Below are 144,179 nucleotides of genomic sequence, written 5' to 3' on the forward strand. Positions count from 1 at the left end.
CGTCGGGGGTGAGATCTCCAGCTCACTCTATTCCAGGGGGTGGAGAGTGTCCTAGAAGCCTGTCATAACTCAGCCGCCAACTGTGAGAAGGTCACGGGACGTGCCCTAGTTTCCACGCCCACCACAGAAACTCAAAGCTAGCTATCTCACAGAAGCCAGAAGCATTATAAACAGTGAACTCAGATACCATTAATTAAACGCTTAGCACATGTCAGATAGCTGTCACAAAACATCACTGTCTTATGACAATTGTGTAAAGAAGACATCCCAATCTCCAACCCGTAAGTAAACAAACAAACACCAAATTTTAAGTAACCGCCCCCTCCCAGAGTCAACAGGTGACTAAATAGGAGAGCCAGCAATCAAACGCAAGTCTTCTCTGCTCCAAACCATTTTTCTGTCCCCCACTTACACTATGGGTACACACACACACACACACACACACACACACACACACACAAAGTTAGTCCTGGATAATAGAGCTGGTGGTGGCAAGGAAAGAGAAATAAAACCAGACCATAAAAGATAGCCACCTGAGTGACAGAAGAACTCTGGGAGCATAAGAGTAAGGATAGCTGTGGTGACACTAAGCCTGCCACTGGGGTCATGCAGACTAGGGTGCAGCCCAGAACAAATGCCAACTCCCTACCCCCCACCTTCCACTTAGATACACACACACAGAGAGCGAGAGAGAGAGAGAGAGAGAGAGAGAGAGAGAGAGACAGACAGACACACACACACACAAATAAGTGACCTGCATAAAGAAGACAGATCTATTGGTGAGCAGAGGTGCCAATTAGTCCCTAACATCGACTCACAGAGTTCAGTGTTACTGAGGGCTGGGCACCAACTCAACTGTTCCAGGCACAGGAAGTATCCATGCATACTTTATAAAGTGTACCCTCTGCCCCGCGGTAAGCAGGCCCGTCCTGCAAATATCCACACGGGATGGGGCTATACAGTGTCCTTCCTGGGAAAGAGGCAGGACCTGACCACATTTAAATAGCAGTTTTAATTGAAATAGAATAGAGAGAGAGAAAAATAGAGAAGGGACAGAGAGGTCAAGATCCAAGAAAGTTAGGGCATGTGTAAAGTTTCTCGCTAGAATCTTACCTCCTCTTAGGGCTGAAGAAGGAGCTGATTTGATAGGAGGTTTGCCTAAAGTACTCTCGAAGCCGTAGGTTCAAATCCCAGCACCACATGAATTCAGGAAGGTGGCACATGCCTCTAATCCAAACTCTTGGGAGATAGAGGTAAGAGAATCAGGAGTTCAAAATCATTATCAGCCACAAAGTGAATTTGAGGCCAGCCTGGAACACACAAGACCGAGGCGCCATAAGAGAGACTGGTGGGGGAGGGGCAGCAAGGGGGGGGGACAGAGAAGAGAGAGGAAATAAAACTCACCTTCTCTTGTGTTTTGCCTCATCTCCTCACAGTACATTTCCTTTCTCCCCTGCTATCTGGTAGACCCCCCGTCCTGCAGCAGTGACCTCCAGAGACACCACGACCCACAGCGCACCTGTCAGAGAGACGTCTCGGTGCCCCCCCTTCCTCATCAGAAGCTCCTCTCCTTCAGCTTAAGTATTAAAAAAGTAATCTGACTAAACTGGCCTATGCCATTATAAATGAAAGGTTTCCTACTTCTGGGAACTCACTGGATGAAGACCCAGTAAGAACTACGGGTTATAGGAAACATACCTCTGCACCAGCATCTCCCTGTCACATATTTGAGCAGCACCTGGAGAAGTCTTAATAAGTGAGTAGGTAGGTAGGTAGATACATACATACATACATACATACATACATACATACATACATACATACAGAGTTACATACAGAGTTACATACAGAGTTACATACACAGTTACATACATAGTTACAGACAGAGAGAAATAAAGAGATAGATAGATGAGCTCCTATTATCTCCTGCTAGAGAAAAACAAACAAACAAACAAACAAAACAAAACAACCAGAAACCTAGGATTTTCTCCACAGACAAAAGGAGCAATTATGTAGCCCCTCTCTGCACTTGCCTAGAGTGAGGAGAGGGACTGTGGACCTGCCGTTCTCCACCCTCCTGTACCAGGGCACAGCCAGGAAGTATGAGAAATCGGAACACAGTGACAGTGGACAACAGGGGGTCAGTTCTGCTCATGTGAAGCTCCTCCCACTCAGCTCTGGGCGTGGCCTCTGGCATCCTCTGCTGAGGACTGGACTCGAGCTGCTGGGATTGCTTGGTCCAGGCCAGAATCTGATGTAGAAAGAGAACAACACTCCCCGATCCCTCCTTTCGAAGGGGAGGATGAGCAGTAACCACCTTTCCCCATGAGACCCACTTCTCAGCCTTTTAATTTTTTGCAGAAAAACACAGCTCCCCAACACACACACACACACACATACACACTACAAAACAGCTTCAAGAGCTTCCAACGGGTCTCCAGAGACATTTCCTGCTCTCCTTCAATGTGTTGTTCCCTTTCTTGGCTTTGTCATACAAAATCATCACCACAACGACGACGACAACGACGACGAGGACAACGACAACACTCACGGGTACCACCGAACCGTTTACAGAGCATGCCTCCTCATTACGCAGCAGAGCAGAGCGTGCACAGAGGCCCTCCGATATACAGCTGACTCTATAATAAACGCCATTTGACCGGAACCCTGAACGAACTCTGCTCGCAGTTATCCGCTCCATCCCTTGTTGTTGGAGCCGCACAATCGCATAATCACGTGCAACCCTTTAAGAATCAGGAGACCCGTTAGCAGGCTGAGTTCTAGCCCAGACTTCTTACTGAAATTAGCTGCTTGGTTCTGTTTAATCCCCTCAGCCTCTTTTCTTCTCAGTTTCCTCGAACATAAGATGAAGTTATTGAACCAGAAAGCTCTCTAGTTCGTCCTCCGACTCTAGAGCTCAGAATGTGAGGATGAGGCTAATCCAGCATTATTAATAAAACCTTTGAAAACTTACACAACCTCAAAAAATGGTTCTACAAGCCGGTTATGCTAGCCTCTCTTGCACCAGACTCCATACTTATCCTAAGCGTTTTGCAATCACGATATGGTTTCAACTTCCGAACAAGAGAAGCATCGCTAAAGCAGATACTGCCATCCTAGTATTGCACAAAGAGAAATGGAGCTGAGGGTTCCTGCTCAGTGGAGCAGGAATTCAAATACCTGGGCCCTATTCCATCTCATGGTTTGTGTTCTCCAACTTTAAATATATATTTGTTTTTATTATTCTTAATTATGTGTGTGTCTGTGTGTGAGAGGGTATGTGTGTCTGTGGTGTGTGTCTGTGTGTGAGAGAGTATGTGTGTGGGTAGTATGTGTGTATGAGGGTGTATGTGTGCATCAGGGTGTCTCTGTGTGTTCTATATAAGGGTATGTCTGTGTGTTTCTGTATGAGGGTGTATGTGTGCATGAGGGTAAGTCTGTGTGTATGGGTGTGTATATATGAAGGTGTATGTACATGTGTGTGCATATGATTGTGTGTGTATATATATGTGTATGAAGGTGTGTGTATAAGGGTATGTGTGTATGAGGATGTAGGTATAAGGGGGTATTGTGTGAAAATGTATATGCATATGAGGGTACATGTATGTGTGCATGTATAAGGGTGTGTGTGTGTGTGTAAGGGTATGTGTGTGTCTATGTGTGTGTGTGTGTACACATGTCTGTATGAGGGTATGTTTGTGTCTATGTGTATGTGTGTGTGAGGTTATGTGTGTGCCTATGTGTGTGTGTGTGTGTGTCTGTGTGTATGAGGGTATGTGTGTGTCTGTGTGTGTGCATGTGTATATGGAGGGTATGTGTATGTCTGTGTGCATGTATGTGTATACATGTGTGTTATGAGGGTATGTGTGCATGTGTGTGTACATGTGTGTATGAGGGTATGTGGATGTGTGTGTGCATGTGTGTGTGCAGTGTGTGTATAAAGGTATGTGTGTGTGTCTGCGTATGTGTGTGTGTGAGGGTATGTGTGTGTGTATGAGGGTATATATGTGTCTGTGAGTGCATGTATGTATGTGCATGTGTGTATGAGGGTGTGTGTCTCAGTGTGTGTTCATGTATGTGAGTGCATGTGTGTATGAGGGTGTGTGTCTCAGTGTGTGTTCATGTATGTGAGTGCATGTGTGTGTGCATGTGTGTGCATGTATGTGTGTGCATGTGTGTGTGTGAGGGTATGTGTGTGTCTGTGTATGTGCGTGTTTCCTCTTTCAAGTTCCTCTTCAATTTCTCTTTCCTAATCTCTTCGTCCTTCCGCTAAGCTTCCTAATCAATTGATTATTCTTAATAATCTCTTTCTCATGAAATAAAAACGTAAGTGGTTACCGATGTTTCTGTTACTAAAATGAATTGGCTATTTTAATCCCTGATAAATTGAAGTTTTCTGATTTGTTCTGAAAGTCAAGGATCTTATAGAAATATCCCGGAATGATTTATCATGTGCATGCAGAGGCGTCAGTATAGTGTGGTGTGTGGGCTTTGGATCTGAGCAGATGGTGTCACACTGTAGCGGCTGCTGGGAGCTCCGAGCCCAGGGCTCAGTTAGCAAACTTCGCCATTAATGGGTCGGTGTGCAGCATCGCACCTGGCTCTTTCTGTGAGTGTGGGAGATGGCACTCGGGTCCTTATCCTGTGTGCCCAGAATAAGGCACTTCACCAGCTGAGCCATCTTCCCACCCCAGAGAAGGTTAATCTTCATCACACCCTGAGGAGACTTAGAATCGCCATGGAAACACATCCCTGGGTATAACTAGGAGGGTTTGCAGAGAGGTTCGATTGAGGAGGTCTGCATGTGCGGTGCTATCCCAGTGACCAGGGTCCTGGACTGGAGGAGGAGGAGAGAGCGAGCAGGCAGCCAGTTCCTCGTGCAGCTTCCTGTCAGGGGTTTGCTCAGAGAAAAGCAACTAATCCATGGCTTTACTCACCAGTCAAACAGAGGCTGGCTCAAAGGGTAAAATAAAATACAATATGCCTAAGAGGAGGGCCTAGACATTTAATCCCAGCACTCGGGAGGCAGAGCTGGGCAGATCTATGTGCATTCAAGAGGCCAGCCTGGTCTACAGAGTGAAGTCCAGGATAACCAGATCTACATAGTGAGATCCTGTCTCAAAAAGGGCAGGGAGGAGGCTGGAAAGATGGCTCAGTGGTTAAGAGCAGTGGCTGTTCTTCTCAAGAACCAGCATCTAGCCGGGCAGGGGTGGCACACGCCTTTAATCCCAGCACTTGAGAGGCAGAGGCAGGCAGATTTCTGAGTTTGAGGCCAATCTGGTCTACAGAGTGAGTTCCAGGACAGCCAGGGCTATACAGAGAAACCCTGTCTCAAAAAAAAAAAAAAAAAAAAACAAAAAAACAAAAAACCAAAAACCAAAACCAAACCAAAACAAAACAAAACAAAAAGAACCAGCATCTATAGCTGCCTGTAACTCTGAACTCCAGGAGATCCGACACCCTCACACAGATATACATGCAGGAAAAACAGCAATTCACATAAAAATAAAGACCGATAAACCATTTTAAAAGGGGAGAGGCTAAGGTATATATGAAGAGAGCCCTCGCTGATTCAGAATCAGGAAATACAATAAATACTTTATGCCATTATCTGACTAGTCCTCAGAAGGGAGCTAAGCCCTGGCGTGATTCCCATTTCACAGATGACAGAACTAGATAGAGTAAGATTTAGTAACTGGCTAGAGTCATCAGGTTGAGAGTGGCTATGTAATACAGCTCCGGGGTGTAGCCTCAAAGGACCACTCCCGGCACAGAAGCCAAACTCCATAAAGACATATTTCCCTCACCTCTATAAATGCTTTAAGAGATTTGTAATACAATGGAGTAATGGCCGACGCTGGTACTTGCCGGGCGATTTTAATTTTCAACTTTTAAAGTCATAAATTTTGTACAGAATGCTGTATCGGAACACTGTGAGGTGAACAGTGACCCACTTCACACTGAGGAGCTTTAAATAGGGTCTGTTTTAAATAGCGTGCCCTGGACTATTTGCCGCAAAAACTGTTAACTGTTTGTCAAGTGAGCTCTGGGGGGCAGGGAGGGCCGGGCGCATCTCACCTAGTGGTGAGTCCCTTTGACATTTGGTAACTAAGCTAGTGCCGATACGTCTATCTCCAGTATCAAATACTTGTCTGTGGACCGTGAAAGTACTCTGAATCCAGGTTAGTCATGTTTTCAGAGGGAAGCGTTTAGGCCTTTAAGACCCTGGCTGAGTTTCCTTCTTTGTCATTTGATTTTTATCACAAGATGTTAATCTCACAAATGAAAGGAAGGGAAAGGGTAGGGAGAGAGGAAAGAACAAAGGAAGGAGAGGAGAGGTGTGTGTGTGTGTGTGTGTGTGTGTGAGAGAGAGAGAGAGAGAGAGAGAGAGAGAGGGAATCATCAGAAGGAAAAGAGGGGAGAAAAAGGTTTCCCACTAAAGCAAAGGGTTAGAGCCACTAACATCACTTTTCTAAAAAAACTTCTGCTGTTAAAAACATTAATTGCCTGGGGCGATGGCTCGTGTCCATAGTTCCAGCCCCCAGATGGCTGAAACAAGAAAGATTTCAAGTTCAAGACCAGCCTGAGCTACAGGGCAAGACTGCCTCCGAGGCAGGCCGGGGCGGGGGATGGATAAAAAAGGAACGAAACGTCTTGCAGAGGCAAGAACCGTTCACACGTTTGCTCTAGGTTATCAAATCTCAGGGGTACACTCTGCAGTTCTCAGGATGAAAGGATAACCTGGTCTTGTTCTCCAAATGACAACGGGAAATGAGCGGCTTTACTGGAAATAAAATGCGTCGCTGAAGGAGGAAATAGGGAGTCTGCAAGTTTGTGGATGTGGAAAACCAGACAAGCGGTATGACGTAATGGCATGCGCAGAGAGGCAGGGCTGTCCCCTGGAGGAATCACCAGTTCTTGGGCTTAGTTTCAGGCTACTATTATTTAAATGACTACGTGGTAAAGCTTTGGTGAGCTGTCCCCACGATGGAAGCTGCACTCCCACAAATGAGATCACCCAGCTCCAGAGCAAACTTGCCCTTCCAGGGAAGCCTGGGGAAGGGACGGTTATCAGATCTACCGGCTAGAGAACACTGAGCGAAAGTAATGCGCTGGACCGACTGTCATGACGTCACTGCTGATCATAAGACCCTGACTGCTTCCGCTACCCTTCACTCGCCTCCCCCCACCCGTCTGTGTCATGCCATCTCTTAGATCTGAGTCACTTCTTTTTCCCTCGAACTAGGTTGTCTTAAGACGAAGACTTGAGCTGGAGAATACTCTCTTAGATGCAGGAAGCCCTGGCTTTGATCCCCAGTACTGCATCAAAACCAGGCATTGTGATGTGATGCAGGCTCATAATCCCAACACTCAGAGGCGGAGACACGAGGATCAACAGTTCAAAGTTGTCTCTGACTAAATGGCTTGTTGGAGGCTAGTCTACCTAAGACTTTGTCTTCAAAAAAAAATTTTATTCCCAGCCGGGCGGTGGTGGTGCACGCCTGTAATCCCAGCACTCTGGGAGGCAGAAGCAGAAGCAGGTGGATTTCTGAGTTCGAAGCCAGCCTGGTATACAGAGTGAGTTCCAGGACAGCCAGGGCTATATAGAGAAACCATGTCTCGAAAAAAAATCGAAAAAACAAAAAACAAACAAACAAACAAAATCCCCATGAAGTTAAAAAATATTAATAATGCAGTAGAAGTGATACATTCACAATAGGTTATGTTGTTAAAATCTTATTTTGTTTTGGATTTGTTTATTTATTCATTTATTTTGTCGGTTTAAATTTTTGGAGCACAATCTTGCTATACAATCCAGACAGGCCTTGAACTTGGTGCATAACCCAAAATAACTTCACATTTACCACCCTGCCTTCATCCTGCCAAACAGCCATGTGCTCAACGTTTCAATTTTTAAAGCGATTCAAACGAACAAGCAGGGAGCTGCTGATGTTTCTACTTGACTTCATTTGCTACCAGAGTGCTTTTGGATGACTTAAGAATTAACACGCATCTCAGACTCAGTTTGCTCAGTGTTTAAGGGATAAAACAGGCGTAGGCAGAGATTCCCTTGCTAATTGGCGTCTTCTCTTCGAGATTCTTCATGGTCCAGAATGGTGATTCTCAACCTGGGTGTCGAGAGTCCTTTCAAGGGGACACACATCAGCTATCATGCACATCAGATATTTAATTATAGTTCATAACAGCAGCAAAATAACAGTTATGAAGTAGCAACAAAAATAATTTTATGGTTGGGGGAATCACCACAAAATGAGGGTTACAGCATTAGGAAGGTTGTGAACCACTGGTCTGGAAAATGTATTGTGTATATTTGTGAGTATTAGGAAAGAATGAATAATAATTAGTTGTATATAATATATATGTTGTCATAATTATCTAATTATAAATATGTATAAATAAACTATCTAATTATAAATAAATTATTTAAGAAATAGATAAATTTATACAGCAATAAGCTCTTGCCTAGCAGGTGTGAGCACCTGGGTTCTGTTCCTAGTACCTCAGGGGAACAAGTAAAGCCGGGAATAGAATAGATGTTCTGGTAAGGGACGCGGCCTGTATCTTTAATTTGGGCTTGGGGGTTATGCTGTTGTATTGATCAGGCTGACACTATCAATTTATGATCCTCCTGCCTCAGCCAACTGAGTGCCGAGATCGTAGGCACTCAGCACCATGCTCTACTTCTCAATTTTGCTTTCTTGACTGAAGTTGGGTCAAAAAGTGGGGTAAAGAGTTGGCTCAGTGGGTCAGAGAAGCTGTTGCTCTTGCAAAGGATCTGGGTTCGATTCCCAGCACCCACATGAAGGCTCACCACTGCCTCAGGTACCAGACATTCATGTGGTACACAGACATACATGCAAGCAGCACACTCAGACACACGAAATACAATAAATTTAAATACATTAATAAAAGTGCTATCAGACATATTGGCTCATGCCTGTACTTTCAGCACTTGCAAGGCTGAGGCAGGAGGATCACTGTGAGTAACTTCCAGACCAGCCTGACCTATGTAGAGTGAGATCCTGCCCCCCCCAAAAAAATAATTATTAATTAATTAAAATGCTAATTACAGTGAGATTCAACCTCAGGAAGAGAAAGCAACTAAACCTTATCGCAATTGCATTTTCATTTGAATAGGTTTGTTGTTGGTTCAACAATGAAGCTTCAGAAAAGAGAGCTGTAGCTAATTGGAGTATTTTTAGCTCATCAACCCCAATGCTTCCCACAGTTCAAAATCAAAAGAGGTGGAAAGGTTTTCCAAAGGTTAAAGTCATGCCTGGCATCTTGCAGCTCGGTTCTGAGGAACAGCTTGATTTGACAACATCACACACACACACACACACACACACACACACACACACACACACTGTCTTAGTCAGGGTTTCTATTCCTGCACAAACATCATGACCAAGAAGCAGGTTGGGGAGGAAAGGGCTTATTGAGCTTACACTTCCATGTTGCAGTTCATCACTAAAGGAAGTCAGGACTGGAACTCAAGCAGGTCAGGAAGCAGGAGCTGATGCAGAAGCCATGGAGGGATGTTTCTTACTGGCTTGCTTCCCCTGGCTTGCTCAGCCTGCTCTCTTATAGAACCCAAGAGCACCAGCCCAGGGATGGCACCACCCACAAGGGGCCCTCCCCCCTTGATCACTAACTGAGAAAATGCCCCACAGCTGGATCTCATGGAGGCACTTCCCCATCTGAAGCTCCTTTCTTTGTGATAACTCCAGCCTGTGTCAAGTTGACACACAAAACTAGCCAGTACACACACACACACACACACACAAACTCATACACAGAGAGGAATCTTGTTCTCACATCGCATCAACCCTGGCTCCAGAACCTTTGGCTAAGACCCCAAAGGAGCCTCCATTCGTTCATCTGTGTGATGGAACTCTTTATCATTTTAAAACATAGACCACAGTCTTATATGTATATCTATTTCGAACTATTTACCAGCTCACTGTTTCAGTTACTTTGTAGTACTTCAGAAGATCAAACTGGAGACCCTGAGCACGCCAGGAAGTGCTCAACCACTGGGCTGTACTCTCTGGCTTCTTCCGCGTGAATACTAAAACTGGGCCAGTTTCTCATTTCCCCATTAACAATGATGTACCAGCCTTCACCAAACTCCTTTCCAATCGGAGTAAGAGAGGCCTGGGTACAAGGTTGAGAATTAATCTTCCAATATGCATCCCTTGAAAACCATCATCTTCTCTGTCCTGCACAGCTCATCTTCCGCTTGATTCTAGTCTCTGTGGTTAAATTAGAAGCTCTGTGAGAACAGTGTGTTCATTCTGTCTTGGATCTAGGGTCAATTTTCAATGTCTTATACATAGTCCATAGTCAATGAACTGTTTTCCCCAGTCCTGGGGTTCAAACCCAGTGCCCCTCTGCTCTGTCACTAAGTTACATTTCCAGTAGCCTTAGAGTCTTCTTCTTTTTCTTCTTCTTCTTCTTCTTCTTCTTCTTCTTCTTCTTCTTCTTCTTCTTCTTCTTCTTCTTCTTCTTCTTCCTTCCTTCCTTCCTTCCTTCCTCCTCCTCTTCTTCCTCCTCTTCTTCCTCCTCTTCTCTTCCTCTTCTTCTCTTCTTCTTCCTCTTCTTCCTCCTCCTCTCCTCTTTCCTCTCTTCTCTTATCTCTCTCATTTTTTTTTCTTTTTTGTTTTTCAAAACACAGTTTCCCTGTGTAGCCCTGGCTGTCCTGGAACTTGCTCTGTAGACCTGGCTGGCCTTAAACTCAGAGATCTGCCTGCCTCTGGTCCCCAAATGTCAAGATTAAAAGATTCTCTTCTTTAAGTGTATGCATACAAACATGCATTTGTGTGTGTGTGTTCATGTGTTACTGTATGTTAGTGTGTGCCTGCATGTGCTTGTATGCGTTTCTGTGTGGATATTGTGTGTGTGTGTGAGAGTGTGTGTGCTCTCTCACCTGTGCAGGTGCATATAGGGGAGGAAGATGGAGGCCAGGCGCTTTCCCTCTACCCCTCTCTACCTTGCTCTTTGAAACAGAGTCTCTCCCTGAACCCAGAGCTTGCTGTCTAGGCTTGGCTGACTGGCCAGCGAGTCCCTGGAGCCCACCCATCCCCATCTCTATGCCCACCCCCACCCCCCCAGTGCCAGTGTTAGAGATCCTCGCTCCCTATCCTGCTTCAGGCGGTTACTGAGAATCTAGACTTGGGTCTTCACACTTGTGCACCCACTAAGCCATTTCCCTAGTCGATCCTCCTCATTCTTTAAAAATAATCATCCTCACAGCCAAGGCCATGGAGTCAGCCTCAGTGTTCCTCATCAGAAGAGTGGGACTATTCAATCCATCTCTGTTTGCTCCCCAGAATTAGCCTTTAGTGTCTTCCACACGGCACACAGCCAACGGGTTGCTCCTGGTTTCCTTTTCTTGTCTGATGGTGGCAGCTGCTCTCATCTCACAGTGCTGGGGACTGAACACACAGCACCCCGTCACTGTGCGAGTACTCAGTTATCACTAGGCCACACTCCCCAATCCTAGTTTTCCTTTATGTTCCTTTTTCTTTAAGGATTATTCTCTCTTGGCTGGGGAGATGTCTCAGCTGTTCTTGCCAAGAGTCCCAGTTTATTTCCCAGCACCTAAGTCAGGTGTTTCACAAAGGCCTGTCACTCCAGCTCCAGGGAACCCGAGACCACCTGCATGTGCGTGTGCATACACACACACACACACACACAATCTTCACTTTTTCCATTGATTGATTTATTCACTTTACATCCTTTTCAAAGGCCTCTCTCACCTTCCAGTCTGCCCTCACATAGCCCCACCCTCAGCCCCCTCCTCCTGTCCTCTAAGAAGGAGGAGCCCCCACCCACCCAGGTACCAACCTACCCTGGCATATGGCGCATCCTCTCCCACTGAGGCCAGACGATGCAACCCCATCAGGGGAACAGGATCCACAGGCAGGCAACAGTCAGAAACAGCCCCCACTCCAGTTGTCAGGACATCCACATGAAGACTGAGCTGTACCTATACTACAGATGTGCGAGAGACCTAAGTCCAGGCCCGGCTCTCAGGTGAGTGGTTCAGTCTCTGGGAGCCCCAAGCATCCGGATTAGTTGACTCTTATTATTCTTGTGGGGTCTCTATCCCCTCCTGGTCCCCGAATCCTTCCTCCCAACTCTTCCACAAGGTTATTGGACACTACTTAGACTTTCCACAAGAAGATATATTGCCAGTTGTGTCAAGGAGGGCAGAGGTAGAGTTTTCTACCACGTATGTAGTGAAGGACTTCCAGAAAAGTCCAGGGATGCCGGAAGTGGTAGGTGACTGACTCACCGCTTATTCATGGCCGCTGTTGAGTCACTCTCCACCGAACCCTTCAGGATAGGAATAAGAAAAAGCCCAAGAAGAGAAGCATCAGGACCCCAAGGGAATTACCAAACAATCCACTGCTGGTTTTAATCCCATCACTCATTTCCTCTGGGCCTGGCCACGCCTTGCAGCTTCCGGGCCAGGTAACTAACCTTCTAAATCCATCCAACTCTCTTCTGATTCTTGAGGTTGAAGCACCGATTTTATTTAAAATAAATAATAAGCCAAGTAATGGTGTACTCCTTTAATCTCAGCACCCAGGAAGCAGAGTCAGGTGGATGTCTGAGTTCGAGGCCAGCCTGGTCTACAGGGCAAATTCCAGGCTGGGAGCTACACAGAGAAACCCAGTCTCCAAAAACCAAAATAAATAATAAAATAAAATAAATAAAAATTAAAAAGGAGCTCTTGCTATTGACTAAATCAGACTCTTCCTTCCTGGGTGCCATGTTTGCCTTTTAGAATAGACTAAAGTTCATGGCCCACCTTAGTTTCCTAATCCAAAGCTACTAAAGAGGTTCTGCCTTGTGTTTGTTACAACTGACTGGCCATGGGCTTTGGACCGCAGAACTACTATAGTTCTGGATAGATAGTGCTCAAGGCATGGGCGTGGCCACCCAGTAATTACTGTGTCCCTCGACTCACAGGAAATTCTTTGAGCAGTCAGATTCTCTGGACAGGTTGGAGAAAAGGACCAATGCACATTAGCGCTTACTGCTAGATACAGCTGGTTGCATCATAGTATGTGGTATCCTGGCAACTGTGTTCCAAGATTCTTTAGACTCCACTGAATGTAGGGTGAGTCTAGACTAGACAAGTTCTACAGCAAAGGCGGTATCCTAGGGCAGTTTAACTCTGGGATAGCTAAGATATTATCCCATTTTGTTCAGAATTAACAGTTTGGAGCTCTATCTTTTGGTCCTAATTAAAAATCAACTAACTGCTCACTGTCTTCATTCCTCCATACAGTCTTCAAATCATCCCATTCTTTTTCATCTCCTTTTCTGGTAACAATGCTACTTAATGCTGCTGGCTACTTACTAAACCCTCACCAAGCTGATAAATGGCAAAGAGTTGAAAAGCGATCTTGATTTACCATATAATCACAGAAATATGAAATATTTAAGAAATAGTTCTCTTTTCTTGGTGGAAATCATGGTACAAAAGTGTTCCACATTACAAAGTTGATGTATGTGTAGGTAAACACAGAACATTCTTCCTGGGACTACACTTGTAACTTACTGTTGACTTCTGTTTAATCTGCAGACATAATGGAGGCCCCGCTGACAATGGCATAGCCACCGCTGCCACTACCAATGTTTCTGTGGCCTCTGCTGAGACTCTGACACTTGCCATGAAAGGAGGTGTCCAGTTCCACTGCATCTACAGCTCGAGAAGCATCGTGGAAGAGGAAAGAGGAAAGATTGTAAAAGTCAGCGGACCAGGAAGTTGGCCGTGAGATTGTCTCCTAGAAATGACAAAGCAGCTTGACCCACGATGCATGAACAGTAAGTAAGTCCACCTAAACAAAATCTGAAGAAGTACAGAAGCAATGGACAAGCTAACAGGGAGGGGGGAGGGGAGGTATAGGCTCTCACTGGATGCCACCCATAGACCAAGAACCACAGCAACTAAGGAATCCTGAGAGTGGGAGAAATAGTCTCCCCAGAGATGAGTCCCCTTATTGGTTATCCAATATCAAGTGAATCAGTACTGAAATCAAATAATCAGCTATGTATAAGTAACACTAAACAAACTAGGCAGGTTGTAGTTTTGTGTGTGTGTGTGTGTGGCACTAAAAGAAAGAAAAGGAGTATACCAAATGGGTTGGAGAAAGGGAAGGGAAAGGAGAAAATGATGTACTTACACTTAAATTTTATTTTTATATCAATAATAGCAATTTTTTAAAAAGATTGTCATTGGGGCTTGAGAGATGGTTTGATGCTTGAGAACTCTTGATCTTTCAGAAGACCTAAGTTCCGTTCCTGGAACCCTTGTCATCAGCAGGTCACAGTCAACTAACTGTAGCTCTATCTCTGCAGAATGCCGTGCCTTTCTCTGGCCTTAGACACCCTAGCATACACAGAGGGAAAGACATACACACATATATAGCACACACCTCTAATCCCAGCACTTGGGAGGCAGAGGCCAGTGGATGTCTGTGAGTTCAAGGCCAGCCTGGTCTACACAGAGAAAGCCCAGATCTCCACTTTGAGATCTACCATTTAGTCATATCACCAGTACCGCCACAAAGAGTCAAGACCAAAAGGAGAAAAACCCAGAAAGCAGAAAAATGTATCTCTGCTCCTGGGCCTGTGTCGTCACAGCAAAAATACTTTTAGTCAGAGTAGGGAGCTGATTACCCTATCCTGTGTCTTTTTTGTTTTGGTAACTTTACTATTGTGTGTAGGTGTGTGTGTGTGTGTGTGTGTGTGTCTGTATATGGGTATGCACGTGTGAGTGCATGTGCCCACAGCGACTAGAGGTTTCAGATCCCCTGTAACCGGATTTATAGATTGTCGTAAGCCGCCTCACATGGGTACTAGAAAGGAAGCTCCAGTCGTATATAAGAGCAAGTACTCTGAGCTGCTGTGCCATCCCTCCAGCCCCCATCCGTACTTCTTCTTTTTTTTTTTTTTAGGTTTTTTGGATTTGGTTTTTTCAAGACAGGGTTTCTCTGTATAGCCCTGGCTGTCCTGGAACTCACTCTGTAGACCAGGCCGGCCTCGAACTCAGAAATCCGCCTGCCTCTGCCTCCCAGAGTGCTGGGACTACAGGCGTGCGCCACCACTGCCCGGCTCCATCCATACTTCTTAAATACCTAGATGAGTGTGTGGTACAAAGAAAGTTCTCAAGCCCACACCATCACTTGTGTGGAAAGGCCTCCTCCAGGATGAATATGCAAATGAGCAGCCTTACTCTGTCCAGCCACCTTCTACTGGCCCGTGGGTATAAAACAAACAAAAGCCCCCAAATGGCTACAGTTTCAGAATGTTTGATAGTTTTAACACAGGAAGTCTAAACCAAACGAAGACTTTTTGAAGTGGTACTCGACCTGAAAGTTGTTTTCTTCCTGTCAGTGCAAGGACCTATGACTTCCCTAAGAACAGAGCAAAGAAATTCCTCGGTGCTAGCAGGCTGCCACGGAAATCAACGTCCTTGGAAAGCAGCTTTTCCTCTTGCCATAAAGCTGGCATCTGTGCATTATTAAACCAGAATCGGAGCCGGCAAGCTAATAGAGTCAGCTCATGAAGTCTTTGCCTCCCGTCTGGGTGTTATTGTGACTACAGGTCAACCCTAAGTGACTCTCTTGCTCCTGATTCAGCTTCAGGGTAGAGAATGTGCTGTATAGCAAATGCAAGGCTCTAGAGTTGATACCTAGTATTGGAGTGGGTGGGGTTACTGTCTGGGGTAAGTGAGCAAGAAAATGGGGATGAAATCTGAGGATAGGTATAAAATAATGAAAACTGTGTGTGGGAGGGAGCACCGCAGTTTCGGTGCTTGGAAGGCTAAGACCAGAGAGTTCAGGGCTAGCCTGGAGAATACAGTGAGATCCTGGAGAGCAGGGAGAGAGAGAGAGAGAGAGAGAGAGAGACAGAGACAGAGACAGAGACATAGACAGAGACAGACAGACAGACAGACAAGGAGGGAGGGAGGAAGGGAGGGAGAGGGATGAAGGGAGAGAGAGGAGGAGGAGGAGAAGGAGGAGAAGAAGATGAAGAAGAAGGAGGAGGAGGAGGAGAAGAAGAAGAAGAGAGGGAGGGAGAGGAAGAGGGAGAGAGAGAATCTATGAAACCCCACCCAAAATTTGTTTTACATTTGTGTTTATTTTACTTTGTACTTAGTGTTGAGCTAAGATTTTTTTCCCTTCTCAATTATTTCTGGTATTTCTGTAACTAAATCAAACTAATTGACATAGGATAAAAGTTGTATTAACATATAACATACATACTGTAAGCTTCAAGTATTATGTGCATAGTTCAGTGGTTTAGGTGGAGTGGTTGCTTTGCAAACATCGCTGCAATTCAGGATTTTTGTCTGGAGGTTTTTTTCTTTATTTTCTGTTTATTTGGTTGGTTGATTGGTTAGTTTTGTTATTGTTGTTTATTTTTTTAAAGACAGGATCTCATGGGCTAATTTTGAAATTCGATTGTGTATCTGTGTGTGTGTGTGTGTATAAGAGAGGGAAAGAGAGAGATTCTTTTTTTATATTGCTGAATAATATGTCATCAAGTAAAACCATACTGTGTTCAGCTAATCAGCAAGGATTATGATGATGTCCCCTTGTTAGCAATTGTATAGAGAGACTATTATAAGCACTTCATAGAAGCATATATTTTCATGTTTCTTGTGGTAGGAGTATTTAGCAACAAATTTCTGGGTCATATGCTACATTTATGTTTAACTTTTTTAAGGGACAGACACAAAAGGCAGTGCTGCACTAAGGACAACACTCCCAGCCATCGGTGTTTTGATTTGGTTAGGTTTGTTTGTTGGCTTGTGTTCTTTAGAAGTGATCTTGCTGTGTGATTTAGGCTGCCTTGGAATTCTGTGTTTTCCAGGCTAGCCCCAAATTCAACATTCTCCTTCCTTAGCTTCCTAAGTACTAGGGTTACAAGCATGACCAACCAGACCAGCAGTACTCAACCAGTGGTTGGAGACCCCTTTGGGGATCAAATGACCCTTCCATTGGGGTCTCGTATCAGATATCCTGCATGTCAGATATTCACGTGACAATTCTTAACAGTAGCAAAATTGCAGCTATGAAGTAACAACAAAAATCATTGTATGGTTGGGGGTCACCACAGCATGAGGAACTGTGTTAAAGGGTCAGGGCATCAGGAAGGTTGGGAACCCCTGCACTCTATCCAGTTTATAATGAACTTTTTGGGGTTTTTTTGTTTGTTTGTTTTTTTGGTTTTTTGGTTTTTCGAGTCAGATTTTCTCTGTGTAGCCCTGGCTGTCCTGGAACTCACTCTGTAGACAAGGCTGGCCTTGAACTCAGAAATCCGCCTGCCTCTGCCTCCCAAGTGCTGGGATTGCAGGCGTGCGCCACCACTGGCCGCTATAATGAACTTTTAAAGATCTTGACCCCCAGGAAGGCAACTACTCCTGTTGCTTTGCTTAAATGGACATGTTGTCGGTTGTCGAACTACTTTCCAAACATTTATATTTATCCACATAGATGATTGGTGTTTGAAATCTTTGTGAGTGGAACTCCTTTTTTGCAACGGGCAGCAGTTAGTGTAGAGCCTTGTAACTACTTTAAGTTCAGAGCGTGGGTGACTTTCCCCTTCTCCACCCTCTCCCCCAACCCTTCCCCCACTCCCACCCCACCCCACCCACCACCACCACTACTACCCACACGCCCCACCCTCCCACGCACCCCACCCACCCACCCGCGCGCGCGCGCACACACACACACACACACACACACACACACACACACACCTCCAAGGCTCAGGGTAGGGAAGAGGTAGAAAAAAGAACGCAAGAGCCAGCGGATGGGAGGACTGCTGTAACATGCCACCTCCTGGACTTGCCGGTCACTCTCAGCACTCAAGAGCAGCTGTGGCTGCTACCTGCAGACAACCTGCAGAAGAGCGAGCCAGTCAGCATTCCGGATGTGCACGGGATCTGCGCTCCTGAGGCCCCACCTCTAGCTGAGGAGGAGCTGTTGGCAACTGATGGCTGCCAAAGGAAGGGGTGTGGCAATGTAGGCTGCCAGTGCTCCAGCGGATAGCCACACACCTATGCCTGTGAAGGCAGCATTAATTAGGCTAGGTGGGTGTGAAAGGAGGAGGACCTGAGGGAGCAGGAGGAGGACCTGAGGGAGGAGGAGGAGGACCTGAGGGAGGAGGAGGAGGACCTGAGGGAGGAGGAGGACCTGAGGGAGCAGGAGGACCTGAAAGTAGGGAGCAGGAAATATTAGGGGACCCTGAGGAGGATGGGAAGGATTTAATCAAGGTACAGTACATATATGAAGTTGTCAATGAATAAATACAAAATATTCTAAATAAATAAATAAATGTCTCAACAAACTGTTAGCTGGCCAGTGAAAGTGGCCGGAGGTCTTGCTGCTGCTCCCTGCAGAGGCGTGTGTACTCACTGCACTGACAGTATGCGGGCTCGCAGCCGTTCCGCTGAGGCTTGGTGAATGAATGATTTTTTTCATATGAATTTTAATTTTCATGTCCTATATCAAGGTCATATCTTTTTATGTGTCTATTAGTCATTAATATAGCTTCTTTGGAAGATGTCTTTCAGATCTTGGGCTCATTTTTTTTCTTTTTTTGTCACATTTATGGTACTGGGGTTCAACCTAGGACTATGTACGTGGTAAACAAGTGCTCTACCACTGAACTACACCCCCAGTTGATGTGTGGGTACCCTTTTTTCTTCCTTTTTTTCTTTCTTTCTTTCATTCTTTCTTTCTTTGTCTTAGTATTATTGAGTTGTGGTGGGCTTTCTTTTTTTTCTGGATTTAAAACTTTAACCATATATGTGAATAGCAAATATTTTCTTTTTTGACATTTTTATTACACTTATTTATTTATAGTATGTGATACACACACACACACACACACACACACACACACGACACAGGTTAGAGGGCAATTTGCAAGAACTGGTTCACTCCTTCTATCATGCGTGTCCTGGGGCTTGAACTCTGGTCCTTAGCCTTGGTGGCAAGTGCCTTGATCCATTGAGCCATCTCGCAAGCCCAGCGAGCACTTTCTTCTAATCTGTAGCATGTGTTTTCTTTCCTTTAACAGTACCTTTTAGCGCTGGAGAGGTGGCTCAGTGGTTAAGAGCAGACACTGGTCTTCCAGAGGTCCTGAGTTCAATTCCCAGCAACCACATGGTGGCTCACAACCATCTGTAATAGGACTCGATCCCCTATTCTGGTGTGTCTGAAGACAACTACAATGTACTCATATACATACATATATATATATATATATATATATATATATATATATAATTCTTTTTTTTAAGTACCTTTTTGAAGAGGAAATGCTTTAAAATTTGATGTGGTCCTATTTATCAATGATTTCTTTCATGAGTTGTTCCTTTGGGCTATGTTTATTTTGTTTGTACATCTTAATAGACCTTCACCTACCTTTTAAAGCATATTACATTCATATTCATGCTGATTAACTAAACAGATATCTCACTGCAAAGTGTTTGTGTAATGGCTCCTTTCTTTTATAAAACTCCACGTTATAATGCTGTTGTTTTTTTTTTTTTTTTAAGTGAATCCATCTGATGAGATCTGCAAATAGCCTGACACGCTGAAAGCCAAATAACAGTTATTGATCAAGGGTCTCATCAGCCAGGCATCGCTTTAAGCTCTTTCCTGGGTATTAATTCATTTGATATGAAGGGTCCCGTGTGGCAGGTGCTGTGATTATCGGTAAGTGAGCAAACACAGTTAAGTCACCCAGAAAGAGGCAGAGATGGGATTCGAGCTCAGGCACTCTAGCTCAGGATGCAGTCCTAGGACCGTGATGTGCCACCTCTGAGCAATGTCCCCTAAGAAGGACGGCTGGATAAGATCAGGCCCCACGGGGTGCACGGTAACTATCTAGTACAGAGTCACTCCAGCCGGCCGCCGTCTGAATACAGGAAGTTCCGGTTTCTGTTGCATCAACTTCCTCTTGGACCCCTCCCTCTCCTCCTCGCAGGCAGCCACGGCTGAGGAAGCTCACAGCACACTGTAAGCTAGACACGTCATATTTTCACTGTCATTTGAGTTTCTGAAACAGCCACAGGCTGGGACCTCCAAGGGCCACAGTCCCAGGACTTTCTTTCCTGGGACCTAGCTGTTCAATAATTCTATGATTCCCTGGGATGTATGTCTCTGTATCCTAGCTCATTCCTGTTCTGCTTAAGACACCTCTGACCAGTCTGTTACTTGCAAGGAACCATCGTTACTACAGGAAGTGTGGCTGAGGCTCACTCTGTCCAAGCACAGCCTTGCCCAGGCACAACTTCAGGACCCTTTAGACCTCGCTAAACCTTCCCCACGAATACTGGTGGCACTTGCTTAAGGCCGTCCCTGGGACAATTTACCTTATCAGACACACTAACTTGTGCTAATGAGAGAGCTGGAGGGAACTCAGTCCCTCCTCTCCCGCTCAGGTAGCAGGGGTGTACTGTAACCAGGGTTTTCTGATGACAAGGGCACTTTTGTCTTCCTAACCCAGACCGGTTTCAACAGTGCCATTTCAGGCTAGCCAAAGAGAGAGGAAGGAATTTTTCTGGGCCATGGGGGCCCTGTTGTGCTTCTGTGATTCACTTCCCCTTATTCCAGAGAAAAGAGCCACTGCTAGATCCCAACAGTGACAACAGGAATCCCAAAGGGTGACTGCAGCTGAGAAAGTGACACCAGGCACCAGTGCCAGGGGCTGAAGTGACAAGGAGTTCTGGTTTGGGATATGGTGCGGGCAGACTGAGTCAAATCCCCTTCTCCCCAGGTTCTGGCTCGCAGGCGATCTGTGAGTCTGTCCAGTCTGAGAAGGGACCCACAGATGACAGCATTCCTGAGATGGGAAGTGCGTTTGTAAGATGACGAACACACCAATTCCCCCGTGTTAGTTGCTTTAGCTTTTTCCAAAGGCGGCGGCTCTACAATTCTGTCTAGCGTTTCTCTGTCACACACAAATGATTGTCAAGTGGTTCCTACTCCTGAGTACTTAACAGGGATGCTTCTCAATTACTGTTTTGAAAGTACTTGAGTCAGCAGATACGTACTTACCACCTGCTTTCTACTAAAAAATCATGAGCTAGACTAGAGGAAATTCCCCGGTAGCTGCGACTTAGATTACACAGGGAATAGTTCAAGCAACAGAAAACCAGCCTGAACCTTCAGTATTCAGAAATCAACACTGTCTTGCTGTTTGTCTTTGAAGCAGGATATTTGTATAGTTACTCTAATGCCTTTACTGTTTCCTTCAAACCTCATTGGTTCATCAGAATGTTAAGTTCATCAGTAACCTTGGTCAGACAGCTTCTTAGCTGTGGTGGATTCAGAAGTCCCTCTCAGCAACAATGGCACAATGTAAATGTAAATGTAGAGTCTGAATGTTACTGGGTCTCAGTGGTTAGCAACAAATGTTGTTCTTGGGGAGGGCCAGAGTTTGGTTCCCAGCTCAGAACCAAGGTAGTTCCAGCTCTTCAGACCCAATGCCTGCCTGCCTACCTGTACTCATATTCACAAACACACTCATGCATACACTTCGTTGATGATTATGATAATAATAATAATAATAATAATAATAAACCTTTTAAAAATAAAGAAATCTAAACATGGACTAATTTAAAAAAATTCACAGAAGTAAATTATAATAAAATCATATAGCATCCATTGACTCTGACCGTGGGCAAAGCAGAGTGCAAATAATCATCAATGGGATGTTTTATTTAGTATTTACACGCTCATCTGATGCGTTCTATTCTTCATACCATATTGCCCTGCCCTCTCTTTTTCTCCTTTTCTTAGACAGGATATCATTATGTAGCCCTAGCTACCCTAGAACTCAGATCACAGAGACCAGCCTGCTTCTGCCTCTTTAGTACAGGGTATTTTTCTTATTAATGAAACCTAAGTTGTTTTTGTTTTGTTTTGTTTTAAGATCAAGAAACTTTTAAACATCCTTTGATAAAATGAAAACCCGTGCTTAGAATGCAGCCATGAGCTGAGTCTTCAATACCATAAAGCTGCTTATTACAAATGTTAAAAAAAATAGTAACTGTAACATTATATAATTCTATAACATTTCACCTTTGTTTAAGGAAAAAGAGTCACAGAATTCAGATAATAACTTGGATTTGACATGATTCAAGTATTTTGTTTCAGTAAAGGTTTGGGCTAATGTGAAGATAAAAGTCCTCTAGACATGCTGTTCTCCGGTCCTTTCTGACCACCATCCATCAATTCACACAGTGTGATGGCTGGCTGCAGTAGCATCTCCACAGTGGTTGTCCCTATCCTTTAGGTTATTTTAAGATAGCCTTCTGTACCCCAATCAGGGCCCCATATGCTCTTGACAAAAGAACATTTATTGATATCTAAATGTGATCCTTCGAATCCATAGCTAACTGATAGAATAGCACAACTGAGTTCCTGCTACTCCTCTCCATTTCTATTACTGGGGAAGGGCATCGTGACCGAGGTAATGTATTAAAGAATGGGTTTAATTGGGGTGACAGCTTCAGAGGATTAGAGTCTACAATGACAGAGCAAAGGCACAGTAGCAGCAGGAACCGCTGAGAGCTCACATCTCAAGCTCCAAGCAGGAGGAGAGAGGGCTCAAAGCCTGATCCCACTGAGATGACTCTTCCAAGACCAAACCTCCCAGTCCCCCTCAACAGTCTCAGCAAGTGGGGACCCAATATTCAAACATGTAAACCTATGGGGGTCATTCACATCCCAACATCATAGTCTCATTCATAGTAAACGACTGGCTTACAGAGCTGAAGGATGCATGGCTGACATCAGTTGCAACAGTGATGGGCTACATAGTTGCCACCTTCATGAGGAGGGTCTTGTCCTGCTAAGCAACATCCGTAAGTGTGGTGTATTAGCCATAGCGAACTTGAGTCAGACTTATGTTCCTGTTATGTGGTCCATCTCCACTGGTACCATTGTGCCTCTGATGCTTGATCAAAGAGCAGGCAGGAAGAGAGAAAAATTTCAGATTCAAATCCCTGGGGTAGCCACAACTGGATCTGTGCACTGTGCAGGCTTAGCACCAGAGGTGGCTGAGTTACAAGAGTCCAACTCTCCCTGTTCATGAGATGGGTGGTTCTTTCTTGTTTTGTTTCTTCTTTATATAAAGCTGTCTATTTAGTTTTATTTATATGAGTACACTGAAGCTGTCTTCAGACACACACCAGAAGAGTGAGTCACCATGTGGTTGCTGGGAATTGAACTCAGGACCTCTGAAAGAGCGGTCAGTGCTCTTAACCTCTGAGCCATCTCTCCAGCCCTTATTTTGTTTAAGAAACACCTTGCCTGTGTGTCCCAAGCTGAATGCTGGGAGCGTAGATAGCTATGTGGCACCACGCTCAATTTTGCCGCCCCTCCCCTTATTTCAAGCAAAGAAGCTCAAAATTAAGAAAATAGTGTGAGTTCTCACAGGGACTTATGGAGTCTCCTTTTGAGCCTAGCTTTCTAGAATCTAAATACTTGATATATATAGATTTACAAATCTATGTATAAAGAGTATGATATATACTACATGTGATATAGTATATATAAATGTATATACAACACACACACAACTGATTGCATACCCCTTGTGGAGGTCAGAGGACAACTTTTTGAAGTTGGTTCTCTGCTTCCATCAAGTAGAAACTGAGGATACAACTCAGCTATTCAGGCAAGTGCCATTCCCACTGAGATTCCATGCCAGTAGGAATGCCAAAGCCCTAAGACTTTTTTTTTTTTACAATTTGGGTAAAACATACATAACCAAGTAATTAATTTGGCCACTTTTAAGGGTACAATTGGGCGTGACATTAAGCACATTCGCACTGCTCAACAAAGATGGCCACCCTCTGTCTCTGTGCTTGTTGAGCGATTCATTTAAGAAGCAATTGTGACTGCAAATCTCCAGCGTGGGGAAAAGGGATACTCATTTGTCATCTGAAGCTAACTACCTGGAGATAGTTAGCAGGCGGCTGGGGTGGCTCCCAGCTTGGCTAATATAGCTACACACAGTCAGGCATGCAATAAACAGATAAATTTTGCTGCCCAAAGATATTTGGAACATAGCTTCCTTCCCTTGGCTACCAAGATCTTCTGACACTTTATTTCCCCTTTTTAAGCATTAAGGATGTAACAACCACTAAAGAATTTGGATAAAGTCAGTTACAAGAGCAAAAGGGTGCTAGAAAAAAAAAGTTGTGGTTCTGAGGTCTGCTGCAAAGCAGGAAGGAAATGTATAGACACATTAGTGATGTGCATGCCAGTCTGAAAAAAAATAAAAAAAAGATAAGGATGTCGTTTTTCAAAGGCAGCAGCATCCACGGCAGCATCAGCCAGGGAAGCATCTAGGGCAGGTGGTGGGTAATAAGTATCTTTAGATGACTTGGGGTTTTGCTACTGTTAACATCCTTGAAACTTGCCAGGCATGGTGGCACATTCCTTTGATCCTAGCATTTAGAAGGCAGAGGCAGGCTGATCTCTGTAAATTCAAGGCCAGACTGGTCTACAAAGTGAGTCTGGGACAGTCAGAGCCTACTCCTGCAACCTTTGTGGGCAGGAACCTTTTTGAATCTGATAAGGAGGTGTCTCCCAGAATCATTTTTTAGTAGTTTTTTTTTCCTACTTAAACCATCCTTTGTTAGTCATTATAGTATTCATTTCTCCAACACCACTGCCAGATGGAAAGAGCAGGAGTCTCCCTCCAGCTTCTGCCTCATCAACCCGAAACCGGGTTTGTGAAGGGACCGCTTGTGGTGGTTTCACGTGGTGGTGTTTAATAACTAGCAACGTCCTGTCTGGAGTTGGCAGGGATAGTTTCCTATTGATGTGTGTATTTTCCCCCACATAAGATAACACCCACAAGGGATGTGTGTATTTGTGGAGGTGGTGGACCTAACTTTCTTACTTGACTTCATTGAAACACACTGCGTGAAAGCTACATGCTTTTTATCACCGAATACTCACGAAAGTATTGGCCTGAAGCTCTGCCATTTGTATAAAATCTGGAAAGATGACTCTCTCTCTCTCTCTCTCTCTCTCTCTCTCTTTCTCTCTCTCTCTCTCTCTCTCACACACACACACACACACCTGTTCAATAGAGGGAGTGGTGAGATTACAAAAATATCTAATAGGCACACCAATTATGTGAAATATTTCAACTTGTTTAGATCATGAGCTAGCAAATCAAAGTCCTCTTTGGTGCAATCAGGAAATTTTAAATATGGACTAGACAATAGATGGTGTTCAAAAATCATTTTTAATTTTGTTAAATGTGATGGTGGCATTACATTGGATGTGTTTGTTTGCTGTGAGATGCTGTTGCTGTCCCTGTATATTACAAAAGCTGTCCTAAAATTCACAATCCTCCTGCCTCAGTCTCCCAAGGAGCTCAGATCACAGGCATGTGGCACTATGTCCAGCTTGTGCTTACATTTCTTAATTATTCTTATCTGTGAGAGATGACACTGAATTACTTTCAAGTGAAATAAAATAACGTCTTAACTGTTCTTTACTCTGAGATTAACAAAATGAAATTAAATATCAAGATGGACTGAAGACAACAAACAGGTTCTTTGGTCTTTTCTATTTATATATATTTGCAGATTTCTATAAAAAAATTGTTTTTAGTATTTTGACTAGAGGTCTCTGCAGAGATGACTGAGTGGATCTAGCACTTGCCTGAGACCTGAGTTCAGATCTCCAGCACCAAAGTAAAAAGTCTTCTGTAACTCCAGAGCTTTGGATAAGGTGGAGACAGGGGTATTACCGTCCTCTGCTCTAGCCAATCACTGAGCTACAGGTTCAGTGAGGAAATCGTGTCTCAAAAAGAAAGATGGAGAGTAACAGAGGACACCGGATGCTGACCTCTGACCTCCACATACATGCGCACATACATGTACATGCATATAAACATATATACATGTATGTACTACATACACACAGATATAATAAAATACACATAAATATATACATATGTGTACCACATACACACAAATATAATAAAATACACAACCATATATACATACATGCACTATATAACAAATACACATAAACATATATACATACGTGTATCACATACACACAAATATAATAAAATATACATAAACATATATTCATACGTGTACCACATACACACAAATATAATAAAATATACATAAGTGTATATACATTCATGCACTACATACTCACAGCTATGACTAGAGCATGGACGGAGAGTTGGCAAACATGAAAATACATAGACTAAGCCATCCACTGAAAGGGAAACAAGGGCCGGGATTCCAGCAAGCTAGGAGGCGGAGTCAGTAGGAGTCTGACAGACTCGGTACATGGATGGAGTAGAAGGAAGCATCTCATTTCCGCGTAGGGAGCTGAATCCCTGGCCTTGGAGAAGGATTCCTAGAGGGAGGCAGGTTTGGAGAGGTTAGCCAGGGTAAGTTTTCCAGGAGGCAACTGGCGCTGCATCTGGAACTGGGTCACCATGTTTGGATGGCACAGAAAATCAGGGTAGAGTTACAAAATTGCCCAGAAGTAAAGAAATAGTCAAGAAATGGGCCCAGGATAAGCTTTGGGGAAGATATAACCCAAAATGAGACTGAGGTCGAGCAGGACTGCATAGGGATGCACTGTAAAAAACCAAGAGATCAATAATACAAATGCTGAATGGTCACGACAGAGAGAATGCTCGAAACCATGCTTCCAGTATATGTGGATTAAAATAGGCCTCCTTTCTGAGCTTCCTTGAAGTCACACTGATGTAGGTATGGTAGCATACATGCCTTTAACCCAGCACTAAGGAGGTAGAGAAAAACAGATCTCTATGAGTTCAAGGCCAGCCTGGTGAGGAGCTCGAGGTCATCCAAAGCTACACAGTGAGACCCTGTCTCAACAAACAAACAAAGTCATGTCAGTGAACACAGGCCCTAAGTATTAAGGTACTGTTTCCAATGACTGCGTAATTTCAGGTTACAGATGACTGACAAAAAGAAACCACAGAAGCCACTGATGGCGGTGTACGACTGTCATCTGCCATGGATGGTGGCATTCAACTGTCATCTCAGCAGCTAGGCATGAGTCCTCTAGTTCCAGACCAGCTGAGTTTACACCCCCTGCATCCACAAAAGAAAAAAGAAAAGTTGGGTGCAGTAGTGGTGTCTGAAATGCAGCACTTTGGAAGGAGAGACCAAAGGAACCCTGGAGCTTACTAGCTGCCAATCTAAGCAAACCAGTGAGCTTCGGGTTCAATAAGACACCCTGTCTGCAAAAGAAGATGGGGAAAGGAATTGAGGAAGACATCCTCAATTGAGGGTTGACCTATGACCTTCACACAGACACACACACAAATTCACACACAGACACACACAAACGAACATGCACACATAACACACACACAAAGCAACAAATGCAGAACACCAGCATTCCCTGATTGAGGACCGTCAGAAACAAAGACAGTGACTATCTAAGGACTTGTGGAACTCTTACAGTTTGCACAAAATGAATAAATACTGTGCCACAGGGGCCAGCAGGGAGCCACACTGACTGAGCACTTCCCTCAGGGATGGTAGCAAACAGCTATGGTGTACCCCTTCTGCTGTGGGCACTGCCTTCTTTGCATTGTTTAATCACACACCACCCTATCACACAGCTTCTGGGGTCCTTACTAAAGAACTTCAAGTAAACTCCTCAAGGCGAGGAGAGTTCATCTGCGAACATGTGAAGTTGCATATGCCAAGCCAGCCCACCCAGCTGCTTCCCCATGCTCCTTCCTTCCTTCCTTCCTTCCTTCCTTCCTTCCTTATTTATTTATTCATTTACCTGTTGCCCTGCTGGAGCAACCCCCAGGGTCTCACAAATGGGAGCCTCAATCCTCTACTGCTGGGCTATACCATTCTTCCATTTTATACCTGACTCCCTACTTTAAATACTTCTGTAAAGTCCTATGTTTTAAAGCTTAATAATTAGAAAGAAACAAAGACAGTTAAATAACATCCACAGATCACAGGCCCACCATGGCTGTTGTAGAGCCTATTACCAGGAATGGCAAGTCTTCTGAAATGACATTAACTTCCTATCATGGCCCCAGCAACATGTCACCTACAAATAAGTGTGCGATGTGGTCACACAGTTCTCAAGGGCCACAGGATGGAGAGGACACAGGAGTGACTTAGGGCAGGCAATGAATAGAAAGTATCGAATGAGACGTGTGGCAGTGATTGAAGAAATTCACAGAAGAGACCACTGAGCCTTGAAGAAGGAGCATGCTTTGGAAAAACAGGTGAGTATCAAACAGACGGTGAGAAAGTTTTCTCTGGTTGAAATGTGGTCTTTAAAAAGGGGGGGGGGGGGGGTGAGGGGCTGCCCGATGCTAGAAAGGTAGCAGGTAAACCAGGCTTTGGATGATTAAGTCTTGGTTTCTCATCCATATGATGGGCCATTAACACCTATCAACAGGACTTGGAGAAAATTCAGACTAGTAAGTAATTACCATCCTGGTGATAAAAGTTCCAGGCCGGGTCTTTTGCATATTAACTAAGTCAAGGGCAGCCTAGATTCTGCGAGGCCTCACATATGGCTTTTGGATTTCTCTTAATTTAATCTGTTTCCCCCCCCCCTCCATTGTGTTCTGAGGATGAAACACGGGGCCTCACACACACATGGGGTGCAAACAGTGTTCCTTGGAGCGATATGCCCCACTCTTTAAATTGCTTATGAAATTTTCATGACCGAGTGTATTTTATGAAGTTGGCTTCTGCGGCGGTTTTCTGATGGCTCTCAGAATGTCATTTTCATTTTTATGGGCTTTCCTCGGCTACAGCTTGAGCAGAGGAAATTTTAGGTGTAATCTGTGCCTTATATCATAGACATTAGCAATGACAGAATTACGCAATGGTTAGATTTATTTAATGTGGTGTAGGCAGGTTTGCTGGTCAAACCCACAACTGCTGCAGCAGAGTGCAGGCACAATTTGAAATATATCTGGAGACAAGTAAGCAGTTATTATAGTTATTACACAGAGTACAATGTGCCAGGCTTCATTTTTCTTTCATATAAGTACATGGTTTCCCCCAAACAGAAATCGTAGAGGCACACAGAGGACCCTAGGAGAGTAAGTTCTGAGCTGTTTTCCCACAGTGGCGGAGCCTCATGTGCCCTTACCTGGTCTCCTGTGCAATTACCTGATGACAGAACTTATAAAATAACTATGTAGACTTTGGAATGCAATCTTTGACCAAAAACAAAAACAAAAAACAAAAACAAAACAAAACACTGTGAAACCCAATAGGGGACTTAAGACAATTTTTTTCCACTTTTGCATTAAATAAGCAATCTATTTATTCTTCTCAGCTTCTAACTCCTGCCAAGGGGAATGGTTACAAATGTGCAGAGCAAGGTGTGTATGTTATATACTCATTTTCACACACACACACACACACACACACACACACACACAGAAAGAGAGAGAGAGAGAGAGAGAGAGAGAGAGAGAGAGAGAGAGAGGAATAGCCAACAACACACTACCTTGAAAGGCTCAGTTTTCAGTTTTTTCATTTGTGAATGAAATAACATAATAAAATACCTAAGATCAAGAAATGTTGGGACTGGAGAGATGTCTCAGCAGCTGAGAGCACTGACTGCTCTTCCAGAGGTCCTGAGTTCCCAGCAACCACATGGTGGCTCACAACCATCTGTAATGAGATCTGACGCCCTCTTCTGTGTCTGAAGACAGGTACAGTGTACTCACATACATTAAATAAATAAATCTTTAAAAAGAAAAAAAAAGTTTAAAAGAAATGTTAATGCTCCAGACAAACACGCTTGATTGGAAGCTAAATAGTAAGAGGCTGGTTTAAGCTGATGATCATAGCTGTTAAGAAAATAATACACTGCCAGACAGTGGTGGCGCACGCCTTTAATCCCAGCACTTGGGGGGAGGGGGGCAGAGGCAGGGGATCTCCGAGTTCAAGGTCTACAGAGTGAGATCCAGGACAGCCAGGGCTGCACAGAGAAACTGTCTCAAAAACAACAACAACAAAAAATACACTTAAAGTTCTTGTTTTCTTTTCCTGTTTTAGTCAGTCAGTGCCTTGCTGTATAGCTCCAGCTAGCCTGGAACTCACTATCGCTCTGCCTTTGCCTGGGGCACTGGGTATGGCCACTTTTAGCTGAGAGTTCTGATTTGTTTTTTGTTTGGTTTTTTTTGTTTGTTTGTTTGTTTGTTTTGGGTTTTTTTTTTGGTGGTTTTTTTTGGGGGGGGGATTTTTGTTTTTTTCGAGACAGGGTTTATCTGTGTAGCCCTGGCTGTTCTGGAACTCACTCTGTAGACCAGGCTGGCCTCGAACTCAGAAATCCACCTGCCTCTGCCTCCCACAGTGCTGGGATTACAGGCATGTGCCACCACCACTCCCCCACCCTCCACCCCCACCCCCCACTCCCCCCACCCCCCCCCCCCCCCCCCGGCTGAGAGTTTTCATTTTAAAATCTACTAATTTGAGGCATGTGTGACGATACGTGTCTGTCATCCTAAGATGACATCCTACGTCATCCTAAGTTCGTAGGAATTTTGGGAGATCGAGGCCAGGCTGAGCTACATAGCAAGACCCCTGTCTCAAAAAAAAAAAAAAAAATCTATCCTTATACTTTTATGTGCTTTTGAAATGAAACTAAAGTAAATGTAGATGTTATAGTCAAATTTTAAGGAAGCAAAAAGGATTAGAAATATTGTTTCAGGTTAAACACAGCAATGTCTATAGGTGAACATTCTGATAATTTTCTTTTTCCTAAGTAAGGAAAAACTAACTTTAAGCTCCTGCTTGTCCTGAGGACTGAGGCTTTGCTGCTTTCTACCCCTTGCCTAACAGTTCTATAAGGCAGGTGACATCATCACCTCTGTGACAGGTCCAAGACAAAAATTATAGAATTTTTGGTTACAGGATTTACCCAGAACCACTCAGCTCACAACTGAAGCTGAAGAGACATTTTAGAGTCTCCCACTGTTCCACACTACTACTTTAGAAACAGAATGTTCCAGCAAATGTATCTTGAAAGCCTGTTATATGATTAGCATCATACCAGATGCCAACAGTAACAAAATGTGCTGGACAGTGGTGGTGCAGGCACATTAATCTCAGCTCTCAGGAGGCAGAAGCAGGCGGATCCCTGTGGGCTGGAGGCCAGCCTGGTCTACAGAGCAAGTTCCAGGACAGCCAGAGCTACACAAAGAGAAACTCTGTCTCAAAAGACCTGATTAGTTCATTAAAATTAAAATCTTCAAAATGTCAACATAACAGCATTACATTGTTAAGCCAGACATAGGCTTCTTTTTTTAAAGTGTACGAGCTACTACATAAGTTTCAGACCCATGAACCTAGCTCAGCACAGAGCTCAGCAGTGGTTAAAAAAGGAACATTATTCTATTACACATAAAAATCATATGGAAAGCACGTTCTAAGGTCCATGAGTAAAGTGGTTTTGTTTTTGTTTCTTTAGAGTAAGCTTATGTGTATGACTTTTGCCTGAAGGTATGTATGTATATATGTGCACTACACACTTGCCTGATGTCTGTGGAAATCAGAAAAGGGCTTTGAACCTGGAACTGGAGTCACAGATGGCTGTAAGCCACCATGTGGGTGCTGGGAATTGGGCCCTGCTCCTCTTCAAGAGCAACAGTCTTTCTTAGTGGCTAAGCCATCTTTCCAACCCTTTGTATCCATTCTTTGTATTTTTTTACATTAACTTATTTTGTGTGTGTGTGTGTGTGTGTGTGTGTGTGTCCTTGTGCTATAAGTATGGAGGTCAAAGGGTTTTGGTTTTTTGGATTTTTGGTTTTTTCGAGACAGGGTTTCTCTGTGTAGCCCTGGCTGTCCTGGAACTCACTCTGTAGACTAGACTGGCCTCAAACTCAGAAATCTGCCTGCCTCTGCCTCCCACAGTGCTGGGATTACAGGCGTGTGCCACCACCGCCCGGCTGAGAGTTCTGATTTTTAAATCTACTAATTTGAGCCATTGTGGGAGTCACTTCTCTCTGTCACTTTGTGGGTCTTGGGTTATCAGGCTCGGCAGTCAACACTTTTAGGCAGTGGGTCATCTTGCTGGCTGTCTCTGTATGGTTTATTGCTGCCTTTGCATTACTGTTGAAAAGCTGAATAGCTGTTCGCTTTAGAAGCTACAACACAGCTGGGCAGTGGTGGCGCACGCCTGTAATCCCAGCACTCTGGGAGGCAGAGGCAGGCAGATTTCTGAGTGCGAGGCCAGCCTGGTCTACAGAGTGAGTTCCAGAACAGCCAGGGCTATACAGAGAAACCCTGTCTCGAAAAACCAAAATAAATAAATAAATAAATAAATAAATAAATAAATAAAAAATAAAAAATAAAAAATAAAAAAAAGAAGCTCTCTATTCCAAAGGCTTGAATATGTACTACCTGCCCCCCCCCCCCGACAGAAACAATTTGCAAACCCCTGTTTAGAGGGATAGTCACTGCTGACAAAAGAAAAGCAATACTGTATTATGAGATTCAAAGAGAGAAAGAAAGAGAGAGAAGACATTTAGATTGATATATCGGGAGAAAGATGCTATTTCTTGGAGGAAATAGATGGACCTTGGGTCCTGAGAAGACTGGGCAAGGGCATTCCAAACACAGGAAATCACAGGTACCCAGCAAAGGGGTGGGAGAGTTACTCATTTAAGCCAAAAGAGAATACATTCTGACCAGGCAGCTGGAGGAGGACTTGAAGGTCTCTTGAGAAGGGAGCGGGAGCAGGCTTTAAGATAACGTATCTAGCAGCAATGTGTAAAATGGGTCACAGTAGGCAGCTGGAAGCTGCTAAGTGGCAAAGGTCCACAGCCAAGCTGTATCAAAAGGAACCTGGAAGAGTTTGTCCGACCGCTGCTCACAGATGCACCAGTGGATGGACCACTGCGGGGGGAGGGGGCAGAGGAGGGTGACAGGCTTGAAGAGTGGGTGATTTAAAAGAAGGTGATACAGTTAGCAAAGGAAAGAGAGAACGGGTCTGGTGACAATGGTAATGTGTTTGGCTTGCACACAAGTTAAACTGAAGCTGCCAATAGACAATGTCCGGGTCCGTCAGGTAAATAGGACAAGGGGTTCAAATTCAAAAGTGAGCCCAGGACTACAAGAAGCAGAGACCTGGGGTTCTCTATACACCGATCACGATCTAATAGTGCTGCAATGGTTATTGGTCTGGTGAGATGATGAAAGTGCTTTAATTTTAACAACTCTACAAAATTCTGTCTCCACTCTTTTTTTTTTTTTTAAGATTTATTTATTGTTATATGTAAGTACACTGTAGCTGTCTTCAGACACACCAGAAGAGGGCATCCGATCTCATTATGGATGGTTGTGAGCCACCACGTGGTTGCTGGGATTTGAACTCAGGACCTTCGGAAGAGCAGTCAGTGCTCTTACCCACTGAGCCACCTCTCCAGCCCGTCCACTCTTCTTTCAATGGAAAAAAGCAATTGCCCACATGTCAACGTGTTTAAAAACAACAGAAACGAAGAAAAAATAAAAACAAAACAGCCCACGGTTAACCGGTACTCTCGCTCAGGATGTCAGTCTTTCAGACTCGTCAAATTTTTATTCAATAGTTGATTTGATCATAGGAGGCTGGAGAGAGATGGCCTAGCGGTTAAGAGCAAAACCGAATTTGCAGTTTATTCCTGCCTAGCTGATAATACCAACAGATTGTTTGGAAACTTGCCTTTGAAACCTCCACTAAAATGTTGTTCTAAGAAAATAGCAATCATTGAAATAGGTAGCATGTTTACTTAAGTAATATAAACCATAAAGCAGCTGGAAAACACTGCTCTCAAAAACTCCTGTAGGGGTAGGATGGCTCAGTGGGCAACCTGATTGTTACCCAGGCAGAACTGGGAGTTCCAAGTTCCATCCAGTTCCGTCCAGTTCCATTCCCCAGCAGTCACAGAAGAACCCAGAGTGGTGGCCCAGCACTAGGGGCAGATGGAGAGTGGACACTCCTTGGAGACTGCTGGCCAGTCACTCAAGCCTAATTGGTAAGGCTCGGTGAGAGACCCTGTTTCAAAACAACGAAGTGGTGAGTGATAGAAAATAGTGCGTTCCCCTCTGCCGTCTATGCGCCCACCTGCGAGTGCACAAGCACGCAGAGGCTAAAGGTTGAACCTACTACTCTCTGACATTTGCTAGACAAGCACTGGACCACTGAGCTACATCCCTCCTTTTCACAAAACCTTTTAGGGTGGCTTTAACATCCTCCGTGGCCTCAGCCAACCCAGAATTTGCAAGGAGCCACCTCCTGCCCCGCCCTCGGAAGAGGTGAGCTCTTACAGACTTGTGTCCTGAGACCCGGCTATAATTCTTTCTTAACCGCTCACTTAACTCAGGTTAGCGCAGTTGTCTCTTCTCCATTTGTCTCCTAGGGTTCGTTAAACTTCCAGAATAATTTGTACAGGGCCAGCTAAATCGCCCGCTTCCCTCCGTGCTTTCCTCTCAAGATTTTTCATCCAAACCTTTCAATAGCAGGCAGTGGTGGCGCATGCCTTTAATCCCAGCACTCCATATGTAGAGGCAGGTGTATCTCTTGAGTTGAAAGCCAACCTAGGCTATGTAGCAAGGTCAGGCCAGGCAGGACTACATAATGAAGAGAGAGCGTAATCAGAGCAGAAACAAAGTCTTCAAAATAAAGCTCTGATCGTATGATTCTCACACTAAAGGAGACGGTGAGAAATATTCTAATTACCTAAGTCTATGTAAGTTCTTGTGCTCTTTGAAACAAGTCATTTTTTGACAGTGCTTTTCCGGAGTCACATCATAGATTTACACCTATGAGTAATCTATAAAGTCACGAAGGCGCCCCAGGCATGCTCTTCAATGAACCAATTATTTTTAATTCTATAAACTCTTCATTTAGGTACAGGCCATCAGCGTGCTTTGCAATCATCCATTCGTGACCTGCGTCTGGTTCAGTTTGGATAGCTCGCCCTGCTTAACACACCGCAGGCTGAAATACTTGTCAAACCTAAAGAAAGGCCGTTTGAAAAATGAAAAGCTGCCCTCGCGCTCTGGGAGTGGGAACTGCTGCTGGGTTACTTCTCCAGCTACTTTCCCCAGCACAAAGGACCACGCGAACACCGACGGTCTGGGGGCGTTGGCGACTGAATTCCTGTGTGCACTTGGGAGGCCCCGCGAAGGCTTCAGAGGTTTCCAAGCCCTGAGCTCCCCGTTATCCGCTGGGGTCGAGACGGATGCGCTCCGTTGAGGCTGACACCGATTAGATAGGACTGCCAGCCAGCGGGGGTGAAGCTGACCGCAGCAACGAGGCGCGGGGCGGGGAGAGGGGCCACGACCAGAACCGGCCGGCGAGAGCCTGGGCGAGGCCCACAAGCAAGGCTAGCGCGCCGAGACCCCGCCCCCCTCAGCCAAGGCCCGCCCCTGTCCCCGCCCCTTCCCGGGCTGTGCTCCTGCGCGCCCCGCCCGCGGGCGGAAGCGAGAGCGAGGCTGAACGCCTGACGTCAAGGCGACACCGCCAAACCTCGCCCAGAGTCAGGCGTGGAAAGCAGCCTGAGCGGCGGCGGCGGCGGCGGCGGCGACGACGGCGGCGGCGGCAGCGGCAGAGACCGCCGTGGCGCCGGGAGCAGCGACGCGAAGGGAACGCGGGGCGACGGCGGCGACCCGGTGGCAGCGCGAGAGGTGGGCGCGGAGTGCATGCGTGGCTGCGAGGCTGGCGGGGGGCCGGGCGCCGGCAGAGGGGAGCGGCGGGGTGCGGCGCGGGCCGGGCGGGGCAGCCGTGGGGGCCCCCGCGGCGGCGAGGGTGGCCCGGGCGCGCGGCAGGTGGCTGCGGGGGGCCCCCGCGTCCCTAGCTCGCTTCGGCGGGCGTGCCGCCTCCGGGCGGCCGGGGAGGAACCGCGGCCGCGGCGGGGGAGCAGCGCGCTTTGCGGAAGGGGTCAAATGTCTGAAATATGGCGGAGGAAGTGAGCGCCCGAGGAACCCCCACCCGCTTGCCCGCGGCCCCGCAGCCTTTCCCGCCGCGCCCCGCTCCCCGCCTCGGCGCCTGCCGCGGGGTGGGTGGAAGTTAGAGCGGAAACCAGAAAGTTGTCCTCTGCGGACACCCGGGCTTCTCCCTGCCCGGGGCCGGGCGGAGCAGCGTTGCGAGGGGGGGGACCACTCCCCGGCGCCCCGCGGGCTCGAGCCTGACAGGGAAAAAGTTTGCCCGGATCGGGGCTGGCTCGCTTCATTTGTTGCGGGAAGTGGCAGGAGGAAGGCAGCGGAGCGAGCCCCACCTAGTCTGGCAGCAGCCACGGTGCAGAGAGAAAAAAAAAATGTTAAAGGGGCCTTTCCCTTCGTCAGCAAGAGGAAATCTCTTTTTCTCTTGCAGAGAGAAAAAAATCCAGGAAGTTTGTCCTCTTCTCCTTTTTACGCCATCTCGGTGTGTCTGGTTCTGAAACTGACTTATCAGCGCTGTGAATTTGGGAACTAGGCCTTCGGGATTTTCCTTGGGGTGGAGGGGTTGGGGGTGGGGGAGAGAAGATGCCTTTGGAAGAAACATCTTTGCTTCAGAGTTTTGAGCAGATGGGTTTGCTTTCCTTTCACTTGCCCCCTCCCACCCTCCAGTGCTTTAGGAAGATATTTTGGCCCTGCGATTCCTGACTCGTGTGAATACAAGCCCTTCTTTATTACAGTAATAGGAACTCAACATTTTTTACTGAGTCGAAAGTTGACATTACGATGCAGGCTGGACTTTCAGTATTTTAAAATCAATTGAGTCTCGTTGAAATGTTTGCTTTGCTGGCAGCGTGTATTAATATATACAGAGTGCCTTTAACTTGTAAATTCATTTTTCAGTTTTCTTTTGTATAATTAGAACGTTGTCGAGACTTGCCTAAAAGGAGTTTATCTTAGCAAGAAGTAACTTAATAGAATGAAGAAATTCTTTTAATGTAAAGCTCTTACCACTCTTAAAACCTGATTTGAAATCTGTGTATTAAGTCATAATAGAGTCTTGGGGCTTTTTAAGGGCCGGAAAGAGACTCTTTAAGTCATCTAGTCCCACCCTGTCGTTTCGTGGAGGAGGAAACTAAGGCCTAAAATAGATAAGATAACCAACCGGTTACCTGAGTCTGCTGATTTGTAAGGCTGTGGTCTGTCCATAAAGGACAATCCACAGGAAGCAATGTGACATTTTTTTTTTTATCGTGAATTACATCTTGTAGAGATTATTGGTCACATTATGCTCTCTTCTCCAAGAGTGCCTTAGTTAGCTAAGGTATGGAATAATCACTTGGGTAGTGTCATACCCTAGTTTTGGTTAGAGGAAGTTAATACTCTGGGGAAGATATAATTTTAATCTCTGTACTACATTATATTCCCTTGTACTTTCTTGTTTGACACAATAGTTCAGTGACCTTATCTGTGGAAGCTGCAAAGTAAAATCTAAAGGACATATAGTTGTTTGGGTTGTAATGTACCTAGTCTGAGATTAGCATCTGAAGGGCCCCATGCTAAACCGGCTTAATTTTTAGTCTGCAGTCTGGGATGTAGAGATGATGGACGTGTCTTTCTCCTTTTCTGTCTGTCTTACCACTGTTCTTTCCGTGGCTTGTATCACTTCCTGTCTTCTGTTACTGTTGTGTGTGTTTATCTGTTCTACCAAATTGTAAGGCCCAAGGACGGGATAGATTTCTTCTGCATACCTCAGATGACTAGCATGTCGCTATTACATAGACACTCAGTGGATGAAAGTTAAGTAGAGTTAAATGGAAACACCATGAGAATAGGAATTCTGCTTTATTCTTAGTTCCTAGCATTGTACCTGGGTACATGGTGATGTTTGGGACTTAAATTCAGAGACTGAAGAGAACAGTGTAATCATTCAAAAAAGAATTACACATTTCCTTTGGGAATCTCTCACTTTACAAGTTGGTCATTTTGACCTATACAAGGGAGAGTGAGCCCTCCCACTAAAGAGCCTATAAGGGCTAACACGTTGAAATAAAGAATCTTTTTTTAAAGTGGTGCGGTATTTTACAGCTGTTATCCCAGCAGTTAAAAGATTGAAGCAGGAGGATTACCATAAATTCAAGGCTAGCCTGTGCGAATGAAGCCCCGACTATAGATAAATACATGAATAACTTGATCTATGTATGTAAAGGTCTTTGAAGGCCTTAATGCTTATGCAGAGATTGATAACATATGTAGCTGTAATGCTGTTTTAAATGTAAAGTCTTAAGATTGGCATGGCAAGCTCGTGTTTAGCTCTTGGCTTTTTGTTTAGGTACTTAACTCCTTATGGAATGAAATTAACCTGTGACCACAAACTGAGAGGACTTAGCTGATCTTATATCCACTTCCCGAGTATAGTTCACATTTGGCATTTTATAATTGAATGTCAAAGAGATCTCATTGATTTACATGTATGTGTCGTTCCCAGAAAATAAATCTTAAGGAGTGCATGTTGATCTAAAGTGTTTAGATCTGAACTGCTACTAGCTTAGTTTAGTGTTTATGCACTAAATAGTCAAAGGCTGTTTCTCTCTAAAATGATAACATTTTATAGACTAAAGTCTATAAAATATAAAGTCTATAAAAACTCATATTTCTGGCTGGGGTTGTGACTCAGTGGTCAGTGTTTGCCTCTCTTGTCCAAGTTGCTCGTTTCAGTCCCCTCACTGAAAAAAAAAAATATTTCAATTTCTAATGCTTTTTAGTTGTCACTAAATATGTTTTGTGAGTTTGGTTTGGTTGGTTCACATGTGAAGGGTGTGTGCACTGTTTTGTTTCTATTTGTTTTCCCTTTTTTTTTTCTTTGAACAAGAACAATGTCTTAAGCCGTGGCTTGGTGCATTGTAACATTAGATACAATTTTTATCCAACTGTAAGCAGCATTGTGCTGCCTCATACTGAGAGCTAATCTTTGCCATACTTGTAGATATTTTGCAGTGGTGTTGAAAGATTCTGATTACCACTTGAGGACTAAAGTCTTTAGATTAATTCCTTAGAAATCTCAAGAATATACTGGGAACAGTAGTTACAAAGAATAGAATAAAAGGCAGGAGATGGCTCGGGGCTTAAGAGTGCTTGTTGCTTTTGCAGAGGGTTCTAAACCTGAATTAGGTTCCCAACACCTATGCCAGCTTCTTCAAAACCAGTTTTAGGTCTAGCTCCAGGGGATCCACCAGCTTCTCTCAGCCTCCTCAGATACCCACAGGCAGGCACGCTCACTCACACACAGATATACTCTGGTACATATAAATAAAAGAGACGCTAGTAGGAATTTATCCATTTATAGTAAAAGTTTGACGTGCTGTGTAATGTAATGTATTGTCCTTTGTTTGAAACCACTTGACTGGATTCTAAGGTTGATCTCTTTAGCAGTAAATTTTGCAATAAAATTTCTATTTTGTAAAAAGTCAATCGTTTTTTTTTTTGTCACCTTAAAAATAGCACAATTTTAAAATTAGTCAGGAAAAAGCATTTTACTTATCTTCCACGCTTGGTAAACACTGCTGTGCTTACTCCTAATGCTCAGATCGAGGGTACACAGCAGTTGATTCAAGCCCTAAAACTTACAAAGAAAGAAATGAAAATTTAGGAGTATGTTACAAGGTTTTAAAAGTATACTTAAATTCTCTAAAAATATCTGCAATACAGATAACAATTTCCATCTGTTTTTTTGTTATACAGAGTGATAATATTCTGGAATATTGTACTTTGATTGGTTACTTTGGAGATGCTTGAATCAAAATACACTTATGTCTAGATTAAGAGTACTGCTCTCTAACAACAGTCAGTTTGAATTCTTACATACTGAACTGGTTCCTAAGGCTTCTGGTTATTAGCTACTGTTTCATATCCTTGTGCTACTTTATATCGGTGAGGCTGTTAGTCCAAGCTGGGTCAGGCCTTCAGGAGGTAACTTGCTGGGTAAACTCTTCCGGGGTTGGGGATTGATTGACTTAGAACTTGCCATGCAGATAGCCAGTTAAGAGATGTTAAGAGATCAGCTGTTAGAAACATTGCAGAGTTAAATCGGTTTTAAGTAGAAGATCTAAAATTTATTTCAGCAACTATCTAATTTTTCTCCCAGCTGCGTGGGGTGGTCTGTACCTGTAATCCCAGCATCTGAGGAGGCAAGAAAAAACACCCTTCTGTCAGCCTTTGCCGCACAGCAAGTTCTGGGCCAGCCTTGGCTATGTGAGACTGTGTCTCTGCACTTTTCTCTTTACTTAACCCATACCTATTTTGAAAATATAAAGAGAATTGATTGCTTCATTGCTGGGTTATCTCTCCCTCCTGTGGTTTTCCTCTTTGCCTTGTGTGATAGGAAAAAAGATGAAAGCGGTGTTCTGTCCACTTAGCAGCTTCAAGTGGAGCTTGGGGAGGAAGTAGAAAGTTGGGCTAAAGTTGAGCTCTAGTTATCGGTCTTCTGGAGGTCATCCTCACATTAGAATGTATTTTTCATAATCACAATGATGATTTGCAATGTGAAGGACTCACACATGGGACTTTGCACTGTTAGACAAAGCACTAATCACTTTGTAAACTGGGGACTTTCTTAGTTTCATAATGAAACTGGAGGTTTCAGTTAAAAATAAGTTGTTGCAAATGCAAACTCTTCTCATCACTTAGTAGTTTTATACAGCAAATATCCTGTATATTCCCTTCAGTATCCTCTGTTTTAAGTTAGCTTGGTGTCCTAGTAGCACATTATATTAATGCATTAGATACGGATACAACCTATGATTTTTAGTTAATGAGTTAACTTCTCAGTAATACAACTCCAGATGTCTGTGAAATCTTAAATTTTGTACTGTACAGATAAAAGGGGGACAAGGACAAAGTATATGTTTCCCTATTACTAGTTTTTATTAATACTAGAATTTCTTTAATTTAGGGATACTGCACAAACTCTGTTAGTATTTAGTGAGTTTTCAGATGCTTGGCTTTACCATTTTGTTAAAATACTTGCAATACAGAAGGTAAGGAGAGAATGTCCGTTCTCTCCACTGCGCTGGCGCTTTGGGAAAACATGTTCTTTCCTCTCTGAAGCTTTTCCTTCCTTGCTTTCCCTGGCAAGATGACATGGGGATGTTGGACTTGAGATTGTCTCACTTGTCAGTGTTTCTACAGTTCATCAGCCATGCTCCGGTGACACTCGCTCTCTAGAGCATCTATTCTCCAGCATTACACTTAGGATCCTTGGAAAGCATACTTAATGAACAGGGGCTTGCCAGTTGTTATTTTGGAGCAGTTGATTTGCTTTTGAGAAAAGGTCTTACTTATCATATTGCCCAAGCTGGCCTCAAACCTGCCATCTTCCTGCTTCAGCTTTGAATAGACTGATAGGACATTTGTATCCCAATACTTGAGGAGGTTTAAATGTGAATCATTTTGCTCGATGATTTTTCACAGTGTAATCCAAGGACTCCTGCGGAGAGCTTAGACGTTCTGGGGGGGGAGGTCTGCAAGCATGGGCTGTTATTGGTGACAATTGTGATGATGGCGGCTCCAAGATGTCCTTGGCTCCAAGATGTCCTTTGTTCTTTTTTACTGTATTGACATTTGTTTCTATGGCGCACACAAGACCAATGGTGAGCACAACTTGTAAACTGGATTAGAGCTCTGGTATATTTTTTTACTGCCCTGACTGTTTAAAAGAAAGAAAAAAGGCTCCGACTGAATGTTCTTGAAGTTGTTTGAAAAATGAAGCCTCTCCCTGTGTGCAGATCTTTTTAATAAGACTCCAAGAAAAGTGATTAAGTCTTAGGAGCTGAACCAGCTACTTGTTTTTAGGTTTACTTTTATTTTGTACATGTAAGTATTTTGCCTGCATGTTTGTGTATGTACTCCCTCAGAGGTCAGAGAGGGGAGTGTTGAATCTTCAGTAACTGGAGGGTAGTGTTGAATCTTCAGTGACTGGAGTTGAAATAGACGATTGTGAGCCACCACCTGGGTGCTAGGAATTGAACTGGGTCCTCTGCAAGAGCAGCAAGTACTTCAAACTACTGAGTCATCTCCTCTGTTCCCTGAACTGACCATATATGTCTGAGTGTTTGAATGTCTGTGCACTGCATGAGTGTAGTGCCCATGGCTGCCAGAAGATGGCGTTGGATTCCCTCCGACCGGAATCAGAACCTGTTGAGAGGTGCCATGAGATTGCTGGAAATGGAACCCTGGTCCTCTGAAGGGCAGCCAGTGCTGAGCCATTACTCCAACTCCTGACATACTGTTGAAAACAACAAACCTGCTTGTTATGTTAGGGCAAGTAATAACAGTATCTATGGATGATTATAAATGCTCTTAAGCAACACTTGGGGTTATAGAAAGCTCTTCTCAGCATTGGGCACTTGATACTTAGTAGCCTTAGTGTTGAGGGAAACATCTTTCTGTGAAACTAAGGAGCACTTGAAAAAAGTTCACAGTGAAATGAGCCATTAGTGAAGATTTATGTAATATGACCAGTACAAGATATAACTAGAAATCTTGAGGGCCGGGACTTTGTTTCAGAATCTTTACTGATACGTAATTGGCTTTTTGAAGCTTCTTTGCGGTCTTTTCTGGGCAGTCCATTACATCTTTGGTCACATACAGTTAGAGAATTGCTTCTTTAAGCTTATTTCAGGTTTGACTTGTTACTTCTTTTGCCTCTGGCCTCAAACTCCTGGGCTTCCGTGATCTGTACCTCACCCTGAGTAGCTGTGGCTACTGACAGTCTTCCACTGTACCAGCTTTATATTGGTTTTAATTTTGTTTCTTTGGCATGAGAAATTTTGATATATCTACATTAAGCAGACATTTTTCAAAGAGGCTTCCAGGATAGTAATATTTTTCCTTTTGAAAAACTGCTGTTTCTTTTCTGTGTTTATACTAAGGAACAATTGTGGCAATCTCGTTAAACAGTGAGAAGTTTTTTTTAAATTTATTTAAACAGTGAGAAGGTTATTATTTATTTATTTATTTTTTTTTTTTTGGATTTGGTTTTTTGGAGACAGGGTTTCTCTGTGTAGCCCTGACTGTCCTGGAACTCACTCTGTAGACCAGGCTGGCCTCGAACTCAGAAATCCGCCTGCCTCTGCCTCCCAGAGTGCTGGGATTACAGGCGTGCGCCACCACCGCCCGGCTAACAGTGAGAAATTTTAAAAGATTAGAATAACATAGATCTTGGTCTACTAACTAGTTTCAGGTTGAGGAGGCGGCTAGGAAGGTGGGTGAGTAAATTGTGGGCGCACAGCTCACCAGTCTCTTAGCTTACGCTTTAGTTCTGGGGTCAAAACTAAGGGTCTAGGAATGCAAGGTCTCCAGGGCCTTGCTCTCAGAGTGGAAGGAGAAAAGTGTTGGTGAACTGTAGCAGCCCACTAACTAGCAAGGTGGGCCACCTGGGAAACTTACAGATAGAAAAAGACCCTAACCATAACCTCTTGGGATCTATTTAAACTAGGAATAGATTGGCCTATTCTACAATAACTTTATAAAAAGTGGTATCTTATTTTTTTCACATGACTAGGCTTGCAAAAGCAAGACCTGAAAAAAAAGCATGGTTAAAAGCTCCCAGCAAGTGCTCACTTCAGCAACACATACACTAAAATTGGAACAATACAGAGAAGATTAACATGGCCCCTGCGCAAGGATAACATGCAAATTCGTGAAATGGTCCATATTTTTTAAAAATGTGGTGTATATACACAATGGAGTACTATTCAGCCATTAGAAACAATGAATTCATGAAATTCTTAGACAAATGGATGGAGCTGGAGAACATCATCCTAAGTGAGGTAACCCAGTCTCAAAAGAACACTCATGGTATGCACTAGTAAGTGGATATTAGCCTAAAAGCTTGGAATACCCAAGACACAATTCACATATCAAATGATGTCCAAGAAGGAGTGGCCCCTGGCTCTGGAAAGGCTCAGTGCTGCAGTGTAGGGGAATACCAGAACATTGAAGTGGGAAGGGGTGGATAGGGGAACAGGGGGAGGGAAGAGGGCTTATGGGACTTTTGGGGAGGGGGATCCAGGAAAGGGGAAATCATTTGAAATATAAATAAAGAATATATCGAATAAAAAAAAAAAGCTCCCAGCAAGATAGTTGAGCAAGGTTAAAAGCACCTTCTCTCCATGTTTGGAACCCACATGGTGGAGACAGCTGATTCCCACAAGTCGTTCTCAGACTTGCCATGCACACCACTGCATGCTTTTGTGCTTGCACGCACACACACAATTTAGAATTCAGTTAAGGTGCTCAGCTATTGGTATCTGGGTGCTCTTGCAGAGGGCCTGGGTTTGGTTCCTAGCAGCTGTCTACAACTCCAGCTTTAGTAGTCTGATTTGACCTCTCTCCTGGGCACAAAGTACTCACATGCACATACCTACCTACACACACATAACATAAATAAAAAAATAAATTGGCTAAAATCCTAGACTTGTTCCTTTCCCTTGAGACCTTTAGTAAGAGGCAGAGATTTATATGATTTATATGATCTAAAGAGAAATCGGGCCATTGAACAGCACTCTTCAAAGGACAGTTAACACTAGAGAACAGGATTGCGGGTTGATTTAGAGAAGGAATCGATGTTCAGTGCCCACTTCAGGGATTAAGTACTGAAGAACTGCCTACATGAGCTAGCCACAATGAGGGAAGGGAGTTAACCACTCTGCTGCTGCTGGTATTAAGTAATTAAGTGCTCAGGTGTGCCCTAACAAGTCTGAATTAGGGGACATACTGAAGTCAGATTTTATGTCTAGGACATTCAAATTCTTCTTAGGTTGCCAGGAAGTACTGTTTATGCAGTCCTGGTTACTAACTTTTTTTTTAAGATTTATTTATTTGTTATATGTAAGTACACTGTAGCTGTCTTTAGCCACCAGAAGAGGGCATCAGAGCTCCTTATGGATGGTTATGAACCACCGTGTGCTTGCCGGGATCCAAACTCATGACCTTCAGAAGAGCAGCTATTACCCGCTGAGCCATTTCTCCAGCCCACCCTGGTTACTAACTTTAAAAAAAAAAAAGTGAGATTTCTTCCTTCCATTTTCGCTAGCTTTTATACTACATTTGTTCTTTTTTTCCTTCTAGTACGCTCTGCCACTTTACTGGCTTTGCTGATGATGTTGCTGCTGCTGCTGCTGCTGTTTTGAGGTTTTGGAACTTCTCTGTAAAATCCCCCGTCTCAGCTTCTTGATGGTGTACACCATGGCAGGCCTTTTGCAAGCTTTTAGTGACCAAAAACCTCATAACATTTTTCTGGAGTGTGAAGTGTTCTTGTTCGTTGACTGAGTTTTTGTTTTGTTTTGGGATGGTGAGTTAGAGCTTTTACTGACCTGGAGTTCCGAGCAGTCCTGCGTCAGCCTCCTGAGTCCTGACATTACAGGCATTATCACCAGGACTGCTTTTTATCTGTACGTGCCTGGGTATAAGTGTATGAACCGTGTTTGTACAGGTGCCCGCAGATGGTGAGCAGAGCCCTGAAACTGAAATTACAGGAAGTTGCTAGCCACCCGGTGTGGGTGCTGGGACCTGGCCCTTTGCTAGAGTGATACGTGCTTTAACTGCTGAGCCGTCTCTCCAGCCCTCCATTGTAAGAACTTTTAATTGAAAAATAAATATGTGTAAAGAATTGAATGCTTTGTCTTTACTGAGGCTCATCATACACAACTACTTGCACTCCCTTTTTGAAAGTGTTACACTGATTGTATTTGACTATGTCGTCTCTGGCTTCGTCCTTTCTGAGATGGGGTTTCTCAGTTTGTAGCCTTGATCGGCCTGATTGCCCGCAGACTGGCCTAGAACTCAGACCTCCTCTGTCCCTGGATTGTAGTGAGGTGACAAAGTGCTGTACATATGAAGCGTGAGTCGTCCCACTAAATGAGATGAACACCGAAGAAGTAGACGCACGTCAGTGCTTAGGTAAAGTGAAAGCAATTTCTAACAGCAGGGTTTGCCACCAAAGCAGATGTGAATGAAGCCCAGTATATTTGGGATTGTTTAGAAATTTAGAATTAGTTTTGAGATGGATTAGAAAGTCTTTGATAATGATGTCCCCTTTAAAAAAGACATTAGGATATGAAAATGTTACTTTCAAAAGGTCTACTAAAAACTCCCAGGTTGCTAGAGGGCAGCAGTGGCTGTCTTCCTCATTCCCTCAGGAAGAGACTTCACGGGAGCCGGAGCCCACACATTCTGCTAAACCTCCCGTCTCCCCTCCTACTCCAGCACTGGGATTACAGGCACACGCAGGCTTTTGTGAGATGCTGGAGATCAAGCTCAGGTCCCTGTGCTCGCCCGCCGTTCACTGGCTGACCATCTCACCAGCACTCCCAAGGGATGCTTGAAGCTGTCAGTGCAAGGCACTGAGTGTCGGTGACTCTTCAGGGCTCTTAAGTATTAAAGAACCTCCTGCTGCCATAGTTCACAAGAGTCCAATTAACTTCCTAGAGATTCCTAAGGCTAGCCTGTGTATATTGGTGCCTGTCATTTGTGGGGTTTTGTTTGGTTGTTTGTTTTTTAGTTTAAAATTGAAAGCTGTTATCTTTAACAGTTTTTAAGTCTTATATCATTTCATATAATTTTAATTCCCGTAAAAATCATGTCAGTGAGCCGGGCGGTGGTGGCGCACAGTACTTTGGGAGGCAGAGGCAGGCAGATTTCTGAGTTCGAGGCCAGCCTGGTCTACAGAGTGAGTTGCAGGACAGCCAGGGCTATTCAGAGAAACCCTGTCTCGAAAAAACCAAATCAACAAAACAAAACAAAAACACACCAGAAATTATGTCAGTAAGGTTCCTAAGGGTTATAAAATCCACTTGGTTATAAATAAAATTCAGATTAGAGTAAGAAAATTGTAAGATAATACTTACACAGTTTCTGTTTAAAAACCTACAGTGGAGAGCTGGTGAGACCACTGCCAGGAAGGACCCGCGTGCCTGAAGGAGAGCCTGCATTCCCTAAAGTTGTCCTCTGACTTCCACATGCAAACTGTGCTGCATCTGCTCTTGCATGTGTATGTATGCATGCATGAATACATGTGTAGTAAAAGAATTTTTCTTCATATGGAGCTGGAGAAATGACTTGGCAGATGAGGGCACTTGCTGCTCTTGCAGAGGACCACAACCATTGCTGACTGATTCCAGGGCATCTGATACCCGCCATTTTCTGACACCCTTGGGCCCCAGGCATGCAGGTGGTACAATACATTGTGGAGGCAAACATTTGTGACTATAAAATAAAATCTAAAAAAGATTTTAGTTTTTAAATCCCTGACAGAACCACCGTGTATAGGGACAAGAAGTAAGTAAATAGCTGAAGTGGGTACTTTGAAACTCAGAATTGTTAACAGGAAGTATCTGTCCACATTTCCTGTTGTCTCTGCATTCTGCTGATTTTAACAGACTACCAGCCAGTCTTTATATATGTTAATGTTAAAAAAATGTTAACCTCTGTCTATGGGATTTGGGGGTGAATAGATTTGGCAGGAAATGAATGTTTTAGAGATAGCTTATAAAAAATTCATCTACTTTTATTTTATGTGTATTTGTCTACCTATGTATGTACACAGTGTGAGTGCCTGATGCCCTCAGATGCCAGAAGTGAAGGAATCAGAGCCTCTGGAAAGGGAGTTAGAGACGGTTGTAAGCACCGTGTTGGGTGCTGGGAGATGAACCCCATCTTCCCAAGCACAGCAAGAGCTCTTCTTCACTAAGCTAGCTCTCCAGCCTCCAAACTGCGTTTGTTAACCTAGTGGTTCTGCAGGTAAATAACCGGTGTGTGTACCGGGAGAGGGACAGTTATGACGCCCCCTTTCTTTTTCTGAGCAGCCTTTACTGAATATCAGAGGCATCTTTGAATAAGCAGTGAAATACAAAAGGCCTGTTAAATTAATCAAGCCAATGTGGATAAGTGGCTAGCATAAGCTGCTCTTAAATTGAAATATTAAGTTAGTAGGCAATTAATGGGAAGTGCTTTTGCTTCCACTGCTTTTTTGTTTCATTGTTTTCTCTTTTGCACTTTTGGCAGATTTACTAGTGAATTAACATTAGGAATAGCTTAGTCTTGAAGTTCCTATTAGAATGTGTGTATATATAATTGTACATATACGAATCCACAACCTAAAACCAAGGCATTCTCTTGGTTTCTTAGTGCATTTGGGGGCAGTCATAGACATGTCACTTGGTCCTAGTTATATGGTAATAATAAACGAAATATTTCTGTAGCCATTGTTCCTACTCTCCTGGAAGACGCTAGTTACATATATTCCTGAATTCAGACTTTTGCTGAAACAGACTATAAATGATGTTTTTAAAGTTTACCTATCCTTGTGTGAGGTAGTATGTTGTAAAAACTAGGTGTTTATGTTAAGAAATATGTGTGGTATTTATCCATTCACCGACATGGGTATGATTTGTTCAAAAATCCCTACTGACTAATAAATCTGTTAATACTGATAGCCTGATTTCTGATTTCTTATACCCTTGCTCCAGGACTCCAAACTAGATTTAGTACTTGCCTAAAATGTGTAAGTACACATTTTTCTATCAGTGTCCTGGGGCTGTCTTTGTGGTTGATGAGTAGTTTCTCACAATTCTGCCGTCTGACTGGCAAACGTGCACTTCTAATGATTGCATTAAGTTTCAGAAACGAAGGGCTTTGTGAGTTGTCATCTTCTCTCCCCAACCCCAGCAAGCTCTTCCTTCTGAGCTTAAATCTGAGTGCAGTTAAATTACTGGAGAATTGACAGAAGGGAATCTAAAGAATTAGGACCATCTTTTTCTGTTAAGTTGAGGAAATCTTTGCAAAGCAAAAAGATAGTTCATGTTTTCTCTTGGACAAGTTATCGTCTTTCTTTGCAGAAGCTTCAATCCTGCTCCTGCTGTTCCTGTCCTAACCCACAGTAGACATTGCCTAGTAGGGGAAAATTCTCTCTTCTCCCCCTCCCTCTCCTTTCTTCCCTCTCCCCTCTTCCCTCTCTCCTCTCTTCCCCCTCCTCTCCCCTCTCCATCTCCCTTCAAGTCCCTTGGGTTGGAACTGCTCTCACACTGTTGTCATTACAACAATACATATAGACAGCAGCTAATATCTTGAGTTGAGCTCAGTACCAAGTTGTCTGTACTAAAGTAATATGCAGAATCTTCCTTTTCTCTTTCAGGGTCTAGTCCATAGGACATAGGTCTGGCAAGCCTCTGTAAAGGGCAGATTAATAATTTAGACATTGTTGACATCCTTATCAGAGCCATTCAGCTCTGCCATTTTAACCTGGTGACAACCAAAAATGATGGTCATTGAATGAGCATGACTGTGTTCCAATCAAGCAGTTTTCAAACACAGCCAGCAGCTACTGGAAATGCAGTTCAGTGGCCAAATGCTTGCCTAGGAGATGTCAGGTTCGATCCCTAAGTATCTTTTCTGTTCCAGGCTCTGCATTAAGTTTTAATTATACAGCAGTGAACATGACACATAGATAACTTTAATTATTAGAGTGCATTGAGACAAACTCGAGACAATTCATGCACTTCACACAGCCTGGAGGAAGTTTTATCCAGTGTTGATTCTTGTATTTGTTTTGTTTTATGGACAGGGTCTCAATATGTAGGCCTTACTGTCCAGAACTCAAGAAGATCCTCCTGCTTGTCTCCCAAGTGCTGAGATTAAAATTTGTGCATCACCATGGCTAGCCTAAAAGTAGTTCTTTCGGTGAGGTAGGGATGCCCACCACTGTGTGTGAGACCTGGGCAGACACTTTAGGTGCTGTAGTCTATAGCAGTATAACTAACTAACTGCAGCCTCAGTGTGCCTTGGCCATTAGATGCTGTGGTATCAGTTAGCCATTAGCATCTAAGTAGGTGTCTTAGTCAGGGTTTCTATTTCTGCACAAACATCATGACCAAGAAGCAAGTTGGGGAGGAAAGGGTTTATTGAGCTTACACTTCCACGTTGCAGTTCATCACTAAAGGAAGTCAGGACTGGAACTCAAGCAGGTCAGGAAGCAGGAGCTGATGCAGAGGCCATGGAGGGATGTTTCTTACTGACTTGCTTCCCCTGGCTTGCTCAGCCTGCTCTCTTATAGAACCCAAGAGCACCAGCCCAAAGGTGGTACCACCCACAAGGGGCTCTCCCCACTTGATCACTAATTGAGAAAATGCTCCACAGCTGGATCTCATGGAGGCACTTCCCCAACTGAAGCTCTTTTCTCTGTGATAACTCCAGCCTGGCCTTAGACCCTAGACCCTCCTGTCTCAGTCTCCTGAGTAGTGGAATTGCCGATGTACCACCACATGTATCAACTAGAATGTGTGTGAGTCCAGCTATCAGTGTGGCACACCTTGACATGTGGAGGAGGTCAGAGAACATCCTCCGGTGACAGTCCTCACCTTCCAGCTTGCTTGAGACAAGGACCTTTTGTTGTTTGCCCCTGCCTTTGCCAGCCTAGTTGACCTGCAACCTCTGGGGACCCTGTGTGCCTTCATCCACTGTAAGAACACTAGAGTTACAGATGGGCTGCAGCCCCACCTTTGTGTGGGTGCTGGGAGTCAGACCCGGCGTCACACCTGACAGCAAGTGCTTTACCCATGTGTCTTCTCAGGGCTGCTTTTAGAGTTCCTAAGTGTCTAAAGTTCAGGCACTGTAAGCAGCTGGGGAGAAGGTTCTCTAGAACAAGCAGATTCATATTTCCAACTGTTTACTCGCTGTGCTGCTCAGTCACTTAACATTCAGGGCAATGCATTTCATTTGATCTTAAAAACCCTGAAGAAACTTTGTTATTCCTATTTCCAATAAGGAAATAACACATACAGAAACATCGAATAATACGACAAAGATCATGCCTAGTCCAGTCTTAACTTTTACTGTATTCTTCTAGTTTTTCATAAAATTAACTAAAATCCTTCTTGTCATAGTCTAATATCTATAGCAAGTAGTTAAGTAATATTCATAATCCAATTATCTAAACTATACTACACAGATAGCACATCTAGTAACTGCCTTTCTGTAGAGTTTACAACCAAGTCTAATAAGAAAAAGGTTTTGGTTTGTTTTTGTTTTTTTATTTGTTTTGGATCAGTACCCTGTTTATCTGGGTCAATCAGCTGAGAAATTTGTAGTACAGTTAATACATTCCCTTGCGGGGCTGGAGAGATGGCTCAGCGGGTAAGAGCACTGAGTATTCTTCCAAAGGTAATGAGTTCAAATCCCAGCACCCACATGGTGGCTCACAACCATCCATAAAGAGATCTGATGTCTAAAGACAGCTAAGGTATACTTGCATATAATAAATAACTAAATAAAAAAAAAAATACATTCCCTTGCAACCAGGTACTGAACAGAAAGGTGACAAGTGTAATAAAACTGGAAGGCATGATCTTAAGTCACAGGTCAAGTTTTGTTACTGAATATTTCAGTTGAAGATTTGGCAAAATTGGTAGAGATTAGCTCTATTTACTGGAACTATTAATACTAACCCATGAAGATGGTAGGAGAGACCTTTTCCCTATTTGTGGTATTAAATCTGGTCAGAATGGACAGAATGCTGTATGCAGCTTCAAGTTGGTTTGCTCTTTGTTATGTTTGGTTTGTGAGGCCACCTTACTGTAGCCGCAACTCACCGATCCTCCTGCCTCAGTTCTCCTAAGGGCAGAGGCACCATTACACCCTGGCTAAGAGTTTTTGGTTTGGTTTGGTTTTTTGGGTTGTTTTGTTTTGTTTTGTTTTTTCGAGACAGGGTTTCTCTGTATAGCCTGGCTGTCCTGGAACTCACTCTGTAGACCACTCAGAAGCCTGCCTCTGCCTCCCAGAGTGCTGGGATTACAGGTGTGGGCCACCACCACCGGCAGAGTTTTTATTTTTGACAGGAATCTGGGCCTCTTTTTTTCTTGAAAGATAATTTTAAAACCTGCTCAGTCCTGAATTCTGTTACTGTGCCCAGCAGGTTAGGATATGTGTCTTGACATTGAATTAGAGTTTTTCGGAAGCTAGACTAGAACTTGGTAATCATCTGAAACTGTTGGGATGCTACTTTGGGACTTGGAGGCGGAAAGGAGAAGTCAGGCATCTCACTTCTGCACGAGTTTAGTGGGAGAAGTAACATCTCTTGACATCAGGAACTAGTAGTTACGGGTTTTACATAGCCCTTTGTAATTTAACATCCGCTCCATTCCAGTTGAGGGTGGAGAGTTAAACTAAACAACTTGATAAGAAAACTGCTTGTTATCAACATTCTACGGGGGAAGCGTTTGTCTGTAGCTACTTGTAGACTCTTTGGCATAGAATTTTAACTGGAAAAATAAATCTAAATCTAGCTTTTTGAGGCTGGAGAGATGACTCTTTGAGTTAACATACATAAGAAGACCCGAGTTAAATTCCAGTGCCATACCTCACTGTGCCCTACCTTTTATACTTCCCAAGCTTAATCCTCATGACTGTTTCTCTCTCTCTCTCTCTCTCTCTCTCTCTCTCTCTCTCTCTCTTTCTCTCTCTCACACTCTCTCCCTCTCTCCCTCTCTCCCTCTCTCCCTCTCTCCCTCTCTCTCTCTCTCTCTCTCTCTCACACACACACACACACATGATAGTTGGAGAGAAAGCCCTGGATACCATTGCCCTATTTAGAAATTAGAAAAAAAAGGGTCTTCACTGTATGAAGCATCTTGGAGATTTTTGGGCTACTAAGCCACAAGGAAGAAGAAAATGTAGATCTTTATATCTTCCTTTGGTTGAATACCCAATGATGTTAATGGGTTTCCTAGTTATGGGCAGTGTATGTATAGGCAAGTTGTGACATTATATTCAGACCTTTAAAAATCTGTATCATATTTGAAAAATATGCAAAAACATTGAGGAGGTGCTTTCAGATAGGGTTTCATTATGTAATTGACGCCCACATGTGTGCGTGTGTGAGTGATTGAGAGAGAACTGTGACCAGTGTATTCCTAAGGAAGATTTCTTAATAGGTTTCAGTTTTCAGAAGATGTTGGGATATTTACATCCCCTATCTTGATGATTTTTAACTGCTTTCATACATGAGGGGTAGTTAAGCTGGTATAGCTAAAGTTGTAGAACATGTCTCAATACGTTTCCTAAAGTGTGCAGCCCATTTCTGAGGCAGAAGGAAATGTAGCTGTGGTGGTATATTTATGACAAATGAAGATATTCTACCATTAAGAAAAGGTGCCTTGTAAAAATTAAATCCTCTAAACCTTAAGGGGGGGAGGGTATGGGTTACTTGAATGTTGGCATATGGCAGAATTTAATCTCATACTTAAGGGCTACATGTTTCACGGGTTATAATATATTCCTATAAATTAAAATGTTTTCAATGCTTACACTTTAAAAAATAAATGTCTTCCTTTAGCACATACATCTCTAATCCCACCCAGCACTGAGGAAGCTAGGAATAACTGTGAGTTCAAGGCCAGCCTGGTCTGGAATGAGACTGTACCACTAAAAAACAAACAGGGAAAATGTTTCCCAGTAGATTGTGAGGCTCCCGACAAAGTATCTGTTAGAAGACAAAACGATTACAAACTGATAAAATGATTTGTCACCATCAGGGCGGTGTAGGTGATCCAGGTGAAATTACAGCCTGGTCCCTCACGTTTGCTGAAGTGCTGGTTGGTGTCACTGACGCCAGTCCTCAGTGGGCCAGCTTGAAAAGTTTCCTCCACTCTCTGTAACAGGTGAAAGCAAGACCATCGTGAAACCGAACAGGCAGGCGGTTAAAGTAATTGGCTAACTAATGACAAAACTAATGACAAAACTAATAACTAACTAATGACAAAAGTAGTTACCAAGTGGTACAACTCATAGTGAGAATCCAAAAGCCAGCTGCCTTCTACAAAGGCCTCCTTGGTTGCAGGTCCTATGGTGGCAGTTCAGGGAGATGAGCTCAAGGAGTCAGAGGAAAGCCCCCAACAGTGTTGCTAAAAAGTGAAGAGGTTGGAGTTTTTCGAAATGATGCTATGTGAGGGTCTTCAGCATGAGACGGCAGGAAATAATAAACATGCAGTTATTAGTTGCTTAAGCAAAAAACTGACCATATTAGAAAACTGCCTCCCTGGGGCAGAGCAAACTGCTGCCTTTATGATTTGAGGGAAATTATGAAACTTAAAGATCGGCAAACTTCCAGAGGCAAGAGTAAGTTAGCGTGGACTAAAGAATGGAAGAGCTGCAGAGCCCTGGAATCTTGCTGTGTAGCCGTTAGCCTCAAGCCTGGGTCTTCTGAGTTCTGAGGTTGTAGGGATGCACCGTCGTGCCTGTCCCTCTCCGTCACACTCTTCTAGACCATTGTCCCAGGGACAGGGACTTTCCTCTATTCATCGAGTATATGCCTGTTCTCAGTACTTAGAGTTGATAGTTGTAGGTGGTTTGGGGTGTTTGTTTCCTACTGTCTTAAGATGGTTTGAGAAAAGAGGGGTAGGTATGACATGTTGCTTATAAGTTGTAGAATGTCCTTAGTGATGTTTCTCAGCCACCAACCAGCCCTCTTCTTCCTTTAGCTATTCTATTGAAATTATTGTTAATGCTTGCTTCCAGATTCTTGTGTCTTAGTAAATTGAAGGAAGTTCACGCAGCAGATTGCGTACTAGCAAGGGGAAAGCACAGCAACAGTGCAGGTCAGGTGCCCTGCAGAGACGTGAGGAGTTGGCTGTCTGTGTTAGGAGGACTCCTGGCTCCAGGTCAAGCCGGCGTCTCGGCCTCGCTGTATGGGCTCTCGGAGGAAGAAGCGCATTTTTGATCGCAAAGGGAGCATGAGGAGTGTGGGGTGGGGTCTGTTTTGCTTGGCAGGCTTGGCTCGTTGCCTCTCTCATGATGCATCCAATGTTAATCATACACAGTGCCCGGCTATGGGTAGGCGTAAGATAGTATTTAGGAACACTCTCTTAAAAGTTCACTGAGCATAGTTTGCCTTACCGCACAATGTTCCAAAACTAGTTCAGGCCAGATCTGCCCTCTCATCCTATTCCTAAAGTATCTAGGACTGTATTTTGTCCATGAAATAGGGCTTCGTGAGATTTAGAAAAGTGCCCCATTTTGTGGTGGAGTGTGCTTGTAGTTGGTCAAGTTGTGGATCTTAGGATCCTCACAGCTTGTGTGGCTAGTGCCTGCTGGTGCAGGTCAAGAAGGGTGTATGCGTTGCCTAAACAAAGTGGGTGACAAGTCAGTAAGCTATTTACAATACTTCTGTCCCAAAAAGATAGAGCTAAAAAGGATTGTCTGTAATTCTTTGTATCTTACCTCATTATTATTATGCATGTGTGTGACATGCATGTGTGAGTACTTATACCATGTGCACCACATGTGTGAATATCAGAGGACAGCTTTGTGGAGTTGGCTGCTGCCTTCCACCTTAACATTGATTCTGGTTGTCAAACTCGGGTTGCCAGGACATTGACAGCAAGCACTATACTTAGCTCTGTAGTAAACTTGCACCACGCTCCACAAAGTCTAGTCTAGTAATTGTTTTATGTAAATCTGCTGGTCTGTCTGTGTTATAAAAGCACATAAATACCAAGACTTAAGATTGTTTTTCTTCTTCTTTAACAAGGTACTGAGTGTAACAAGTGTGCACCATGCGTGAATATAAGCTAGTCGTTCTTGGCTCAGGAGGTGTTGGGAAGTCGGCTCTGGTAAGTCATTCTCGCTCAGTGTAAGCAAAATGTTCTTTTCTATTGAGGCAGTTTTTGTTTTTTCTCGTATTTAGTAGTCAAATGGAAATCTTGACTTTGAATTTCTAATTCTCCTGCCTTTACATAACTCCAGGAATGCTGAGCTTAGAGCTTTAAGGCCACGTCCGTTTTCTGTAGTGATGAGGATAGAACCCAGGGCTTCACGCAGGTGGCAGAGCACTCCAACGGAGCTGCAGCTCAGCTTGTGTTGTTTATGTTTTTTGTTTCTTGAGAGACAATTTTTGTCAGGTACACCAGACTGGCCCTAAACATGTGACAGTCCTCGCTTGTGCTGGAATTATAGGTGTGTATACCACATATGCTTTTGGTTATTTGTCTTGGTCTGATTAAGGTATGATCCCATAGTTTTACAAGAAGTATAGATTTTCTTTAATTTTAGACAATTATTAGGTGTATCTGAATGGGTAGCATTTATATTATATGAGAATTAAGTTTAGGCTTTCCAGTGAGTAGCAGCCAATACATGTATGTATATTTGCATGTTAGTGCAATATAGAGAAATTAGGGGTTTTTTAACATTTATAAATATGTGTGTGTGTGTGTGTGTGTGTGTGTGTGTGTTTGAAATTAGTCATTTTCAAGCCTTTGACTATCTAGTTTAGTATTGTTTTAATGGGCATATTTTCCCTAGCAAGAATTAGCTTTAGAAGAAACAGTTTGATGTGATGAGGGTTGGAGAATGGAGAAGACAGACAGAACTTAGCAAAGAACCACAAGAACATGGATCAGGAGGGGAGTGTAGTGCCTTCCTGCAGTCCAGCACTTGAGGCTGAGGCGAGACCCAGAGTTAACGGCCAGCCTGGGCTACATGGGATTGTGTTTCAAAACAAACCTAGATTGACTTTCTCTTTACTGTTAGTAAGATAAACCATCTTTCTTGGTTATTTTAAATGGCCACCTAATGCTATGCATGATAGCGCATGCCTTTAGTTCCAGCATTCAGGAGGCAGGGGAAGGTGGGACTGCGGGAGTTCAAGGCCACCTGGTCTCCAGAGTGAGGTCCAGCCAGGCCACACAGTCTCAAGACCACCTCTGTAGAGTTTGACCATACTCAGATCAGACTGAGAGGTGTATAGAATGTTCATTTGCTTTTTTGTTAGTATCTGCAGTATTGGGGAGATGTGTTGACTGTGCTTGTGGGTTAAAATTACAATGCCAACACTACACAAATGCTATTTGAGTCACTGTTGTACTCACTGTATATATGTATAGTGAGTAGTTGTTACACTGTATAGTTAACAGTGACAAACTTTATATGATCAGTGTACACACGGTCTGGTTTGTTCTTATCCTGAAATACTTTTTATCCATAGTTGGTTATGGAACCCACAGATACAAATAGTTAACTGTAATCTAAAACTACAGATTTAAACTGAGCACAGCAGTGCAGACCTATAATCCAACACTTGGATAGGAGAGGCCAGAGGGCCCCTGCAAGTTCAAGGCCAGAGTGCTCTCTACATATTGAGTTTCAGAGATACATAGTGAGACCCTATCTCAAAAAGTAAAAATAAGTTTACAGACTCAGATCTGTTGTTCTTTTTAGAATATAATGTTATTTTAATTTTTTTCCAGACTGTACAGTTCGTTCAAGGAATTTTTGTTGAAAAATATGATCCTACGATAGAAGATTCTTATAGAAAGGTATGTTACTTTTTAAAGGCCTTTTGGTTTTAATACAAATGTAAAGACTTATTTTTTTAAACCCGGCAGTGGTGGCGCACACCTTTAATCCCAGCACTTGAGAGGCAGAGGCAGGCGGATTTCTGAGTTCGAGGCCAGCCTGGTCTACAGAGTGAGTTCCAGCACAGCCAGGGCTACACAGAGAAACCCTATCTCAGGAAAAAAACAAAAAAACAAAAAAACCCGAACAAACAAACCACCCAAAAAACAAAAAAAAGACTTATTTTTTAATTGTTAATTATCAGACGTTTTATATAAATTAAAATGAAAAGATGTTTGTTAGTGGGAAATTGATGTGCTGTTTCTGGTCATTGCTTACCTACTCCTGTCAGCAATGCACGAGTTCGTAGAACTTTTAAATTTGTTCTGACCTGAGAATTGTGACTTGAGTGTCACTTCACACAGCAGCCCCAATATTCCCGGCCTCCCTCACTGGAAAGACTAACAGCCTTCAGCTCTCTTACTCTGTGGAGGCAGCCTCCAGTGGGCAGCCTAGCCTCCAGTGGGCAGCCTAGCCTTGCCACTTAACACCTCCTTGAGACTGCCACAGCAGAAAAGCTAGTCCTGGTGTTTGCTAGCTCGGCACATAGTGATAAAACAGTGTGCACGCATATTTAATTTAATAGGATGAGAGTTGTCCTCTGCCTTTCTGAAGCACCTGGCCTCCACTTAAGAAGATGTGTGTTTCCATTTTACCATTTGCCTACCACAAAAACTAGAAACTCCTTCCTGCAGCCCAGCTGTGAAGCAGGAGTCTTTTCCTTGTGTATCTAATCCTAAATAAATTTTATTCCTAAATAAATTTTATTCCTAAAAGTGTTTCAGATAACACTGATATGCACTTTATTTCATTATTATGCCACTGCTTCCTTGTGACCCAGTGTGATGAGACAGTAGAGGGCAGGGGTGGGGGCGGTAAAGGCGTACCCAGAGGGCTACAGGGGAGCCAACAGGAGGCACGGTGCACTGTCCAACTGTTGCTTTCCTACCTGTCATTTTGAAGACATTTCTATTCCAAAGTTAGTGTTGAGTGAGTCACATTGTCGAGTTGACATGGAGTTGGTACCTGACCAGAATTTGGGGTGCTTTGAAGCTCGTTGACTGTGTTACTTTTCTATTGCTGTGATAAAACACCGAACAAGGAAACTTGCTATTCGAGCTTACGGTTCTGTGGGCTATCTCCCTCATGGCAGCAGGCCACAGTCAGAGCAGCCTGAAGAGCAGAGCAGAGAGCAGGCTGGTCCTTAGGGTCGTCCTCTGCCACACCCAGACCTCCCAGACAGCCGTACTGAGTGGGAGCCACATGATCATAGCCGTAAACTATCAGGCCATTCTTATTAAAAACTGCCACAGTGACCTATGCAGTTTCTAAATATTGTTTGGTATTATCCTGTAAAGTTATCTGTTGTGCTTTTTACTGTTGTGAATATTTTAAAGTAGTTTTACATGCATTAAAAATAAAGGCATATTTTATGTATTTTTTTTTTTTTTTAGCAAGTTGAAGTAGATGCACAGCAGTGTATGCTTGAAATCTTGGATACTGCAGGAACGGTACGTAAAATAAAATTATCAAAGATACGCACGCAGTGTATGGTACTAGTTTTTAAACGTTGCACCTTCTAAATGCAGTATACCAGTTTCAAAGAAATTTTTTAATGGTAGAGTGGAAATTTTCCTGGTCCATGGGTGTACTAGTCCGTTTAAGATCGTCTAATTGCGTATTTCAGATAATGTTGACAATGCTTGGGTGCACATTTATTCTTTGACGTTATGAAATGCTTATGTTTGGTAGCTTTCCTCAGAAGCACTTTGAAGTAACTGTCAATTCTGTTACTGTAATGAAGTGCCTGTAGCCAACTAACTTTGTAAGTGTAGGTGTGTTTTAGTTTGCTCTGGAGGTGCTAGGTCTAGGAACTGAATGTGGTGATGGCTCTGTTCCTCACAGTCTCAAGGCAGTGGTAACCAGACACAGGACCACGCCTCCCTGGGCCTCTCCCCTGCTGGAAAGAAGCCTGTCCACCAATTGCTTCCCAAACGCCTCACCTCTTAACATCCATGGGATTAAGTTTCTGCCCTCTGGATACCTCAGAATGAGGGTTAAATTTTGGCATGTGAAGCCTTTGGGACTATTCAGTCATTGAGACCATAACAAGCAATTGGATTTGTAGGTATCCAAAAATAAGGGAAGGATTCTGGGTATAAAAAAAAAAATCAGACATGTTCTCCACAAATGCCCACACCTAGTGAAGAAGTGTAGAAAAAACCAGAAAGATACAAATCTGCATGCAGACAGCCCCACAGCATGTGTCACGCTGTATCTCTGGATAAGACTGGGGCGCTCAGCCAGCGATGGCGGCGCACGTCTTTAACCCCAGCACTTAGGAGGCAGAAGCAGGCGGATTTCTGAGTTCAAGGCCAGCCTGGTCTACAGAGTGAGTTCCAGGACAGCCAGGGCTACACAGAGAAACCCTGTCTCGGGGGTGGGGGGGGCGGAGAAAGACTGGGCACTCAGTGCTTTGTGGTAGGTTAAAGGTTGCTCTTAGAGACACTATTTCTGTTCCAGTTGAACATTTGTTGAATGTACTTCTAATATAATTTTTCAAGTAGTATCTTGCTATAATACATAATTTTAAGAAGTGTTACGTGATGCTAAAGTATTCTTCGTTATGCTGTTAGTGTAGGTTTTTAAATTAAGTAATTTGGTATGAAAACATGTTCTTGTCTCCTCCTCTTCCTACTATAGGAGCAGTTTACAGCCATGAGAGATCTGTACATGAAGAACGGACAAGGCTTTGCTCTGGTGTACTCCATCACTGCACAGTCTACGTTTAATGACTTACAAGATCTAAGAGAACAGATTCTTCGGGTTAAAGACACTGATGATGTAAGCAGACCTCATAGTGAATGTTTATGTTTACTCCAAACTTTAGGTAATATTCTGTTTTAAAAATGAAATATTCAAAAAGGCCGGGCGGTGGTGGTGCACGCCTTTAATCCCCGGCACTTGGGAGACAGAGGCAGGTGGATTTGTTGAGTTCAAGGCCAGCCTGGTCTACAAAGTGAGTTCAGGACAGCCAGGGCTATACAGAGAAACCCTGTCTCGAAAAAACAAAAACAAAACAAAACAAAAATTTTAAATATTCACTCAACTTTATTGGTTTTTTTTGAGACAGGTTTCTCTGTGTAGCCCTGGCTGTCCTGGAACTCACTCTGTAGACCAGGCTGGTCTTGAATTCAGATATTTACCTGCCTCAGCCTTCCAAGTGCTGGGATTAAAGATGTCTGCGCCACCACCTGGCTTGCCTTTATTTTATTTTATTTTATTTTATTCTATTCTATTCTATTCTATTCTATTCTATTCTATTCTATTCTATTCTATTCCTACTTTTTTTAAAGTAGGAAAAAACTGCTTTTTTTATTATATATAAGTACACTGTCGCTGTCTACAGACACCCCAGAAGAGGGCGTCAGATCTCATTACAGATAGTTGTGAGCCATCATGTGGTTGCTGGTATTTGAACTCAGGACCTTTGGAAGAGCAGTCGGTGCTCTTAACCGCTGAACCATCTCTCCAGCCCCAAAACTGCTTTTTTTAAAAGCAGTTTTTAATGTTTGCTGCTCAGGCAAGATCTCCTGTCTGATCTCCCAATACTAGAATTACCACCTCCTGGTTTTATATCTCCTATTTTTAGACCATGTGTTTGTGGGGAGGCAGCAGGGATGTGGGAGAGAAATGTTAATAGAGCAGGCTGTGTGTGGCCACATTCACAGTAGACTTATCAGACTTTCCCTATAGCCCAGACTGGCCTTGAACTTGGAGCAAGCCTCCTGCCTTTTCCCAAATGCTGGGTTGATGGGCACAGTCCTTTTAAAGTAGGATCTAGCCACATTTATCTATGACCATATGCCTATATTATGTCTCTGTAGTAGAAAAGGAACATAATGGTAAAAAAACACACCAGTAGCTTCCATTCTAAAACATTAGATTTAGGTGTCCCTGCCGAGTGAAACATAATGGACACTGTAATGTGTTGATTTCAGAGAGTCAACTATAATTCCTCATTACCTGTGGCACTGGTTCTTAAGTTTGTTTGATCTTACATCAGAATTACAGTGGGAATTGCTGCAGGACTTTTGACTCACTAGGCTAGTGTAGAGCCTGGGAATTTGCATTTCTGACAAGTTTGTAGGTGATGCTGCTGTGGGTGTTAGCACCACAAATAGTGACCTCTGTAGTGCTGGGAGGATGGATGTGCACCTATTCCTAGCACAAGGGGCAGAGAGGGGCAAGCAAATCTCTATGAGTTCAAAGTTTAATCTTAAGTAGCAAGTTCCAGGACAGCCAGAGCTTTGTAGTAAGACTTTTATCTCCAAAAAAAAAAAAAAAAAAAAAGGAAGGAAGGAGTCATAGGGTTAACTGAAATCAACTGAAATGAGGGCTAAGAGACTTTATGGTGGGCACTGTCATTGTCTCCACTTCTGTAACTGAGAATCTCGAAGGTTTTGTTTTTCTACAATTGCATTAATTACTTTAAAAAATCTTTTAAAATCTCTTTTAAAAGCCTAAATTCTTTTGCTTATTTGAATTTTTTAGAAAAAAATTTTTTAAAAACGTTTTAATGGCCATTAGTGGTTTGTGTTACTTTACCCTGTGCTGCTCTTTTATAATTACAAACATTAGCTATATCCAGACTGGAGAGGCCATTAATACATGTTGATTTTTACTAAGTTGATTTATTTCATCATAGTATATGAAATAAGAGGTTACAACTAGGACCATGAGAAGCTGAAGTTTCTGCTTTAGGGAACTTCTTAATTTCTCCTTTTTGTATTGTGCAATTCATTAAACATGTGTCAGAAACAAACAAAAAGAAAAAAACATGAAGTTGGTTCACACCCTTAAACATTTTGAAGTGTTGAAATCTGCCAGCTTTTCAAGGTAACATCCTTTGTACTTCCTTTTTAAAAGGTTATTTTGATTACCATGATCGGGTCCACTGTGGTATAAGTTTCCCCTCTTTAGAAAGCACTTTATAGCTCAGTTGTCATTGTGTGTGATTGTGTTTTTGCCATCGTGACTGTCTTCGCAGGTCCCAATGATTCTGGTTGGTAATAAATGCGACTTGGAAGATGAAAGAGTTGTAGGAAAGGAACAAGGGCAGAACCTAGCAAGACAGTGGAACAACTGTGCATTCTTAGAATCCTCTGCAAAGTCCAAAATAAATGTTAATGAGGTATGTGCGTGTGTACTTAGAATACTTTTTGTACTCAGCGTAGCATCGTGAATTAATGGGGAGGGCTGGGGAGGCGGCTCAGCATCGAGGACCTTCCTATTAGAGATCCCTGGGGTTAGTTCCCGGGACTGCCATGCTGACTCCTCGTACCATCTGGAACTCTTATTCCAGGGACTCCAAGCACCCTCTTCTGATGTCTCGGGGAGCCTGCCTGCACATTGTGCACTTGAACTCATGACCCAGACACACACATATCAAAATAATCAATTTTTGCCAGATGGTAGTGGCACACGCCTTTAATCCTAACACTCTGGAGGCTGAAGTGGGTGGGTCTCTAAGTTGGAGGCCAGCCTGGTCTACCAAGTGAGTTCCAAGATAGCCGGGGCTATACTGAAAAACCCTATCTCCGATAATTAATTGATTAATTAATTAACTAATTAGTAAAGCAAAATGTTGTGAGGAACTCCAAGTTAATATGTGTTCTTAAAGGCCAAAAAAGAATCTTGTCCAGCATATGCATGCAAATGAATAACAGTATTTTGGTTTCTTTGTAATACATATAAAGTGAAATTATTGTTAAAGGGGAAGTTAGGCAGAAAGCTGGTTTTAGAAACCATTCATTTCATTGAGTATTTGAGAGAGTTTATATAAAAGGCTAAAACTCAAAAGATAGTATGGTTCTTGAAGAAGGTGAAGTCCCGCAGAGCAAAGGTACAAAAGGCATACAAAGCGATCAGAGACAGGAAAGGACTTTCTTTTTCGTAAGAGATCTAACTGAATTGAGTAGAATTCTTCAGCTCTTACTTAAAGAACTTACTTTAAGGGGAAGAGTTTCAGTCTTCTCCAAAAAAAAAAAAAAGCGTGGTCCCTGTAAGAACACTGGCTTTACACTCATTCTGCAAAAGAATATTTGTGCTCTGGGGATTCCTTTATAGCTGTGGGAATCGCCAGGAGTTTCTTGTTTCACATTTTCATTTTTGGGTTTTGGGTTTTGATTTTGTTTTTCCTCTTTATAACAAGTAGTAGTAGTAAGGTGGTGGTAGTAGTAGTAATGATAATAATAATAATGATGATGATGATAATGTGTTTGCAGATCTTTTATGACCTAGTGCGGCAAATTAACAGAAAAACTCCAGTGCCTGGGAAGGCCCGCAAAAAGTCATCGTGTCAGCTGCTTTAATGGTCTGAATGCATTGTAGCTCTGAGCCAGGTACGGTACAGTCTTCTCATTAACCGAGGTACAGTCTTCTCATTAACCGACGCTTAGTCCTTTCAGAAAGATATGACTTGGCATGGTAATCCTAGTCATTCAGACTACATATCTCATTTACCTGTCATCAGAAGTAAGGAGCTTTTGCATGCGTGAACTTCGTGTTGTAAAGCACATGCCTGTATCCTGGTGGCCCCTGAAGCTGCTGACCAGAGCCCACTCTCTCTTCCCTCTTAGTTACATTTAGATAATTGAGACACAGGAGCAGAGAGAGACGAGCTGTTTTAAGATGTGCATGGTGTGCTGACTAGAGCTTGTGACCTCTACTCAGGGAGACACCGACAGCAAGCCTTCAAGGCAAGAATGCAGTATTCCTGCATTACAGTCGGGACGGTCAGGCACAAAACAGGCTCTCTACTTAACTCCAGGATTGTAAACAGTGCCAAGCCTGCAGTTAGTGACACTGGCAGAGCCTGGATTTCAGCAGTTTGCCCAGCCTCTGAGGCCATACCCACGGCTGTGCTGCAGGGGGTTCACGGCTGCTGTTAAATCAGAACTTAGGTTACGTCTGTCAGGGCCTGAGCGCTGAGCTGGGAGGTGCAAATCAGCAGTGCTGGAGGAAGGGCCTCAGCAGGGAGAACAAATGGGGAGAGCAAAGGGAGACCCGGGGAGACCTGGTGATGGCCATGGCGGTGGTGCACAGCTTTAATCCCACACTTGGTCAGCAGAGGGAGGCAGGTCTCTGAGTTCTAGGACAGCCAGGGCTATACAGACACCCTGTCTCAAAAAAAAATTTTTAAAAAGAAAGGAAATGAAGTTTTTTGTTTTTTTTTTCAGTTAATACTACTATTTGTCTATTAACCCTAATTCTTCTAGTAAGATTGGTTTGACCAGAAATTTTAATGTGATTTTTTTTTTCTTTTAAGATTGATTCATTTCTGGTGTGTGTGTGTGTGTGTGTGTGTGTGTATTTTGCCTGTACCACATGTGTGCCTGATGTCCAGGGAGGCCAAAAGAGGGCATTGTGTCCCCTGGAATTGGAGTTCCGGCAGTAGTAAGCAGCCGTGTAGGTGCTGAGTGGAACCTCGTCCTCTTTACTGTTGCGCTGTCTCTCTGGCCCCCAATTACTTTGGCTCTATTCATCTTTGTAAAGTAATATAGAAATTTGCACAGAGCCTTTTGTTTGGTTGATTTGGTTTTTCTGTGTAGCCCTGGCTGTCCTGGAACTCACTCTGTAGACCAGGCTGACCTTGAACTCAGATCCTCCTGCCTCCAACTAGATTAAATCCGCGCTGGGATTAAAGGCGTGGGCTACCACCACCCTGCTTGAGCAGAGCTTCCTTTCCTCTTTTTTGAGTTTTCTTTGGTCTGGCTTCCAGGACTGCCATCTGTTTTGGATAAAGATACATTATAGAGACTAGAAAACAGTAATATTTTGCTCTTACTGTTTCCTTTCGTTCTCTGTTGTAGTTTCTGTTCATGCATGTATTTTTCCCCTTCCACAGGTCTGAAGAACTGTTGCCCAATTCAACAGTGCCAGCATTCCAACTTTGTTAAACCTACCAACATCTTAAAGGACTTTCCTGTGGTGGTACCCTGTAAGAGGCGGATGAAAGCTACTCTGTCAGTTTGCACATTCTAATCACTTTTCAGTATCACGAGAGATTTTTACTTATATACTAGTTCTAGAGTATGCAGCTGGTAAAACCAGAGGCTACTTCCAGTATTACTGCTAAGAGACATTCTTCATCCACCATGTTGTACATGTCTGAAAATGGTGTACTGTATACTTTAACACACCCCATACTTTGTATTGGAGAGTACAATAATGTAAATCCTAAAAGCACCACTATTTTAGCATAATAAAAGAAAGTCCAAAGAGCTCCTATATAGACTACTCCAGATAACTTTGCTTCTTTGATACTTGTAGCTTATTGTAATTTTTTTTAAATTCAAGGTCATTATCATTGTATTATACAAAATAAGCGCTTTGATTAACACAGCTATATAGTTTTTTTAATTTTTCAAAAACCTGTGGAGACAGTGATCTTGTCTTTAAAATATGATAGTCCTTTCAGTATAATGTCTTAGATTAAAGACGTTGCCTTTAATATCTGTTGGGAAGGAAATGTCCAGACTTTTCAAATCTCCCTATTATATGTTTCCTTTTTTGTTTACATAGGGAACAATGTTTATAGTTGTGTGTACAGTGGGGGTCTACAACAAGAAGTGTATATTTTCAAACAATTTTTTAATGATTTAACAATTTTTGTAAATCATTTCCAGGCTTCTGCAGCTGTAGATTCTCACTGTGACTCCCCTGCTTGCTCATGCATACGTGTGTCTGCAATACCAAATATACAGGTTTAGTATCTCTGCCTGTTAGTGATTGTTTCACATGTGTAACGTTTTGGTTGCGATGTTCACTGGTGGAGAGTACTGTGGATGTGAATGTGGAAGTAATTTTGATCATGTGTAATTGGTCACAAGGCCTCATTTGCAGGAACTATTGCTTTTTTATTTAACAATGCCTTGTTGCTTTGTATGCATTAACGTTTGGGTGTAAAGATTGTGTGTCCATCCAACAGGGAGCCACAGTATTTAAATTGACCAACCTGATGTTACAACGACTTTGAGGTGGCCAAATGTAAACTAAAAGCCTTAATTAAAGTGGTGCAATTTTGTATAACTTAGCATCCGTAGTTCAATAAATTTGGATTGCCGTGCAAGGGCTTGCATTATAATTACTTGCCACTTGAATGTGTTTTGTGTAATGTTTAACAGTGCTAGTAAATAAATATGGGTTTACCTTTTCAAATGCAATAGGTGTTATTTTACGCAGTGTGATTTCATAATTTATAACATATAGGTAAACCAGATTCTTAATTCCAAGAATGATGAATGAAAGATATCAGGGTTCGGTTTTGGTTTTGGTTTCTTTTCTTTTCTAGACTTGTTTATCCACATAAAACCACCTTTGAACTTTCTTTGAGAATGTTATAAATCAAGCAGTAGTGCTATGAACAGACGCCTTTGGCTAGTGTTCAGTGACCCTGGGTGGGGAAAGGAGGAAGGCGTCAAATACTTTGGGCACTGCACTATGGATTGGAACTAATACACAGAGATTTCCACCATTTATGCTTAAAATATTAATATGCTTATACAATTTTTGATGTGGATTTATGCTACTTTTATTGTTTTTGTCTTATGTGTGCTATAATTGAATTCTGTGAAATTTATAAAGAAGGTCTTAAACTTTTTCATAGTATTACCAGCTGCTGGAGCAACTACTTAGTGGTACCTTCTAGTTGGCAGGTGTGCCAGTCCTGAACACGCTGTTTGAAATGGGACATTAAAGGCTTTCATTTTAAGACGGTCTTACTCGTTATGTATTTAAATTACAGCGTTGCAGGCACTGAAAGGCCTAGAGTAGATGATGTGCATGTTCTCAGTTTTTAGTCCCCGAGACACGGTTTAGTAAAGCATGGGCTGTTGTTGTTTTATAATTATCTGGGGATGCCCTCAAAACTGGGACACTAAAATCATGTCAGTTTACTGTTTTCATCCACTGGCTTAGCAATAGTAAGTGCCACAACTGAGATCAACCAAAGTGCCGTCCTATTCGGATCCATGCTTGTGACACACTTGACATTCTGTGCGAGGTAATGTATTGTGGGGCCCTATGCATGTAGAATCCTAAAGTAATACCCACTAGCTGTGATAACCCAGTTAGGTGAATACGGGGACTGCAGACATGGGATGTGTGGCCGCTGTGCTGGCCTGAGAGCACCCTGGGTGAGCAGGGATCTGATGAGGACACTGAGCTGCAGACCCGGGTCCAGAGCACCGCGCCATCACTCTAATGTGTAGTAAGTCAGCTGGTGGGATGCAGAGCCACAGCTGGGTGTTCTGGATTCTGATCCTACCGCTCTCGTTCCCTCCGTGTGACCATGGCCAGGTGTCCACACCCAGTGTCACCCAGTTCTGTCACGCAAACCCAGGGCCTGGTGAGTTGTAGAGAGACTGCACCGCCTGCGCTGTCTGTTGTCTTGTAGAGGAGGGTGCGGACAGCATCCACGGAGTGAATGCTAGCGCGGTGCCGTAGGTCCTGTCGCTTGATCCTAAGGCCTGTGCTTTATAATCAGCATTTCTCTCATACAGAGGTAGGAGCCGCATATAAGGTATGGGACTAGCATGCAGGTGGACTTCCCTCAGTGGAATAATAGGAAGATAAAACAAAGGACAACAGAGACCTGTCCGTGTCCCAAGAACAGTTGGAAAAGCTGGGCTCTGAGGGAAAAACCATTTCCTTTTTTTAAACATATCTGTGTAAGAATGTTAAAAACTTGCAGGTTGTGCTTTTTTGCATGTGTGTGAGTTGTGTGTAATGTTTGTTTGCATGTGAGTGCACATGCTGTGTGCCGGTATGTGTGATCTTAGGAACTAAAGGTTTTATGTAGGAGTTGAGATACCTACCTGGTCCTAGCCGTTCTCTCAGCATCTGCTGTGCTGTGTCTCGGGCACTGATCACAGTGCTGCGATGAAGCACTGCGTTTGTGGAGATGTGCAGCCAGCAAAGCTCTGTCAGCCATATCTAAACCTGCACAGATCCTTCTATCACCAGTCTGGTTACTTTAGAGAAACCTGCGATCAAGTCTCACGAGTTTAAAGGCTTTTTCTCCTTGGCCGTTGGCCGCTGGCGTCAGCTGTCTCATCTGTTGGGAAGGAGTCGACAGAATTGTTACTGTTTGGCTTGATGACTGGTTGGACTTAGGTTAGTCTCGTCTCTGATGGACCAGGCTAGCCTGTTGTTGGTAAGTGAGGTAATTGTCCATCTGCAGCCTTTAGCTCTTCAGCAGTTGAGTTTTCTGGAAACTACACACTTACCTTAGAGGATTTCTGTGTGAGTAATGTACCAACCTAAGTGGAAAGGTCACAGCAGTTTTTAAATCAGAGAACAAAATGTCTTTCATGGTTTTGTCATCTGCCAATTCCCATTCAGATTTCAGTTTATAGTGTGGTGGTGTATGTCCCTTATGAGGAGTGATGTCAGAACAAGACACTGACTGTCACGTTTGTAATGTGCTCCAGGTCTGGGGAGAGGTGCTTAAAGTAAGCGTGGTGTCTGCTGACACCTACTGACTTCCTCGACAGTGGGAAGGACTAGTCAGATACACTACAATGTGGAAGACCCACAAACACATGAACATGCTGCAGAGAAGGCAGTTACTCCAGAGACAGTGAGGAACCACTGAGCTAGACTTAACCCCGAAGTGATCTGGGCGTTTTGCTCTGGTAAAAGGAGAAACCCAAAAAACTTACGAGTGACTGACTAGAGACCTGGCTAGCCGTTAACCCTTTGGTCCTCAACCTTCCTGATGCTGCAACCCTTTACTATAGTTCCTCATGGTATAATGCCCCCCAACAATAAAGTGTCCTTGCTACTTACAAGTTTGTCGCTGTTACGGTTCATGATGTAAGTATTTTTGGAGATGGAGGTTTGTCAGGTGGGGATGAGACCCGCAGGCCGAGAGCCACTGGAGAAGCTTAGGTGTCAAGGCTTGAGGTCAGTGACGACCAAGGGATTGGCGCTGATCAAGATAAACTAGAGAAGCTGGCAAGGAATTGTAGTTAGGGATACATTTAAGGGGTGGGGGGGGGGGAACTTGGGCAAGGATGGCTTTATGTGGTGTAATGACTGTCTGTCTTCCCCAGATAGCCTCTTTGAACAGTTGCTCTTACTAATCGGTCTGGGTGACATTTGCTTTCATAAGAACTAAGCATGAAGGCCTGGTATAAGCAGACTTGGCACGGACGGGGTTAGATTAGAGATTGGTGGGCAGAGGGTGGTAGTCATGTCTCGCCATCCACCCGGGGCCCAGTGTTTCTGCTCTCACTCACCACTTCCTGGTGGGGGATTGACTGTTGATCCAAGGTACCAGGCCTGTGTGGTCTGTACCAAGTGCCACAGCTACCAGTACAGGGAGCCACCAGAAGTGACGTGGCAGTGTTCCCACACGCCTTCCTAATAAAGGCCACACTTGGTACTTTGCCAGAAATGTTTTAAAGATAAATGTTTAACTGTTCTGGTAATAAGCCGTAGCTCTATTTATCTAATTGTCTGGGGAAACGTTTGCGTCCTAAACAGGGGGATGTTCTAACAGATGTGGTGGTTTAAAGCCATAGAGGTCCATTCTCACATCCCCAAATCTAACAGGACTGCACATTTGCTAGAGACAATAGAAGAGAGCCCATTCTTTGGCATTTAAAGATGTTTGTGGAGGCATTCAAAGCCTATCTAGATAGCCCAGTGCAATTTGCCAAACCTTAAATTGCATCTGCAGGCGCCCCTTTTTTTTCAGTGAAGTAGTATCAAAGGTTTTCGATTTGGGATGTCAGCCTAGCTTTGGGGGAGGGGGAGCATTGTCTGCCAGAGTCTAAGTCAGCAGACCTCTGTAAAGGTCAGAAGCACCTCAGGCGTCCTGGATTTAAAGTGCTCTGTGGGGATTCTCAGCAAATCTAGGATTAGGTGAGACATCCGTGAGTCACTACCCCGTGAGAAGGTCCATAATAAAGGAAAGGTGTCTGAATGGTGGTGTTAGAGAGCTCTTAATTCTGCCTTGTCCTGCTGCCTGGGTAGGGGCTTATTTCAAGAAAAGATGGGTAACGTGGGTATGGTGACACACACCTAAAATCTTAGTGCTCAGGAGGAGGAGACAGAGGACACCTGCCCTGCCCTGACTAAGAAACCTTTCTAGAGAGAAAGGGAACTGTGGGCGTGGTTCCTTGATAAAGCCTTTGCTCAAGACATATTCCAAAAAGGGGATGGGTGTGGAGGCATTCTCGACTTCGGGGCTCGTTCCGTTCCTCAGTATCCATCCCACCTGCATTCTCAATATTATTTTCTCCCTTAATCATCTTTCTATTCCATGCCTGACATAAAATGCATGTTTTTTTTCCCCTCCATTTCTCTGTACTGTATTTTTCTCTCAAGCTGATAAAATTGTCCTCGAGCTGAGCTGGGGAAGATAATTAAATGACTTCTGGTGAGTTATGTGAGTTCTGAGCTTGTACAAGCTCTTGGGTTTAGTCCCTAACAGCAGGGAATATGTGAACAAGTTCAGATTGGGGGTGGGGTACGCACCCAGTATTAGGGTTGCGGTTTCTGCTTTTATAATCACATCTTGAAAATGAACTTTGAGCCCACCAAATAATGGTTTGTATCACCAAAGGTTTGATTCAGATATCATCGGTTATTGTAGAAAAAAATTGTTCCTTTCCTTAACATGTGCACTCCAGTAAAGCATGGTGTGGACCTAAGAAAGTCTGAACTGGAATCGTCTGTTGGTGCACACCTTCAATCCCAGCACTGCAGAAGCAGGCTGATCTCAGCCTAGGCTACAGAGTGAGACCATGATTTTTTAAAAAAAAGGAAATCAATTAGAGACTTTAATACTGTCAGCCACTAACATGCCACTAATTGTTCCAATGTTTAAAGGACTTTCTGAAGAGGAAGTGGCACCCACCCACTCACTCTGACCCAGTACAGGATATTCTAGCCAGGGCATTTAGACAGGATGTGGCTGATGACAAGTACTGACTTGGTTACCCTTGGGGTGTCATTCAAACAGGGTGGATATAGTAATGTGCCAAGTATGTCAGCCCTGGAAAGTTGACATATTTTTCAATGCCACCTTCTCTACCTGTCTGGATTGTCAGAAGTACACTGTCCATCTTCCCAAGGTAGTTACGGGGAAGGTTAGGTTTTGTTGTCGTTTTAAGCTCAGTCAGTCCTAAACCTCATTCTAGAACAGTGGAGTTAGTCATCAATGCCATGACTGCTTTATTGTACTCTGAAAATGCAATACATTTTAGGAACCAGATTTTTTGATGAATCTGTGTTTGATGAATTGGTATCCTTAAAGAAACAGCTTACAATGACAGGTGTTTCAGTGGAGGTCATATTAGACTGCTGTGCTCGGTAGAGCCCGGGACTACCTCCAACAAGGACTAGCTTTCTGCTGGCCAGGCTTCCAGAACCCAGGGTCCACTCAGACGGTGAAGCTGGGTGGCTCAGCAGCCCTGGTGTGCCGACGGGCTGGAGACCCCTGGGAAATCACTGGACCTCAGTGTGTGTGAAAGGCTGAAGGAACTGGGTTGTCTGTGTAACCCTGGCTGCTCTGTAGGCCATGCTGACTTTGATCGCTAGAACTCTGCCTCCTGAGTGCTGGGGTTAGCCTGGCTAAGAAGCTAGATTCCAGTGTAGAAAGGATGGGAGAAAAATCTGTCCCGGTGGAGCCAACCCCAGCAAGAAGGGGAGGAGCCCCTGGACAACAAAATGTCCTCAGATCACCACACACAGAAAATAAGAGCTGTCAAGAAACACTTCAAAAGACATGTGTATTAAATGACTACACATTTGAAAGCAACAAATCTTTATCAGTTGTAGGGTTTTACAGCTGATAATCTCAGCCCTGGGGAGGCTAAGAGAGCATCATAGTTGCAATCTGGACTACATAGACCCTGTCTAAAATCACAAACCGGGCTAGCAGCTAAGCGCACCCAGAGGTCTTGCAGAGGATGCAGGTTCAGTTCCCTGTGCTTACATGACAGCCCACAACTGTGTCTAACTCCAGATGTAGGGGACCTAACACCTTTTGGCCTCTGTTGGGCACCAGGCACACACATTGAGTACATGCAGGAAGGCACTCTTACATATAAGTGAACCTAATAAAAACAAAACAATCAATTGGCCCACAGAACTAAGCCACAGAAATGTAAATCACCATAAGTACTCAAGAGCTTAACATATAGATGAAACACCACAAGGAGAGTCCCAGGTTAGAACATAACCATTGCTAATGGAAGTGGGAATCAGAAACTTTAGATAAACCAAAAATTGGATCTGCAAATATTTACCAAAATTCAAACTACACCTGTTTGCCTAGGTGATTCTAATGTCTGTACCTAAAGAGAAAAGGTTATATACCAAGTTGATTAAACATTGGCACTGTGTGCCTATCGATAGGAAGAATAATTGAACAAATTAAGATTGATTGATGCATAACATACATCGGTATACAGTTATCAACAGTAAGTTTAGTGGTGATCATGCCTGTCAGCCTAGCCCTCCAGAGACTCAGGTAGAGTCAAATTCAAGACCAGCCTGGAGACAGATACAGATCTAGACACGCACATACACACATACCCTGACTGGGGGGGTGGGAAATGGGCATGATAAGTGCATGGTGGCACATGCCTGTCATGCCAGCATTCTAGAGGCAGAAGAGGATTACTCCCAAGTTGGAAGCAGTCTGGTCCACACAGTGACTTCCTGGCAAAAACTTTTTTGGGGGTTTTTATTGTTTGTTTTTGGTGGGGTTTTTTTGTTTTTGTTTTTTGGATTTTTGAGACGGGGTTTCTCTGTGTAGCCCTGGCTGTCCTGGAATTCACTCTGTAGACCAGGAATCCTCCTGCCACTGCCTCCCAAGTGCTAGGATTAAAGGCATGTGCCACCACTGCCTGGCCAAAACTTTCTCTTTACAAAAAGGTTTGATTCATAAGAGTTGGGAGTTGAAAATTTGGGAGGGAAAAAAACAAGTGAAAAGTGTTTTCAGACATGAGATATTTTAAAAGTTGTATTGTCAAGTTTTCTTTTTGAGATGAGTTCCAAATATATCCAAGTCTCATTATTATGTGTAAATATAGATGATATGTGGAGGGTGATGTGCAGCAGGAAAGTCAAAATTGTGGATAACTGGAATATATTCTTGATGTTCTTATGTTATCCTTATGTAAAAATACTTTTAGATTTCATAAAGAATGCAGTCAGCATTGTAAGTCACAATTTTTTTTCTAATCTTTCAAGAAAGCCAAGAGTTTAGCTCTCTGGTATTACCTGAAATTCAATCTTTTTATACAGCTAACTCAGGTCAATCATGTGAAGGACAAAGAAGCAAAAACACCCCCCACCCCCCACCCCACCCCCCACTGTCAGCTTTTCCTGAAGATTAAACTCAGTCATTTTAAATTGCAAATAGGGAGCCTGGCTGGATTCTTAGCACAGATTTACTGACTGCCCTGTGCTGAGCGATTGTAGCTTCTAAGCCGTCTTCAAGGACAGGTCTTGAATGGCCAAGATTCCAGGCCCATCTTTCCATGCTTTGGAAAATACTTTATTTTTAGAACCCACGTAATTTTCTTTTAGATGTCAATAAATTGGCATTCACAAGGTATTTTTCAAGTCAATTTCTGCTCTTGATTTGTGAACTAAATTGACTTTTCTTGTTTTTGTGGCTCTGGAGACTGAGCCAGACTCTATCCTGCCTCTGAACTGTAACCTCGGTTCTCAAGAGTACATCCTTCTGAATTCTCTAGAATAGAAGAGTGGTCCTCCACCTTCCTAATGCTAGACCCTTTAATACAGTTCCTCATGTGGTGGTGGCAAATGGGTTTATTGCTATCTCCTAACTATAATTTTGCAACTGTTATGAATGGTAAAGTAGATAACTGATATGGGAACTCCTGTTGACCCACAGGTTGAGAAAGCTCACTGCTTTAGAAGGTATAGTGACAGTTAGCCATTTTATATAGTAAACATGTAGTTTTCTCCATACTTGTTACATTGTTTCTCAAAGTTACTATCCAGGGGTCTGGAAGGGATAGTTCAGCAGTTAAGAGAGCTTGGTGCTCAGTTCCCAGCACCCACAAACCACCTGTAACTCCAGCTCCAGGGGAATTTGCACTCTTCTGGCCTCCACAGGCACCTGAACACACGTGCATGCACACCACACATAAATAAAAATAACTTTTAGTTGGGCAGTGGTGGCGCACTTCTTTAAGCCCACCATTTGGGAGGCAGAGGCAGGTGGATTTCTGAGTTCGAGGCCAGCCTGGTCTACAGAGTGAGTTCCAGGACAGCCAGGGCTACACAGAGAAACCCTGTCTCGAAAAAACAAACATTATATATATATATATATATATATATAAAAAAAACTTTTTTGAAGTATCATTTTTTTCAGGCTATAATGAGTGTTTGCTGTCCCTTTGCGCCTCACGCCCAGTCCATCTTACCCAACCTGTGCCTCTAAGGCCTGAAGTCTCCAAAGAAGAGAAACAAGTGGTGGTGGTGTTTTAAGATGTAACCCAGGCTGGCCTTGAACTTGTAACCATCCTGCCATAGCGTCCTGAGTACCGAGATGGCAAAGGTGGCAGGCTTGAGCCACCACTCTGCCCTCACCTGTGTTTTTTATTGTTTTGGGTTTTTTGTTTGTTTGTTTGGTTGGTTGGTTGGTGAGTTTGTGTTCATTGTAGCCCTGGCTGGCCTAGAACTTGCTGTGTAGTCCAGGCTGGCCTTGAATTCAGAGAAATTTGCCTCTTAAATGCTGGCATTAAAGGTGTCCGTCAGCATGCCTAGATTCGCCTGTGTTCAGAGAGAGGGAGGAAGGGAGAGAACACTGCAGCTCTCTTCAGGCACACCAGAAGAGGGCATCAGATCCCATTACAGATGGTTGTGAGCCACCATGTGGTTGCTGGGAATTGAACTCAAGACCTCTGGAAGAGCAGTCAGTGCTCTTAACCATTGAGCCATCTCTCCATCCCTTTACCAGTGTCCTTGGGAGCAGAGGAGACTCTGGAGAGACACCCCCGGAACTCTCCCAGACCCTTCAAACCAGGCAGAATAAGGGCGTGATAACACTGAAGACTAGAGAAGGAAAAAAACCTGGGCGTGACTTTCATTTCCCAATGAGTAAAGACCACGCCAGCCGCATTGCAGGATACCGCCCAGACGGAATAAAAGCTGTCCTAATTAAATGGCCGAGCTGTTTTCTAGTAAGTCATCCAGAGCCTGGATGTGCGCAGGCAGGGCTTACAGGATGTCTGCGTCTGCAGAGCCGTGGGGACGGGAACGCGGGTGCTGAGCATACAGTAATGGTTTTGTGGTTTAGCTAGAGAATGTCCCGAGATAACGATTTTGGTTTTTCAGTTGCTCCTAAGAACATTTCCACTATTGATGAGGCCTGCAGTGTCGGTAGGGAGGAGGCGCTGCCATTGATTTCCGCGTCTGGCTAGTCTTTTGTCGGCAAATTCGCACTGCTTTGAAAATGTCACCAAATATACTGTGCTTGAGGTACCAGAGGCAAAAAGCACAGTGAACCGTGTAGTAAAACTGCAACCCAATACCAGGCTGACAGCACAGCCTGATGGCTGAAAGTGCTTCTGACGACCTGAGTTCATGCCATGTTATGTGCACACGTGTACACACACACATATTCTCTCTCTCTCTCTCTCTCTCTCTCTCTCTCTCTCTCTCTCTCTCTCTCTCTCTAACTAGACTTAAAAGTACCTATATTGAAGAGCATTGTATTGAATTAATAGCAGAATTCTAAGACACGGTCTCATATTTGTTATTTCATATTAAAAGTCTTTTTTTTTTTTGGATTTGGTTTTTTCAAGACAGGGTTTCTCTGTGTATCCCTGACTGTCCTGGAGCTCACTCTGTAGACCAACCTGGCCACAAACTCAGAAATCCATCTGCCTCTGCCTCCCAGAGTGCTGGGATTATAAGCGTGCACTACCACCGCCCGGCCATATTAAAAGTCTTATCAGATGTTGTTCTAGTTCATTTTCTGTTGCTGTGATAAAAACACTGATCAAAAGCAACTTGGGGAGAAAAGGTGTCCCAGGAAAGGATTGCTATTGCTTTGAATCCAGAGGCTGCCCCACCCCCACCTTGCCCACGCGCCAATCTGGTGGAGGCGGCTCCTCCGTTGATTTTCCCTCTTCCCAGGGATGGGCTAGGTCTGCATCAAGTTGACAAAAACTTGATCAGCAGAGATGTAATTTTCTTTTTATATTTGTTTTATACTTCGTGTTTACTGCTATTTTAAAGGCCTTTTGATTCAGGGTAGGTAATCCTAGCCCTTTAAGAGGCTGAGACAAGAAGATAGCCACAGCTTGAGGAAGATGGGGAGATGGCTCAGCTGGTAGAAAGTCTTGCAAACCTAAAGACTCGAATTCAGTCCCAGAGCCCTGAGCAAAGGAGGTTCGGTAGCGCATCTGTAACATAGGGCTGGGTTAAACAGGCAGGAAGACCTCTGGGGCTTGCAGTGAGTCCAGCCTGCAGGGTAAACTCCAAGCCAATAGGAAACCCTGTCTCTAAGGAGTACGTGGCGTTCCTCAGGTGACCTCTGAAGTTGTGTCTCCTGCCTCCATGCACATGCCACACATTTACACATACATACACATAGAACATGCATACATATACATTTTTTTTTAAGTTGAGGTAGCAGGAGAGATGGTTTAGTGGTCAAGAGCATTCACTGTTCTTGCAGAGGTCCCAGGTTTGGGTCCCAGCTCCCACATGGTGACTTATAATCATCTGTAACTCCATTTCCAGGTAAATCATTCTCTTCTGGCCTTGGCACTAGGTATGAATGTGGTGTACACACACACACACACACATGCAGACACATATGCAAGCAAGACCTGTATACACAATATATCTGAACACAAAGTAGCTGAGTAACTGGGGATGACCTCCATCATTGCAATCCTCCTGTTTCATCCTCTCAAGCACTGAAATGACAAGCCTGTGCCACCAAAACCAGCTATTTTGTCTTTTGGGGTTTTTTTCTTTAATTTTGGTAAGGGTTTGCTGTAGTATGGCTGGTATAAAACTATTTGTTTGTTTTTTGTGTTGTTTTTTATTTAACCTCAGCCTCCTGGTAATTGGAATTATAGATGTGTATCCCCAAGCCAAGCCTTTCTTAACTGATAAATAAAAACATTAATTTATACATATTAATGGAGTACCTTGTACTGTTTCTTTCTTTTTCTGTTTTGGTCCCCCTACCCGCACTCCCACTGCTCCCCTGAGACAGGGTCTCTCTGTGTAGCCCTGGCTGTCCTGGAGCTCACTCTGTAGACCAGGCTGACCTCGAACTCAGAAATTCACCTGCCTCTGCCTCCCAAGTGCTGGGATTAAAGGCGTGCTCCACCACCGCCCGGCATGTTTCCTTCTTTTTTATTTTCTAGACCTGGGGCCACCGTCAGCCCAGTGAGCTAGTAAGTTAGGACGCCGACGACGACCAACGCCGACTACGATGACCGACGACGTAGCTCAAGCTGGCCCTGAATTTGAGGCAGTCCTCATCCTCCTACGTTCTGAGATTGAAGACCTGAGCCACCATGTCTAGCTTGAGGGAGATTTCAATACATGCATGTGCTATATAGTATTTAAGCCAGATGAAACATGTACAAATCTGCACTAGTCAATGTTCTTTAATGCATGTCCTGTGGGATATGACCATTTTGGGGATCGAATGACCGACCTTTTCACAGATGTCATCTAAGACTATCAGAAAGCACAGATAGGGCTGGAGAGATGGCTCAGCGGTTAAGAGCACTGACTGCTCTTCTGAAGGAAGGTTCTGGGTTCAATTCCCACCAACATGGTGGCTCACAACCACCCATAATGAGATCTGATGCCCTCTTCTGGTGTGTCTGAACACAGCTACAGTGTACTTACATATAATAATAAATAAATCTTTAAAAAAAAAAAAAGGAAATCACAGATGTTTACATTACAGTCCATAACAGTAGCAAAATGACAGTTATGAAGTAGCAATGAAAATAATCTTATGGTTGGGGTCAGCCCAGCACGAGGAACTGCATTAAATCGTCACAGCATTAGGACGGTTGAAAACCACCAATCCAGAGGTATAGAACCTTGTGTATATAGACAGGCAAGCACTCTGTAACTTAGCTACATTCCCAGACTTTTAAAAATAAAAATTAATTTTTTTTATTTGAGACATTTAGCTAAATTCCAGGCTAGCCTTGAACTCCTGACATCTCAAATAGCTGGGACCACAGACCTTTCTGAGATAGTTAGCCCTTCTAGAGTTTTGAAATACATACTATTATCTAGAGTCATGCTGCTCTGTCATATTGAAGCACAGCGTCTTGTTCTATCTCACTGAAATGATGTCAGTGGGTTTTCTGATTGATTGGTTGGTTGGTTTTTCAAGACAGTTTCTCTGTGTAGCTCTGCCTATCCTGGAAATAGATCTGAAGCCCAGGCTGACCTTGAACTCAGAGAGCTGCCTGCCTCTGCCTCCCTGGTACTGCAACTAAAAGCCTGTATCACCAGCACCCTGGCTCCCGGACTTTTAAAGCACAGCTCCCTCCTGAAAGGGTTACTTGAAGTCAGAACACTGCACATTTCTCTACCCTGCTTTCCTCTTCAAACTGAACACAGTTTAAAAGAATTAAAAGGAGGTTCTGAGCCGGGCGATGGCGGTGCACGCCTGTAATCCCAGCACTCTGGGAGGCAGAGGCAGGTGGATTTCTGAGTTCGAGGCCAGCCTGGTCTACAAAGTGAGTTCCAGGACAGCCAGGGCTACACAGAGAAACCCTGATCCGAAAAAAACAAACAAGACGTTCAGAAGCAGCCAGGCATGGTGACTTACCCCAAGATCCCTTCCCTGAGGAGATGGAGATTAGAGGATGGCTAGGAGCTCAAGGACTTCCTGTCTTACTGAAGAAATTCCAGGCCAGATTCTAGGAGGGGGAGGGGGAGGAGGATGAGGTGAAGGAGGAAGAAGAAGAGAAGGAGGAGGGAAGCAAAGATTATGAAACAAGGAGTTGAGTTTGTCCTGCTTCTGGGCCCTCTGAGAAGATAACAGTACCACTGGGGTGTCACACAGTATGGTGAAGCGTATTTTTGACAAAAATGAAAACAAATGACATTTTATAATCATGTTATACTTGTATATCCCTTTGCCAGAATATGGTCAAAGATACAAAAGGCAAATGCATTAACTGAAAATGGCCCATTTGTTCCAGAATGATCCATTCAACACCTATTAAGCACAAGTAGTGCAAGTAAAATGTTCCTGCTTTCTCAGCTGAACAAAATTTAAAAACTTAGTCTTTCTTCATATCATATAATAGGAGTCAGTGTTTACTGGGTGCATATTATATACCCACACCATTAATAATGACTCTTCTGTTTTTTTACACAAAAATGTAATTTGTCCAAAATTCCATTAGGTGGGGGAGACCTAGAACTCAAACCAGGGAGTCTGTTCTGTAACCATCTCTGATAGTGAAGCATCATTTCTAGGTGCAGACTCTTTAGGATTACATGGTTATTCCTTCAGTTTTATGCATGAAACTTGAATGTCAAAAAGCGAAACATTTCACAAAAAGCAAAACGAACTTTGTGTGGCGGCTCGGGCTTATAGCCCCAGCCTTTGAGAGCTGGAGGCCAAAGGATAAATTCAAGAGACCCCAACTCCATAGCAAGTCTGAGACCATCCTAGGCTACCCCAAACCCTGTCAGAAAGATGGAAGGCAGGAAAGAATGAAGGGCAAAGTGACAGTGTTCGCATCCTGAACTGTGTTGTTATCAAGGAAGACAAACAGTAAGTAGATTCAGTCAGCGCCCGCTGAATAAACCAGAAAAGAAGCATCTGAGGAGATGGGATTCACACATGATCAATAGCTTCCCACTCACGTCACTGTGGGCACGTCTTTCCCGGAACCTGCCAGATCTCATGAAGTTTGACAGTGATTCCTCCTCTACGTGAAGTTCAAATAAAACACCCGAGATTCAGGACACACAGTTCACAGTCCATGTGCAAATAGTTCCCCCTTTCCTAATCATGAGTGTCGCAGAATTTAACTTTTTCCTATATTTTCTTGCTAGCAAGACCAAACTCATTGTGTGGGGATAGCCACCAGAGATGACTACTTAGACATGGGTTTAAGCAAATAAGAAGTCTTTATTAGCCAGGTGGTGCCTACACTGGTTGTTTAGGATCCCAGGGTAGCCCTGAGCTCTTCCTAGGGTGAGCTTTTAAGCACAAAAGTCAACATTCTGAGTTAATACACTTCAGTTAACAAGAACAGTTAGCCAGAAGCTGAACTACAGAAGCCAAAAGCAAGGTTAGTACACTTAGAGACTTTCCCGGAACTGTGGACTTTGATGGGTTAGGTCTTTGTCTTCATTTTGGCAGGAGGTGGTGTCTCCGTGCTGAGTTTTACAGCATGTGGTACTTCCATCATGAAGTCAGCTGTGCTAAGGTCTGGGGACCTACTTAGCTCTGGGGACCAGTTACAGTATGAGTTTTGCAGGTTCCTCTGAAAATGCATTTGCAACTTAGCTCCAGTTTGTTTCAGGTTACTGATTGATGGCTAACTCCTTGGTATGTCGGGGAAGCTGGTTGTTTTTTGTTTTGTTTGTTTGCTGTTTTTGTCAGCCACACACAGCCGTGCCTGGCTTTTTTTACTTGGCTGCAGGGGATTTAAGAGTGAACAGAGCATTTCCCTACAGTCTCTGCTGCCCAGATCCAGGCGCAGGGCCTGGCTCTTAGCAGAGGGCTGAATGTGACTGGATATGCAAAGAGAATTGGCTCTTTATGTGGCGGACAAAGGGAGAGTTTGCAAACATGTAAATGTAACATGTTAATTATTCTGAACTCTTCAAACAGAAAAAAAATGCTTCTGCTATTGGCCCAGCATCTCAGAAAATACCTCTGATATCTCTAGCACACTGTATCAAGTCTGATGTCGCCCAATGAGCTGGTGATTTGGGTTGGTGAGACGATACTTATTGTACCAGGTGTGATGTTCCACATGATAGAAGGCAAGAACCAACTCCTATAAGTTATCTTCTGTCTCCCTAATATTGGATCATGGCATGGACTCATACATACATACATACATACATACACACATAAATCTAATTTTTTAAAAGCTGAACTAATGATGAGCAAAGGGAAGACTGTGCTTGAACATATACTGTGTCACAGATATTATAGCGAAGGGAGGTGAGCTCAGGAACTTTGGAAAGGTCATGGCACACTTGCGCCTCCAGAAGGGAGAGCCTAATTAACATTCCTCAGACCACTGAGGGATGGGGGCACCTACCTCATTCCCTAGACACCAATCAGTTTAAAGTCACACTGTTCTGCCAATCACTTTGTGCCTAATGGCGGGTGCACTGGACGGGCTGCACATGGTCATTCTCTCCCAATGTGCAGGGCGACCCCAACATGCTGGAGTAAATAAAATTCCTCTTCCTTTTGCATCGATTCCCATCTCCACATTGTTTACTCAGGGGTCCCTGGTAAAGTTAAGGCTCGCCAGAATCTAATAGTACATTGTACTGTTCTAAGCCTTACACATGGATCATTCAGTATTCCTAAGAATCCTGTGATCTGATTATTACAGCCAAAAAGAAAAAAAGCAAGGCAGGCACACGTGGCCAAGGCCACACTGTGGAAAGTGATAGAGGTGACCCGAGGCGATACAAGTCTGATATCCAAGATCCTAGGCATTTTCCTCTGCTGCTATTCTTATATTTAGATCTCATTACTGTCCTAAGAAAACACATCCTCAGACTGAGTGTGGAACTTTGCATAGCATATCCAATACTGCCGGTTAGATCCCTGCCACCAATCATATACATTCAACTTCTGGAACCCTGATGTCTGAGACTGTTCTCTCCTTCCGGGCAAGCATGCTTCCTTAGCTCCAAGGGTAAAGTGCTCATCAAGCAAGCCTGACATTCTAAGTTCGATCCCCAGCACCGACTCCACAAGGTTGTCCTCTCTCCACTCTTCCTATCCTTGGAAGGAGAAGAGAAAATGTATCAAGTGCCCATAAAATGCTTGGGGAACAGAGACTGGGTATGGGAATATAAAATTGGAAGCAGAGACAAGGACAAGGTTAAACCAGAGTCAGGCAGCCTGGAGTTAACCTTGAGCTGTGGAGGAAACTGGAAGGTGAGACTGAAGGTCAGGCTGGCTTCGGAGAGCACTCCATTGAAAGGAGGAAGCAAGGGGACCAGATGGAGGACTTTCCTGAGCACTGTGATAAACTCGGACTCGGGAGGAAGCAAAAGCGATACAGCACTTATTAAAACAGTTGGTAACAAAACAGAGGCTGGGGCAAGCCCTTCTGCTGTCCCCTGGGGTACAGTACCTGACAGCACCTCTGCCCTCATGGGACGTGGGGTCCTACTGAAGTTACATTCAAGACTTGGGGCTTAGGGACCAGGACATGACTGTCATGGGATTTCCGCATGAGTAGACTGCTCAGACAAGAGTGTAAGCCAACAGAAAGGCTTTATTAGCCAGGCTACAACTGCACTGTGTGTTTGGGAATCCCTGAGCCTTTCTCAGGTGAGCTCTTAAGCACAAAGATGATGTTCCGGATTGGCACACTTTAGGTAACAAGAACAGTTAGCCAGAAGAGGAACTCCAGAAGCTAAAAAGCAAGGGTAGTATGTTTTGGGACTTTCCCAAAACTATATGGGCTTTGATGGATTAGGTCTCTGTTTTAATTTTTATAGGTCTTGCTTTCTGGGTACTGAGTTCTACAGATGGAATGGTACTTCTATCATGGAGTCAGTTATGCTAAGGCCTGCTTGGGGCCCTGTTAGAGTAACCATGTATCAAAATGAAAATTATGGGAGAGACAGGTTCTCCATTATATGTATATGTGTATGTTGGTATATGTGTGTGTATATATATATATATATATATATATATATATATATATATATATACATATATATATATATATGTATATAATGTGTGTGTGTGTATGCATACATATATACATATACATATATGGTGAATATGTACAATATATTCATATGGGCAGCTGCAAAATCAAATCAAAATCAAAATTACAAAATCAAGGCATTGCCAGGAGACGTGTGGTGGTTATGGCTGAAGATATCGGGGAATTAAAGAGGGCTTAGTTCTGACTTGGAGTATTTAAGGGAAGAGCCAACTTCTCCAGCCAGCAGAGGAAGGAAGCCCAGGGAAGCAGGAAATGCTGCCAAACCAAGTTAGTGCTGGAGAGGAGGCAGGCAGATTGGCCAGCAGTGCTATCAGGAGCTCCACAGGGAGAAGGGAGAGAAACCTTGGTGACCTTGTCTAGAACAGTGTTATTTTTTTTTTTTTAACAAAATCTTCTTTTACCAATGAAGACTCGGGAGCCAGATGCTGGGGTAAAAGCCTGCTAGCTTAGAGAGGCAGAGAAAGCGCCCAGCTGACCTCACTCCTCAGCTAATGTCCCAGAGCCATGGCCCCTCACACCATCTCAAACAACCTCCTTCAAACTCAGTGTTCTTCCCTTCTGCTTCCTGTGGGTCTCTCTATCCTTCCTCCTGACTTCCTCCTACTCTCTATGGTTTTATCTTAATAATCCTATGTTCACTTCCTGTCAGCTGGTTGCTTGGTCCACCTTTTGACCTGTAGTTGACTTTATTTAATCCTGTTTACAGTATTCAACCAGAAAGCTCCTGGATTAAAGGTGTGTGCCAAGGCTGAGCCGCACCACAACTAAAAACAGGGTTTCCCAGGAAATAGCAAAATCTCAGGTTCCCAGTGGGATCAAATATCCTGCAACAGAGCAGTTCCCATTCCTGGAGTAGGGTGAAGTCAAAGTGTGGTAAGGCATGAAGAAAGAGAAATGAAAACCAAAGGTGTGCTGTCTTCAAAGTATTCAGCCCAATTGCCAGAGATGAAGATGAATGATTGTCACGTGAAATGTTCACATTAATTGAATAAACAGTTTATGAAACTACAATAGAGCCAGGGCGGTGGTGGCACACACCTTTAATCCCAGCTCTTGGGAGGCAGAGGCAGGCAGATTTCTGAGTTCAAGACCAGCCTGGTCTACAGAGTGAGTTCCAGGACAGCCAGGGCTATACAGAGAAACCCTGTCTCGAAAAACCAAAAAAAAAAAAAAAAAAACAAAACAAAACAAACAAAAAAAAACCATGGGTATAATTTCTACTTTTATTTTTTCACTACGTAAAAAGCCAACACAAAATGTGCTGGCATGAACAATAACTATTTCTGTCAATGAGCGGCCTCCAAGTGGCTGGCTTTTGTTGGGGCCTAGGAATCACTTCACAAACCACACAAACACCGATTTCAGTCAGATAGGAATAGTTTATCGAACATATGCCCCAGGACTGGTTGACCAGGGCCATGATCCAGATTGGGGAACTGAACTATGACCCTGAGTTAAGATCCTACAGGGTTTTAAGCCCCAAACCCACAAATATCTGTGCCAAGTTTTTCTACCAGTCAGGATTTAGGTATAGGGGTTTCCTTCGGGAACATGGCTTTGTTGTACAGTAATCCTGTTCCCATTGGCTGGGATAATCAACTGTGGCAGGGGGCTTGCCTTGGCTACTATTTATGTTCTAACTTGTCTACCAAGATGGGACTTGTCTAACATTCATGTATTAACTTGCAAACCAGGATGTCAGTTATCCATCCATGTACAGGTCGCTTTCTGCCAAGCAGGATGTCAGTTCCCAGGGAGGTCTTGGGAACTTAAAAGATATAAAACATTACTCAAAATAGAAGTCTGAGTCCAAATAGCGTCTTATATTGGTGCATGCCTCTCTCTTATGCTGGGGTCCATCCCAGGGGCAGCTTATACCAATAAAGGCTTATACACAGGCACAGGAAGTGCTGTTGGGTGCTTTGGTTCAGGTCCAAGTTTATTGTGGGTAACTAAACAAAACACTGCTACTGACTTCTATTGCATTTGGTTTCCAAGGACATAGAACATAATAACCAATCATGTAATTGTATGTATGAAATCCATCTTGGCATTAGACAGTTTCCTAGTAATAGCACAAAATCATATGAGAAAGTTTCTTTAGAATGGCAGGCTAGGCAGGTAACTGTTACCTAGGCCTGAACATTCCATTAGGCCTTAATATTTTACCCACATCCCAACAGCTTTTGTTTTATTTATATTTGAGACAGGGTCTCCCTAAGTAGCAGAAGGTGCCCAGTCGTTAGAAGTCTGTAGACCAGACTTGCCTATAACTCAGATATCCACCTGCCTCTGCCTCCCATGTTCTGGGATTAAAGGCCTGTGCCATTAAATGTGCCTGACCCATTATAATCTTCTTGACTCTCCCTCCTAAATGCTGGGATTACAGTGCACCCTATCACACAGAGTGCTAAATGAATTGTGGGAATCCTCTCATTAGCTCTCTCCTTCTGCTCCTGTATATCTCCTTACTTTTCTGAGAGACACGTATTCATCTTTTTGCTTTAGAATTATTTTATTAAATCATAAACATACAACAACTTCTTAACTCTACACACGCAGTTAAATTTTTAGAGGAAATACATTTTATCTTATTACACCATGACTCTAATAGCTTTTCAACATTTTGGACAAAAATCTTATAATAGGTTTCACATATCACCTGAAACTTACAAAACTTACAAAGAAGGAAAGCCTCTCTACTCTTAAGAGACCACTAGGAAGAAACAACAATTAAAAAGCTAAGAAACTGTCTCAAAGGAATTTTTTTTGCAATCCTTCCTCCACAGTAAGGTAATCTTATGGTCCTCCCATGTTCCTGCTACCAAAGTTTCCACTCTTCCTTGGACCATAGCTGGAAGGTTGCTGATTATAATTCCCAAAATCATTGTAATTTCCACTTCCATAATACCCTCTAGGTCTACCTCCATACTCATTATAGCCACCCCTAAATCCGCGTCCACTTCTGTATCCATCAGATCCCCCTCTAAAGTTGCTTCCCGGTCCTGGTCTAAAATTGCCACGGCCACGAAAATCCCCAAAACCAAAGTTTCCTCCTCTTCCGCTCCTACAACTTTGGACTACCTGCATTTCTTGTCTAGACAATGCCTTTCTAATTTCTGCATTGTGACCATTTATGGTGTGATATTTTTGCAAGACAATTTTATCCACGGGATCATGGTCATCAAAAGTAACAAAGCCAAAGCCTCTTTTCTTTCCAGACTGCCTATCGGTAATTATTTCAATAGTCTCAATTTTTCCATATTTTTCAAAGTAATCTTTAAGGTGGTGTTCCTCAGTATCGTCCTTAATTCTACCCACAAACAGCTTCCTTACAGTCATGTGGGCTCCTGGGTTTCCAGAATCCTCCCTGGCCACAGCACGTTTTGCCTCAACTGCCCTGCCATCGACGGAGTGAGGCCTTGCAGCCATGGCAGCATCTGCCTCGGCCGTGGATGATAAAGTTACAAACCCAAATCCTCTTGGTCTTTGGCTCGCGGGATCCCTCATAACCAAGCAGTCTGTGAGCTTTCCCCATTGCTCGTAGTACTTTCTCAAACTTTCCTCTGTGGTTTCAAAGCTCAAGCCACCAATAAAGAGCTTACGGAACTGTTCCTTTTCTCTCTCCATCGCGGACTCCGTGGATTCAGCCTGATTTCCCTCAGCTGAGCCAGATGAGGAAGAACTTCTCTGATGGCCACGCCCGGGATTCATCCTGATGCTGTGGTGAGAGCAGGCGACCACCAAGAAACTGCACCCCACCACAAGGAGGACCTGCACACAGGACCAGCACCGCTGTTAATCACATGAATTCACCTTAGGAAAACCATGTGGTGACTGGAGGAATGGCTCAGCGGTTAAGAACTTAATACAGTTCTTCCAGAGGACCCCACTTGGTCTCCCAGCACCCACATGGGTTAGTCAGGGTTCTCTAGAGTCACAGAACTTATGGGTAGTCTCTATATAGGAAGGGAATTTGTTAATGACTTACAGTCTGTAGTCCAACTCCCCAACAATGGTCCACAGCAGCTGTGAATGGAAGTCCAAGAATCTAGCAGTCGCTCAGTCCCACAAGGCAAGCAAGCAAAGAAGAGAGTGAGTAAATCTTCCTTCTTGCAGTGTCCTTATGTAGGTCTCCAGCCGAAGGTGTGACCCAGATTAGAGGTGTGTAGCACCTTGCCTGGATCTGGGACTTGCTTTGTTCCAGATGACCTTGAACTCAGAGATCTCTCTGTCTTAATCTTCTGAGATTCATAGCCGCTGTGCTTCAAGATCTCTATGCTGTGATCCAGATATAGTCAAGTTGACAACCAGGAACAGCCACTACACCGCATCAGATGTCTCACAACCTCCTGTAACTCCAGCTGCCGGGGATTGGAGGCCTCTTGGCCTCCACACCTGTGGTAAACACAGACTCACACAGGTAACGAGCAGTGGCGCACGTTTTTACTCTCAGTACTCAGGAGGCAGAGGCAGGCAGATCTCTGTGAATTTGAGGCCAGCCTGATCTACATAGCAAGTTCCAGGACAGACAGAGCTACATAGACTCAAAATGAAAACAACACATAACAAAAGTACATAAATATATAAATTCCTATACATAAATAAACTCACTCTGGCATATATACATATACATAAATAAAAATAAATGAATAATTTAAATGGAAAACAAGACCGGGCTGTGGTGCCACACACCTTTAATCCCAACACTTGGGAGGCAGAGGCAGGCAGATTTCTGAGTTCAAGGCCAGCCTGGTCTACAGAGTGAGTTCCAGGACAGCCAGGGCTACACAGAGAAACCCTGTCTTGAAAAAACCAAATCAAAAAACCAAAAAAAAAAAAAAAAAAAAAAAAAAAAAAAAAAAAAAAAAAAGAAAGAAAGAAAGAAAGAAAGAAAGAAAGAAAGAAAAAAAAGAAAGAAAAAACTTTTTGTTTCTGTTGTTTTCCAATAATTATTTCTGAAGATATCCCAGAACATTGACTGATTGGATGTAAGCATACAGATGTCAGACTAAATGATGCTGATGCCAAGGCTTCAAGGGGCTTTGGAATTCACGACAGGTGTGACCCGAAGTCTCCGGACTGTCTGTCTGTCTGCCCCAAGATCTGTGGTGTGAGCCTGGATTGAGAGAGAGAAAGGCCTAGGAGAAAGAATTGATAAAACTTTTATCAAAACATTATAGAAAAGTCAAATGAATGAATGGAGATGGATCAATGAATCAGTGAATGAGTGAGTGAGTAGGATTAATAGATATGGAGTTGGAAGCAGCTCAGCAGGAGAGGGTGTACCTACTGCCTGTGAGGCTCTGGGTTCCAGCGTTGTACTGGAAAAAAAAAATCAGAGATTCATAAACATGAGCTGATATGGTGACAGGAGCCTGTAATCCCAACACTTGGGAGGCAGATGCAGGAGGATGGATATATTAATTACTTTGTTTTCGGTTTTTTTCTGGGATAAAATAACTTGACTAAAAGCAATGTAAAGACCACTATATTTTAGCTTAACATTTCCAGAGGGCTGGGTGTCCAGAGCGGTGGGCTTCCCCCAGCAAGGCTGCACCTCCTAAAGGTCCCATCATTTCCTACCGGGATGTGAGCCCACGAGGGACGTTTCTCATTTCAATCGCTGCTTCCGATTCTCATTGCTGAAGGTTCGAGGCTAGCCTGCTCTGTGTAGGAGGGTCTACAGTGCGACCCTACCTATAAATAAATATGTGATTAAGGGTTGTGATGAGCCACAGAGAGGCACCAAAAGGCATCGGAGTCACTTCTCCTGCTGCGCTTTCTAACGTAGGTGCCTGGATATCCGACTGTGCTAGTTATCATTTATTTTGCCTAGTTAATCTTTTTATTTGAATTTGTTCTTGTTCAAGGCCAACAAAATGGCTCAGGAGGTAAAGGGACTTGTTGCCAAACCTGATGACCCAAGTTTGACCCCTAGAACTTGCATTGTGGAAGGGCGACTGACTCTTGCAAGTTTTCCTCTGACCAACACATGTTTGCTTTGAGCATGCACATACACACAGATGTATATATACACAAACACATACACACATACATACACATAAAACACATATAGACATATACATACATACACATACACATACATACAAAAACACATACACACATACATACACACACATATATACAGACACATACATACACATACATACACATATACATACAGAAATATACATACACACAAACACATATACATATATACAGAAACACATATAGACATACATACATAAACACACATATACAAACACATACAGACATATACATACATACATACACATACATATTCATACACATATACATACAAAAATATATACATACAAATACACATATGCACACATACACATACACATGCAAAATAAATGCAAATAAAAAATTGTCCTAATTTTTAAAAAGACATGTAATTTTTAGCCTTATGGTTATATTAAAGATTTAGCAAAGTTCTATATGTTATTTTGAAAGCCTTACTTCTTTCCTAACTTGAGTAATTTCCTCCATCAGACCTAAGGCTACAGGAATGTAGTTTGCTAGCCTGTAAAAAGAAGGCTTGTCTTCTCCTACATCTACTTCTTAACAGAGCACTGATTCACAGGGCCAGGACTTGGCTGGTGTGGTGTGAAGACAGAGGGAGGAGACACTGTGGGTACAGTGAAAGTCATTAGGGAAAGTTTGCCTTGAATTTTTTATTTTTTGGATTTATTTATGTTATGTAAGCACACTGTTGCTCTCCTCAGACACACCAGAAGGGGGCATCAGATCCCACTACTGATCTGTGAGCCACCATGTGGTTGCTGGGAATTGAACCCAGGTCCTCTGGAAGAGCAGCCAGTGCTCTTAACCACTGAGCCATCTCTCCAGCCCTATCATTAGGCTCTTCTTTCATGTTTTCTAGGTGGGTTCTGGAAGTTTAGAAGAGTTGGCTAACTTTCCTGCCAGATTAGAAAAGGCAAGAGAAAGCGGTGTCAATAATGACTCCATGAGACACTTCCCGTGAGCACGTGGAAACGCCGAGTGGGGCCGGGCGTCTGGGGGAAGGTCGGTTGGTTGTTGGACATGGGGAGCTCACAGCATCCTCTGATGAATGAGCTATATGTAGTGACCCAGTCTTTTTTGTTCTCTTGACTCTGTGTTCTTTCAGTGAACTCCGAGGTAGCTAAGAAGCCAGGGGATTCAAATCCCCTAAGGTAAAGACCCAATTCAAACCGAGCAAATGAGGCCAGGCCTCGTCAGTGAAGAGGCTCCTGCACCCACTCAGCTTGTGCTCAGATCTTAGGCTGTCCCTCCACGTGGGTGGCCCAGGCCCCCTGAAGTGTGGGAGAAGGACCAGAGTTTCCACTTCTAACCTTTTTGTATACTTGTAAAAAGAAGACTCCTTTATATCAGATGTGGCCTATGTCTGGAATCCCAACAACTCAGGAAACCAGAGAAGGATTCTAATGTGGCTAGCCCAGAGATCTTGGCTAGACCCTGTGTCAAACAAAAATCACAAAAAGGAGGGACTAAGGATATAGCTTAATGGTAAAGAAAGCACTGGCGCCCCTTTCCCTTTCCCTTTTCCCCTCCCTCTCAAAAAACTTTTGTAAAATATGAAATCAGGGATTGCGACTTGGCTTGATTCACCAACTCCTTGGGTAGGAAAATCACCATAGAGAGAGGTTTGGAAAGGCAGACAGCTGTGTACATTTCCAGCCAGGGAAGTCAGTGTAGGGCAGGGATGGAGGGTGTGATGACACTGGAGGACCTCATGGTGGCGACCTTGTAGGGCTTCTCCAGAGCCACACAGGCAGAGGCAGGGGAGGAGTGGAGCCAGGCTCAGGGAGGCCTGGGCCAGTTTCAGTGCAGGAAGCAAAGGAAGCCCTGAGTGTGTGAACCCTGAGTGTGAGAACCCTGAGTGTGAGATCCGATCCGTGATTGTGAGAGGCCCTGAGTGTGTGAGCCCTGAGTGTGAGAACCCTCAGTGTGTGAACCCACAGTGTGTGAACTGTGATTGTGAGAGGCACTGAGTCTGAGAACCCTGAGTGTGTGAACCCTGAGTGTGAGATCTGATCCGTGATTGTGAGAGGCCCTGAGTGTGTGAACCCTGAGTGTGAGAACCCTGAATATCTGAACCCTGAGTGTGAGAACCCTCAGTGTGTGAACCCTCAGTGTGTGAACTGTGATTGTGAGAGGCACTGAGTGTGAGAACCCTGAGTGTGAGAACCCTGAGTGTATGAACCCTCAGTATGTGAACCCCGAGTATGTGAACCCCGACTGTGAGAACCCTGAGTGTGTAAACCCAGTGTGTGAACTGTGATTGTGAGAGGCCCTGAGTGTGAGAACCTTGAGTGTGAGAACACTGAGTGTGAGAACCCTCAGTGTGTGAACCCTGAGTGTGTGAACTGTGATTGTGAGAGGCACTGAGTGTGAGAACCCTGAGTGTATGAACCCTCAGTGTGTGAACCCTGAGTGTGTGAACCCTCAGAATGAGAACCCTGAGTGTATGAACCCTCAGTATGTGAACCCCAAGTGTGCGAACTGTGATTGTGAGAGGCACTGAGTGTGAGAACCCTGAGTGTATGAACCCTCAGTGTGTGAACCCTAAATATGTGAACCCTGAGTATGTGAACCCCAAGTGTGAGAACCCTGAGTGTATGAACCCTCAGTGTGTGAACCCTGAGTGTGCGAACTGTGATTGTGAGAGGCACCAAGTATATGAACCCTCACTGTGTTAACCCTGAGTGTGAACCCTGAGTATGTGAACTGTGATTGTGAGAGGCCCTGAGTGTGAGAACCTTGAGTGTGAGAACCCTGAGTATGAACCCTGAGTGTGTGAACCCCGAGTGTGAGAACCCCAAGTGTGAGAACAATCAGTGTGTGAACCCTGAGTGTGTGAACTGTGATTGTGAGAGGCCCTGAGTGTATGAACCCTGAGTGTGTGAACCCTGAGTGTATGAACCCTGAGTGTATGAACCCTGAGTGTGTGAACCCTGAGTGTGTAAACCTTGAGTGTATGAACCCTGAGAGAGGTCCAGCATGAACTCTGTGGTTGACTTGAGCATGATAAACTCAGGACTCTAAGGCTCAGATCCAAGCCCTTTCCCACGTGGTCCACACTCAAGGGAGCGCAAAAAGCTTTTCTCAGGAGTCCTTGAGTGCTTACGAATGATTGACCACTGTGTGTAAAGACCATCAGCAACTATGGCTTCCTCCTCCTGGATTTATATTTGAGACAGGGTCTCACTAAGTAGCAGAAGTTGCCTAGTCATTAGAACTCTGTAGACCAGACTTGCCTCTAACTCAGATATCCACCTGCCTCTGCCTCCCATGTTCTGGGATTAAAGGCCTGTGCCATTAAATGTGCCTGACCCATTATAATCTTCTTGACTCTCCCTCCTAAATGCTGGGATTACAGTGCACCCTATCACACAGAGTGCTAAATGAATTGTGGGAATCCTCTCATTAGCTCTCTCCTTCTGCTCCTGTATATCTCCTTACTTTTCTGAGAGACACATATTCATCTTTTTGCTTTAGAATTATTTTATTAAATCATGAACATACAACAACTTCTTAACTCTACACACGCAGTTAAATTTTTAGAGGAAAAACATTTTATCTTATTACACCATTGACTCTAATAGCTTTTCAACATTTTGGACAAAAATCTTAAAATAGGTTTCACATATCACCTGAAACTTACAAAACTTACAAAGAAGGAAAGCCTCTCTACTCTTAAGAGACCACTAGGAAGAAACAACAATTAAAAAACTAAGAAACTGTCTCAAAGGAATTTGTTTTTACAATCCTTCCTCCACAGTAAGGTAATCTTATGGTCCTCCCATGTTCCTGCTACCACCAAAGTTTCCACTCTTCATTAGACCATAGCTGGAAGGTTGCTGGTTATAAAATCATTGTAATTTCCACTTCCATCATACCCCCTAGGTCTACCTCCATACCCATTATAGCCACCCCTAAATCCGCGTCCTCTTCTGTATCCATCAGATCCCCCTCTAAAGTTGCTTCCCGGTCCTGGTCTAAAATTGCCACGGCCACGAAAATCCCCCAAACCAAAGTTTCCTCCTCTTCCGCTCCTACAACTTTGGACTACCTGCATTTCTTGTCTAGACAATGCCTTTCTAACTTCTGCATTGTGACCTTTTATGGTGTGATATTTTTGCAAGACAATTTTATCCACGGGATCATGGTCATCAAAAGTAACAAAGCCAAAGCCTCTTTTCTTTCCAGACTGCCTATCGGTAATTATTTCAATAGTCTCAATTTTTCCATATTTTTCAAAGTAATCTCTAAGGTGGTGTTCCTCAGTATCGTCCTTAATTCTACCCACAAACAGCTTCCTCACAGTCCCGTGGGTTCCTGGGTTTCCAGAATCCTCCCTGGCCACAGCACGTTTTGCCTCAACTGCCCTGCCATCGACGGAGTGAGGCCTTGCAGCCATGGCAGCATCTGCCTCGGTCATGGATGAGAAAGTTACAAACCCAAATCCTCTTGGTCTTTGGCTCGCGGGATCCCTCATAACCAAGCAGTCTGTGAGCTTTCCCCATTGCTCTTAGTACTTTCTCAAACTTTCTTCTGTGGTTTCAAAGCTCAAGCCACCAATAAAGAGCTTACGGAACTGTTCCTTTTCTCTCTCCATCGCGAACTCCGTGGATTCAGCCTGATTTTCCTCAGCTGAGGGAGATGAGGAAGAACTTCTCTGATGGCCACGCCCGGGATTCATCCTGATGCTGTGGTGAGAGCAGGCAACAGCCAAGAAACTGCACCCCATCACAAGGAGGACCTGCACACAGGACCAGCACCGCTGTTAATCACATGAATTCACCTTAGGAAAACCATGTGGTGACTGGAGGAACGGCTCAACGGTTAAGAACTTAATACAGTTCTTCCAGAGGACCCCACTTGGACTCCCAGCACCCACATGGGTTAGTCAGGGTTCTCTAGAGTCACAGAACTTATGGGTAGTCTCTATATAGGAAAGGAATTTGTTAATGACTTACAGTCTGTAGTCCAACTCCCCAACAATGGTCCACAGCAGCTGTGAATGGAAGTCCAAGAATGTAGCAGTCACTCAGTCCCACAAGGCAAGCAGGCAAAGAAGAGAGTGAGTAAATCTTCATTCTTCCAGTGTCCTTATGTAGGTCTCCAGCCGAAGGTGTGACCCAGATTAGAGGTGTGTAGCACCATGCCTGGATCTGGGACTTGCTTTGTTCCAGATGACCTTGAACTCAGAGATCTGTCTTAATCTTCTGAGATTCATAGCCGCTGTGCTACAAGATCTCTATGCCGTGATCCAGATATAGTCAAGTTGACAACCAGGAACAGCCACTACACCCCATCAGATGTCTCACAACCTACTGTAACTCCAGCTGCCGGGGATTGGAGGCCCCTTGGCCTCCACACCTGTGGTAAACACAGACTCACACAGGTAATGAGCAGTGGCGCACGTTTTTACTCTCAGTACTCAGGAGGCAGAGGTAGACAGATCTCTGTGAATTTGAGGCCAGCCTGATCTACATAGCAAGTTCCAGGACAGACAGAGCTACATAGACTCAAAATAAAAACAACACATAACAAAAGTACATAAATATATAAATTCATATGTATAAATAAACTCACTCTGGCATATATACATATGCATCAATAAAAATAAATGAATCATTTAAATGGAAAACCAGACCGGGCTGTGGTGGCACACACCTTTAATCCCAACACTTGGGAGGCAGAGGCAGCCAGATTTCTGAGTTCGAGGCCAGCCTGGTCTACAGAGTGAGTTCCAGGATAGCCAGGGCTACACAGAGAAACCCTGTCTTGAAAAAACCAAATCCAAAAAGCCAAAAAAAACTTTCTGTTGTTTTCCAATAATTATTTCGGAAGATGTCCCAGAACATTGACTGATTGGATGTAAGCATACAGATGTCAGACCAGATGATGCGGATGCCAAGGCTTCAAGGGGCTTTGGAATTCACGACAGGTGTGACCCGAAGTCTCCGGACTGCACTGTCTGCCCCAAGATCTGTGGTGTGAGCCTGGCTTGAGAGAGAGAAAGGCCTGGGAGGAAGAATTGATAAAGCTTTTATCACAACATTATAGAAAAGTCAAATGAATGAATGGAGATGGATCAGTGAATCACTGAATGAGTGAGTGGGATTAATAGATATGGAATTGGAAGCACAGATCAACGGGAGAGGGTGTATCTACTGCCTGTGAGGCTCTGGGTTCCAGCGTTGTACTGAAAAAAAAAAATCAGAGATTCATAAACATGAGCTGATATGGTGACAGGAGCCTGTAATCCCAACACTTGGGAGGCAGATGCAGGAGGATGGATGTATTAATTACTTTGTTTTCGGATTTTTTCTGGGATAAAATAACTCGACCAAAAGCAATGTAAAGACCAGTATATTTTAGCTTAACATTTCCAGAGGGCTGAGTGTCCAGAGCGGTGGACTTCCCCCAGCAAGGCTGCACCTCCTAAAGGTCCCATCATTTCCCATGGGGATGTGAGCCAACGAGGGACGTTTCTCATTTCAATCGCTGCTTCCGATTCTCATTGCTGAAGGTTCGAGGCTAGCCTGCTCTGTGTAGGAGGGTCTACAGTGCGACCCTACCTATAAATAAATATGTGATTAAGGGTTTCGAAGAGCCACAGAGAGGCACCAAAAGGCATCGGAGTCACTTCTCCTGCTGCGCTTTCTAATGTAGGTGCCTGGACATCCGACTGTGCTAGTTATCATTTATTTTGCCTAGTTAATCTTTTTATTTGAATTTGTTCTTGTTCAAGGCCAACAAAATGGCTCAGGAGGTAAAGGGACTTGTTGCCAAACCTGATGACCCAAGTTTGACCCCTAGAACTTGCATTGTGGAAGGGCGACTGACTCTTGCAAGTTTTCCTCTGACCAACACATGTTTGCTTTGAGCATGCACATACACACAGATGTATATATACACAAACACATACACACATACATACACATACACATACAAACACATATAGACATATACATACATACACATACACATACATACAAAAACACATACACACATACATACACACACACATATATACAGACACATACATACACATACATACACATATACATACAGAAATATACATACATACAAACACATATACATATATACAGAAATACATATAGACACACATACATAAACACACATATACAAACACATACAGACATATACATACATACATGCACATACATATTCATACACATATACATACAAAAATATATACATACATATACACATATGCACACATACACATGCAAAATAAAAGTAAATAAAAAATTGTCCTAATTTTTAAAAAGACATGTAATTTTTAGCCTTATGGTTATATTAAAGATTTAGCAAAGTTCTATATGTTATTTTGAAAGCCTTACTTCTTTCCTAACTTGAGTAATTTCCTCCATCAGACCTAAGGCTACAGGAATGTAGTTTGTTAGCCTGTGAAAAGAAGGCTTGTCTTCTCCAACATCTGCTTCTTAACAGAGCACTGATTCACAGGGCCAGGACTTGGCTGGTGTGGTGTGAAGACAGAGGGAGGAGACACTGTGGGTACAGTGAAAGTCATTAGGGAAAGTTTGCCTTGAATTTTTTATTTTTTGGATTTATTTATTTTATGTTATGTAAGCACACTGTTGCTCTCCTCAGACACACCAGAAGGGGGCATCAGATCCCACTACAGATCTGTGAGCCACCATGTGGTTGCTGGGAATTGAACCCAGGTCCTCTGGAAGAGCAGCCAGTGCTCTTAACCACTGAGCCATCTCTCCAGCCCTATCATTAGGCTCTTCTTTCATGTTTTCTAGGTAGGTTCTGGAAGTTTAGAAGAGTTGGCTAACTTTCCTGCCAGATTAGAAAAGGCAAGAGAAAGCGGTGTCAATAATGACTCCATGAGACCCTTCCCGTGAGCACGTGGAAACGCCGTGTGGGGGCGGGCGTCTGGGGGAAGGTCGGTTGGTTGTTGGACATGGGGAGCTCACAGTATCCTCTGATGAGTGAGCTATATGTAGTGACCCAGTCTTTTTTGTTCTCTTGACTCTGTGTTCTTTCAGTGAACTCCGAGGTAGCTAAGAAGCCCAGGGATTCAAATCCCCCAAGGTAAAGACCCAATTCAAACCGAGCAAATGAGGCCAGGCCTCGTCAGTGAAGAGGCCCCTGCACCCACTCAGCTTGTGCTCAGATCTTAGGCTGTCCCTCCACGTGGGTGGCCCAGGCCCCCTGAAGTGTGGGAGAAGGACCAGTGTTTCCACTTCTAACCTTTTTGTATACTTGTAAAAAGAAGACTCCTTTACATCAGATGTGGCCTATGTCTGGAATCCCAACAACTCAGGAAACCAGAGAAGGATTCTAACGTGGCTAGTCCAGCGATCTTGGGTAGACCCTGTGTCAAACAAAAATCACAAAAAGGAGGGACTAAGGATATAGCTTAATGGTAAAGAAAGCACTGACGCCCCTTTCCCTTCCCCTCCCTCTCAAAAAACTTTTGTAAAATATGAAATCAGGGATTGTGACTTGGCTTGATTCACCAACTCCTTGGGTAGGAAAATCACCATAGAGAGAGGTTTGGAGATGCAGATGGCCATGTACATTTCCAGCCAGGGAAGTCAGTGTAGGGCAGGGATGGAGGGTGTGATGACACTGGAGGACCTCATGGTGGCGACCTTGTAGGGCTTCTCCAGAGCCACACAGGCAGAGGCAGGGGAGGAGTGGAGCCAGGCTCAGGGAGGCCTGGGCCAGTTTCAGTGCAGGAAGCAAAGGAAGCCCTGAGTGTGTAAACCCTGAGTGTGTGAACCCTGAGTGTGAGATCCGATCCGTGATAGTGAGAGGCCCTGAGTGTGTGAACTCTGAGTGTGTGAACCCTGAGTGTGTGAACACTCAGTGTGTGAACCCTGAGTGTGAGAACCCCGAGTGTGTGAACCCTGAGTGTGAGAACCCTGAGAGTGAGAACCCTGAGTGTATGAATCCTCAGTGTGTGAACCCCGAGTGTATGAACCCTGAGTATGGGAACCCCGAGTGTTAGAACCCTGAGCGTGTGAACTCACTGTGTGAACTGTGATTGTGAGAGGCCCCGAGTGTGAGAACCTTGAGTGTGAGAACCCTGAGTGTATGAACCCTGAGTGTGTGAACCCCGAGTGTGAGCCCCCTCAGTGTGTGAACCCTGAGTGTGTGAACTGTGATTGTGAGAGGCTCTGAGTGTATGAACACTGAGTGTATGAACCCTGAGTATGTGAACCCTAAGTATGTGAACCCTGAGTATGTGAACCCTGAGTGTGTGAACCCTGAGTGTATGAGCCCTGAGTGTGTGAACCCTGAGTGTGTGAACCCTGAGTGTATGAACCCTGAGTGTGTGAACCCTGAGTGTATGAACCCTGAGAGAGGTCCAGCATGAACTCTGTTGTTGACTTGGGCATGATAAACTCAGGACTCTAAGGCTCAGATCCAAGCCCTTTCCCACGTGGTCCACACTCAAGGGAGCGCAAAAAGCTTTTCTCAGGAGTCCTTGAGTGCTTACGAATGATTGACTACTGTGTGTAAAGACCAGCATCAACTATGGCTCCCTCCTCCTGGATGTTCGCGGCCTGAGACTACACACCTAGATATGTAATAAACATGCAGGGTCTGAGCTGTGCAGTTTTAGAAAACTTCTACCTGATTCTGCCTTTACTGTATGGCGTTGGCCTTTCTCCAGTCCCTAGGACCCAAGCTGCTGGGGCCTCAGCATTCCAGGAAGCTACCACACTGCTGCTGAAGAGTCTCAGGGTTCAGTCCCTGAGAGGAGTACTAGGCACAAGCACTGGATGTCCTCCTCATGATGTTCTTTATGAATTCAAAGAATGGCTTAGAATGTGGCTGAAGCGTTCTCTATTCGGTCACCCTGTGATGAAATAGGACCGCAGGAATCCAGTCCCTTAAAGTTCCTGACCCAGGCCCGCAGATGTGTGATGTGCATGTGGATTCTCAAAGAACATGGGCCTTATGCCTGAGGACAGGTCCCAAGGCACCATGGGAAGTGAGGGGCAGATGGAGACATGGTCGCACAGATTGTATTGTATGTATTTGACCAGAAGTATGGTCAAAACCAGTCTCTGTGAATCTGGTTAGAGGAAGGGGCCTCTGTATTAGTCAGGACAAGTTGATTTTTATCAAAGCAGAGTATACACAGCTTATCTGGAGTCAACATCAAAGAGGCCACACACATTCCTGGTGCTGACTGAACTTGGGTCTGCTCATGAAGACCCACATTCCAGTCTGATGGCGGTCTGTGTATGATATGCTAGGAATCGTGGAGTGGGAGGGGAAGACCAGGATTACTTGGTGAAGGTCAGAGAAGTTGTGCCTCAAGATGGCTTTGGTCAGGCCTGGCAGGAACCTTTGGTCTCCTCATGTAGCTCTGTCCCCCTGTTGTCACAAGAGTCCGGAGCTCCACTACAGTAGGTTTTCCCTAACCTGGTGGTTCTCAACCTTGCTCATGCTGCAGCCCTTTAATATGGTTCCTCATGTTGTGGGGTGTTGCAGTCTGTAGCTGCCTGCAGCTACTACGAACTGAGTTCCTGGAACAGAAGCTGAGGGATAGATGGGTAGGGGCGAAAAGAATGAGGCCAGGAGGATAGTTTACCGATCGAGGCCCCAACTTTAATAGAGGTCAGACCTTTTAACAGTTTGGGCAAGCCCCTCCCCCCAGACTCTGGGTTGAGTTCAGGGAAAGTCTTCTGGAGGTCCTTGGTTCTACTGCTCAGGTAGCTGCTTAATTCAGGAATTCGTAGATCTGGACAAACAATGAACTTAACCTTTACTCTGAGCTTCTCTACCCTAGGATAAAAATTCCTGCTGTAACCTACTTCCCTATTGTCCTTGGCCAACGTCAAGTTCATACCTTGTGGCATGACGCCCCAGTATGGCTCTGTACAGTGGGGACCTCCAACCATAACATTATTTTCATTGCTATTTCATAACTGTCCTTTTGCGACTGTTATGAATTGTAATGTAAATATCTAACATGCAGGGAGAGCTGGCGGGCTGATCAACCAAGTTACCACCCTGGTCCAGATTGAGGGCTTTGAGTTGGCCCACACCAACATCCACTTTACCTATGAACTGCTGGAGCTCATGAAGGGGCCGGCCCCGCAGACCTCCACGTCACAGGTCAACAACAGGATATCGGAGAAAAGCCCCAGTGAAGATCCAGTATTGAGAGTGAAGCAGAAGCCAGAGGCCTCGACACAGACCAGGGAGTCACCGGAATGAACATTCGCAAGTAAAGACGCGTGGACCAAAGGATAGTGTGTGACATACTGTGACACAACACGCTGCAGCTTCCACAGTGAGATTTTCTATTTTCTGTTTCCTTTCGTGGGGTGGTTCCAAGGGCAGGGGTTAAATATGGAGGGATGGGGAGATTTCATGGTGTGAAATTAACTATCAAAAGTTTAAAAATGTTTATGGAAAAGTTAAAAAAAATTACTAAAGGCAAAACAAAGAAAACTGAACACAACACCCAGGTGCTCGGGGAGCCGCCCAAAGCTGCCAGTGACAGCTACAGGCCCCCTCAGCCAATAGGGCTTCCTTCCTAACCTTGGACAAGCACAGGCAGTGGGCAGCCTGGTAACCGGATGCTGCTTCTGCTGCCGCACGCCTGCCTGGGCTCTGTTCACAGCTCCAGTGATTCTGGACCTCTCCAGCCCGTCTGGGATGTTTAGGAGCTGGAATGAGGCACAACCAGCCACCTCTGTCCCTTGGATCAAAAGATTCAAGTCTTCAACTTTGCTTGTATTCCACAGAAGAGATGGTACCACTAGCCCTGACTATAAGACAAGAAAGAAAGAAAGACTTGGGCTTGGAGAGATGGCTCAGTAGTCAAGAGCACTGACTGTTCTTACAGAGGTCCCGAGTTCAATTCCCAGCAACCACATGGTGGATCACAACCATAAATGTTTAGAGAGAGAGAGAGAGAGAGAGAGAGAGAGAGAGAGAGAGAGAGAGAGAGAGAGAGAGGCAGGGAGAGGGAGACTGGCTCACTTAAACTTTAGAAGTGAGGAAATATGAATATTTCACACAAAAACCCAGTGTTTGTATTTGTTTTCTCCCTCCCACATTTTTGTTATATATTCTGAGGGCTGGAGATAAATGGTTCAGCAATTAAGCCCTTGCTGCTCTTGAAGAGGACCTGGTTCTTCCCCCAGTATCCACACGGTGGCTCACAAACCCTCTGTAACTCTGGTTCCAGGGTGTGGGGCGCCCTCTTCTGGCCTCTGTGAGAACCAGCAGTGGTTGTGGTATGGTCGGAAGTGCAAGCAAAACACTATCCTCACGGACTTTTATTTTCCGACTCTTACAATTGTGGTCAACAAGCCTCTCCGTAACGTAATCTCTAAGATGTACAGGAGGCTGGGAGGCTTGGTCTTGCTCTTCAGCTCCAGTCAGAGTCAGATCCGGGGCCGCCATCGCCATAGGGAGTCCTAGTAGATCGCGGGCTGATTCTGTGTCTCCCAGACTGACTGACAAGACCCACCCATTCCTGTCCGGCAATGAACGTAGACCTGATTTCTAACTGAACAAACAGGGAACCAGGGAACGGAGAACGCACGCTTGGTACAGAATATTAGCTTGGAAAAGGGAAACCTTAAAAGCTAAACGTTTATCTGGGTGTTGTACCTCACACCTGGTCAGGCACTCTGGAGGTAAAGGCAGAAAGACTGAATCAGTCTCAGTTACACACCAAGGCCAACCTGGATGCTTGAGACCCGTCTCTAAACAAGCGAATTTACTGTGCTTTGGGTGATTAATGTTGTTCTGAGACAAATTTTAAGGCACATAGTGATTTTAGCACAGCAAGTCTTAACAGGCATTTTAAAGAATGAAGCCCAGGAAAGTTCTTCCCTTTCCAACCCAGAACAGGTAGTCTACAGCCTGGCAGAGGATTTCTCTGCCTCTGAGTGTGGTGATTAAAGGTGTGCACAGCCACGCCTGACTCCTTCACATTATCTTATTGCTTTCTGTTTTCCATGGGCGTGTATATATGTATATATACCACTGCATGCAGAATTCGAGGAAGCCAGCAGGTGTCCTCTGTCATGCTGCCTTGTTCCTGAGAGAGCTCTCACAGAAAGTGAAGCTAGGCTGGACCCATCAAGCCCTGGGATCCTCCAGCCTCTCCTTCCCACACAGTACTGGGTTTAAGGGTTTCCATACAGTTGCACCTAGCTTCTATTTTAAAATTTTTATGTGTATGGCCAGACTGGATGGTGCATGCCTTTAAGGAGGCAGAGTTCAAGGCCAGCCTGGTCTACATGGCTGTTCTACCTGCATGTCTGTCTGTCTGTGTACCACTTGTATAACTGGTACCTGGGAGGCAAGGAAAGGACATCCATTTCCTGGAACTGGAGTTTTTTTTTTTTGGATTTGTTTTCTTTCTTTTTCTTTCTTTCTCTTTTATTTTTATTTTATTTATTCATTTATTCATTTATTCATTCATTTATTTATTTATTTATTTTTGAGACAGGGTTTCTCTGTATAGCCCTGGCTGTCCTGGAACTCTGTAGACCAGGCTGGCCTTGAACTCAGAAATCTGCCACCTCTACCTCCCAAGTGCTGGGATTAAAGGTGTGTGCTACCACTGCCCAGAGTTACAGATAATTAACAGTTGTCCCGTGGGCGCTGGGTATCAAAGCAGGTTCTTAGGAAGAGCAGCCAGGGCTCTTACCCATGAGCCATCTCTCCAGTCCCCTGAGCTGTGGGTTTGCAAGCAGAACAGACCAGCACTTCCACATGCACAGATGCCCACTTTCTTCACGGGCTCTAGTATGCAGGACAGAAGTGAGAACAAGGGGGTCCTTATCGTTTTTTTTAGCAAGAGTTGAAGATTAGTCATTTGACATAGGATAAAAACTACATCCAGTTCCACTGAGAACAAAAAAGACAGGGCTGTCTAGGGTCTGTCACTGTGCTTGCTCTGGGGAATTGGTCTGTTTTCCTCAAGAATTTTCTTTCCAACTAGACGATAGTCTTCAGGGTGCAAAAAATGCTTATCAGCCTGTATGAACTAATAGAGTTTATTGTGTCTATGAACACACCTCACTCATCTTGCTCCTAGCCCCATCCCCGATGACACCAGCCATTTGTTCTATCCCCACACCTACCTGTTCAAACCACCTGTCCCCAGGGCTTATTTACAGCTAAGATTGGTACCCAGTACTAATCAACTCCATTGTCCCTAATGCACAGGAACCTGAGGGTCTCTGTGCTGGAATACTCTTCATTCGCTTCTGGGACATTGTTAACCATTAATTTAAACTTACACAGAAAATGTTTCTTGAGCATAGGACCACAATGGTAAGGACGACATGTTCTGTCGTTCTTCGCATAATGACATAACTCTGTAAACTGAGGACAATTTCTAAAACAAAAAGCCATGAAAGCACACAAAGCCATTCTCCAAAATACACATTTTAATGAGGCTTTGTTCTTTAAACGGACTAGGAAAAACAATCCCAAACAGGCACATTTCCTTCCTCTTTAATAGAATCTCAGTGTGTAATCAGTCAGCCCTTGGAGTCTGTGTGGTCTACACGGCCACAGAGCTCTTAGCCCCGACTCACCTGCCCAGATCCTGGGATCCAGGAGCATGTCCCCCGCCAGCTTGTCTCCTGATTACTTGACAAGGTTTTGTTTGGCAGTGCTGGGGGTACAACCCAGGCTTTATCTGGTTAAAAAAAAAAAACAAAAAAAAAAAAAACCCAAAACCTCAAAACTACCACTATCAACAAAAAAACCTAACACATTAAAAGTTAGTGTGAAAAAGAAAGAAAATACAAGATAAAAGTTATCATCACAAGACATGGCTCTTTGTCTTAAGCTGTTTCCTCACAGAAAGTGTATGTTTAGAAGAAGTTATTATTTCAAGAGATCTGACTCTTCTGAGGTCATCAATGGCTGCTTTTAATGGCGAGATGTCAAGATACTTGAAGGCAGACACATACTTTTGTAATTAAATACCCAGCACTCTATTTGCTGGACCCCCCATGCATTCTCTCTGAATCTCAATTAAAAATATTTCTCAGTTCCTCTGAATATCACACATCTAGCTAAATATTAGCTAGTTTTCTACCTCTCTTTCATATCTTTCCTATTTTTCACCAAGTTTCCGTCCTGAATTTGGTCAGCTTTTGCTCTAATTTGCCACATTATGCAAAGCACAATTCAGTCCAGTTCCCAATACCATAAAACACTCCCTACCTGCAGCTTCAGTATGTGGAGGGCAGGGCGTGTTGGGAGGGAGGCCATATTAGAAATCACTAACAGGAAATGATTAAGCAAGTCAGAACGCAGTAACCGGAACCAAAAGACCCACCTGAGTGCTGGGCAGGTCCTCTGCCACGGGCTATACCCGCTGGCCCCACAAGACTTTTCTTTGAGCAGTTTAATAACGAGGTTTTGTTTAACTCCATATATAGTATCTAGAACTCACTGAAAGCCAGGAGAAGACCAATGAGAAGGTCATTCCCAGCAACACTGTTACAATCTCAGCCATCCCCTCTAGCACAGGCAGCGCACACATGCTGTTGAGCTGGCTTTGGGCTCAAGCAGTCCTGCCTGTCTAACAGGGAAGAAGGTCTTGTGTCAGTTTTCTACTGAAAAAGTGATCCTTTCAGAGTTGTAATTTGTTTCATGATCACGTCTACGACTACTTGCTCTCTGTAACTATTTCAGTTCTACAGTGCAGTAATAAAGAAGATAAGTCTAGATGGAGTGGCAGAGTTAAAAGCTAGTTCGTTCTATGTAGAGAATTCCAGATCAGTCAGGGCTACACAGTGAGATCCAGTCTCAAAACAGCTATGACCGCCACCCTGTCCAGATGACAAAGAGCTTGCCGATGGGAAGGCCTGGGTGAGCCGGCAGTTTGGCGTGCCCTTTCCTGGGAGAGCATGGATGGCCACAGCACAGCTGCAGCGCCCGAGCGCTCTCTTGTTCCGATGGACATGAGCTTCCTCGTACTCTAGTTGGCAACCATCTTTTGTGCAGTTCCTAGAATTTCTTTGACGGTGCTGGCGTTTGAGGCCAGGGTCTCACATGTGTGAGGCAAACACTCTACCACCGAGGGCCAGCTCCCGGTTCATCAAGTCTTTGAAAAGAAGCCTGAATTATTTTGGTTTAAAAAAATTAAATCGATAAAAGGTACTAAAAACTGACATTATCTGTGAGGAAGATACTTCTTGCGCGTCACTGACTGGATTCCGCAGGGAGCTTTCCCAGAGACGTACACATTTGCCATTTCTCATCCTTAGGACCTTCCCTTCCCTGCAGACTCAGAGCCGCTGGACCAGCTTGCTCTTACCGCCTTCCTGCTCGCTGAGTTTAAAGTGGGTGTAGGTGAGGATGCCAAAGAGCGTGCACAGGATGCCCAGTCCTTGGTTTACCGACAGTGGATCCTGAAATAAAATGTACCCTCCGCACAGGGTGATGCAGAACTTGAAGTGTCCGAACATGTTGTAGCTGAGGTGTTCAGGTAAGGAGACAAAGGGGCAGCGAGCTAGACACTAGGGTCACACGGGTACACACGACAGTGCATACACAGGACAGTGCGCACGCAGCGACAGCTGCCTGTGGCTGGAAAGAACCTCAGACAACACAGAGTCAGCGGCTGCCATGCACTTAAAGAACAAACACTGTGGCACACGCTAGACAGATCACACTCTCCTCAGGCATGGTCTTTCTTAGTAATCTACTGATGTGAAGATGGTGACTGTCCAGACCGGCGAGACCTAGTAATTCAGGGTGTCAAGGAGAACCCAAGCATGAAAGAGAGAAACGGGCGAGAAAGAAGAGGGAAGCCAAGCAATCGGGGTGTCTTTGTCAAGGCCTCGTTAATGAAACGTAAAACACCTGGTTATGAACCCTCAGTAAGAGAAAGTGGGGGGGGGGGTTGAGGTGGATACTAGAAGCACAGAAGGAAGAAAGGTCATCTGGGAGGGATGCTGGCTGTGGCTCGAGGCATCTGCACCTTTCCTGGAATGCTTATTCTGCCCAGACCATCCCAGGTGTTTGGCCAGGATGAGAACAGATTAATCAGCCTTGTGTGAAGAAGGGGCGGGGCGCGGGGGGAGGGGTTCCAGCTGTAAACCACAAGGTCGGTGAACTTTCCAGCTGTAAACCACAAGGTCGGTGAACTTTCAAGGTGAGGGCTGTTGAGACATATTGGTTGGTTTCCAACATATCCCCCTTTTTTCTCTCTTAAGTTGGGGGGTGGCTATGGAAAGAGGGTCAGTGGAGAGCCTGTTTTAGGCTATGTGGTTTTGCCCCCACCTCCAGCACTGCAGTAACTAGGCCTTTTTAGATCCTAGTAGGGCAGGGCCTCTGCCTTAGGCTATGTAAGTTGCACCCACTCCTGGCATCACATCCCACTCCAATGGCTTCATCAGGCCCTTGGTGGTCGTGATGGGCATCCAGGTAGCAGACTCACAATAATCCCGTCATGGAGTCACCCTGCAGCCAAGAGGCGGTGTGCATCTGGCTTGTGGCACCACAATATTTCCCGTCATTGGCCACTCCACAGCTTAAGACCCTCAGCCACTATTAGGAGCTGGAGGTCACCCTCCCTGGCATTGACATTTCTACAGCCTACAGAACCAAGAAAGCTCTGTGCCTGCAGCAAGGGTGGAGAACTGAAGGCTGAGGGTTGTTACCTCCTAGTAAGCAGAAGAAAGGTTTTCGGCTGAGTCTCGGATGTCCAGCAGATGGTAGTGGACTGCAACTGGTTTGTTTAAGGCAGAATTGATCTGTGATTAAAGGAAACTGGTTAATCTGTTAAAGGCCCAGGGGCCAACTGACAAAAGCAACAAAAGACCCATGAGGGGCCCCAAAAGGCTGGGGAGCAAGGTAGAGAGCAAGGTAGAGATCAGCATACTCTGGCAGCTAGCATGTTCCTTCAGCATCCTGCAGAAAGAACACAAACTTGCCTCTTCTCTATACTTAGAGTTCCCTGGCATTAAAGTTTTTAAATTTTGGGGGCATATAGAGATATGATTCTCCCTTCTTTTATTATAAAATTATTGTTGTAAAGTTCTATGGGCCTGTTCCATAACATCTTGCCTCTGCGAATTATGAGGAATCTCAGTAAATGACTAATATCAAATTGTTAATAAAACATCTCAAATGACTGACTATAATAATCAGCTACAATATTTGTCTTAATCTGATTTGGAACATTCAGTATAAAAATATATGTAAAAGCAGTTATAACTAGAAAGCTTGAAAATCTGTCAATGGTCATATGTATATTTTGATTAATTTTTTGAATTGCATTTGTATAAATAATTGTAAAAGTTAAGAATTAGTAGCATTAAAAAGAAACAATTTCAAGCAACTGTAAGCCATGATATATATATATATATATATATATATATATATATATATATATATATATATATAATTAATATATAAATCAAAAGTTTGATTTTTAACATTTTAAAAAGAACAGTTACAGCACCCAATTCAATTATCTGTGCTGAAGCAAGGGGACACTCAAAAGAATAAACATGTGATCTAATTATATGAGCTTTACTCCCATAGTAGATGCATTTTTATAGGATGCATGTATAAATTTATAACAATATAAAAACATGTATAGAGGCGAATTTTTAACAATTTATCTTTTAGACAACAATTATTAATTTTGCCTAAAAAAAGGCTTGCCATGTAATAAATCAACCATCAATGTTTTGTGATAACCAATTTGATTGCTGTTTGAAACGAGGAACAAACTTTTTTTTACCTTGAAAACAGAGGTTTAGGTCTTCCCAGGGCAAGCTTAAGATGAGGTTAATATAAGATAAAGCCAAATAATATATCCTAACAACCTTTAGAAATTCTTTACGTAAAAATTCTAAAAATCCATAGTTAGGAGAAAGGCCTGTAACAAACATTCCATGAACATTATACACTGAAAAATTTAAGATCCTAGCTTCTTGTATTGACAGAGACAAAACATCTTTTCTCACTTAGCCATTCCTTGAGGAAAAAGCCTTCTAATGAAATTGCTTTATTGCTTCTTTAAAGTTAGAAGCAAATGCTTTTATAATTATGAGAATGTAAAGCAAAAAAAAAAAAAAAAAAAAAAAACCCTTTACATCTATAATAATTTTGTATGGAGTAGGCAGGCCAAATGTTAATGCCCTTATAGCCTTATTGACCTTTCATAGATTTGAACTGCATTTTAAACCACACCTGGATAAGTATTTCAAGAATGTTCTTTTAGCCAAATACTCCCTAGTTGAGGCCGGCAAGGCAAAACCACAAGCTTCCTCACTAGCTTTCACTGAGGCAGCTCCAAACCTTGCATTAATTCAAATGTAAATTTTTTTAAATTTTTTTATTTTTTTTTTTGGTTGCCCAAGGACCCACTTTGAGTCCTTGGCAAGGACATTTCATGCGGTTCCTCAAAGTTACTATCTTCTAATCTGAGCCTTTTATCTAAGACCAGACCCAAACCCGCCTGTCCAGTCCAGCAAGGACATTTTGTAAAGAAACCTGTAATTCCAGGATTCCGGAAAAGATCCTACTTGTTTCTTAGTAGTCAATTAGCCTGTTTGATATCAAATAAATTTCCACTGAGATCTCCTTTTTAATTTTGGAGGGTTAAATTTTGCTCCTACCATTGTAGCCTATAAACTTGTGGAAAAGTGGCAATAGGCCTATAATGGCCACAGCTCTATTACTCTTAAAATTATCTTAATTACAAAATATGTTAAGAATTGTGAGCCTTTAACCAGGACGCAAACTGCAGCCAATGGCACACTGTCAATTTTTATTGTAACTCAATTTTTCCTTGCAATATTAGAGCACAACTGCAACTTTGGAAGCAAATCCCAATTTTAAACAATCTATTTTCTTTAAAATCAATGGCAAATGCATCATTTTTATAGCACAAGGTTTGTCTGCCTGTTCTTATGTTCAAGTGTATGACAGTGTAACTTATTAAAGAGACATTATTTTAAATCATATTTTTTATAAGTCCAATCTCCAGGCCAAGATTCACACAAAACACCATGCCAAATTAGAAGCATCTTAGAGGCCTGTATTTCCTGGGTTGCATCATGCCACGTGTAGCTAGTTAAGATGGCTCTGACACTGAATCACCAGTTTTAAACTAACCTTTTCTTAATAACACTATACCTTTTAAATCACAACCAATTAATTTATAACTCTATAGTCAAGATATGTAAAACCTTATACCATTAAGACCAATTAAAAACAAGAATAAAGCAATTACACGAACTTCATAAGTTAAACCAAAGTTTTCCAAAATCTTGAGGCTTCCTTCTCTAAAGAGGCTTTTTTTTTCCCAGCTGTGTTTTGACTCCTACTTAAGAAAGAGAGACACCTTGAATTAGCTTCCTCTGTGTAAATTGCAGAATGGCAGGACTGCCGGCAGATAAAGCTTTTTTACCATTTTTTTCTTTTTAACATAAAACAAAAACAACCAATCATTCAGCGAAACAAAACAATGGACAACACAAATTGACACACATATGAACAAGTTTTGGTGCCCCAAGGACAAACAACAGACAGAGAAGGAACTTGATGTCCCAAAGAGATCCAAATATCTTAACCTGAACTAAGGAGATCTCTAGTAGGTTTCAGAGAGAAAACAGGACGTCTTCCGTTTTCCTCTCCTCACCAGGAGAGTTTTGAAATAGCTTCCAACCATTTTTTGCTTTTTTTGATACCACGTTCTACACATGGAAAAACTGCTTTTCTGAAACCTGCTTTTTCTCTTGTTTAAGATTTAACAAGGGGGAAGGGGGGTGCCTAGGCAAACACACACACCTGTGGAGAGAGGTGGGAGGGGAGGAGAGCCCAGGAATTTCTCTGCAGTCCAGGTCTTACATGCTGCCCATGAGTGGTTTTTCTCTGGCCACCTCAGCAGCAGTCTCTGACTTCCAAAGAACATTTTCTCCCTCAGAGAGCTCAGCTTGAGCCAGCTGTTCCTGCACTAACTCCATGGCTGCGGACAATTTTTTAGCAGGGAGGGATCTTATCCGCCTGGCGTGCAGGGGGAGCAATGGCCCTTATGAAAAATGGGCATTGTAACCTAGGCCTGCGAGATCTATCTTGGGAGTGGTAGCTACCAGCATGGGTCTCCCCTGTCCATTTTTGCCTAGTCCCTGTCCAGGGAGATAGCCCTGGGAGAGCATTTGTTGAGCAATAACCTCATTGGGACCACACATAAGGACTTTCATTTGAGAGAGAATGTCTCTTCCCCAGAGGTTAACAGGCAGACCAGGGACCACGAAGGGCTGAGTAGAGCAAGTATTTCCCTCACTGTCCCCCAAGTCAGCAACTGTGAGCTCTGGAGAGTATTTTTTTGATTGTCCAATCCCCTGCAGATGGGTCAGAGAGGCTTGCAAAGGCCAAGCGGGGGACCAAGCACTTTGCGAGATCACAGTAGAATCGGCACCTGAGTCTAAGATACCCTCAAAGCTTTTACCATTTATTTTAAGGCTGAGTATAGGACGATCTCTAATAATTGCCTGGACCCAGTAAAGGTCTGAGGAACCTGGCTGAGAGGGGCCGCGCTGCGTGCCTATTGCGGGGTATAGGGTGACAGGCCACGTGGAGGGTCTGGAGCAAGTGGCAGTCGATCAGAATTATGGTAATGAGCTGCCTCCTCCTCCATGGTGGCTGTATTCTCAAGACCTAAAGGCTCCTTATCATGGGGTCTCTTAAAGACTGGATTAATTAATAGCATATCAGATGGGGATGGATCCCTCAGGAGCAGAGGATAAAGAGAAGTCACAGGAGCGGATGGCGGGAACTCAGACCTGTCTATAATGACCGAGGAAGGTTTTGAAGAATTCTTTTTAGGGGAAAGCGATGTCACCGAGGCTGCCCCGGACAAAGGGCAGAGTCAATATTCAGTGACCGACAAAAGCTGCTGTCTACCAGGGTCCTCATTCGCACTCTCTATTACGTCAAGAATGAGCCCCCAGTAAGAAAAGGCGGTGGCAGGAACTGCGTCAGGGCCCTGCCTGGTCAATTATTCATTTAGTTCTCGATCCACTTTTGCCATTTTTTTTTATAGTGAATCTCTGGTCCATCTATGATGAACCATCTATGATCTATAAAAAATGTTATCAAATCCTTCTTTTTAACTCAACTCCCCTTTCCCCGAGAGAAGCTTTCAGGTCTCTAATGAAGACCGCTTCTTTAGAAAATGGCCCATTTCTTATGGGACGGAAATGAAAACTTACCCAAGGAAACTTCTCCCATGAGCGGTGAGAATACCGCCTCCCAGTGGCAGCCTTCTCCTTTGGGATTTCCATCCGACGAAGATCCGTACCTGGAGCACCACGTAGGGCACCACTTGTCCCGACCGAGGAGAACCCAAGCCTGAAATAGAGAAACAGGCGAGAAAGAAGAGGGAGGCCAAGCAATCGGGGTGTCTTTGTCAAGGCCTCGTTAATGAAATGTAAAACACCTGGTTATGAACCCTCAGTGAGAGGAAGTAGGGAGGGGTTGAGGGGGATACTAGAAGCAAAGAAGGAGGAAAGGTCATCAGGAGGGGGCTGGCTGTGGCTCGAGGCATCTGCACCTTTCCTGGAATGCTGGTTCTGCCCAGACCATCCCAGGTGTTCAGCCAGGATGAGAACCAGTTGATCAGCCTTGTGTGAAGAAGGGGGGGAAGGGGTCCAGCTGTAAACCACAAGGTCGGTGAACTTTCAAGGTGAGGGCTGTTGAAACTCTGGTTTTCTAGGGTTTGGTCTCCGGCAGGTGACACTGTATTAAAACTGTGTGTGTGCATGAGTGTGACACCACGGAAGCCAGAAGAGGTCCTGAATCCCCTGGAGTAGGAGTTACAGGCAGCTGTGGCCATCTGAAGCAGGTGTTTGGAACCGAACTCAGGTCCTCTGCAGGAGCAGGGCGCACTAGACACTGCTGAGTCCTCTCTCTAGCCCCACACTGTAATGATTCTTTCCAGTTGGACCTACGCTACATATGCACACTCCAAAGTGACAAGAGACTGTTTCAAGCGTTCCTGGTGACCTCTCCAAAGGCGCAGCACAGGGGGAGAAAGGCGTGCACAGCAGGCAGAGGAGACACTTAGCACAGGAGTTCATGGCTATCCTACGGAATGCCTGCCTAATAAACTGTCACTGGCTGTGAGCCGATGTGCCAGGTGCCAGGGAGCTGATGTGATGTGTGGGCAAGGGAGAGAGGAGCCAGAGGGAGCACCACGAGCACCAGCCGCTGTCAGGTGCTCCTCCATGAGCACCCGTCTCCCTCCACTGCTTCCCAACTTCCCCATTTCTCGACGGTGGAGGCTCAGATCCTTTAATGAATTTTAAAAACACTGATTTTATGTGGTTGTGTATGGGTGCAGTGTGTGTGTGTGCACAAGTATGGAGATCAGAGGTCGGCTTATGGAGCCTCGGTGTGGGCCCAGGGGCCTGAACTCAGGTTAGGCTTGGTGGAAGGCACGCCTGCTGAGTCACCTCACCACAGCAGCTGCAGTAGCCAAACGGCGCTGCCAAGGCCAGGAGTCCAACACAGGTGAACTCAGTTAACTCCAGAGTGCAGGCTGTAACCTAAGACGGCCAGCAATTCACTACTGGGCTAAAGTGTTTCCCCAAGTCATTCAGACCAAAAAATAAAAAATCAAACCACACATTAGACCTCAGAAATTATTCTCTTGCCTTATGTTACGCATAAACTAATACTGTTTTACTCTTCAGATGTATGCTACAAACCTACGCGTTCTCCCTAGCAACTTAGAAGCAGCTAACACTACACCTCGGATTCTCTGCCTCTGCCTAGTAAAGATGATCTGTGTCTACCTTGTACAGTTGATGTGAATCAAGAAGTAATACTGCAAAGACTCTAGAAAACAGCAAGCACCATCATGCTAACTGTAAGGTATAGAGCTACAGAGTATAATAAGCTATAGAGTATAATAAGCTATAGAGTATAATAAGCTATAGAGTATAGTAAGCTATAGAGTATAATAAGCTATAGAGTATAAGCATCCGTGCACGGCAGGACCGCCCAGCACTGTACAGTTACTGTCCCTAGTTTCTTAGCCGCCTCCCTGTCACTCTCTTTGCAGTGATGGGGACAGTGAGCTGACTGACCCCGACCTTAGGTCCCTGAGTTCATAAGCGACCTCAGAGAATTCACAAGAGCTCCCATAACATACTCAGGCTCACAGGAAGTGAAGGCCCTGGGCGGGGCCTGGATGTCTATGACCTCTGTGCACAGGCTCTTCACTTGGTTACTGGGCATGGCGATGCAGGCTTGTGACCCCAGCTCTGAGGAGGCTGAAGCAGGAGATTGGCAGTCAAAGTCACCTCAGCTACACAGTGAATGAGATCAGCCAGGGCCTGAGACTTGCGGTCCAGGAAATAAAAGCACTGAAGTTGGTCGCTGGCTGGGTGAGTTTTAGCTCAGTATACAGTGCTTGCTTAGAATGTCAGTGCGCCCAGTCCTCAGCCCTTGGAGCCCTGACCCAAAATATAGTAACAATGTTTCTGGGACAACCCAGCCAGCAAACAGTAAGGTGCTGGGGCCCAGTACTGAGGGAACATTCCTAACTAGAATGTCTTCCTTTATCACTGTGCAGATTTGTGTGGCAGAGGTAACACTGGTTCCACATTGGCTCTGACGCCTCACCTAGGCATGCCCAGCATTTCCAGACCAAGGTTGCCAACATAGAGATGCAACTGTTTCATTGCACCTTACACCCCGTGGTTTCTCCCCACTACACAGGTCACAAAACCCAGCTTGTTGGCAACTTATGGTAATGAAGTGAATCCATGGTGGGGAAAAAAAACTAGTGACAGGCAAGGCACTGTGCTTGCCCAAGAAGTCAAAGACCTCGAAAATACTCTACTGACACAGACAGAGTATCAGAAGCCAATAAACAAGTTGCGACACCAACACTTCTTCTGGGTTTGAAAATATGTACATCTGAATTTTTTTCACATTCAAAGGTTTGGAGGTGTGTACGTTTCATCTGAGTGACTTTATAATCAAAGGGTAAATGACAAATATGACCAATGAACTAAGGAGGCAAAACATTAACACTCATTTTGGAAAGACTTCCGAGAAGAAAAATCCAAACCCAGGTTTGTCCCAAACTACGCTTACACACGGGCTCTGTGCACTTACAAACGGGCATTTGGTGAGCTTCCACACCTGAACGTCTGTCTCTGATCGCTTCACTTTCCCAGTTATGCTTTCTTCCCATGTCTATTGTCTCTAGACTGTATGCTCTAAACCTTGGGTTACAGCTTCAAAATTTATGAAATCTGCTAAAAAGGCACATAAAGGAAAGAAAAAGTTACCAACCACTTGATAAAGGGACGTGACTACCACACCAAGTGCAGCAAACACCATTACAAGGGAATGAAACTGCACATCGTAATAAGAATGACACCTAGGGTAATAGGAATCTGCAAAGAAAAAGAGGCAAACTCGGTGAGATTAAATTCAAGAATGATGTCTTACAACAACACTAAGGAAACACATCACTGGTTGGGGGGGGGTCGAGGGAACACTGAACATTTGGGGAAAACTGCCAATTCTTCTCTACAGACATTCACATTCAACTCTACATTTGGAAGAAAATAATGAATCCACAAATCACGCTTTCTAAGGAAACACTTTTTAAGGAAACACGTTATTTACAGGTAGGTAAATGGACCCCTAAACCAGTATTTATAAACACATGAGCATAAACATGGAAGGAGGAAAGCATTATGACCTGAACAACTAAAAACTACCAAGTGCTAATGTTATTTTAACGAATTTCTTTTTATTTAAACGCAAGGCACCCCAGCAGTATGCCGCTGAAGGCGAATTTGGAGATATTTTACGCTAAACCATTTCATGTTTATCACATAGGGTTCGAATACCCGGGGGTAGGAGGAGGATTTTTTTTTCTGTCCAGGTTGAGCTTTTGCAGATATCCTGACACACTGAACTGTTCTAACTAAGGCAGCCCTCCCCACTCATCAATCAGAGCATCTAAATACTTTAAGAACCTGCGGAGTGTCAAGATGGCTTTTTCCACGCCTTCCCAAATAAGTCACTTACAGAGCCTGGCTCGTGTGTGATGTAAAGATGATGGGAAAGGGCTTCCGGCGTGCCAGGCTATAAGCAAGGTGCATTCAATTTTCCCGGGGGTGTGGGAGGTGTGGGGGGAAGGCAGCCAGGGACAGGCTCACGCAGCGGCAGCTACTCACCAGCGTGAGCTGTATTCTGACAGAGAATCTCTTCTGGTACCAGAAGGTCTGGATGGCTATGATCACCGGCGTGGTCATGGCCTTGGCCAGCTGATAGGTGCCTATGGTGTTGTTCTGCAGAGAAAGGTTGGTGAAGACCACAAAGCCACAGAAACTGAGGGCCAGGAGGAGGAGCTTGGAGAGCGGCAGACTTTTGGGGGCAAAGATGTCCAGTTTCTGGCAGATGTACAAGCCCAGCCAGGTGACCACGAAGTGCACCAGGGTCAGGCTCATGTTGGGGAAGCCGTGGTGTACATAGATCCATTTGTTGAGGAACACGATGCAGATGGACACCAGCAGGTTGAATAGGAGCCCGGCGGCTATGCGCCCGTTGCCCCGGACCCGGTCCGCCAGCGAAGTCATGATGCCCGCCGGCGGCGGCGGAGCAGCGCCCTCGACCGAGTCCGGGCTGTCCAGCCTCCCCGCGGGGCGCCCGGACGCCCTCCCGCTGCCCCGGCTCTCCGCCGCTGCGCACACACAGCCTTCCGCCTCACGGCCCGGAAGGAGACGGGCACGCTCCATCCGGGGTCCCGCGGGTCGCCCCAGCTCCTCCCAGCCCCGCCCCCCGTGTGGCCACGTGACCCCGCCTGCACTTCCGCCGCGCAGGCGCGCTGGGCGCCCGTCCCGGTTGCTTAACTCAGCCCTTGGCGCCCAGGGAAAATTCATTTCTGTGGCCGGATTTACTGGGCGGCGCAGATTCCCCGCAAGTTTTACCCTCCACGGTGCTGAACTGTTTTAATCCTCTGCAGGTGGGCGGGGGGTAGTGTATTACTTACTGAAAGCATATTTTAAAATATCTTTAAAAGTCTAAACAGGTAAGAGCGGATGGACAACTGTCCTATAGTGTAGATTTAAACATTTTGGCGTATTTGCCTCGAAAAACTTTAAACCACACCACGAATTTTTTGGTAAAACCTAAGAAGCAGGTAAATTTTTTCTGTATGTCCAAGATATTAATTGCAGTCCTAAGAGGCTTATTATAGTAGCTTCAAAATTATGGAGCTGGAGAGGACTTCTAAGTTTTGTATTATTATTTGGAAGTGAAAATTTATATCTTTTTTGGTTTTGTTTTCAAGGCCGAGAACTCATTCTGTGGACCAGGCTAGACTCGAACTCAATATTCATTTATATTCACAGTTACAACATGAGAGTGACTTTTCTCATCTGCAAACTACCGTATTATCTTCCACACTGAAAACAGGGAGCCGGCTTTAGTTTGTTTGTTTGCTTGTTTTTTGAGACAGGGTCTCTCTGTTTAGCTCTGGCTTTCCTGGAACTCACTCTGTAGACTAGGCTGGCCTCGAACTCAGAAATCCACCTGCCTCTGCCTCACAAGTGCTGGGATTAAAGGCGTGTGCCACCACTGCCCGCTGGACCCGGGTTTTACTATTTACAGGGATTAAGTAAGCAGGCTTGGAACTCTCTCCAGAGCTAAGGATGACACTGAACGGTCCTCCTGCTCCCACTCGTTAAACTGTCACAAGCCTTGCAACTAATGTGTAGTTTTTAATTTTGGACACTTTCATAGGTTTTTATGAGGTTTGCTTATTTCTCTGCCCATTTTCTCCAGGGAACCTGTTGTTTCTAATTGGCACTGAAAAGAAGCTCCTTGCTTCAGAGGCACAGTAGATTTTTTTGATGACTTTTCCATGGTTAATTAAGAAATTACATGTGTGTGTGTATGGGTGCCCGTGTGGCGGTCAGAGGATAATCCGCAGGAGTCTGTTCTCTCCTTCCACCGTGAGGACTGAATCATACACTGTCGGGTTTGGGAGCAAGCGTCTTTACCAGATGAGTCACATCATCTATTCCTCTTGTGAATCGTATTTTCTTAGAGAATTGCCCATTTACTTAGATGTCTTAGTTGGGGAGGAAAGGGTTTATTTAGCTTACACTTCCACATTGCTGTTTATCACTAAAGGGAGGTAGGATTGGAACTCAAACAGGGCAGGAACCTGGAGGCAGGAGCTGGGGGAGGCCAGGGAGGGGTGCTGCTTACTGGCTAGCTCTGCCTGTTTCCTTAGAGAACCCAGAACCACCAGCTCAGGGATGGCCCCTCCCCCACCAATCACTAATTAAGAAAACGCCTTATAGCTGGATCTTGGGGAACCTTGTTCTCAGTTGAGCCCAGCCCCCTTTCAGGTAACTCTAGCGTTGTCATAAGACCAGGAGCACACACTCAACTCTTCATCCATTTCATCTATGGTTACTTGGATTTATTTTAAACATTAGCTTTTCGATTTTCTGTTGCTTGTGCTGGTTGGGTTTATATCAACTCGACACAAGCTAGAGACAATATGTTAAGAGAGACCCTCAATTAAGAAACTGCTGCCAGCACGTCAGTCAGAAGATACGCCTGTGGTACACATTTTCAGTTGGTAATCGATATAATCGATGTGGGAGGGCTCAGCTTACTGGGAAGTGTCATCCTTGGGTCGATGGTTCTGGGTTAGATAAAACAGGCTGACCAACAGGAAGCCAGCTGCCAGTAAGCAGAGTTACAAAAGGGCCCCTCTGCTTCAGTTCCTGCCCTGCCTTCCCTCAGCGATGGGCTGTACAGAGTTGCATAGTGAGACCCTGCCTCAGAAGTGGAGGGGCGAGCAGAGGGGAGGGCTGTGAGCGCCTGGGAAGTTGACCCCCCTTAGTTGAGTCTCTGCGCTTATGACTATGGATTCTGGCTGAGAGTCTTAGCGCGATGACAAGTGACATTTTCCTCTCAGGCCCTCCAACTTGACACATGCTAGGTAAATGTTCTAACTTGCTACATCTCGGCTTTTTGAGTGGTGGGGTTACAGGCACCTGACAGCATGCCTGGCTTCCGTTTTTCTGGGAAGCACATTCGATATTGTATGCAGGGGTGCCCTCCATCTCTGGTGACTTTGGTCCAGGATAAAGTCAGAGCCAAAGTTCCTTTATTACCTACATGCATACGCAGTTCTGCTAGTTTTTTGAATACTATGTAACTCTTTTATCTTGAAAAAAAAAAGAAATATAACAGGAAGGTCAAAGGTTAGTACTCCTCTGCCCTTTAGACTTCCTATTTTACCATGTGGCTTTGTGTAGACTTTAATTTTTAAGCTAAACTATTCTAACAAAGTGCAGATTTTATGACTTTGAACTATTCCGGCTTGCATCTCCTAAGAATAAGGGGGGTGCAGTCCCCACACTGACAGAACTCCAATGATTGCCCCTGAGGAAACTAATATTAATTAAACAAAGGTAATACATAATCTCCTTCTAGGATGAAAGGTTTACACCTCAACGTGTGTTACACGTGTGCACATGAGTGCAGGCACTCTTGCTTGAGAGCTCAGATCCTCTCTTCAAATTGGGTTGTAAGAAATCGGGCTTGCTAGGCTGATTTTTACTTTTATGTGGATGTAACTATAGAACAAAAATTTTATTTTGTTTTGTATAAGTTCTTTAAAAAAATATAAGGAAATACTGATATAATACAAAATCCAAATGCCCAAATTTTACATTCCCCCTCCAAGAATTCCAAAGAAAATACCAAACAAACAGTCTATAATGGTTTCTTACGTGGAGACCATTGTTTCTTACATGGCGACCATGGTTTCTTACATGGAGATCTACAATGAAACCATTACAGACTTTGTAATGCTCAAAAAATGAAACCTTTGATAATTCGGGAAGACATCAACAGGAATGTCTATGTTGCTGGTCTCACAGAAGAAGTGGTTTATACAGCAGAAATGGCTTTGAACTGGCTCGCAACACTAGAAAAGAACAGACATTATGGAATAACCAAAATCAAAGAAGCAGTCATTCTTATACCATTTTTAGGATGATTTTGGAAAGCAGAGAAAAGGGTGAATCTTCCAATTTTGATGGTTCTATCAAGGTGTCTCATCTGAATTTGGTTGATCTTGTCCCGGGTATAACTCCTAGACAATCTTCAGAACCCATCATTGTATGTATTTGTCAGGTACTAGCAGAGCCTCTTAGAAGACAGCTTTATCAAGCTCCTGTCAGCAAGCACTTGTTAGCATCCACATTAGTGTCTGGATTTGGTGACAGTGTATGGAGTGAATCCCCAGGTGGAGCAGTCTCTGAATGGCCTTTCCTTCAGTCTCTGCTCCACACTTTGTCTCTATCTCCTCCCATGGGTATTTTGTTCTCCCTTCTAAGAAGGACCCAAATATCCTTACTTTGGTACAGAAATGAGGGAGAAAACATTCAGAACTTACTTGTAACCATGTGTTCGTACTGTGATATAGTTTTGCAAATATTATCTATTATATAGTTGAATCCCTGCCCATACATGGTCTTTGGTCCAGATGCTTGGGATGTGTATTGGTCAGAGCTTTGATAGCAGACAGTGATGCTTGCCTGCTATGCTTGCTGCTTTCTTTCCTGCCATCATTTTGAAGGCAGAGTCCCAGTCTAACTCAGATCCATAGTTTTCCAATGCAGTGCTGCAGTCAATCCTGGCGGTGTTGGTGGCGGTCTCCTCCTCCTCTTCCTCCTCCTCCCCCCTTGTCCTTCCTCCCATTACCCCATTTTCCTGTCCGGCAATTGCTTTTTACATGCTAGGCATTTCAAATCCTATTTTGCCGGAAGCTACATATTTTTATATACTTATAACAATCTTGAGCCTCTTTATAGGATGCAGCTAAGATGTTTGGGAGAACTTTTACCTATTTGAGTCTCATTCATTTTAGATGTATTAGGCAGCAGTATAATCACCATTAGTCTGAGACTAGCTATTCCTCGTGGAAACAAGCCCTCCTGAGTGCTCTCTGTGGCTTACAGAAAGTTCCCCATTCTGCTTAGTCAGATGCCAGCATCCCAGTCATTGGCACGGCTACTTCCAGTTCTTCTGAATGGTTCTTCCTTCAGCCTCAGGCAGTGAACATGTGCTGGTCTGTATTCTGTGGGATGTCTGGGGAAATCACTGTAGACATGGCCAGTTCAGTGTCTGGGCTGGTCTCTCCTCCCAGGGACTCTGTTTTAGGAACACTGGATGTCTTGATTCTCCCAAATCCTTGCTGATGTTAGCCCATCCTATTTCTTGAGATGGTTTCCCTTGAACTGCATTTTGCAAATTCTCTCCTGGGAGTGACAAGTGGGTCACTGTAACCACAGCAGTGGCAGGTTTTCATGGGTCACCATCCTTAACTGACTGCTGTCTAGTTTTTAATATGTGACTTTTGTGTGTATTTTATCCATTCTTTGTATTATGTTTACAGAAAACGATAGTTCATGGTGTTACACTGCATTCTCTCAACTCCAAACTTTAATTTTTTAATTAAAAATTTTCAACTAAACAAATTTCTCCGTAGTGTCATTGATCTTAAGAGGTCTTTGCTTTCCTCATTTTTCATAAAACATTTGTAAAATATTCATGTTACCATTTAAAACCTTGAGTATCAGGACTCAAACTAGTCCTAATCAGACTCTAACTAGTCCTAATCTAGTTTGTAGTATTTTTGCAGATCTCTACTATCCTGTAGGTTTCTTTTGCTGGGCCACATAGCTTTGTAGTTAGGCATAGCCAAGTGACTGTCTCCAGTGGATAGGCTGTGAATGGAAGCAGCTTATTTTACTTTTAGGTCACAGCTTTCAAAGGAAGAATGAATTCTCTATTACGCTCTTGCTTGTTACAGAATACTCCCAGTGCTAGCCGAGATAACAGGATCAAGCAAGTGTCAACACTCCACTAATCCAGTGGTTCTCATCCTTCCTAACACTGACTCTTTAATATAGTTCCTTACGCTGTGGTGATCCCCAACAACGAACCGTTTTTATTGCTGATTCATAACTAATTTTGCTACTGTTATGAATAATAATGGAATTATCTGATATGCAATCCTTGTGAAAGGATTGTTTGGCCCACAGGTTGAGAACCACTGCATTAACCTGAATCCTGGGAAGACTTTCTACCAAACTACATTAAATACTTATTAATGAGAACAAAAATGAACATGTGTGGTTATGTAAAATGTGAAACCATTAAGCTCTTGGAGTGAACTTCTTAATGCAGTTCACCCTGTCCACCACAGCTAATACCTTCTGAAACAACTACAGTTTTTCTTTCATTCTTTTTAAATGCATGCTCTTGACACCTAATTTGTAGTAGCAGAATTTAAAGTGGATCTTCACTGCTCGGGAATAACTCGTAACTTTAGAACCTCTCCAAAATAATTATGGGAAAAGAAAATAACATCATTACTGAAAATAATGAGAACACTTTATGTTAAAACACATGGGGTGCTGCAAGATCTGTATGCAAAGGGTTATCTGATTGAATTCAATACTAGAAAATGCATCAAGACCAAATCAAGCTTACTGCAAATGCAATTTAATGTTGAGAAATCTACTAACACAAAATATCCACATTGAAAGGTTACAGAATGAAAATAATCTCCACGAATGTTAAAAAGAACTTTGATTTAAGACAAAAATAACATCTTAGCAAATGTGACCAGGACATCTCGTGCTTAAAATCACAACATGAACCAACTACCAATTTTAGTAACTGCTCAACAGAGCTTTCCCTTTTAAAGTAGTCAAAAGGCAAAGACAGTTGTGCTGGTGAGCTGGGATGTCAACCTGTCTCCAGCTCCAGTCATTCAGGAAGAGGGAAACTCAATTGAAAATATTCCCCAGCAGTTTGAGCATGTGGGTAGAACTGTGGGCTATTTTTGTGTGTGTGTGTATGGTTTTTTCAAGACAGGGTTTCTCTGTGTAACCCTAGCTGTCCTGGAACTCACTCTGTAGACCAGGCTGGCTTCGAACTCAGAAATCTGCCTGCCTCTGCCTCCCAGAGTGCTGGGATTAAAGACGTCGCCACCGCCAGACTGTGGGCCATTTTTTATTAATGGCTCTAATTAATGATAAAAAGGATGAGCAGAACTCAGAGCTGGACTGGACCACTCCTGGGCAGGTGGTCCTGAATTGTATATGAAAGCAGGGTGTGCAAACCAGTAAGTGATCTCCATAGCTTCTGCTTCAGTTCCTGCCTCTGTGTTCCTGCCTTGAGTTTGTGCCTTGACTCTCCTCCATGATTGATTGTGATAGAGACATGCAAGTTGAAACAAATCCTTCCCTCCACATGTTGCATTTAGTCATGGTATTTAATTACAGTGACACAAACCCTAATATATACTTTATCATCCTCATTGGACTGGCTGGCTTTGTATCAATTTAACACAAGTTAGAGTCATCAGAGAGGAAGGGGCCTCAGTTGAGGAAATGCCTCCACCAGCAGTAAGGCATTTTCTTAATTAGCAATCAAAGGGGGAGGGCCCAGCCCACTGTGGGTGGTGCCATTCCTGGGATGGTAGTCCTCCTTGGTTGTGTAAGAAAGCAGGGTGAGCAAGACATGGGGAACAAATCAGTAAGCAGCACCCCTCCACAACCTCTGCATCAGCTCCTGCCTCCAGGTTCCTGCCCTGTTTAAGTTCCTGTCCTGACTTTCTTTATTTAGATACTGTCTCTTTGCCAGAACTCCTGTCCAAAATAATCTGGTAAGGAAGTGACACTGGAAAATCCATCATTGTGAACATGGCCCAGCCACTCTGAAGCTGGGGGATATAGGGCGTAATGTGAATGCAAGGAGGCTGCACGTTTACAGAATCTCAGAAATACTTCACGTTCAGTTGTTGTTGAACTCAAGAGAGTCCTGAGAAGCGTGCAAACAATGAGATTGTTGCCATCCTGAGATAGACTGACAGTGCCTGCGCTGCCACGGTACCAAGTATCAGGCGTAGGCCTGGGGGATTAATAAAAAACACAAGACACAGGTCATTTTGTAAGGAGAATGCCAAAGCTTTACTGAGAGACCAGCAATATATTCACTAGAGGCCAGGGAAGGGAACAGGAAAAAACAATTATAATCATTGGTGAGGCACCTGGGAGGTCCCTACCACACCAGGTGGAAAAGCAGGAATCAAGCTAAGCCGCGGGATGTTTTGCTCTCAAGAAACCTGTGCAAACAGCTCAGCTGGGGGGTGTTGAGCTAAGCTCGCTGGTTCCCAACAGCCTCCTTTTTTTATTTTTAAAAAGGAATAGCGTCTGTCTTAGGAGACCTTCCATCCAACTCCCATTACCTGTCTCTGGGAATCTCTGCTGGTCCCAGAGCCCCTGTCTTAGGTTGGTGTGGACTGGAAAGGAGATACCCGTCATAGACTAACTATTCTTGATGCAGGCTGAGCCAAATTTGAGCAGATGTATTATCCTGTGCCATAAGCACTTGTTCAGTTACTGCTCTGGACTGTTGTTTGCACATACATTTTAGAAGAACTAATCCCAATGGGGCAGCTCCACAAGCCAAAAGCCCCAGTGCCATAGACCCAGACCTTTTTAAATCAGGGGTGGCGATAATGCCAAAGTCTCTCTGATGCTGATACAGGTGACAGGGAATCTCCCTTCATTATTTGGAGGCATAGGCACAATCCCAGGAATTCTTCAACCACAGCAGAATCTTCGTACTCAGTAGTTTTGTCAATACACACAATCTGCTAGAACAATTCAATTTCTTCTTGTCTTCTTCCTGTTCATTAGAGACTTTTCAGAGAAGAATGGGACTAAAACACAAGGTTTAGTATTCAAGGAAACATAGAACAATCATTCAAACAATGAAACAAGGACAGACACATGTAGACAAATTGGTGCACCAAAGACAGTACACAGAGAGGAAAGAGCATTTGTAACCAGTACTAAGAATATCTCCATTGGGGTCCATAGAGGAAACAGGACGTCTCCAGGTTTCCCCTTGTCCCTAGGAAAGTTTGAAATCCATTTTTCTTTTCTCTTTCTCTTTCTCATGTTTCTAAAATCTGTTTGTATTTTACTTATTTTATTTTATTTTATGCCCCTTTCCTCTTGCCTGATGCAGTTTTAGACTGCTGACAATTTGCCTAGTAAAATTCACCATCCCAATTTGCTGTCACACCCTATCTGATCTCAGCGTCAGGCCTACACTGATTCAGTCTAGCCGGTACCATTTTTGCACCCCTGCAACAACAGCCTTAATGCTGTATGTTGCTTACCATGCAGGATACATAACTTTTTTCATTCCGATGGATCTCCGCCCAAGACAACATCCTTCAGTTGTTCTCTCCATTTCCAAATTTCAGGCTTCACTTTTTCCTGGTGAAACGGTGGTCACAATTTCCCAATACGTTCCTCTTCCTTGTAGGCCGGCCTTTTTTGGAACGATCCCGACAGGTGCTCCTCTCTTTCCTGATCTCAGTGGAACCTCCATTTGACCGCGCCCGTGCTGCCAAGGTACCAAGTATCGGGCGTAGGCCTGGGGGATTCATAAAAAACACAGACACGGGTCATTCTGTAGGCTTTACTGAGAGACCAGCAATATAGCCACTAGAGGCCAGGGAAAAGAACAGGAAAAAACAATTATAGGTCAGTCACCTGGGAAGTCCCTACCACACGGAAAGGCAGGTATCCAGCTATGCCACAGGGTGTTTTGTTCTCAAGAAACCTGTGCAAACAGCTCAGCTGGGGGTGTTGAGCTAAGCTCCCCAGTTCCCAACAATAGACAGGCAGCAATATTATCCCCGGTGTTCTTGCAAACAGTACACATCTGTCTTACCTACTACCACATCTCTGCATGGGCAAGCCTTATATTCATGTTTATCTAGCGTTTTATAACCCCAGCCTGTATACAAGAGGCAAAATCATGTGCTACAGATGTGAGAGACACGCTTTTCACAGTGTTTCATGCTTTCCCAGGGGGATCCCCAGGAGTATACCTTCTCTATGTCTCCAGTTTGTCATACAATTTGCCTTAAGAAAATGATCAGTGATGCATACAAAGTTCTGTGTAATGTGTGCCTACCATAGAACTGTTAATATGTTTTTTCTATTTTCTTTATCTACATTTCAAATGTTATCCCCTTTCCTGTTTTCCCCTCTGAAAAAATAACCCTATTTCATCACCCCTTCCCCCTGCTCACCAACCAACCCACTCCGGTTTCCCTGTCCCGGTGTTCCCCTATACTGGGCCATCAAGCCTTCTCAGGACCAAGGGCCTCTCCTTCCTTTGATGTCCAACAAGGCCATCCTCTGCTGCATATGCATCTGGAGCCATGGGTCCCTCCATGTGTACTCTTTAGTTGGTAGTTTTACTGGCTGGTTTTGTGCGTCAACTTGACCCAGGCTGAAGTTATCAGAGAAAGTAGCTTCAGTTGGGGAAGTGCCTCCATGAGCTCTGGCTGTGAGACATTTTCTCAATTAGTGATCAAGTGGGAAGGGCCCCTTGTGGGTGGTACCATCTCTGGGTCTTGGGTTCTATAAGAGTGCAGGCTGAGCAAGCCAGGGGAAGCAAGCCAGGAAGGAACATCCCTCCATGGTCTCTGCATCAGCTCCTGCTTCCTGACCTGCTTGAGTTCCAGTCCCAACTTCCTTTCATGATGAACGGCAATGTGGAAGTGTAAGTTGAATAACCCTTTTCCTCCCCAACTTGCTTCTTGATGATGTTTGTGCAGGAATGGAAACCCTGACTAAGACAGTAGTTTGGTTCCTGGGAGCTCTGGGGATACTGGTTGGTTTGTATTGTTGTTCCCCCTATGGTGATGCAAGCTCCTTCAGCTTCTTGGGTTTTTTTCTCTAGCTCCTCCATTGGGAACCTTGTCCAATTATTGGCTGAGAGCACTCCCCTCTGAATAATTGTTCTGCGTTTCATGCTGAAAAGAAAAAAATGGCAAAAAAAATTTTCTGCTGGAGGTGCATCTCTTTATCCAGTCTCAGTTTACACAGCAGAGGCTGATTTAAGCTGCCCTGCATTTAGCTAGGAGTCAAGCACAGCTGGAGAAAAGCTGCCTTTAAAGGGGCCAGCAGCTTCTCAAGTTCTAGGGCAAGTAGGCTGATGGTTATTTCTCCTAGAGAAATCTCTGCAATTGTGATTATTGGGTCCAAAGTGCTTTTTCTCTTGAAACTAAAGCTAGAAAAAAATTATTTGGTTTAAACTTATAAGATTTGTGTAGTCACTTCATTTTTGTTTGATTGGTTTTAAAGGTATAAGTATGTTTTGCATGTCTTGACTATAGAGTATTGGCTTATAAGTTATTGGACATTCTCCTTACAGAATGACCCATGTCTGTGTCTTCTGTTAATACCCCAGGCCTATGCCTGATACTCGGTACTGTGGCGGGTGCTGTCAAATTGAAGTTCCACCAAGATTGGGAAAGAGAGGAGATCCTGACGCTCCTGACTGCATCGTTCAAAGCAAAGCCAGCTGGCAAGGAAGACGAACGTGTTGGGGAATATATGGTGCAAGAAACAAAGTAAGAGTAAGGCCTGCATCAGGCGAAGTATGTCAGGATGGCATGATGGAGACGGCAGGTTCCACCTTACAATTAGTAAGTAGATCAATTGGTAGACTTGCTTAAGCAAGAGGGTACTGGAATTAAGGTTAAAACAGCTAGGGTGTGACAGCAAATTGGGATGGTGAATTTTATTAGGCAAATTGTCCGCAGCCTAGAACTGCATCAGGAAGAGGAATAGGGAATAAAATAAAAAGAGTAAAAAACAACCAACCAAAGACGATGTTAGAAAGATGAGAGAGAAAGAGAAGAGAAGGAAAATTCATTTCAAAACTCTCCTAAGGACAAGGGGAAACCTGGAGACGTCCTGTTTCCTCTATGGATCCTACTGGAGGTACTTTTAGTCCTGGTTACAAGTGTTCCCTCTCTATGTATTGTCTTTGGTGCATCAGTTTGTCCACGTGTATCTGTCTTTGGTTTCTTGGTTCTCTTTCAGATTCATGTGAGCAATGTTTAGTTCTTGTTTGTAGGTCAGCAGCTTCGATTTCTTTTGCATATTCTTTAAGTTGCTTTTTCTCTATTTCAAATGACTCCAGTAATTCTTTCAGATCGTTTATTTGATTATAGATTTCATCTGCTTATAATTTTCATGAAGTTTCTGAGCTAACGCCAGTCTCTGTTTCCACACGCTCCAATGCCAATCCTTGGCACCTGAATTCATTCTCTAAGCTCTCCACTTCGGTCCCCTCTGCCCACATCTTATTCATAGCTTCTTGTGTACTAAGAAGTTGCTGCTGTGTCTCTTGGAAGTGTCTGGTCCTTGTCCTTTAGCTTCTATTTCTACTTGTGCCAGTCTCTCCTGCGCCCTGGAGAGCTCTTCTCTCTTCTCCGTGGCACGATCTTTTTCCTGTGCAGCTATCTCTTGTTGCCTTTTAAGTTCATCTCTAAGAATTCTTAACTCTTCCTGGTTTTCAATACTCATTTCAATATTTTCCTTTAGGTCCATCTTCAGTTGTTCCTTTTCTGCTCTAATAGTTTCCAGTGTCTGTTGGAGTCCACTACTCTCCTGCATTAGAGAGTCTATTTTCCTGTTCCTCAGTTTCTCCATTGTCCTTACCACCAAGGACCAATGTGTGGGCACTTTTCAGCCAGCAGATTCTGTTCATCTATGCCTTCCAGCTGAGCTTCATCTCCAGCTCCTCCCCCTTCTTTTGTATGCAAATTACCGGGCATTTCCTCAGCAGTTTCCATTTCAGCATGTTAATTGTTTCCTGGTGTTTCAAAGACTGGAGAGCTTTCAGTAACTGTTCTTGAGTATCTATATTCATGTTCACCGAGTCCTGGATGTCACTTTTGAGTTGGTCCCTCAGTCTGCAGCTACTTCTTAAGGGGCCAGCAGCCTCAACCTCAATGGTTAATTCTACTAGAAAAATTTCTACCATGGTGATGATTGGGTTCAAAGTGCTTTATTCCCCTGAAATTACACCTGGAAAAAAATGTTTGGTTTAAATTAATGAGATTTGTGTAATTGCTTCATCTTTATTTCTAATTGGCCTTAAAGGTATAAATGTTTTAAATGCCTTGACTATAGAGTATTGGCTCATAAGTTATTGGACATGATTTAAAAACTATAATGATGGTAACAAAAGGTAAGTTTAAAGCTGACAATTTAGGGTTAAAGCTATCTTAAGCAACACGTGGCATGACAGAAGCCAAGAAAAACAGGTCTCTAAGATATTTCTAAATTGACATATTGTTTTATGTGATTCTTATCCTAGAACTCAGACTTAAAAAAAATAAGATTTAAAATAATGTCTCTTCAATAAGTTACACTGTCATACACTCAAACATACAAGCTGATAGACAAACTTTGCAATATGAAAGTAATGTGTTTGCCATTATTTTTAAGGAGAAAAGATTGCTTAAAACTGGGTTTTGCTTTCAAAAAATTGTAGTTATGCTTTGATATTACAGGTTCTTTTGTTATTTGACCTTCATACAATGGGCTACTCTTTGCAAGACTGATGGGTGTAGGTCTACCTTATCTTGCAGGCCTCACCTAGAGAGTTCTAGCCAAAAGAACATTTTTAACAGATTCATATAGATGTGGTTCAAAATAAAGTTCAAACTTATATCTGTGAAAGGTTAAACATAAGCTCACTTAAAAAAAAAACACAGTAAAAAATATTTCATTAGAAAGTTCTTCCTCAAGAAATGGCTTGCTCTTAACAATGGGCTTTTAAATTTTTTAAGTAAATAATTTAAAAAAAATGTTAAGATAAATTATTTGGCTAAGACACTGCTTTAAGTTAACGATAAGAGGATTTAAGCCTCTGATGTTCTCAAGGTAAATGCAAAATAAATATTGACAGACATAACTTGGAGAAAGCTACCGTAAGTATTTGTTAACAATTTATGATATATGTTTACTTCTATTCCTTGACAAAGAGAACATTAATGTAAAATCTCTCCAAATAAGGTTTTGACATCCTCCAGTGAAGATTTGGTGTAATAATAAAGTGTTACAAAATAAAATCATAGAAATAATTTTAAAAAGAATGTTTTAAGAGCATGATAAAATGTTTGTTCCTTATTTTAAACAGCAATCAAATAAATTATTAGTGATAGTCAGTGTATTACATGGCAAGCCTTTTTTTGACAAAATTAATAATTGTTATTCAAAAGATAAATTGTTAAAAAATTTGCCTCCATACATGATTTTATATTTTTAGATTTATACATGCATCCTATAAAAATGCATCTACTGTGGGAGTAAAGCTCATATAATTAAATCAAATGTTTATTCTTTTGAGTGTCCCTTGTTTCAGCACAGATAATTGAATTGGGTGCTGTAGCTCCTCCTTTTAAAATGTTAAAAATCAAACTTTTAATTTTTATATTAATAATATATATATGGCTCATGCCTTACAATTGCTTAAAATTGTTTCTTCTTTAATACTACCAATTCTTAACTTTTACAATTATCTATACAAATACAACATTTAAAAAAAGGTTGATTAAAAATATACATATGATTATTAACAGCTTCTCAAGCTTTCTAGTTCTAAATGTTTTAACAGAAGAAACAACAAATAAAATTAGTCATCACACATGTTATTTTTCTATATTGGATGTTCCAAATTAGATTAAGACAAATAATATAACTGATTATTATAGCCAGTTACTTGATGTTTTAACAATTTGATGTTGGTCATATTACTGAGATTCCTCATAATTCTCAAAGACAAAATATTATGGAACAGGCCCATAAAACTTTACAATATTTTTATAACAAAAGAGGGGAAAATCACATCTCTATATACCACAAAAAATTTAAAATGTTAATGCCAGGGAACTCTCTGAGTGTAGAGAGAGGGCATGTTTGTGTTTTTTCTGCAGGATGCTGAAGGAACATGCTAGCTGCTAAAGTATGCTAATGCTGAGACAAAGAATGATGCTGATTATAATCATTGAAAATGGCCACAGTCATCAACACCTTTGGATGCCTCTTGCTAGTGCTGACACCACGGACATCTACGGACTCAACATCCCTCTTTGCATGGCAAATTTATTTAGCTAAAAATTGGACAAATTATAAACAGATTAAAGGGGAGATATTGGCTACTGCTGATTGTCCCCCTTCAGAGTGTCAAAGGCCATATATTTAAATTTTACAGATTTCAAGTGTAGACCAGATAGAATGTGGCCTGACATTTATTTTCTTTAAGACATCCACAGGATTTACGTTGGTTGTTTGGGACCTTGGGAGAGCCTCTGGACTTCTCCTGTGGGGTTATCTCTAAGTAAAACACAATGTTACACCCTCAGCTAGTTTTCTAACAGATGATGAGTCCACAAGGCCTCTAATCCTCCTACAAGGGGATGGTGCACACTTTTACAAATTAAGTTTACCACCTATGCAAAATCTCCCAATCTACATTGGCAAATAGGCTATGAATGGGATCTTCGCCTCTATGTACTTGGCTTTGATGCAGGTAATATTTTCCCCATTAACCTCCTTAAAGAGCCTTTATATCATGCTCAGCCAGTCCCAATGGGACATAATCCTGTGTTGGTACCTCATCCTGTTCCTCCTAAAGGAATTGATCAGGACAGCACCCGTACTCCTTCTATTAAAGACACTTCCCTACCTTCCGTATTTCCCCTCCAGCCATCAGCTACTACACTGCCTGTACAGCCAGCTCCCACTAAAAATCTTGTACTTTTAGTTAATCAGACTTTTCTCACCTTAAATGAAACTTCCCCTGAACTTGTTGAAGATTGCTGGCTGTGCTACCATTCCCAACCACCCTTTTATGAAGGAATTGCTGTTCTTGGTAATCCCCCCACCCCATGCTGATGATCCACGGCGCTGCCGTTGGCAAAAGGGTGCTTGGCCAGGTCTTTCATTAACCCAGATATTTGGCCTGGGACTTTGTGTGATCCCTAGTGGAACAAATGTCCCCTCACTTTATGATCAATTGTGCAATGAAACCTATTTTCCCCCTCCTGGCAATTATTTTATTCTCCCCCCAGAGGGAACTTGGTGGGCATGCCTCGATGGCCTTATACCTTGCCTCTCTGCCTCAGTTTTTCAAAATCGAAAGAAGGGGGAGAAACCTGAGTTTTGCATTCTTATTAAGATGTTCCCTCGTTTAGTTTATTATCCCTCTGAAGAATTTTTTCACTTGTGGGATCAATCCACATCTACTGGAGGCTCCACTTCTTTGAGCCGCCCTCACAGAGAACCTATCTCTGCTGTTACTCTCTCTGTCCTACTTGGCCTTGGAGCTGTAGGAGCAGGGACCGGTATTTCTTCCCTTGTTCTTTCCAACTCTAGGTACATGGAGCTAAGTGCTACCATCGATCAAGACGTCCGACGCCTTCAGCAGGGGATTATTGATCTCTCCAACTCCGTTGACTCCCTACCTGAGATTGTCCTCCAAAATAGGAGAGGACTTGACCTCCTGTTCCTCCAACAGGGTGGACTTTGTGCAGCTTTAAAAATGGAGTGTTGTTTTTATGCTAGTAAGACAGGAGTTGTAAAAGACAGCATGAAAAGTCAGACAAGGCCTAGAAAAGCGTAAGAGAAAGAACAGAAAGAAAGTTGGTATGAAAATTGGTTTTCCACCTCTCCATGGCTCACTACACTTTTACCCAGTGTCCTAGGACCCTTTGTAGGTCTGTTGTCATTTTCTTTTGGACCATGGGCTTTTAAACGCCTTACAGCCCTAATTAAGAAGCAGATAGATGACTTGGCAGCCAAGCCTATTCAGGTACATTACCATCATTTGGCTATGGAAGATTGAGAGATGGTTACCTAAACCCCCAGGGCAAAACAGCCCAAACAGCACACTCTAGTGCCTTAACAGAAAGAGCATCCTTGTCACAGCCATTCCAGCCGGGACTCCAGAAGGAGCCCCACAAGCTAAAGGCATCAATAACAATTAACTTGCTGGGCAGTTAGCCAATGACGGGCAACTTCCCAGGGCCACTCCCACCTAAGACAGGTGTTTCTGGAGGCTGGCAGAGACGACCGAACGGGAACGGGATGATGGATGACCGGGTCGATTCCTAAGACAGGCGCTGTCCCATTATGTTGATGCCTTATCTGCTTGCCATCAATGGCTGTCTGACCTCTGCTCTCTATACAGAGAAGGGGGAATTGCCGGGAGCCATCCTCAGAATTCAGTGCCAAGAACTCTCCATACCAGGAGCCATCCCCATCTGGCTCCCAATGCCAGGAGACTTCGATACCAGGAGTCATTCTCACTTAGATCTCCATGCCAAGAACTGTTCCTACATAAATCTCAAAACCCCTTACCTTTGAAATTCATCTGTAGATGCCAAGAACTGTTCCTACATAAATCTCAAAACCCCCTCCCTTTGAAGTCCATCTGTAGATACATTACTATAGCAACCCCTTTCCACTTCACCGCCTCACGACCCCTCTTTATCATGCCAACATTCCAACAGCAATAACTAGTTTTACCAGAAATTAAGAGAAACTGTTTCTTAGAAATGATGCCAACCCCCTGGGATTGTTCCCCACTTTACCCCTCCCATACCTTGTATGCTTCCCTTTATATTGACTTGTCTGAAAATTAAAGTTTGACAGCTTGATCAGAACTAGACAGGCTGTCCGGCCTCTCTCTCTTGTGTCTTGTCGCCCCATCGCCTTTCCTCTAGGTGGCTTAAAGGAACCCTGTTGACTGTCCTGTGGGTCGGGACATTAATCTGGTCCTCTTTTTTCTTTAAGAAGCTCTACTTTTGAACTTAGTTCATTCTCTAGACCTTGATTATATTCTTCTGCATGTTTAATTCTTTAAGTTGGAAACTTCATGTATTAGTTGCATCTCTTGATCTTTTTCTTCTTTCTGTTCTGGAAACTCAAATTCCTCTAACTCATTTTTTTCCTTTTAATTTCAATTTCAAGTCTTCATTTTCTCAGCTGTTCATAGTCTACACGAGATCATTATATTGGCATTGAGTTCAACTCACATTTATGGTTTCCTCACTTAGGAGCAGGGAGGCTGAGCTCCATTCCTCCTCAGGCAATGGCTCCAGAGTGCTACCAAACACTGAAGACTCCCAAGAGTGCACTCTCTCCCGACTACATGATGGAATTCTCTCTCAAAGGTCACAGAAGTTTTACATTTTCTTGTATGTTTGTTGGGATTTTAACTTCCTTTTCATAATTTGAATCCTTCATTTTGCCGTAGCACCAAGTAACTCTTCATTTCTTTTTAATCTCTAGCTCCTGTTGCATTGCAAGAGAAGATGACGTCACCAGCATCCACTTCAGGTTCTGAATTTTCTCATCCTGAACTTTCTGAAGCAAGTCTTTTTCATCCAGAAGCTGGGACAGTTGATTCTTTGCCATTTCCTGTGCCTGAGTCTTTGTATTTACCTCCTCCAACTGTTTTTTAAGATCCGCTATTTCTCTTTATCTTTTCAAGAGAGCTTCATCATTTGACGCGTCATTAACATAAGGACTATTCATATGCTTAGCCATACTAGCAAACTGGAGGGTGGTCAGAGTTTCATCATATGATACTGGAGTAATTTTGCAGATACGTGTCTTTGCACTTCCTCCCAAGGAATTTTGAAGAATTCGTGTCAATTTGCTATCTCGGTAACTTATGAAACCAACAACCTGTCTGTCACCAACCTGTCCATCACTGAGTTTCTTAATCACTTGTCCCAAAATCAAGTTGTAATTTCTAGAACAGCCTCCTTCAGTTGAACACCTTCAGCTCCTGTTTGAGCAGCTCTTTCACGGACTGCAAGATCCACCAAATTCAGATGAGACACCTTGATAAGAGCTATCACAATTGTAAGATTCATCCTTTTCTCTGATTTCCAAAATCATCCTAAAAATGGTATGAGAACGACTCATATGGTAAGAAACCCATAATGAAACCATAAAAGAAACTCAGTGATGGACAGGTTGGTGGCAGGTTGGTGGTTTCATAAATTACCGAGATAGCAAATTGACACGAATTCCTCAAAATCCCTTGGGAGGAAATGCGAAGACACATATCATCTGCACAATTACTCCAGTATCATTTGATGAAACTCTGACCACCCTCCAGTTTGGTAGCATGGCTAAGCATATGAATACAGTCTATAATGGTTTCTACATGGAGACCATGGTTTCTTATGAAACCATTACAGTCTATAATGGTTTCTACATGGAGACCATGGTTTCTTACATGGAGATCTACAATGAAACCATTACAGACTTACTCTGTAATTCTCAAAAAAATTAAACCTTTGATAATTCGGGAAGACATCCACAAGAATGTTTATGTTGCTGGTCTCACAGAAGTGGTTTATACAGCAGAAATGGCTTTGAACTGGCTCGAAACAATAGAAAAGAACAGACATTATGGAATAACCAAAATCAAAGAAGCAGTCATTCTTATACCATTTTTAGGATGACTTTGAAAAGCAGAGAAAAGGGTGAATCTTCCAATTTTGATGGTTCTATCAAGGTGCCTCATCTGAATTTGGTTGATCTTGCCCTGGGTATAACTCCTAGACAATCTTTAGAACCCATCATTGTATGTGAAGGACCAAGTATCCTTACTTTGGTACAGAAATGAGGGAGAAAACGTTCAGAACATAATAGCACACTTACTTGTAACCATATGTTCGTACTGTGATATAGTTTTGCAAATATCTATTGTATAGTTGAATCCCTGCCCATACATGGTCTTTGGTCCAGATGCTTGGGATGTGTATTGGTCAGAGCTTTGATAGCAGACAGTGATGCTTGCCTGCTATGCTTGCCGCTTTCTTTCCTGCCTTCATTTTCAAGGCAGAGTCCCAGTCTAACTCAGATCCATAGTTTTCCAATGCAGTGCTGCAGTCAATCCTGGCGGTGTTGGTGGCGGTCTCCTCCTCCTCTTCCTCCTCCCCCCACCTTGTCCTTCCATTACCCCATTTTCATGTCTGGCAATTGCTTTTTGCATGCTAGGCATTGCAAATCCTATTTTATCGGAAGCTACATATTTTATATACTTATAACAATCTTGAGCCTCTTTATAGGATGCAGCTAAGATGTTTGGGAGAACTTTTACCTATTTGAGTCTCATTCTTTTTAGATGTATTAGGCAGCAGTATAATCTCCGTTAGTCTGAGGCTAGCTATTCCTCGTGGAAACAAGCCCTTCTGAGTGCTTGCTCTCTGTGGCTTACAGAAAGTTCCCCATTCTGCTTAGTCAGATGCCAGCATCCCAGTCATGGGCACAGCTACTTCCAGTTCTTCTGAATGGTTCTTCCTTCAGCCTCAGGCAGTGAACATGTGCTGGTCTGTATTCTGTGGGATGTCTGGGGAAATCACTGTAGACATGGCCAGTTCAGTGTCTGGGCTGGTCTCTCCTTCCAGGGACTCTATTTTAGGAACACTGGTTGTCTTGATTCTCCCAAATCCTTGCCAGTGTTAGCCCAACCTATTTCTTGAGATGGTTTCCCTTGAACTGCATTCTCTCCAGATAATGACAAGTGGGTCACTGTAACCACAGCAGTGGCAGGTTTTCATGGGTCACCATCCTTAACTGACTGCTGTCTAGTTTTTAATATGTGACTTTTGTGTGTATTTTATCCATTCTTTGTATTATGTTTACAGAAAACGATAGTTCATGGTGTTACACTGCATTCTCTCAGCTTCATACATTAATTTTTTAATTAAAAAATTTCAATTAAACAAATTTCTCCATAGTGTCATTGATTTTCTTAGAGGTCTTTGCTTTCCTCAGTTTTCGTAAAACATTGGTAAAATATTCATGTTACCATTTAAAACTTAAGCTCATTAGAGTATCTGGACTCAGACTAGTCATAATCAAGTTTGTAGTATTTTTGCAGATCTCTACTATCATGTGGGTTTCCTTTGCTGGGCCACATCGCCTTGTAGTTAGGCATAGCCACGTGACTGTCTCCAGTGGACAGGCTGTGAATGGAAGCAGCGTGTTTTACTTTGGTCACAGCTTTCAAACGAAGAATGAATTCTCTATTCATGATCTTGTTTGTTACAGAATACTCCCAGTGCTAGCCGAGATAACAGGATCGAGCAAGTGTCAACACTCCATTAATCCAGTGGTTCTCATCCTTCCTAACACTGACTCTTTAATATAGTTCCTTACGCTGTGGTGATCCCCAACAACAAACCATTTTTATTGCTGATTCATAACTGTAATTTTGCTACTGTTATGAATAATAATGGAATTATCTGATATGCAATCCTTGTGAAAGGATTGTTTGGCCCACAGGTTGAGAACCACTGCATTAACCTGAATCCTGGGAAGACTTTCTACCAAACTACATTAAATACTTATTAGTGAGAGCAAAAATGAACATGTGTGGTTATGTAAAATGTAAAATCATTAAGCTCTTGGAGTGAACTTCCTAATGCAGTTCACCCTGTCCACCACAGCTAATACCTTCGGAAACAACTAGTTTTTCTTTCTTTCATTTTTTTTAAATGCATGCTCTTGACACCTAAATTGTAGCAGAATTTAAAGTGGATCTTCACTGCTTGGGAATAACTAATAACTTTAGAACCTCTCAAATAATTTTGGGAAAAGAAAACATTACCAAAAATAATGAGAACACTTCATGTTAAAACACATGGGGTGCTGCAAGATCTGTATGCAAAGGGTTATCTGATTGAATTCAATACTAGAAAATGCATCAAGACCAACTCAAGCTTACTGCAAATGTAATTTAATGTTGAGAAATCTACTAAAACAAAACATCCACATTGAAAGGTTACAGAATGAAAATAATCTCCACAAATGCTAAAAACTTTGATTTGATTTAAGACAAAAATAACATCTTAGCAAATGTGGCCAGGACATCTCGTGTTTAAAATCACAACATGAACCAACTACCAATTTCAGTAACTGCTCAATGGCGCTTTCCCTTTTAAAGTAGTCAAAAGACAAAGACCTTTGTGCTAGTGAGCTGGGATGCCAACCTGTTTCCAGCTCCAGTCATTCAGGAAGAGGGAAACTCAATTGAGAAAATGCTCCCACCAATTTGAGCATGTGGGTAGAACTGTGGGCTCTTGTGTGTGTATGTGGTTTTTCAAGACAGGGTTTCTCTGTGTAGCCCTGGCTGTCCTGGAACTCACTCTGTAGACCAGGCTAGCTTCGAACTCAGAAATCTGCCTGCCTCTGCCTCCCAAGTGTTGGGATTAAAGATGTGCACCACTGACACCACCACCACCAGACTGTGGGCCATTTTTTATTAATGGCTCTAATTAATGATAAAAAGGATGAGCAGAACTCAGAGCTGGACTGGACCACTCCTGGGCAGGTGGTCCTGAATTGTATATGAAAGCAGGGTGTGCAAACCAGTAAGTGTTCTCCATAGCTTCTGCTTCAGTTCCTGCCTCTGTGTTCCTGCCTTGAGTTTGTGCCTTGACTCTCCTCCATGATGGATTGTGATAGAGACTTGCAAGTTGAAACAAACCCTTCCCTCCACATGTTGCATTTAGTCATGGTATTTAATTACAGAGACACAAACCCTAATATATACTTTATCATCCTCATTGGACTGGCTGGCTTTGTATCAATTTAACACAAGTTAGAGTCATCAGAGAGGAAGGGCCTCAGTTGAGGAAATGCCTCCACCAGCAGTAAGGCATTTTCTTAATTAGCAATCAAAGGGGGAGGGCCCAGCCCACTGTGGGTGGTGCCATTCCTGGGATGGTAGTCCTCCTTGGTTGTATAATAAAGCAGGGTGAGCAAGACATGGGGAACAAATCAGTAAGCAGCACCCCTCCACAACTTCTGCATCAGCTCCTGCCTCCAGGTTCCTGCCCTGTTTAAGTTCCTGTCCTTTCTTTGGTGATAGATTGCTTCTGATAAGATGGCCATTTTCACTATATGAATTCTACTGATTCATGAGTATAGAAGATCTTTCCGTCTTCTAATATCAATTCCTCAATTTCTTTTCTCAGTTATTTGAGGTTCTTGTCATACAGAACTTTCACTTGCTTGGTTAGCATTACACCAAGATATTTTATATTATTTGTGGCTAGTTTAAAGGGTGTTGTTTCCCTAATTTCTTTATTGTCCCATTTATCAATACTATAAAGGAGGGCTATTGATGTTTTTGAGGTAATTCTGTGTCTGGCCACAGTGCTAAAGGTGTTTTCTCAGCTGTAGGAGTTTCCTGGTAGAATTTTTGGGTCACTTAGTTATAGTATCATGTCATCTGTGAATACTGACAACTTGACTTCCCCCTTTCCAATTTATATCCCTTTGCTCTCCTTTTGTTGTCTAATTGCTGTGGCTAGAACTTTGAGTGCTGTGTTGAATAGATAGGGGAAGAGTTGGCAGCCTTGTCTTGTACCTGATTTTAGAGGGATTGCTTCAAGTTTCTCTCCGCTTAGTTTGTTGTTGGCTACTGGTTTGCTTCAAATTGCGTTTTATTGTGTTTATGTATGTACCTTGTATCCATGATCTCTCTTAGACTTTTAACATAAAGGGGTCTTGGATTTTGTCAAAGGCTTTTTCAGTATCTAAAGAGATGATCATGTGGTTCTTTTTCTTTCAGTTTGTTTATATGGTGGATTACATTGATGGATTTTTATATAGAGCCATCCCTGCATCCCTGGCATAAAGCTTAGCTGATCATGGTGGATGATGTTTCGATGAATTATTGGATTTTGTTTGTGAGTATTTTATTAAGTATTTTTGCATCACTGATCATAAGGGAAATTAGTCTGAAATTCTCTTTTTTTTTTTTGTCGAGAATTTGTGTGGCTTAGGTAGCGGGGTGACTGTGGCCTCATAGAATGAGTTTGACAGTGTTCCTTCTATATTTTGTGCAATAATTTGAGGAGTATTGGTATTCATTCTTCTTTGAAAGTCTGGTAAAATTCTGCACTAAAACCATCTGGCTCTCTGCTTTTTTTGGTTGGGAGACAATATAGACTGCTTCTATATCCTTAGTGGTTATAGGACTGTTTATTTACCTGATCTGATTTAGCTTTGGTTAGTGGTATCTATCTAGAAAATCATTTAGATTTTCCAATTTTGTGGAGAACAGACTTTTGAAGTAAGAACTAATGATTCTTTGGATTTCCTCAGTATCTGTTGCTATGTCTTCCTTTCCATTTCTGATGTTGTTTATTTAGATACTGTCTCTTTGCCTTTTAATTAGTTTGACTATGGGTTTGTCTCTCTTGCTGATTTTCTCATAGAACCAGCTCTTGGTTTTGTTGATTGTTTGTATTGTTCTCTTTGTTTCTAATTGGTTGATTTCACCTCTGCCTTTGATTGGTTTTTGATTACTCATTCTTAGTGTGTTTGCTTATTTTCGTTCCAGAGCTTTCAGGTTGCTGTTAAGTTACTAGAATGAGATCCCTCCAATTTCTCTGTGAAGGCACTTACTACTATGAACTTTCTCTTAGCACTGCTTTAATTGCGTCCCATAAGAGAGCAATTTTTTTAATCGTATGTGTTCATCAAGAGCCTTGACACACCCCAAAAATACATAGTGTATTCCCTCCCTTCTTGAAGAAAGGTATACTCTTGAACTCTTAAATCACTAAAATACAGAAGAGGTGATTTTATTTGACTTTCAAAGCTAATTATAAATTGAATAGTTTCATCTGGCTTTGCTGGGCATAGAATTTCGTTGGAAAATCAGTAACCCTTGAGGAAACTTAAATCAACCAACACCAAGAGACTAGCTGTAGAGGAAAATACAGGCAAAAAGAGAGAGTGCCAGCCAGAGCCAAATACGCACTTCCAAACGTAAATGATGGGCTTTTTTGGATGACCCCAGGCTGTGAACTTTGAGCCTTTCAGTTGAACCCAAACCCCAGGAAGTGGAGCAATGCCGTTTCTTTCCCAAAGGTCTGACCCATAAATGAGATGAGTTATGACCCCGGATGTCATTGTCATCATTTGCTATGCAGTCATAGTCACTAGAACAAAGAGAAGAATTTATGTCTTACACCCAGTGGCTGGCTCCTGCATCTCAATATTGGGACAGAAATGGTTTCTTTAACATTTGGATTTACCCAGGTTCTGTAAACTTCATTAAAAGGCCAGTTCTCTGTACCTAAATGGATATAGCATCCTTTTCTTTTGAATCAGAAAGTGCTACGGAAGGAGGTATCATTCATAACAGTGGTCAGAGAACTAGCTAAGCATTGACAAGATATCGGCAGTGCCTATATGAAGAAAAATGATCATTTTTTTTTTCTCTCAAAGAACACAAAGGTTCTAATGAAATTACAAAGGTTATAATGAAATGTGTAGGATTAGTGTGATTCTAAGAAAAAAACCTAAAAAAATATTTTCTCTTGGCATTTACAAATTCTAAAATTTATTTGGAAAGGTGTACAGAGCCATATTGGGGCAGTCTTGCACACTTTGTCAGAGTTTTCCTTTGGTCAAGGTTAACTTCTCCCAGAAAGCCAGGATCCTGCTCCACCTATGGTGGAGTGCTCGAAGTAAAGGTTAAGTTCATTGTTCCTCCAGGTCTAGGAATTCCTGAATTAAACAGGTGACCCACCCAGCTGCCAGAGCAGTCAAGACGAGGACCTCCAAGAGAAACTAGACAACTTCCACCGGAACTCAGCCTGGAGTCTGGGGGGGAAGGGTTTGCCCAAACTGTTAAAAGGTCTGGCGCCATTAAAGTTTCGGGCTTTGATCAGTGAACATTGTCTTAGCCGCACTTTCTTTTCACCCCTCTTCCCTATAACCCCAAAATTCTCTCAACAGGTAACCCGGTTTACATGTGGCTGCTGGCAGCTACATAATTGGCGCCTGAACGTGGGAAGACCTGGTACGGGAGAATTTCCTGAGGTAACCCTATCCAGCGAAGCTTCGCAAGAAAGGTGATAAATGGTATCCACACGGTAAGCAACATAGAGGTCAAAACTAGCGCTAGTGAATTCGTGTCTATTGTTGTGAGTGCAGGAAGGATACGGTTTTTCAAGCAAACCGTGCGGGCCCGGCACGGTGGCTGCTTGGGTTAAAAAGATAGGGAAATATGGGGAAGGAATTTGGTAGGCATTTGCCCAAAGCTCGTAAGAGCTGATTTCGGCGAAAAGAAAGGGGTTTTTAAAAAATAGGCATATGTCCACAGCCTCTAAGAGCTGTTTGAAGAGAAAAATGGATGTAATTGCTTAACAAGTGCGCTTAACTTTCTGTGTATCTTTCCGTGTTTGTCCCGGTGCACCGACTGTCTATGTGTATGTTTATGTCCTCTCTGTGTTTTTGTGTGAACGACTGTTTCATGTTAAAAAGAAAAATTGGTAAAGATTTCATCTGCTGGTAACCTCTTGAGCCAGCCACAGTTTGTGTGGAGATTGATTTAAAGGCGCACCGCGACAGCGCAGCTCACTCAAGAGGCAAGCATGGCTGGGGAAAAAGCTGCTCTTAAAAGCCCAGAAACCTCAAGATTTGGGAAGACTTTGGTTTGGCTTGTGAAATTCATGTAGTCGCTTTATACTTGTTTCTAATTGGTTTTAATGGTATAAGGCTTTACATTTCTTGACTAAAGAGTTATAAATTAATTGGTTATTATTTAAAAGGTATAGTGTTATTAACAAAAGTTAGGTTAAAGCTGGTAGTTTAGGGTAGTCGCCATTTTTAAACAACACGTGGCATGACGGTTAAAACTGGTAGTTTAGGGTAGTCGCCATTTTTAAACAACACGTGGCATGGTTAAAGCTGGTAGTTTAGGGTAGTCGCCATTTTTAAACAACACGTGGCATGGTTAAAGCTGGTAGTTTAGGGTAGTCGCCATTTTTAAACAACACGTGGCATGACGCAATCCAGAAAATACAGGCCTTTAAGACGCTCCTAAATTGGCATGGTGTTTCATGTGAATCTTGGCCTGGAGATTGGACTTAATGAAGATTAAGATTTAAAATATTGTCTCTTTAATAAGTTACACTGTTATACACTTGAACATAAGAACTGGCAGACAAACCTTATGCTGTAAATATGTGTTTGCCATTGATTTTAAAGAAAATAGATTGTTTAAAATTGGGATTTGCTTCCAAAATTGCAATTGTGCTCTAATATTGCAAGAAAACATTGAGTTACAATAAAAATCAGTGTGTCATTGGCTACAGTTTTCAGTTTGCAGGCTCATAATTCTTAACATTTTGTAATTATGATAATTTTGAGAGTGATACAGCTATGGGTTTTAAAGGCCCATTGCCACTTTTCCACAAGTTTATAGGCTACAATGGTAGGAGCAAAATTTAACCCTCCAAGATTAAAAAAGAGATCTCTGTGGAAATGTATTTGATATCAAGTAGGTTCCTTTGACCATGGAATTACAGGTTTCTTTTGTTTAATCCTGAAAACATCCTAGCAGGTTTGGGTCTGGTCTTAGATAAAAGGCTCAGATCTAGTCCTTGCCAAGGACTAAAGGTGGATCCTAGGGCAGATAAATAAAAAAAAATGTGTTTTGTCTCTGTTTCAATATTAGAAGTTAAGATCTTAAAATTTTCAGTGTATAATGTTCATAGAATGTTTGTTACAGGCCTTTGCTCCTATGGACTTTTAGAATTTTTAGGTAAATGGCTTTCAAAGGTTGTTAGGATATATTAATTGGCTTTATCATATTTACCTCATTTTAAGCTTGCCACAGAAGGTCTTAAACCTCTGTTTTCAAGGTAGGAAACGTTTGTTCCTTGCTTCAAGCAGCAATCAAATTTATTATTAATGGTTGATCTATTGCATGGCAAACATTTTTAGACAAAATTAATAATTGTTATCCAAAAGATAATTTGTACTATCAGATCACATGTTTATTCCTTTGTTTCTCCCTGTTTCAACACTGATACCTGAATTGGATGCTATAGCAGCTATTTTTAAGATGTTAAAATTCAAGCTTTTAATAATAGTAGATATATATAGCTCATGGTTTATAATTGCTTAAAATTGGTCCATTTTTAATACTGCTAATTCTTAATATTTACAGTTTATACAAATGTGATTCAAATTTCTAAGAACAAAGGATATGTTCTCTAAATGACTGTCCTTTGGGTATTTGAAATAATTTTATATTTGTGCACATCAAATTATAAAGATTTGTTCTTGATGTCCTCAATTTCTACCTCTACCACGTAATGGTGTTAATCCTAGAGGACTTAGTTATTACAGATAAATGATATTCATATTTCTAATTTAGAAGATTAAAAAATATGTGCATATGACTAATGATTCATTTTTAGGCTGTCTAGTTGCAACTGCTCTAACAGAAAAAGCAACTAAAAATGTTACGTTTATTTTATATAATTACATAGTTATTGCCTATGTTATGGTTTATACTTTGTGTTCCAACTTAAATTAATAAAACAATATCTTCTTGGAAGAGAGAAGAGAGGGGAAATTGTGTCCCTGTGCATATAATTTAAATTATGCTTACATGTTTTTAAGAAAATTTTAAAATTTGGATGCCAAGAAACTCCTTGCTAAATGTATATAACATCTTGTAATTAGGCATATTGATGTCTAGGTGAAATGAAGGAATTCACTTATTGACATATGCCATGATCCTGATTTAATATTGGGGAAGGCATGTCCCCTATGTTTTTTCCACAGAATGCTGCAGAAGATATGCTGACTGTGTGCTTGCTGAATGCCCAGACCATGGTAACATAAGAGCTATATTGGGTATATGTTCTTGACTTACCTCAA

The 144,179-nt window shown here is 43.4% G+C and overlaps 2 protein-coding genes, 2 long non-coding RNA genes, 1 other non-coding gene and 2 pseudogenes across 7 annotated transcripts in view; 3 read left to right on the forward strand and 4 right to left on the reverse strand.

Moving 5' to 3' along the window:
- Positions 1-1,303, reverse strand: part of LOC127670822 (uncharacterized) — a 21,624-nt gene extending 20,321 nt beyond the window's left edge. The window contains exon 1 of the long non-coding RNA XR_007974617.1: positions 1,114-1,303. This is a non-coding gene — a long non-coding RNA (uncharacterized LOC127670822). The remainder of the gene's footprint in view (positions 1-1,113) is intronic.
- A 34,272-nt stretch (positions 1,304-35,575) lies between these two features.
- Positions 35,576-67,220, forward strand: Rap1b (RAP1B, member of RAS oncogene family). 2 transcript variants are annotated; one of them, XM_052165897.1, is made up of 9 exons: positions 35,576-35,752; positions 46,934-47,051; positions 55,581-55,662; positions 57,298-57,366; positions 58,900-58,956; positions 60,149-60,289; positions 62,496-62,639; positions 63,733-63,849; positions 65,355-67,220. In XM_052165897.1, the coding sequence occupies exons 3-8, from the start codon at positions 55,606-55,608 to the stop codon at positions 63,817-63,819; spliced, it is 555 nt and encodes a 184-aa protein (XP_052021857.1). In that variant the 5' UTR covers positions 35,576-35,752; positions 46,934-47,051; positions 55,581-55,605; the 3' UTR covers positions 63,820-63,849; positions 65,355-67,220. The 2 variants fall into 2 exon arrangements, with proteins under 2 accessions (XP_052021857.1, XP_052021856.1); XM_052165896.1 differs by lacking the exon at positions 46,934-47,051.
- Positions 43,614-43,720, forward strand: LOC127671373 (U6 spliceosomal RNA). Its single transcript, XR_007974734.1, has one exon. It is a non-coding gene; the product is annotated as a U6 spliceosomal RNA (small nuclear RNA).
- An 18,833-nt stretch (positions 67,221-86,053) lies between the features above and the next one.
- LOC127670357 (heterogeneous nuclear ribonucleoproteins A2/B1-like) lies at positions 86,054-95,396 on the reverse strand. 2 transcript variants are annotated; one of them, XM_052164667.1, is made up of 3 exons: positions 94,812-95,396; positions 87,440-87,797; positions 86,054-87,222 (listed from the first exon to the last, which is right to left on the reverse strand). In XM_052164667.1, exon 3 carries the CDS (start codon positions 87,160-87,162, stop codon positions 86,248-86,250), a length of 915 nt encoding a protein of 304 aa, XP_052020627.1. In that variant the 5' UTR covers positions 87,163-87,222; positions 87,440-87,797; positions 94,812-95,396; the 3' UTR covers positions 86,054-86,247. The 2 variants fall into 2 exon arrangements, with proteins under 2 accessions (XP_052020627.1, XP_052020628.1); XM_052164668.1 differs by having other exon boundaries at positions 86,054-87,797.
- LOC127670356 (heterogeneous nuclear ribonucleoproteins A2/B1-like) lies at positions 92,978-94,818 on the reverse strand (annotated as a pseudogene).
- Positions 95,397-103,902: 8,506 nt separating the features above from the next.
- LOC127670359 (solute carrier family 35 member E3-like) lies at positions 103,903-116,241 on the reverse strand (annotated as a pseudogene).
- Positions 116,242-143,972: 27,731 nt separating this feature from the next.
- The window catches only part of LOC127670361 (uncharacterized), a 1,390-nt gene continuing 1,183 nt past the window's right edge, over positions 143,973-144,179 (forward strand). Inside the window, exon 1 of the long non-coding RNA XR_007974556.1 lies at positions 143,973-144,155. This is a non-coding gene — a long non-coding RNA (uncharacterized LOC127670361). The remainder of the gene's footprint in view (positions 144,156-144,179) is intronic.

This window comes from Apodemus sylvaticus, chromosome 20 (assembly GCF_947179515.1).
Source record: "Apodemus sylvaticus chromosome 20, mApoSyl1.1, whole genome shotgun sequence".
Lineage (NCBI taxonomy): Eukaryota > Metazoa > Chordata > Mammalia > Rodentia > Muridae > Apodemus > Apodemus sylvaticus.

Excerpts from the sequence above, each read along its gene's own strand:
- Rap1b (XM_052165897.1), top strand. The coding sequence starts at position 55,606 with ATGCGTGAATATAAGCTAGTCGTTCTTGGCTCAGGAGGTGTTGGGAAG. Across the intron at positions 55,663-57,297 it reads GTGTTGGGAAGTCGGCTCTG|ACTGTACAGTTCGTTCAAGG; the intron begins GTAAGTCATTCT and ends ATTTTTTTCCAG. Across the intron at positions 57,367-58,899 it reads TAGAAGATTCTTATAGAAAG|CAAGTTGAAGTAGATGCACA; the intron begins GTATGTTACTTT and ends TTTTTTTTTTAG.
- LOC127670357 (XM_052164667.1), bottom strand. The coding sequence starts at position 87,162 with ATGAATCCCGGGCGTGGCCATCAGAGAAGTTCTTCCTCATCTGGCTCA.